This window comes from Enhydra lutris, unplaced genomic scaffold (genome assembly GCF_002288905.1).
Source record: "Enhydra lutris kenyoni isolate GAN:26980312 unplaced genomic scaffold, ASM228890v2 scaffoldscaffold93, whole genome shotgun sequence".
NCBI lineage: Eukaryota > Metazoa > Chordata > Mammalia > Carnivora > Mustelidae > Enhydra > Enhydra lutris.
The window spans coordinates 121504-257655 of NW_019154177.1; the positions used below are offsets into that span (position 1 = coordinate 121504).

The 136152-nt window shown below is 56.0% G+C and overlaps 8 protein-coding genes and 2 long non-coding RNA genes across 18 annotated transcripts in view; 4 read left to right on the forward strand and 6 right to left on the reverse strand.

Annotated features, from left to right (window-relative positions):
• Positions 1-4470: 4470 nt before the first annotated feature.
• LOC111138645 lies at positions 4471-10217 on the reverse strand. Of its 2 annotated transcripts, XR_002640055.1 has the most exons (4): positions 9617-10217; positions 8335-8446; positions 8030-8199; positions 4471-5833 (listed from the first exon to the last, which is right to left on the reverse strand). It is a non-coding gene; the product is annotated as an uncharacterized LOC111138645 (long non-coding RNA). The 2 variants fall into 2 exon arrangements; XR_002640054.1 differs by lacking the exon at positions 9617-10217 and having other exon boundaries at positions 8335-8904.
• A 6141-nt stretch (positions 10218-16358) lies between these two features.
• On the forward strand, positions 16359-25757 carry LOC111138627 (myelin oligodendrocyte glycoprotein). The gene is made up of 8 exons (XM_022490659.1): positions 16359-16609; positions 17660-18007; positions 21705-21818; positions 22839-22859; positions 23188-23208; positions 24498-24614; positions 24824-24844; positions 25083-25757. The coding sequence occupies exons 1-8, from the start codon at positions 16528-16530 to the stop codon at positions 25094-25096; spliced, it is 738 nt and encodes a 245-aa protein (XP_022346367.1). The 5' UTR covers positions 16359-16527; the 3' UTR covers positions 25097-25757.
• Positions 25758-25815: 58 nt separating this feature from the next.
• On the reverse strand, positions 25816-29828 carry LOC111138626 (ZFP57 zinc finger protein). The gene is made up of 5 exons (XM_022490658.1): positions 29801-29828; positions 28846-29251; positions 28347-28473; positions 27832-27918; positions 25816-27122 (listed from the first exon to the last, which is right to left on the reverse strand). Exons 2-5 carry the CDS (start codon positions 29062-29064, stop codon positions 25891-25893), a joined length of 1665 nt encoding a protein of 554 aa, XP_022346366.1. The 5' UTR covers positions 29065-29251; positions 29801-29828; the 3' UTR covers positions 25816-25890.
• Positions 29829-40136: 10308 nt separating this feature from the next.
• On the reverse strand, positions 40137-44319 carry LOC111138619. 2 transcript variants are annotated; one of them, XR_002640050.1, is made up of 3 exons: positions 44254-44319; positions 41309-41384; positions 40137-40924 (listed from the first exon to the last, which is right to left on the reverse strand). It is a non-coding gene; the product is annotated as an uncharacterized LOC111138619 (long non-coding RNA). The 2 variants fall into 2 exon arrangements; XR_002640049.1 differs by lacking the exon at positions 44254-44319 and adding an exon at positions 43818-44026.
• An 81-nt stretch (positions 44320-44400) lies between these two features.
• On the forward strand, positions 44401-48003 carry LOC111138617 (zinc ribbon domain containing 1). 3 transcript variants are annotated; one of them, XM_022490643.1, is made up of 4 exons: positions 44401-44685; positions 44802-44902; positions 45072-45181; positions 47173-48003. In XM_022490643.1, exons 1-4 carry the CDS (start codon positions 44550-44552, stop codon positions 47195-47197), a joined length of 372 nt encoding a protein of 123 aa, XP_022346351.1. In that variant the 5' UTR covers positions 44401-44549; the 3' UTR covers positions 47198-48003. The 3 variants fall into 3 exon arrangements, with proteins under 3 accessions (XP_022346351.1, XP_022346350.1, XP_022346349.1); XM_022490642.1 differs by having other exon boundaries at positions 45072-45270; positions 47173-47415; XM_022490641.1 differs by lacking the exon at positions 47173-48003 and having other exon boundaries at positions 45072-45685.
• An 886-nt stretch (positions 48004-48889) lies between these two features.
• Positions 48890-52123, forward strand: LOC111138624 (protein phosphatase 1 regulatory inhibitor subunit 11). Of its 3 annotated transcripts, XM_022490654.1 has the most exons (4): positions 48947-49195; positions 50417-50525; positions 50876-50967; positions 51940-52123. In XM_022490654.1, exons 1-4 carry the CDS (start codon positions 49127-49129, stop codon positions 52069-52071), a joined length of 402 nt encoding a protein of 133 aa, XP_022346362.1. In that variant the 5' UTR covers positions 48947-49126; the 3' UTR covers positions 52072-52123. The 3 variants fall into 3 exon arrangements, 2 of the variants coding, with proteins under 2 accessions (XP_022346363.1, XP_022346362.1); XR_002640051.1 differs by having other exon boundaries at positions 48890-48952; positions 50876-52109; XM_022490655.1 differs by having other exon boundaries at positions 48945-49195; positions 50876-52109.
• Positions 52124-52167: 44 nt separating this feature from the next.
• On the reverse strand, positions 52168-56945 carry LOC111138623 (ring finger protein 39). Its single transcript, XM_022490653.1, has 4 exons — positions 56549-56945; positions 54998-55020; positions 54720-54811; positions 52168-53271 (listed from the first exon to the last, which is right to left on the reverse strand). Exons 1-4 carry the CDS (start codon positions 56909-56911, stop codon positions 52691-52693), a joined length of 1059 nt encoding a protein of 352 aa, XP_022346361.1. The 5' UTR covers positions 56912-56945; the 3' UTR covers positions 52168-52690.
• Positions 56946-105411: 48466 nt separating this feature from the next.
• Positions 105412-111442, reverse strand: LOC111138633 (tripartite motif-containing protein 10-like). The gene is made up of 7 exons (XM_022490664.1): positions 110999-111442; positions 109789-109884; positions 108974-109204; positions 108348-108370; positions 107975-108090; positions 106904-106936; positions 105412-105929 (listed from the first exon to the last, which is right to left on the reverse strand). The coding sequence occupies exons 1-7, from the start codon at positions 111440-111442 to the stop codon at positions 105412-105414; spliced, it is 1461 nt and encodes a 486-aa protein (XP_022346372.1).
• Positions 111443-111988: 546 nt separating this feature from the next.
• On the forward strand, positions 111989-121316 carry LOC111138587 (tripartite motif containing 15). Its single transcript, XM_022490603.1, is given in 10 exon segments — positions 111989-112246; positions 113455-113568; positions 113570-113842; positions 114827-114922; positions 116052-116282; positions 117003-117025; positions 118386-118501; positions 118867-118899; positions 119520-119692; positions 121305-121316. Coding segments are annotated over 10 exon segments (1329 nt in total).
• Positions 121317-130552: 9236 nt separating this feature from the next.
• LOC111138569 (tripartite motif-containing protein 26) overlaps positions 130553-136152 on the reverse strand; it is a 16239-nt gene continuing 10639 nt past the window's right edge. For all 3 annotated transcript variants that reach the window (XM_022490589.1, XM_022490590.1, XM_022490588.1), the window contains 7 exons: positions 136104-136152; positions 135895-135990; positions 135031-135261; positions 133679-133701; positions 133185-133300; positions 132757-132789; positions 130553-132365 (listed from right to left, as the gene is read on the reverse strand). The exon at positions 136104-136152 is cut by the window's right edge. In XM_022490589.1, the coding sequence (XP_022346297.1) occupies positions 131683-132365; positions 132757-132789; positions 133185-133300; positions 133679-133701; positions 135031-135261; positions 135895-135990; positions 136104-136152 (1231 nt within the window). In that variant the 3' untranslated portion in view covers positions 130553-131682. The remainder of the gene's footprint in view (positions 132366-132756; positions 132790-133184; positions 133301-133678; positions 133702-135030; positions 135262-135894; positions 135991-136103) is intronic.

The window sequence follows — 136152 nt, forward strand, 5'->3', positions numbered from 1 at the left end:
GGAGGAGGCCGCTCCGGACCGGCGTGAGAGCAGGGAGGCGGGGGCCGGGGCCACGAGAGGAGCGAGGCAGGTGGGAGGGAGAGAAGCTGAGGTCAGACCGCGAAGGGCGGAGGAGGCGGGTGAAGGCCGGTCGCCTCGAGCGCCTCCCGCGGCCCAGCCGCTCTGCCTTGCTGCCCTGGGCGGGCAGCTGGGGGGAGGACCGGAGGCGAAAGCCGGGGAGGGGAGCGTCCGCAGAGAAATGGAAGTAGTAGAAGGGGAAAAGGGAGACAAAGGAGCCTGCAGCGGGCTGGAGCCAACCGTGTCTTCCTTCACTCCAGCCGGGCCTGTCAGGATTTCTGGGTAGTGGGGAGCCGGAGCCGGGAGCCTGCGGGGACTTGCAGGGCTCTGGACAGTTCCCTCGGGCTCCTGGCCTTTGTGCGGTGGTAAGGCTGTGCGCGAGTGTGTGTGTTCATGGGAGGGAAGGGCGTATGTGTTTGTGTGTGTGTGTTCATGGGAGTGAGTCTGGGCTGCTAGAGGAGACAAGGGGACTCCTTGGGGGCGGCGGGGGGGGTGGGTGGGAGGGGAGCTCACTTCGGGCTGGTCGCAAAAGAGGTGGGGAAAGGCGGATAGCGTGAGGCTGATGGGAACTGAGGGTCTTGGCCTTCAGCCTTCCCAGTGAATCCTTTGTACACTGAATTGAAATTCATAAATGATACAACCTACCTACACACGTAACTATTAAAGGTCAACATGATTCCCTACCTGTGCCATAAGGGGGCAATGGAAAGCAATAATTTGTACTACGAGAACGTGAGCGCCGTTCTATGGTGTGGGTGTTGAGCCCTGACTACGCTGGAGATCGTAATCAGGAAGGAGGCAGACTCACAGGTGTGCAACTCTGCAGGTGCTGGGCACAGGTGCCCAGCACCTGCAGCGTGCTGCCGTCCATTATGTGATGTCACAAAATGTTGAACAACTCTTGGTAGCCAAGTCATTCTTCCCTAAATTTACACAGAACTGTAATTGCATTCCTAGAAAGTTCATTGTATATTAATACCATCTTTCAAACAGTATTAATTTCTAGGCTTAGATAATTAAACACAGGTTTTCACCTACATGAAGGCCCTAGGGGACACTTGAGATTCTGGATGGGGGACGATTCACTGTGCAGGCTATGCTCGGAAGAATTTCTTCTCCTCAATGGCAACAGTGGCTCCCCTCATCTCTGTAATTACACAAGAAGAGCTCACAGCTTTTTAAAAACATTCCCGAGGGAGTGGTTGAGACCCACTGAGCTAGAAAATGGGCAGAAGAGACTAGGGCAGGATTTCTAACCACTCAAAGCAACAGCCACCCTCCTCTTGAGTGGCCGGCTGTCCTCTCTGCAGGGCAGGACCAAAAAATATGTGTGCCAAGGAAAATAAAGTTCTCAGCACCAGGGTGAGAGATTTCCCAGACTGCTCTGAAAAGAAGCCGTTTCCTGCCTGCGCCCAGTCTGGGGCTAGTTCGGCTGTCTGGCCTGGAGAACACCATCTCTCTGGGCTACTGTGTGGTCCTGGCTGCTGGCCCAGAGGACGCCCTTCCCAGACCCAGCATGGCCTTTCTGTTCGGAGGCTCTGCACAGACGCCCTCTCAGGAGCCTGCAAATGAGTTCTCAAGGTCCTGTCTCATCTTCATTCTGGCCACTCGTCTCTGGCCTCCCCCAAGTCCTGGCTGCTTTGCCATGCTGAAGTGAGGGGGTGGGAGGATGGAATGCCCCCTGGCAGAGGACTCTGTGGTTCTGTGAAATGGAATATTATTCTGGTGGTATTTCTGGCCACGCTGCAGTGCTAAAGCAGAAAAGGAAACCACCGTCCCGTCCAAATCACAGAGTATTGGTTTCATACATTGGAACGTATCCATCCAAAGGAAGAGATATGAAAACACGCGTAAGAGAGGAGCTAATGACATGACCAGGGGAAAATACGGCAGTTTGAGGAGGGAAAAGCAGAATACAAAATGCATACAACTGTGGTATATGTGTTTAAAAGCTGGAAGAAAACGCATCAGAATAATAGTAATCGCCCCGCGGGCCGTGCATTATCGGCCTCCTTCCTGGTGGTTGTGTTAGTCAGCTTTTGCTCAGATGTTTTACTAGTGTTACCTTTCTAATCATTTACGTTGTCTTTGTAACTGTCCTAAGCAGTTTGAAACTGCTCACTTTCTCCCACAATATCTGCCACTTCCTCCTTTGACACTGTTTCCTCCTTAGTGTCCGTTCCCAGACCCAGGCCCACGTCCCTCGGGACACTCGCTGAAGTCTTCCCTCATCAGTATCCCAACCCCACACTCCCAGGGCCAATCCACTCCTTCGCCTTCCACACCAAGCAGCAAACACTCTCCTCTGGGAAGGACCCGCTCAATCCCATCCCCTAGTCCTTGTGCCTTTGGTGACACGACCTTTTACAGTTTTGGATATGTTTCAGAGATGGTAGCATTCCTGCTCAGATTACCTGAGAATAGGACCTGTCTTCCTGTTCCTTTTATCTCCCAACCTTCTTCTTCCTTTCCTGTCTTCTGCCGAACATGTAGAGATTAGAGCCCAGAACTTTAACACCCCACATGCCATGGTAACATTAACCAAGGTAGCTGAATTAAGGATGCTCTGCTGGGTGCTGGGTCCTTTCAGAGGACAGCTCACATCATTCTTACCCAGCCAAGCAAAGTAGATATGAGGTCCTTAGTTTGGAGACCGGCGAGCTGTGATCTGGGGAAACAGTACAAATCAGAGGTCACCCAGCTATGAAACTGACAGAGCCATTATTTGAACTCAAGCTCCTTAGTCTGTTTCCAAATTCTTCCCCTGTGTTCTGAGATTGAGTCTCAAGGCCCTTCCCTGACCCAACCCCGAGGCATTCTTGTCAGAGCTCAAGGAGCATCCCGGTGCTTCCCATCCAAATTAGTGAGGAGTGGTCTGTGGTGGGGGGCGTATTCAGGTGAGAGTCACATCTTCAAGGACTGTCTTCTGTCCTACACAGCTCGTGCAGTGGAGAAAACTCGAAGGGACAAAAGCTTAAACTTCAGACATGGAGTTAATTACAAGCCACGCCTCAACTTGGCCTTCTCCTGAAGGCTGGAACCCTTGCTGCCGCACTGCCAGGAGGGGGTCCGGGGCTAAGGGAAACCGTTCTTCGGCAAATGCTCGCAACTGCTCCCCATGCCCAGCTCTAGTCCTGTTGTGCGCTCTCAACTGGGCCCGCCTTGGGGCTTTGCGCTGGGAAGAGGAGCCGGCAGAGTGACTGTCACCCCTAGCGTACCTTCCTGGCACACACAGGGAAACCCAGGGTGTGATCAGAAACCTCAGGGAGATGCAGGAGCCACAGGGCAGTTCCGGCCCTCGTGCCACCTTCCCTCCCACCAGATGCTCGGGTCAGGGGCAGCACCGTCTCCATCGCCGGATTTCAGAGTCGAAGCTTCTGTGACTAACTCCTCTGTAAGGGAGGCCTTCGTGGTAAGGAAGCAAACACAGTGTCCCAAAATGCTAGGCTGGCCTACACAACAGAAAGGAAAAAAGCTTGTCTATCCCTCCTGAAGGGCAGGGGAGGCCAGGGCAACAGATTGAGAAAGGAGTCGGTTCTCACAGACAAATGTCATGAATATTTCTATTCCTGGAACTACAAGAGGATCGGGTTTTTAAGATTTCAAAACCAACCCATCTTATGTTTAGTTAAATACACATAACGAAGTCTCGAGCAGGTATGAATAGTGGCGCCAGCCCACAAACCCTACGGGCCATCAGGCATGTGTGCACTTGGACATCGCGTTTGTAAGGTCTGTGCTTGTGCATTTGGCTGCAACAGATTTCTCTCTCCCTGTGTCCAGTTCAAGGAGTGACAGTGAAGGCACCTGGGGGCCTCAGTAAGGCACTGACCTTCGGCTCAGGTCGTGATCCCAGGGTCCTGGGATCGAGTCCTGCATTGGGCTCCCTGCTCAGCGGGAAGCCTGCTTCTCCCTGTCCCTCTGTCCCACTCCTGGCTTTTGTGCACACGCGCTCTGTCAAATAAATACAATTTTTCTTTTAAAAAAGAGAAAGAACTGATCATGATTTTTCACTTATTCAGACCACACCAGCATGCTAGCCAAATACTCAGAGAAAAAAGACACATCACCACATTTTTCTAGTAGAAACCATGGAATGCTGAGAACTCCACTCTGACGTGTGTGTATAGGTATGACATCTGTAAGGACACAATCACATTTCTGCAATTTTTTTTAAGCTTATTCATTCATTTGAGAGAGCATGAGTGGAAGGGGCAGACGGAGGGGGAGACAACTCAAGCAGATTCTTCCCTGAGTCTGGAGCCCCATGCGGGGCTCAACCTCAGGACCCTGAGCTCGAGACGGGAGCCAAAACCAAGAGTCAGTCACTCGACTGTCACTCAGGCACCCTGAAATACATGATTGTTGACATTAGGTGCAGTTAGCAAAGACTGAAGAACTTCACATCTGGTCTTGCCACCAAATGAGTCAGAAACGACATTTTTTATTTTCAGAGCACTGTGGGTTTTGGAATTACAGAATAGGGTGTGTGGAACTGAGTGTACAAACACAAGCAAAGATTTACAAAGGAGGTTTTAGGAGTCAAGTGAACAAATCTGAGGCAACAGACTAGAGATTCTACTCATGGAAAAGCCATAAAAACACCAGCCCGGATCCCTCACGATGGCCCTGTATGGAAAACTGTGACCCTACTGCCGCGTGTGGGGTGGGTCCTGCCCTGTCCAGGGACCCAAATGGACAATCCTAATCTGAGCAGAGAGGAAAGCCTGGGATAGGCGCGAGCAGGTCTAGGTCTAGCGATCTAGAGCAAACCAACACCTGCAGGTTTTAACTCCTCCTTCCCTGTCCCTCTGAAACTCGGAAAGTCAGCATGACTCATACACACCTCCGGATGCTTTCGGCATCTGTGACCCCTCCGTCGGCCCCAAGACACCTTCCCAGTGCGTGACTTACGAGCCACTCACATCATCCGTCTTAACCCTCCCGGCCTCTCCGGGGCGCTCTGCTATGACTATGATGTGTTTTCGGAAGAGGAAGCTGCAGCTCAGAAAGGTGGAAGGACACCCCCAAGGTCACACCATCCGTGCCTACAGCCTGGGGCTGCAGCCTAGACCTCTGCTCCTCCCTCCTGCTCCTGGTGCTCTAGCCATCCCGGCCGACTGCGTCCTTGCGCCTTGCCCACACCTTGCCCACACACTGTGGGAGCAGGCAGCCCGGACCACCCCTGCCGTCTTCTCCCCTCCCGACAGACCCCACCCCACCCAGCCAGGGTCTCTCCCAGCACAGCCTTCACCATCCAAAGCACTCACCTCAGCGGTCATTGCTTTTCAATTCTAGAACCATGTATGTAATACCTGCCTCCTGACCGGGCCTTAAGCTCCGTGGGAGCAGGGACCCTGAGCAGGGTTCTCGTGTCCTCCCCACAGCCACGGCACAGCGCCTGCCACCTGGTCGGAAGCGTCGTGAGAGACCACGCAACAAAAACATCTTCTGACTCAATAATCAGTTTTCACTGCACAGTGCGGGTCATCTCAGCAGTTTCCAAGCCTGAGGACCTCTTGCTGGTCTGCTGTGTGTGCCATTCGCGAGGCCTTCCTGAGATGCCCTGTCGCTCACTCGCTCCAGGATGTGGGTATGAGGCTCAGACAAGCTAGAGTGCTTGGTAAGCCTGAGACACTGACAACTGCTAGTGCTTAAAATTATATTCTGGGAGAGAAGTAGACGGAAGACGAACGATGATCCAGTCCTCCAAGAGAGGAAGGGTCTGTGTGTCAGCGGACGAAGGTAGCAGGCACTCACTGAATGAGTGGTCGACCTACAAAGAGAATCCTGGGGTTTTCCCAATTTCCCAGCCCAGGATGCGCACTTCGCCACATCCTCTGCCAGGTGCAACTCGGAACGCCCCAGTGTGGGAAGCAGAAGCTCAGGGAGGCCGTGAACCTCCTGTCCGAGTGCTACACCCGGACTCTCAGATCTTTTCTATCCGGGCACGGCTTCTGCACCCAAGTCCAAACTGGCCAGCAAGTTCCCCAGAAGCTACCTCTCCGAGATTCACACAACACTGCTTGGCCCCTCTGTACCCCTCGCCTTCCGCATTCTTAGAGTGGGGACGATAGTGTGTCCCTCCTGCTGGGGTCATAGGGACTGACTGACCAGTCAGCATGTGAGAGTCGCTGGCCCACAGAGGCTCTCGGAAACAGGGAGCTGCCGGCAGGCCCCTAACTTCACCCTGGGCGCATCTCAGCTCGGACGCTTCACAGTGGACCCAGAAGAGACGGCCTGGGGGCCCCTCACAGGCTCGGTTGGAGGAACCAGTGATCCTTGATCTCAGGGTCATGAATTTGAGCCCCACGTGGGGGGCAGGGATGACTTAAATATAGTCTCCACTGCGTGGGGGTCTCATAGTTTACCTAATCAGTCCACGTTCAATAGACCGTAAGACGTTTGTAATCTGCAGTTACAAACACACTGCATTGAATCACTTCAGGGGCACCTGGGTGGCTCAGTTGGTTGAGTGTGCCTTCAGCTCAGATCATGATCTCAGGGTCTGGGATCGAGTCCCACCTCAGGCTCCCGGCTCAGCGGGGAGTCTGCTTCTCCCTCTCCTGCTCTCCCTGCTTGTGCTTTCTCTCTCTGACAAATGAATAAATAATTTTTTTTAAAGATTTTATTTATTTATTTGACAGAGAGAGATCACAAGCAGGCAGAGAGGCAGGCAGAGAGAGAGGAGGAAGCAGGCTCCCTGCTGAGCAGAGAGCCCAATGCGGGGCTCGATCCCAGGACCCTGAGATCATGACCCGAGCCGAAGGCAGCGGCTTAACCCACTGAGCCACCCAGGCGCCCCTGAATAAATAATTTTTTTAAAAAAAATCTGTTTGAGGTGCTCCTGGGTGGCTCAGTGGGTTAAGCCTCTGCCTTCGGCTCTGGTCATGATCTCAGGGTCCTGGGATCGAGCCCCGCATTGGGCTCTCTGCTCAGCAGGGAGTCTGCTTCCCCCCTCCTCTCTGCCTGCCTCTCTGCCTACTTGTGATCTATCTCTCTCTGTCAAATAAATAAAAAATAAAATAAAATAAAAAAGTTTAAAAAAAATCTGTTTGAATAACCTTATACATACCTCATTTCCCACGTGTGGAGTCTGCTTCTCCCTCTGCCCCTCCCCACTGCTTGTGCTCACTCATGTGCTCGCGCTGTCTCTCTCTCTCTCTCAAATAAATAAAATCTTTAAAATATGTTCAATTGGGGCGCCTGGGTGGCTCAGTGGGTTAAAACCTCTGCCTTCGGTTCAGGTCATGATCCCAGGGTCCTGAGATCAAGCCCCGCATCGGGCTCTCTGCTCAGCGGGGAGCCTGCTTCCTCCTCTCTCTCTGCCTGTCCCTCTGCCTGCTTGTGATCTCTGTCAAATAAATAAAAAAAATCTTTTAAAAAATTTTTTAAAAAATAAAATATGTTCAATTAATAACAGAAATGAATTGTGCATAAATTTAGCTTTGTTGCTAAAAATCACATCTCCAAACAGAGTTCAAGCTGGGGCAAGAAATAAGAAGGTATAGAAACCACAACAAAAGATAAAGAAATGGTAGAGGAAGGCTAGGGAACCACTAGGTCGTGGTTCCCGACGAAACACCAGGAATAAAGCAAGCCTGTGCCCCTCCGCCCCGCCCAGCTCGCATGCCTGGCAGAGGGCCCGTCTGCACCTGCAGCCCGGGCTGCTGGGTCTGGCCCACCTCGGGCTCCTCTCAGCTCCGCGGGCCTCAGTATCCTCCTCCCAGTACAACTATTGGATCCACTTATTGATTGCACGTTACTGTAAGGGACAGGGACAACCATGGAAAGCCGTTTTGAGGACGTTAAAAACCACATGAGGGCAAAACAGTATTTCCTCCCCCGACTGGCACTTGATTCAGGATGTTACACAGCAGAGGGTCCTCGAACAAGACTTCATCGGTGGGTCAACAGGCCAGTAAGTGTAAGTCGTGGGCAAACTTCAGGGACGGCCCCTGCGCGGTCTCACCTGCCACTGATCTTCAGGCAGGTCGGGGGACCCTGCGCCGGCCATGGTCCCTCGTCGGAGCAGTAAGTCAGTGTAACCAGTAGATGGCGCCAGTGACCAGGCAAGCCTTCGGTCCCGTCCAAAATCGAGCATTTCCCCTAAGAAGCAGGTCCTGCTGGTATGTTTCGTAACTCAAAAAAAAAAAAAAAAAAATTACAAAGACCATTTTTAAAAAGTAGAACCATAGCAACCCAAAGCTATTGCGTCCACATCCCCCTCACCCCACCCCCAGACACACACACGTCCACATTCAATTCCACACTCACCAGTCCCCATCAGCTCTTACTGGCTTCTTAAGAAGCCGGATCCCGGTGGAGGAAATGACAGTAGCTGGCTAACTGAGCTGCTTAGGCTTGTGGGGTGCCAGCAAGTCAGTAACTGAATCAACAGATTCAAGAAGCATATTAAAAATCTTACAAACATATTAACATAATTGCCCGCCCCCAACACACAGACACACTGAGTAGTTTTTCTGGGGTAAAACCATAAGTACGTTTGCCTTCTTTATGGGGTAACTTAGTAAGACCATTTCCCCTGCTGCTGAGAATCAGCCGCAAATGGGAACCAAGTCCCTGGTCGGTCAAAATAGCTGTCAAACGGTTCGTTCAAACCAATAATACATTATATGTTAATTAACTGAATTTACATTTTTAAATAGGGAAAAAGGAAAACAAATACACAAAAATAAACATTTTTCAGGTTTAGAAACTAAACATTCCACATTTCTTTGAAAATAAAGTTATTACTATGTTCAAAAGAAGGTTCAACGAAAGGACTCAGTTTAGTTCAATTTGATTTGGCTCAAGTTTTTATTTTTATTTTTTTAAAGATGTACTCATTTATTTGAGAGAGAAGGGGTGGAGAGGAGCAGAGGGAGAAAGAGAGAGAGAGAGAATCTCGGAACAAATCCCCACTCAGGGCAGAGCCCAACACGGGACTGATTTCAGGACCCCGAGACCAGGACCTGAACCGAAATGAAGAGTCAGAGGTGCCCCTGGCTTGGTTCAGGTTTTAAAATGTGGACTTCAGCTTCCTAATTTGCACTCAAAGGATCCCCAAGTGGTCGCCAGGCTTGTTCACTGTCCCCATGTACACCCTGGCCTAGAGGCAGACCTGTGTCCTTTGGGGAGCAGGAGTGTGGATGGTGCACAGGACTGACACTTTTCCTGGATCTATGAGTCCAGCTAGTAACAGGGAGAGAAGGGAGCCGGGAGTGGAGGGAGGGGACACTGGCCCCAGTGATCTACCTTTGTGTCTGGCCCTGAAAAGCAGCAAAGCCACTCCCTGTCCATTCAAGACAGCCACCCCCCACCCCAGGCCAGCCTGGACCCTGAAGGGCCTCATCATCACACAAGCCCTTGATCCAGAGTTCAAAACCACTGATGTCTGAGTCAGCAGATTGGCGTGATCTAGATCAAGTTCAAGTGTAAGTACTGACCTCTGAGGCTAGAGTGCAGGAAGCTGCCCACACCCTGACTGGGAGGAGCGCACAGAGGCTGGGGTGCACTCCGCCCCTGGCTCCTCCAGCACACTTCCTCTATTACGTACCCGCCTAGGAGACAAAGTCCTGCTCCCCGGCCCCACTTTTTGTGCACAGCGGCCGCTGGGATGGTCCCAAAGGGTGCAGAGGCAGGACGGGCACGGCCGAGCACCACGTGCCCCGGGTCTCCGTTACTGCGCACGTCAAGCCCACGGGGTGGGGGTGGGGAGACAGACCCCAGGCCACAGTTAGCGAAACCGAGGCTGGAATTTGCATCCGACGCTCAGGTGCAAGCTTCTATGCACCGTCCAGGTGTGGACGCAGGGTCGTCCAGGTGCCGGACCGGGACTCCCGGGCCAGAGCTGCAAGAGGACGACGGTCCCCCACGCAGTGTTCTCTGCTGGGAAAGACTGTAACTGCCAGGCAGCGACAGGACAGGCAGAAGGACCGCTGCCCGGTTCCAAAATGTTCCACAGCGTCGCGCAGTCCCGTGGAGACCGGCGGGCCCCGGGTTAGGGGGTGCTGCCCGGTGGGTGCGCGGCGTCCTGGCCGAGAGGCGGCGGGGAGACCGGGAGGGGGTGCCGACCTGGACCGGACCCCGCGCGGCTCTCACCTGCGGATGCGCCGCTTCTCCTCCGCCCCCAGAGGCTCGGCAGCCGGTTCTTAGCCGGGGGACTTAACGTCACCGTTGCCTGGCAAACCCCGGGCGCGCTGCGGCCTCCGCCTGCGGATGCTGCCGCCTCTTCTCCGCCCGGGAGGCTCCGGCAGCCAGTTCTCGGCGGCGCAGTCATGACGTCACTGTTGCCGGGTAAACAGTGGGTGCGGATGCTGCCGCCTCTTCTCCGCCCCCGGAGGCTCAGGCAGCCAATTCTCGGCGGCGCAGTCATGACGTCACTGTTGCCGGGTAAACAGTGGGTGCTGATGCTGCCGCCTCTTCTCCGCCCCCGGAGGCTCCGGCAGCCAATTCTCGGGGGCGGAGTCATGACGTCACTGTTGCCGGGCGAACCCGGGCGCGCTGGGGCCTCCACCTGTGGATCCTGCCGGCTTGTGCGCGAGCAGCGAAGACGAAAAGGAGGCGAACTGGACCGGGGGAGAAAGATGGGGAGACGAATTCTATTCCTGCAGGCTCGTACAGCTGGGAATAGGGGTTACCTGGCCTAACGTCCTGATGGGCGTCGGCCTGACGGTCCAGCAACCGGAAGGATGGGAGGCCCGGCGGGTGTGTGGGTCTGCACGGGCCTCCCGGGGCCTGCACCTGACCGCTCTGCCCCACCGGGACCTACAGAACCGCTCGCTGCCGCTTCCGCGGAGCAACCCATTTCGCCGAAGTGCCTGGCTCACCTTAGAACAAGGTGGATGCTTTTTTTTGTAAAAGAGGAAAATACAGTTGAATTTCAGAATAGTAACAGGGAAGACCCGAAACTGGGGGAAATGTTGACAGGTACGATGTAAGCCTTCGGCGGAACACTGTTGCTCCTCTTCCTTTGCCCTGTGGGTGTCTCTTAGGTAAACCCAGCAGTGTGCACAAAGGCCCCTGACCACTGCAACACGCAAGCTCCCAGCTCGTCACCTGCGACGGGTTGATTCGGGCCCGCCCACCTATGGAACACCTGGTCAAACGGATGGAGATCAGACCCCGTACAGCCCCTCAGTCACTGGGCCTCCAGGACTGTCCAGACCAACTTAAACACACATGCTACAGAAATAGAGCCACGAAAATGGAAAGTGGAAAAGTCAAATTCCTCTTGATAGTTAAACCGCAAGAGGCAGTCCCAGAAGAAAAATCAGGGTGGGGGGGGGGGCGTGAACACAGCCCCGAGTGTTCGCTGTGCAGGATCACAGCTCACGGGGAGCCACGCCTCTGACTCTCGGCACTGGAACAAAGGGTACACCTTGGTGCACGGCAATTCATCGGGACTTACTAATATGACAGATGCACATGCTCCTGGGACTAGCTACTCCCCTCATGTGGAAAGCAGTGAACCTCCTGGGCACTGGGCCAGGACAGACACCGCCCTCTGCTTAGGACGGGGAGGAGCCAGGCACTGTGGTGCTGTGGTGTCGGGCTTCTCATGCTGTGTTGTCACCTTGAAATTCTCAGCCATCTCACCTTCCAGTGTGTGCTTTGTAAGTGAGTCTGGAGAGACTGCCCCAGCGCCTCGGAGCCCAGGCTCAAGCTTGGTCTCGCTGGTCAAGCTTCCCCCATCTGCGGGACTGATTTTCAGCTGCCTCCCACTGCCCCCAGGAGAGGCCGCCCCCCTCTGCACTGTGTTTTCCCAGGAGGGGACAGGGCAGAGGGAAAGGAAGGGTCAGGCATGCACCCCTGTCTAGACAAGCCGGGGTCAAGTATCGGTGTCCCTGAAGGAATGTGACATTAAATAGCAAAAACGAGAACGTGCCACCAAGACAGGGCACGAGTGAACCCACACAAGAAAGGAAAGGCTTCTTTCATGCTGTTTGGACGAGGGGCCTCAGAGTTTCACCTAGTACCAGGCGCCTCACATTGTATAACCGACCCGAGCAGACCAATACTCATTAGCAAATTATATGGAAGAGCAAAAGGTTGAAAATGGTGGCCTGACACTCTGTGACTTGTGCCCTTAGGCGACACATAACTAGAATATCTCTCTTCCGGCTCGGGTCATGATCTCAGGGTGCTGCTATCAAGCCCCCCCATCAGGCAGGAGGGCCCCCCCACCCACTCCCTGCTGGGGGGTGTCTGCTTCTCTCTCTCTCCCTCCACTCCTGCCCCCCACCCCACTTCTGCTCTTTCTCCCTCTCAAATAAATAGATAAAATCTTTTTTTAAGAAAGTATATAACTGGGGCGCCTGGGTGGCTCAGTGGGTTAAAGCCTCTGCCTTCGGCTCAGGTCATGATCTCGGGGTCCTGGGATCGAGCCCCGCATCGGGCTCTCTGCTCAGCGGGGAGCCTGCTTCCTCCTCTCTCTCTGCCTGTCTCTCTACCTACTTGTGATCTCTGTCAAATGAATAAATAAAAAAAAAAAAAGAAAGTATATAACTGCAATGTAATTGGAATATAATTTACATGAAGGCAAGAACCTATACGTGTTCCTGAAACTTTAATTATCAAAGTCTAATACAAAGCTTAACACATAAGATTTCTTTGAAATATGTATTCATTTAAATTAATTAAATACATTTTCATTTAAGCCGGTAAAACAGACACTTAAAAAATGGAAACAACCTAAATGTTCTTGGAAACCAGTTAAGTAAGTTTGATACATTCATGTAATAAAATACTGTGTCGCTGTATAAAATAATGAGGATGTCCATTAGGTACTAATACGGAACGGTCTCTAAGATGAATTATTACCATTTATGGGGCACCTGGCTGCCGCAGTGGGTCAAGCAGGTGCTGTTGATCTCGGGGTTGTGAGTTCAAGCCCCATGTGGGGTGTAGGGCTTACTTTAAAAGGAAAAATTATTACCATTTGTGTTTTTAAAACTGCAAGGTGAGGGGAATGATTTCTCCTGGAGCCTCCTCTAGTGGCCAATACGTGGAAAGATTCAGAGAAAGAAGGAGCTGGATGGCTGGGAGGGAGGTTTTCAAGGGACATTATTTTATGCCTTTTAGATTTTGAAACAAAGCATATGAATAACCACAAAAATTAATTTTTTGGAAGTGCAAGGGAGCTACATTATGTGTTACTGTGGAAAGACGCCTTGTTAAGTGGACACAAGAAGCGGAACAGGGTGTGTGTCTCCTTGGTGTGAGATGAGAGCCGTAGGCAGTGTCCGGAGGGCTCACACGGTACTCTGACCGCGTAACCCCCCGAGTGGCTGTCTCTTCCTGCGTGCTTCCTACCAGCACAAGGACAGCAGGTCAGGAGCCCACGGTCGCTGTGTACAGCATCCCGTTCCACCTGCATGACTGGGGGCCTGGGCTGCCATCAACCGTGGTGGGTGAGAGGTGCAGATAAAACAGAGATGACCGAGGAGAGAAGTGCACACAAGAACAACCCAAGAAGGCCTGTGCGATCACGTCGCCTGCTGCACAAAGTCAGGTAAAGCCACACTCAAGCCCTGAGGGAAATGCCCAGCTCTGAACAACGCAGGGCAGCTTCACCCCATCTGCTCATCTCCCTCCTCTCCACACCTGCAAAAACCAACGCTCCAGCACCCAGAATTCTGTAAATGGTGATGTCACTGGCTTCTTTTACCTGGTGGCCCCCTCCTCTTGTTCACATCGCCTTTGTGCGGAGACCACGTCATCCCTGGGACAGCTCCTCCAGCTCCAGGGGCCACCCGCTTTCCAGAGACCTGAGGCAGGGGAGGACCCGAAGGTGAGTGTGGTGCGAGACTGGTGTGGTCCCCACAGGTGGCCACAGGTGCCAGACTGGGGAGGGAAAACCTGCTCAAATTCCATCCCTGTCGCTCTGTGGTGGTGTGACCTGCGGCACGTGACTTCATTCGTGTCCTGCTGTTTCCTCATCTGTAACATAAGAATGGAAATATTTTAACATTGGTTTCACTGTTGTAGGATTAAATGAATAAATACAAGCAAATCGCTTAGGACGGCACCACAGGGAAGCAACCAGTAAGGTGTTTCTTTGGTGTTTGTTTTCAGAGACACTGTGAGTTCTCCAAAGTGGCTTTGATTGGCTAACTTCTTTTTTTTTAATATTTTATTTATTTACTCAACAGAGGGAGAGAGAACAAGCAGGGGGAGCAGCAGGCAGAAGCAGAGGGAGAAGCAGGCTCCTCACTGAGCAGAGAGCCCAATGCGGAGCTCAATCCCAGGACCCTGAGATCATGACCTGAAACAAAGGCAGAGGTTTAACTGACTGAGTGCCCCAGGTGCCCCCAATCGGCCAGCTCTTGGCCCTCTGTTCTCCCAGCCCTGCACCCCACCTGTCTCCCATCCAGCTTTGACAACTGGATGACAACTGGACGACTTCCAGCCCTGCCCAGGGAAGTATCTTGCCTCTGGGGAGACACTCAGGCAAACATAGAGCCTGCCCTCCCACCTGATTGACCCCTCCAGACCTTGGCGGTCACCCTCACGGCTCCAGAGTGGCCAGCCTGCATGTGCCCAACTCCAGCCGCCTTGCTGGAAGGAGGGACAAGCCATTCCAGGCTCAGCTGACCAGTCTGTTCTCCCAGCTCCTTGGGCTCATCTCAGACAAAAACAGAAAATGTACACCCCAGGGGAGTTCCTGGCCCTTGAACAGTGCCGCCCAGTGTAGGTTCTTGCGATGACGACAATGGCCCCTGTGTGTGCCGTCCCGTATGTTAACCGCTAGCTGCGTGTGCTGCTGAGCATTTGAAACACGGCTGGTGATCAAGGAACTGAACTTCAAATTTTATTTAATTTTAATCTGAACAACCACTAGTGATGGTTGTGTTGGATGACACGGTTTTAAACTGTCCATCCTGACCCTTTTTTCTTACTTGTGAGTCAGCCTTACTTTAACATTGGCAAATGCGGGGGCACCTGGCTGGCTCAGTGGGTTGAGCCTCTGCCTTCAGGTCAGGTCATGATCCCACAGTCCTGGGATCGAGCCCCGCATCAGGTTGTCTGCTCAGTGGGGAGCCTGCTTCCTCCTCTCTCTCTGCCTGCCTCTCTGACTACTTGTGATCTCTGTCAAATAAATAAATAAAATCTTAAAAAAAAAAAAAAGATTGGCAAATGCACTTTTCAAATTTGGTGACTGATGTGAAAATGTTAGGGTTCAAGAGCAAACAGCCAAGAAAGAATTCTTGAGACATTTTTGGTGCAAGAGGGTGGTTTATTGAAGCAGGGGGACAGGATCTGTGGGCAGAGAGAGCTGCACCGGGGTCAGGAGGAGTGCCCCTTATATACTTCCAAGTTGCGAGGGGTCCAAGAGAGCATAAGTCACTAAGGAATTTGGAAGCAAGGTTTCCAGGACCTTGAGGGGGCTCGCTATTGTTGGGAAGGGTCATTCATTACCGTCCAATAGAACTGAGTCGTGACACCCTTCAGATGTGTATCGGTGGGCCATATGCTGGGGGCCGATTGCCAGCTCGAATCCTGGGAGTTTTGGAGATAAAGGAAATTTCTGAAGGAATTTTTATATGTTAAAGTAGACTAACAGGATCCTGGGGGTCAGGATGATGTTAAGCTAAGGTCACCCTCTGCTCTTAGCAGGGTATTAGCATCGGGGCAGCTGAGCTCCCAGAGGAACATCACCGCCCGTTCCAAGGACTTGTCAGTGGACTGTAGGCTGTAAGGAAGTTTAATTTTTTTTTCCTTTGCCCTTGTTCTCCCCGTCAGCAACGCCGCTGGTCTTACTCTTCATGGAGCTACTGAGTCTACGGGCAGGAAAAAGGTCCTATTTCCATTCCAGGTCTCACTTTTCCCTGTGACAGTGAGGAAGTCAGAGCATGATGCCAAGGCCGGGAGATGGGCCCTGCCGGAGCCTCCCTCCTCCACGCTGGCCTCTCCGAGTACAGGCAACACTCAGCTCACGCCCTTCCCAAATGTGTTCTCTGGGAACAGGCCCAAGCGATCCAGCACACATCAGAACGGAAAGAAGGCAGTTCGGCCGTGTGTCGGAGAGAGGGCAGTTAGAGGTCAGGGAGAATGCCGGCCTTCCCCTTCCTAAAACCCACAATAATTCTTCCTCCTTGGCAGACAGCAGGAAGAGAGGGCTTGAAGGAACCTCACAGACCATAGGACAGCCCTTCCTGAGGCCCAGCGAGGGGTCACCCCCAGAAGCCCCAGGAATGCTGGGCTGCAGGAGGGGCTAGGGGGAGCCAGTACCAGGCGTTCTCTGCTCCAGGCCCTGGTCATCCCCTGGGTCAGTAGCCCTTTTGTTTAAGTGCCTGGTGGGGCTGACTCGGCCGTTCCTGGGAGCACAGCTGTGGCACAGCCTGGAGGAGGCCGGCCTCCCAGATCCTCACTCAGGCTTCGTCAGAGGCAGGGGACATGCACCCCAAGGGCGTCTGCTTGGCCTGACCCTGCTGCAGGGACGCTCTGTCCCCAGTGCTCGCGGAGATGGCTAGTTTGTGGAGGTCCTGCTTGCCCGGCTGCCTCCCCTCCCTCGCCCTCCTCCTCCAGCTGTCCTGCAGCTCCGCAGGTAAGACTGATCTTTATTTCTGCCTTGAGGCGACCCTGGGTTCACCTTCAACTTATCCTCAAGGTGCGTCGCACATTATCTGTCCAAAACCTGGGTGTGCTGACGGGCTTTCTGAGCGCTTCAGAATCGGGCCCAGGTTCCATAACGCATCCATAACGCAGCCCCAACCCAAGTCTCCTTGAGCTTATCCTGACCGACCTTTTCCACGTTGCCTTCTCAGACTAATGACTGCTGATTGGAGCTGTTGTCAGGGTGGAACGGGATGAGGTTGTGCCTGTTCCCTGAAAAGTCGTGATCAATGCTGAAAGGCAGCATCCCGTCACGTCTGAGAGCTCTCTCCCACAGGATCAGGCGCTCAGAGTTTTCAGAGGAGCCCTGCTGTCATGTGCTGTCAGGTGCTGGGGGGAAATAAAGGAAAAACAACCAGAAGACAGATTCTCTGCCTCAGGGAGATTCTCCCCTCCCAATGGGGGAGGCCCAGCCCCACTTACCCCTTGAGAAATCCTAGCAGGTGTCATGGGAAACCAGTCTTCCCTTCTAGGAGCTCTGAGTCTGGCTGACAGACACACTCCACGTGGCGAAAAGTTTGGGAGCCTGGGCTGAAGGCACAGAGCAGAGGAGGGAAGTAGAGCCAGCCCCAGTGGGGGACATTTAGGGAACAGGGTATGAACAAGGACAAAAGCAAACCCACCAGGGGAAAGTAGGGAGTGGCTTGGTTAGGTTCGGACAGGGCCCACCCCACCTCCCGTCCCAAAAATTAAACTGCAAGACGCCAGGACCACGTCCCGTGATGGGACCTAACAGCTGGGCTAGAGAGTCAGCGTTGGAGACAGCCGGCAGGAGCAGCTCTGCTGGGTGACCACATACTAGAACGTTCCTCCCATCCAGGGCACTTGCACCTCTGTAACCAGGGATCTCCCCTCCTCGGTTCAAGAACTCCGTATACAAATCAGTGTCTTCTTCCTTGGCTCTAGGACGCAGCCCTTCCCAGGATGTGCTTCTGTGTCGAGGTCCCGTGACTCAGTTTCTTTTCTTTGGTGTCTTGGACAGGTCAGTTCAGGGTCATAGGACCAGGCCACCCCATCCGGGCGCTAGTGGGGGATGAGGCTGAGCTGCCGTGTCGCATCTACCCTGGGAAGAACGCCACAGGCATGGAGGTGGGTTGGTACCGGCCACCCTTCTCCAGGGTGGTCCATCTCTACCGAAACGGCAAGGACCAGGATGCAGAGCAGGCGCCCGAATATCGGGGACGGACCGAACTGCTGAAAGAAGCCATGGGCGAGGGGAAGGTGACCCTCAGGATCCGCAACGTGCGGTTTTCTGACGAAGGAGGGTTCACCTGCTTCTTCCGAGATCATTCCTACCAGGAGGAGGCGGCCATGGAACTGAGAGTGGAAGGTGAGTGTCTGCGGGGGCGCGACCTCCCTCGGAGACTGGACCCCTCTCTCAACGGAGACGCCACCCTACAACTCACACCCCCAGCTGTGGGACAGTGGGGTGCATAAGCTCACGGCCGGCCGGGTGGGGAAGAAGCCGGGCCTGAGTCAGGGCGAGGAGAAGGGAAATGGCCTGGACCCTGGAATTGCGTGAGGGCCGTGCCTCCGGCTGGGGGCTCTGTGTGACCGGCTGCTGGAGGTAGGGACCAAGCACAGACTTCACGGTCCTGGCCGCAGGTTTAGCAGATACGGAGAGGAGACTATGAGAGGGTCCCATAGGACAGTTAAGTGAGTGCAAGTACACACAGAGACAAACATTTTTAAAAAATAAAGAAACCGAGAAACAGAGGCAGCACAACCCAGAATCGTCCATTCCTGGTTGTTTTTTTTGCCGCTAGAGGGGATGCAAATAACCTGAGAGTGAATTCCAGGGTCAAGCGGACTTTCTTCATTCCAAGTCTAGCTCTGGAATGTCTTCCTGTTTGTTGGTTCTAAACAGAGGCATGATTCCAAAGGAGCCAGACGACCCAAGCCCACCACAGAGGCTCCCCCGGTGGGTGTGGTTGTTTTACTGGACGAGGAATATCCCCGGAAAACGTGCTGCAAGTAACTACACAAACAAGCAAACGTGTGAAAGAGAGACGCTACCTTCCTTGGGAGCCTTTTTATGACGGGGGTTTGGGCATTTGTTGTTCGGTCCCCTCACAGGCGAGGCGGAGAGAGGGAGCCCTTACTGCCCACTGCTGTTGACTGAAGAGCAGTGTCTCAGGGTCCTTCCGCGGCTCCGCACACGCTCATCAGACAATCCGTCGCTTCTGTGTGGCGCGGCCAGAAGATGGCATTGTGTGCGCGATAACAAAGCCCTGTGTCTGGAGGAGGGCGTCCGGGATGTGAAAATGGCTTTGTGCACCCTGGAATGTTGTGCGCACAGCTGGCTCTGCTGGGGGCTTGGACGTGCGCGGACCTGTGCTCGCGAGGCCGGTCAGCGGGCGGCGTTCCCGCCTTCCCATTCCGAGTCTGCCTCCCCCAGCACAACCCCCATCCCCAAAGACAGAAGGAAGAGGGAGCAAGGGAGGGAAAGAGAAAGGAAGAAAGGAAGGAAGGAAAAGAGAGAGAAAGAGAGAAGGAAAGGAAAGAAAAGGCAAGGCAAGGAGGAAGGAAGGGGGAGGAAGGGAGGAAGGAAAAGAAAAGAAAAAAAGATAAAAGGGAAGGAAGGAAGAAAGGAAAAGGAAAGAAAAGGAAAAGGAACAGAAAGGAAAGAAAGGGAAAAGGAAAAGGAAAAGGAAAGGAAAGGAAAGGAAGGAAGGAAGAAGAAAAGAAAGAGAGGGAGAAACAAAATAAAACCGCCTCAGGGGACAACGTTTTTCTTTGCGTTGATTTTCAACGTTCCAACCCCGTTCCTCCCAGCTCAGAGTCTGCGTGCCTAAGAGTCTAAGGACAGTGTTTTACAAGTAAACAAGGGACTGCCCCCCTCGCCTGGGGAGCAGGAATCCAAGCCAGATCGAGGACTGAAATGCAGTGACTGTTAGAGCAGATAATTACCTCCCTGCCTTCTCTCCAGAGTCTTTTCTCTATCTTTCCAACTTTTTTTCTTGCATTTTTGTGATTTTACTACCTGTTTTCTCTAATCCTTTCTTCCTACGCTTCATTATGAAACTTAAAAGCAGAAGTCTCACAGTCTCACAGAAGCAGAGAGACTATCACATGGAGCCGCGAGGGTCCCACCCCCTTTCTGCGGCAGTCACCCAGGCCGACAGACAGACCGCCAGTTCCCCTGACCCGCTTGTCTCCACCCTCCCCCACTGAATTACCAGGGCAAATCCTACACATTATTGTCATTAAATCACTAAATGTGCAAGAATGGGTCACTCAAGGGCACCTGGCTGACTCAATCCGTGGAGCACATGACTCATGGTCTCAAGGTCATCTGGGGTGATCTCAGTGACTCTTGATCTCAAGGTCACAATGAGGGGTGAGTTTACTTGGAAAACAAACAAAAAGAATGTACCACTTCTTTTAAAAGGGAAGAACTCTTTTAAAAAACCATAAATACAATACTGTCAATGGGTCTTTTAAAATTAACAAAAATTTCCTAATATCCTCAATGCCCAGTCTCTGTTCAAATTCCCCTGCTCGCTCCCCAAATATATTTCTAGAGCTGTTCAGTTTGAGTCAGGTCTAACCGAGATCCACACGCTGCTGTTTGCCCTGTGGAGTTTCCCACCGTCTAGCTTTGCTGGTTCCATTCCCATTCTGTTCTACACAGTGCCCCATCCTTGTATTTCTTGTAAACTGAGAGAGAAGTACAACCAGGTTTAACTTATTTTTCCAAGCATTCGTAGGTGATGCTGTCTTCTGTTACTTTCCATCAGCAGGCCCCTAATGGCTCTTTCTCTCCTGTTTTGTGATTCTAGCACTTTGTGAAGGTATACAAGTGTGCAAGTCTGTACCTGCCTAGTCACACTGCTGCAGGGAACTTGGGATAAGAACTTGGAGAGCAGAATTGGCTACATATTCTTCTGGGGAACATAACAGATAAGAGCCTTAACCTGCAGCTCAAAGGATTTGGTTCCTACCTAAGAAACCCTCTCAGTCCAGTTGCGTGCTGTCCCTTGCTGTCTCTTGGTCCGTGCCCTTGATGGCCCTGTCTTTATCTGTCCCCAGGATAGGAGAGAACAAGATGAGGTGAGCTGAGCCAGCTGGACACACTGAGCTTAGACAGGCAGAGCTCTTGGGCGCAGATGAACAAGATTCTGGAATGGCAAGTTCCAGGTGGGGGCAGAGCCAGAGCCGGAGACCATCCCCCATCAGTGGTCCCATGCCACATCCCCTCAGTCATCAAACCACCACAGGAGGGGTTCATAACTGCATTGGGGAAGTCAACGGACCCCTGTGCTCTCTCTTTTTTTAGGTAAACTCTCTTCCCAATGTGGGGCTTGAACTCACAACCCTGAGATGGAGACTCCTGTTCTCTACTGAGGAGCCAGCCAGGAGCCTCCACCCGCACCGCCCCCCCGCCCTTCTTTTTTTACCCTTCCCAGATGGATCTTTCAAATGCATTAAATAAAACACATTTGTACTGAAACACAGCTATCAAAATGTTACAAGATACGAAGTGGCCCTGAGACTACTGTAATTTCAAAGTAGTGATGAACCAAAGTGATATATTTTGAGGTTTCTGCAAACCACTCTAACATGATATGAAAATATTTGTGGTTTTTCTTGATGACAAAGTCAGATTCTCTTCATACTATTGTGGCACATTGCCTAGAGACCTGCTAATGAGAAGAAATGCTAAATTTCAGTTCAAAGATGACTAAAAATAACTCCACTTGGTTTTCCCCTCTAACTGCACAGATCCTGACTCCCTAACCCCCATCCCGTCCCAGCTCAGGCTCAGGCCGTGCTCTAGTCTCGTGGGACTGTGGCCCCCTCCTCCAGAGGGGTGGTCATGGGTCAGTGCGGTCATCACCTGCCCCCCCACCCCAGCCCGGTGCCCTGTGAGGACCTGACCTAAGTCTCTTAACTGTTTCCTTAACGCTGTAAGACGGGCTTCGCGGGGAGCCCTTCCCGGAAGCAGACCCACTTCTCCCTCAGGCTGTGTCACGGTCTCAGGATCAGTGCGGGGCCGGGGCTGCAGTGCTCCTTCTGCCTTTCAGACCCCTTCTACTGGATCAACCCCGGCGTGCTGGTCCTTCTCGCCGTGCTCCCGGTGCTGCTGCTGCAGATCGCCACGGGCCTCGTCTACCTCTGCCTGCAGCACAGACTGAGAGGTAAGGGCTGGAGGGCGGACCGCCGCCCCCCACCCCCGGGAACACGCTCGGAGCTGGGCTGCCTGGTGCTGAGTTCCGAGGGGCATCGGGTCAAAGCTGCGGAAGCCGAACTTACACCTTGCCGCGCGCTTTCACTTCTGCAACGGGTCCCCGCGTTCTCTGCGCGGCGGGGCCGACCTGCAACAGCCCCGTTTCACCGCGGGCCTCCCCTCGGGGCGGGCGAGGGTCAGCATTTCCGCGAGCGGACACACCTGCCAGGGGCGGGGCGCGGGGCTGTCCCCGCGGCCTCGGGACCGCACCTGGCCGCTTCACGCCGCGCGAGAGTGAGCGCAGGGCGTCGTCCTACCCCTTCTCTCCCAGCTGTTCCGAGCCACGGCTCCCGGGCCCTGAGGGTCTTCTCTCCCCCGCCCCCCGCCCGGTCCTGAGAGCAGAAACCACAGGGAGCGCTGGGGTGTGCGAGCTGGCGTCGGGGTCCTCCCCGCCTTGAACCGGCCCCGGGTCCCGGCGCAGTACTCCGCCCGCGGGAGAAAGGCTGTCAGTCCCCCTGGCTGAGGGGAGGGGACGCGGGACGGTTGGAACCCCCGTCTCGCGGGGGCAGCTCGCTCCCCGCCGTCGGGGAGGGGGTGTTGTTACGTCCCGAGTCTCTGCAGCCCCGTCTCCTCCCGCATCCCCACGTTCGCGGCTTTACAGGTACTAAGTGCAGCCCAGTGGGGGGGGGGGGGACAAGGGAACGGAGACTCTGAGGCGGAGGCACAGAGCGGCCGCAGTTCAGGTGAGGGCACCTGAAGCAGGTCGGGGCACTGCTGCCCGCCCCCCACCCCGGCTCCCTGCGTTCTGCATTCCTGTGCTTCCGGCCACCCGCAGCTCGGAGCCTGTGCTCCTCCGTCCACCCGCTGCCTGCTCAAGGCGCGGGCTCTGCAGTCCACCCCGCTGCCTGCGCAAGGCCCGGGGCGCCGGCTGTGGGAGGGACCCCATCACCGGCCAGGGCTGGACTAACAGTGTTGCCTTTCTCTACTATAGGAAAGCTTCGAGCGGAGATCGGTGAGTTTCCGTCGCCCTCCCTCCGCGTTCCCTGCCTCCCCTTCGGCATCTCCGACACGGTTCTCGGTCATGACCGTCTCCGCCTGTGTCCCCACGCCCCGCGCTTCCTTCCGACGGAACTCCGCTAGTATTTCGGACCCCGCGGCCAGCCAGGAGCTGTGGCCAGACTCCTTCCTCTGCCGCAGCCGCATCCGGGGCAGAGTCCAGCAGCTCCCCTTCCTCCACGGTCCCTCACTCCTGAGTTTTCAATGACCCAATCGCAGAGGCTCCAAGGGGAAGGGGTCTCCTCCGAGTGCCCCACTGAGTCCCTCCCTGTGTTCCCTTTCAGAGAACCTGCACAGGACCTTTGGTAAGTGCTAGGACCCGGTCAGTCCGGTGTCCGTGGGACCCAGTCAGCAGGGAAATAAGAACCCTCGCTCCCAGTTGGCCTCCTGCCTCTTCCCTTCCTTTTTCCTTTTTGAATAAGTCACAGTGAGATGTTGCCAGCAAGCACTCCTGTGACGCCTCTCTGTGCCAGGCACTGTACCGGTAGCCAGGCCAGTCGACCCCAGCAGCAAGGAGACCAAGGTGTCTGTGTGCAGAGATTATGGAGGGGAGGTACCCAGGCCCTCCCAGGCATGCTGGCCATCCAGTTGGGGACATGACACCAATGTCTTGGAGGACCGACTACTTATGCATCACTGATGAAACCCACATGGTAGAAGTGTCCTCAGGAGCACAGAACAAGTGACTCTACGGGACTGATCAGGGAAGGCTTCCTGGAGGAAGACACACCAAGCCCCTTTACAACGTTGGCCCTTCAAGACTACAATCCCTGTCCTTTTTGTTCACTGCAGAGTCCCCAATGCTGAAGGACAATGCCTGCAACAGAGGGGCACCCACATCCCCGCTGGATGGATGTTGCAGAAATTCTAAGATGCCTTAACGCAGAGCACAGAGGGTCGGTCGCTGCCCTGAGCAGCCTTCCTGAACAGGGGGCACCCCCCCCCCTAGCGCTTAGGACTCCCATCAGCGTGCAGAGCACACACCCCGCAAAGGGAGGAAAGTGATCTCTATTTGGTGGATTCAAAGCGAAGGCACCATCTTTCGGTACCATGAATCTCCTGGGCATTCTGGTGAAACCTAATGGACCCTTCTCCAGAATAATGTTTTTAAAAGGGTCACAGATAACACGTACAGTTGCTGAAAAAACCACTGAAGTACAGGCATCAAAATATAAACCCATTTGTCATATAGTGACAAATGCTTCTTTAAACAACAAAAACGCACTAAATAACAACGTAGCAGCAGGTCCAATAATTTTGTCCAAATATTAATAGATATTTGCAGATTTCAGCAACAACTCCAGTGGGAATGAAAGTTTATCTGTGGTGTCTGTTGGTAATAGGGTCATAGGTACTGCTGACGACTGGTTTGTGGCCTCCATTTTTAATGGAAGAAATGCTAAATTCAATTAAAGGTTGGTGAGAACCGGGATCCGGCACCGTTGTCACCGGAGTTCCCCAGATGCCTGAACTCTGCACAGAGCTGTGTGTTCTTGGGCCCGTTAAGCCGGTTAAGAAGCCCAACAATACGCAGACTGGGGGGAGGGGGCAGGGGACACCCTCTAACCCAGTTTGTTCTGTGGCCACGGCTCAGACCCCCACTTCCTGAGGGTGCCCTGCTGGAAGATAACCCTGTTTGTGCTGGTGCCAGTGCTCGGACCCCTGCTGGCCTTGGTCATCTGCTACAACTGGCTGCACCGGCGACTTGCAGGTGTGGGGGCGGGGGGGCGGTGTGGGGACGGACTCTGGGTGGTGAGAGATGAGGTTCCTTCCTCCTCCGTCCCCAAGGCCAACTCCAGGGTCCTTGGAGAACCCCTCGCTGAGCTTCGTGGGGCCGCTACAGATCAGGAGCAGGGTGGGGGGCTGCATGGGGAGGGGGCTGGTCATCTTCCACCAGTCATGGATTTTTTTTTTTTCCAGGGCAGTTTCTTGAGGAGCTAAGTAAGTTTTCTTCTCCCTTTATAAGCTGAGAAGGGAACACCAGGAAGGCAGGAAGGAGGGGGGGTTGTGGTCAGGGTGGCTGTCCCTCCTCATCCCTGCCACCTGCAGGGCCTTACCTCCTGCCGGCCAGAGGACTTGCGGAGGGCCTAGAGGCGAGGGGATTCCTGGGGGCCTTTCCTCTCCGTGGATCAAGGCTTGGTATACACAGATATGTCAGGGTGTTTCCTCTTCCTTCCAGGAAACCCCTTCTGAGAGATGCCGCATCCTGGCCAGCATGGAGGGCAGCCTGGTCGGCCCTCGCGTGGGCTCTCAGGGTGTGGCATCCGCTCGCCGCACACTCACTGACCTCCTCGCCACAGGGACATCCAATCTGCATTTCCAGGAAGGCTGAGTCCTCTTCTCCCATCCACCTTTCCTCCCCCACCCCATCTGGCTGCCCACCCCGGCCACTCTCCTCGCCCTCCATCTGGAAGCCGCCTCTGGCTGTGGCCAAGCAGGCACTCCTCCCTCCGACAGAGGACACCTGTGCTGCTCAGTAACACAGGCAGGACTGAGACCAGCCGCCTCCCGGCCGCTGATTCCTGTCTGCCAACATCGCCGATGGTGGTTGTTTCTTCCCCAGCGTCAATCCTGAGGGGCAGAGCTGAGGGGTGTGGAGGCTGCGGTGGGGGGGGGGACCCTGGAGCCCCCTCATCTGCCCCCACCCCCGCCCCGCGTGCAGCAGCAAGGGCAGCATCCGAACACCAGCCTGGATTTCCCATCTTGCATGGATGGGACCCCTGACCCCCCCACACCTCCTTTCACTCCCATCTTATCCCTATCACAGCCACCACTGTCTTCTCAACAATTACCACTTGACGGTCTATCAGACACAAAGAAAATGGCAGGTGCTAATTAACAGTAACAGGAGTTTCCGTGTGCCACTTCTCATCCCGTCTTTTCAGCATTTCCCTTGTCACTCCTCCCCTCTCCTCGTGCGGGGCCCCCTGACCCTGCAGGCGCATCAGTAGGAGAAACAAGCAGACCTCGGTCAGCGAGGCCCGGGCTCATCTGCTCTCCCCACTCTGGTGTCCCCTCCCCACCCTTCGCGCCCTCTCCTGGGAGCCCGAGTCCCGGGGCAAGTCCATCTCCTTCCCTGACAAAGGGGGGGCATCATGAAAGAAGCTAAGCCACTGGCCCAGGATGGCCCAGCACACCTGAAGGTTGCCCAGACACAGGTCCCAGCTTTTGGAGTTCCCCCAGTGACCCAGGAGGCTGTCCCTGTCCCCAAAGCAGACATCACACACTGGGCAACGGTAGGTCTTCTGCCTCCAGTGTGTCTGCTGGTGTCTGACCAGCGCCAATGACGAGCTAAAGGACTTGCCACAGCGGAAGCAGCTGCGGGGCTGCCCTGACACATGGGCCTGCTGGTGGCTGGAGAGACATGCTTTCTTGCCGAAAGTCAAAGGACAATGGGGGCAAGAGAACACCTTGAGTCTTGAGGGCTTTGCTGGGGGGCCGTGGGGCCTGGGGTCCAGGCAGGGGGCTCTCGGGCTGGGCGTGTGCACCCTGGTCCCAGGCCCCGGGGCTGCACTGGCTGCTGCCCACAGTCTCACAGCAGTCACGGGCTTCCTGTCAACCCCTGGCTGCATCTTGGCCACAGGACCCTGGGTTCCAGTCGTGGCTTCTCGGGCCCTGGCCACCAGGGCGTGAGTCACAGCCACAAGCTCCTGGCCGGACCCCTGGTTCTCGTCGGTGCACTCCTGAGCTCCGGTGCCTGGGATGGTCCCGATGGGCTTCTGATCTCCGGCCACCCGATCCTGGTTCTGGTGTGTCTTCTGGTGGCGTCTGAGCTCTGACCGGTCCCGGAAGCACTTCCCACAGCAGGGGCAGGAATGGGGCCGGTAACCCAGATGGACGCGGCGGTGGCGACTCAGCCCCGATGCGTCGCAGTAGGTCTTGTCACAGAGTGGGCAGCAGAAGGGCCTGTCCCCGAGGTGGGTGCGCCTGTGGTAGCCGAGCTCCCTCGGGTTTCGGAAGCACTTCCCACACTGGCCGCAGCTGCTGGTTGTGTGGGGACTGTGCACGAACTGGTGGCTGAGCAGGCTGGCGCGCTTGCTGAAACTCCGGCCACACAGCTGGCACTGGAAGGGCGGCCCGGCCTGGGGTGCAGGCAGTTCGGGAGTCCTAGGTGCGGACGCCGGGGCCACGGAGGCTGGGCCTGTCCCTCCACAGGCCAGGGCCTCCTTGTCGTCTGGTGGCCTCTGCGTCTCTTCCTCAAGTGCCTTCTTCCCACTGCCTGCGGTGGAGGAGGGACAGGGACTTGCCACATCAGCGCCGTCCCCCCAGCGCCCATTTGCGCCTCCCCCAACACGCTGGCTCTCCCTAGAGCACCTCACCAGTGGCAGGCAGGACAGACCTCCGTGGTTCCCAGTTAAAAGTTAATCAACATTTAATGTGGAAAGTCTCAGCGAGAGCGGAGACAACTTTGCCCTATAACCCCATTTCTTGAAATCCATTTCCTCTCATTTTCAGTATCTCCCGCTCCCGTGACACCCACAGGGGACCTCCTAGGTCATACAAATGGGGACACCTAAGGGAAGGGCAGTGCCTTAAATCACGCGGCTAGAACGGGAAGTGGTGCCCGTGGTCAGCCCCACCGGAAACCTCTCTCCTTCCTGTTCCAGCTCAGGAACAGGTCTCTACTGGGGCTCAGCATAAGCTCATGTCCCTTCCTCTTCCATTCTCCTGAAGGGGACATAGGCAACCTAGAGGCACCCCAATCCCTGCGGTTGCAGACATCGGCTTGTCCTCAACAATTACACATTCCCACAGGGCCAAGGGACGCGAGCACGGGGCTTCAAGCCCTCCTGTGGCTCCAAGTGGGCCCAGTGTGAAGGATGCGGGCTGGGTGAGGACGTGCTCGGCCCCGGGGCTCCGAGGCAGCCTTCTACCCGCCCAGGGCCTGACCTGGGCCCTCGCCTGCCCCCCTCCTTGGCCATGCTTACCTGAAGGGAGGCCTTCTCCACTTGGGGGACGGAGCGGGAGCTCGGCTCTCCACTGCTTTTCTTCTTGCTCAAGCTTGATGATCAGATCTGGGGTAGACAGAAAGATTCTGATGGGAGCGGAAAGGAGACAGAGTGAGATCCCAGGCTTGGCTACCTTCTCCCACAGCCTTGTTTTAAGGACTTAACGTGGGACACTCGGGAGCAGGGAGGAACCCTCCTAACGGACTCCCTGGCTCCCGGTCGGGGCAGTGCAGTGAGCACTGCTGCGTGAAGAGGTACAATTTCAATGTATCCTCACGTGCCAAGTATTATCTTTGCCTTTGTGCGGGCTTACATTTCTTCTCCTTTTACCCTGAGCTTAGTGACCTAGATCCTTCACAGCTGGAAGGCAGAGGAGGTACAGGGTCAGGAAAGCGAGCTGTGAGCCAATCTACCTGCTCAGGGAAGCCGGCCGTCCCAGGGTCCTGGGGAGTGTCCTGGGCAGGGGGCATGCTGAGGGAACCCCGGCCTCTTACCCACGGACAGCAGGTTTCTGAAGGTCTCGGCCATGACGTTCTGGTACAGGAGCCTCTGACTGGTGTCTAGACACACCCACTCTTCCTGCGTGAAATTCACAGCCACATCGTCAAAGGTGACTGGCTCCTGGGAGAGCAGGGGGGACTCGGAGTTATCCAAGCACAAGGTTTAGAAAACCGACTTAAAAATAACACCACGGAAGGAGGGAAGGAACAGAAAAGGACAGGCACAAAGCCAGGGACATTATCTACAAAAAGGAGAGGAAGGAAGACAAGAGGTGAGGGGTGTGTGCATGAGTAGGGGGACCACTCCACAGAGGGCCGCAGGGTGGGGTGGAGGTGGGGCTGAGAAAAGCCTAGGCCACCCCTGCTCTCGGTGGGGGCTGTTCAGCCTGGAAACGGCTGAAACCCCGTGTGACCACGGGCCAGACTGAGGACAGAGGACGGAGCTCCGGAGCCTGGGAGCTGGTCCGCCCTCGCTCTGGCCGGCTCTGCTCACCTGCAGCCACGTCTCCCACCAGCACGCTCTCTCCGTGGCCGCCCGCTCGGCCTGCTCAGCCACCCGCAGGAGCAGCTTCTCCTCCGCGCTGTCTGCTTCCGGCTTTGTCCACGGCCCACCTGGCCCCCAGGGCTGACAGGACCCCTTCCTGGGGCTCTCTGGGTCCCGGTCACTGTGCAGATGGAGAGGCCATGCAGAGGCCTCGGGGAGGTTTGGCATGGCTTCCCGGGACGGATGTACCTGCTCTTCCTGGTTTGGTTCTATGGTCACCCTCTGGTCCCTCAAAGGGCAGGCTATAGGGTTCAGGGACTCGTCACCGGGGCTCCGCAGCCGGTGTGGGGCTACGAAGACATGTGCCTTCTGCCCGCCCTGCCTCAGCCCCTGGACGGTGCCCACCGCTCCCAACCTGAGGTCAGAGAGAAACAAAATGCGTCACCAGGCAGGAAGAGAGCGGCACGGCTCCCTTAGCGGGTCAGGGACACCAAGAACGACAGAGGCCCTGCTGTGTGTCGGCACGGTCCGGAAGGTCAGAGTAACTGACCCCACTTCATGGAACTTCAAGTGCGGAGACGCCAAGAAGCTTGTCCACAGCAGAGTCAGTGTCAAAGCCCAGGCTCTACCCCTGAGGACAGGACAGATGTGTCCCCGGCACTCCCTCGGGCAGCCATGCAGAATTCTGCACAGACAGTGCAAAGCCCCTTGTTCAAGCTGCATCATTCCAACTGCGTCTTACAAGAAAACAGGAAAGGACACAATCCCTTGACCCCATCTAGTGCCGAAAACCATGGGATTCTACGGACTTTCACACGCGCTCCTGTGAAGGAATCAGAAAGGTCCTCGGGAAGACTGACAGGATAAGCAGCCCACAGCGAACACCGAGGCTCCAGTGAGCCCCGCACTGGGGCCACTCAGGGAGCTCCAGCCGAACCCCATCTCCTTGGGGGACAGCTCTCACCTCACATCTCCTTCTCAAGGTGCAGTCCCCTGAACAGCACAGAAAACCCACTGGCCTTTTTTCTTTCACTTTCCCAGGACTGGTGGTGAAACAGAGAAGGGGCATTAGACGCTGGCATTAGCTGGATTGCTGAAAAGGAGGCACAGCCGCTGCGCGAGATGTCAGGTGGGGACCATCCCCTTCCCTCAGCCTGCCGGTCCCCCACACAGCATTGCTGGGGTGCTAGGGAGAGGCCCTGGTCCAGATTGTTAAGCCACCGTCTGGTCTGGGGACGGAAGTGCCGCCGCCGCAGGCCCCTGGAAACTCCCAGCACACTTGGCACACCCACACCCCTCAGCGGGGAAGGTGGTGGCCCTGTCGACCCGCCCTTCCCAAATGCGAATGCCCCGAGGGAGCCTGTCGCCATCTTCCCGTCCTCGTGGAGCACCCAGTGTCTGGGACCCAAATCCAGCGTCCGCAGCTCCCCACAGCAGTCCTGGGACCAAGAGCCCCAACGCCCCTGCCAGGCTCTGTGGAGCAGCCAGCAGCCCGGGCTCCCACTGCTGGCGTCTGGGGCCCTCCGGCCAGGCCAGTGAGGCATCCCACAGGCAGGCAGGAGCAGAACTGTGCACCGTCGCGGGGACGGTTCACTCCCGCAGGCTGGGGCCGAGGGGTTCCCATCCACCGGGCAGGGGCTGCGGAGGCCTGAAGCCCCTTGGCCCCGAAACGTCTCCTCTGGGATCCCCGCTTTCTCAACACCGGCCAGAGGCCCCCCACGGTGGCCAAAGAGGTGGGTACCCCGGTCCACACCCCGGACACCCAGGTTTTCTCCCAATTCAATGCCCGCCGGCCTGCTTCAGGCTGGGGAATGCGGGACAAATACCCTGCATTTGCCTCCGTCCCTGCAAGCTCGACACCCAGCTGTCCCACTCACCCGCGGTGCACTGAGAACAGGGACTGTGGGGTGGGGGGGCAGTGCCCACGTGCCCAGCGCCGGCGGCCCCGCTCTCCCAGCCAGGTTTCACCGTCGCGCTCCCTGCCCGGGGGCCCAGCCACGGCTGTGGACCCACCAAGGTCAAAAGAGCTCAGTCCGAGCAGTCAGAAAGGAAGAGAGCCCCACCCCCTCACCAGCCCACCCTCCGACCCATAGCAACCGCAGGTCCCACCTAGCACCGGGATCTGGATTTACTCCCAATCGTAATTTGCTCTTGAAAAAAGAGGATTATCTCCGATTAAAACTCACAACCTCCAATCACAGCGTCTAGAGCCAAAACAAGACCCGCGGGGCCCCAGAGGGGAGGTGGAGGCACTCAGCATCTTAGAAAGCGAAGGCAAGGGGGAGATTCCACCCCTTGACCGAAATGCTGCAGGTAAGGGAGCGCAGGGAGGGCCCGGCCCCTAACCCTCACTCAGTTCAACCTGGCTCAGTGATTTTTTTTTTTAAATTTTATTTATTTGACACGGGGTGGGGAGCAGAGCGGGCACACGCCGGTGGAGCAGCAGGCAGAGGCCGACGCAGACACCTCACTGAGCAGGAGCCCGACATGGGGCTCCGTCCCAGAACCCCGGATCATGACTGAGCCGAAGGCAGCAGCTTCCCCAATGAGCCCAGGCTCGGTGATGTACATCGATCTTTAATCAGTCCAATGGGTATCACGTTTATTGTTTTCCATGTAATTTGCAGTTGATGTGAGAAACAAAAGAAAAAAAACTAAATTTCCTTACTGCGTACAGCCCAGTGACCTGACCTTGAAACAGGCAAGGGAGCTTCCTCTGGGACACTTTGCTAAGGGTAAAAGGCAGCCTTAGCCCGACCCCAGAATCCTGTGAGTCTACTTTAAACATACGGAAATTCCTTTGGTAAGTTCCTTTATCTCTCCTCCCAAAATGTATGGTAGCCATCATCCCCCAAGCCTGTGGGCCCTGATAGACATCTGAAGGGTCTCATGATGGAGTTTTTACTAAACAGTAATAAACGCCCTTTCCTGACAATAGCTAGCTCCCTCAGAGTCCTGGAAAACTTGCTTCAGAATCACCTTGGAGGCTTGTGGCTGTCTCTGACCCCCTCCCAACTTGAAAATATGTGATGGGCCACTGTCCCAGTGCAGCTCTTTCTGCCCACGGGTCCTGTCCCCGGGCTTTAATAAAATCACTTTTTTTGCATGACGACGTCTCAAGAATTCTCTCCTGGCCATTGGCTCCAAACCCCAGCATTCCCAGCTCAGGACTTACCCACATTCCACTTTGTGTTATGATCACCCTTTATGTTTCACAATGGCATGGGGTTTTACAATTTACAAAATAGGTTTGCAAACATGCCCTATGTTGAGACTTGTTATTCTGTCTGTGCAAGTAGGAAACAGTCCCTGGGATACTGAGCCTTCCCAATCCAGGTCTGGAACTTAGCAACAACCAGGGCACCATTTTGGCAGTCGTCTTTGAGGATTTAATGGAAGCCATGTTTACAAAGTATTTCCTCCCTCCCTCCCTCTTTCCTTCCTTCTTTTCTCTTTCATTAAGACTTTATTTATCCATTTGGCAGAGAGAGAGAGAGACCACGAGCAGGGGGAGTGGCAGGCCGAGGGAGAAGCAGGCTCCATGAGTGGGAAGCCCAATGCAGGGCTCCATCCCAGCACCCTGAGATCATGACCTGATCTCAGGCAAAGGCAGACACCCAACCAACGGAGCCACCCAGGTGCTCCAACGAAAGTATTTTGTGAATTGTAAAACCCCTGCCAGTTTCCTGGTCCTTGATCTAGAACCATTACCCCAAGTCTTTCTCGTTCAGAGGCTACAAAATAGAAGACCCCTGCTCCACTGTAACAGTGTGCCAGGCTGTGGCAAGCACTTGGTCACTGGGGCTACCGTTGGAAGAGCTCATCTAGAGGACATGACCACCCGCTGACCCAAGAGCAGGCCCCTGGCGGTCCTCCTCTCTCCCTCCCTGTCCTTGGAGTATACCCTGCACCCACCATTTTCACAGTGGGAGGTGTTTCAAGGACACGGTCTTGAGAGAGTAAGCTGTTGTGGAGACCCTCTGGATTGAACACCTAACTCAACCCAGTCAAGGCCTCTCCATAAACTTTTAGGATTGTGGTGGGCAGGTGCAGACACCTGTCTCATGACCACCCACAGCAAGGGTAATACGTGAGCTTCCTTGCTTACTAAAACTGCCACGTACCGATCAGGAGTGGTCTGCCTTTCTCTTGAGTCTCTCCTTGCCCTCCACATACGGGCCAGTTTGGGGTTTCCCATGGGGCATCTCCTGCAGTTCCAAAGCAGCAGCTGCAAGTGGCTGCGGTGGCTAGTTTTGCTGGTGAAAACCGCTGACGGAGGGAGGCAGCCTGAGCTCGCTGGCACCCTCGGTTCTAGACCCACCGCCTTCCTGAAACGGATGCTGGGTGTCTTTGGAAAGCAGCTTTAGCTTGTTCCTGGGCTCCCGACCCAACGAAGCCTTCGGACATTCTGCCCGCACAGCCACAGTGGAGGGTGGGCCAGCTTGGACTCAACATCTCACAAAGTGGGGAGGAGCCAACAGGCCTTGCTTGTGACGTGGAAAGGGCACCCTTAAGGATGCAGCTGGCCCCGGCATCTCGGTTCACATGGAGAAGTGGCAGCTGTCCCTTTGGGGACGGTGTTAACCCCCACTTTGCTGTCTGGAGCAAAGCTGCTTGTTCAGCCGGGCTCCCCGGGCCCTGGTCCTGGATCACTGTGGGCCAGCAGGCTGAGTGTTGTCTCAGGTCCAAGCCAACGCGCAGTCCCAGAGGCCGCTGTTCAGAACCAGAAATGGAGGCTTCCATGATCTTCACTGGGCAGAACCCAGGGCGGTTTTCACGGCTATCCCCAACCCTCCCCTTGATCAACCTTCCTGTCATTTTATGGACTCCTGGGCTGTCCCAGCTGTGTGGTCTCCACTTGGAAAACTAGACTGCACAGACACCTCTCTCTGGAGCTGCAAACCAGAAATAAACCCAGCTGCTGACCTGCCCTCTGTCCCTTGGGTGGATGCCTCTCGGAGCAGCCCACTCTCCGCTGAGCCAGATGGGAGCCAGTCTGCTGAGGGAGCCTGCTTTGGGCAGGTTCCCTCTCCACCGCCTGGCTCCATCATCATCCCAGACCCGGCAGGACGTTCACCATCACAGACTGGCACCCAAGGAAGGGTTTGGTCTCTGATCTGGACTCCCGACCTGCTTGTAGTACAGGGAGGGAAGCCCCATAGCAAGGGGCCCCGGGCACGCCTGCTCCGGTGGGCTGGTGCATGGGACCTCCCACCCTCTCTAGGACCTGTGAGTGCTGACACTTTTAGGGCACAGTGCGGCTATGCTGGTCCAATCAGCCGACCCCACAGTAGCATGGTGGCCCTGGAAACTAATCTGTGCGGTGCTTCTGGCTTTCCAGACCGTTCTGGTCTGACAATGGCCTGCCTTCCGTTGCAAAGCCTGTCAACAATGGGCTGACAGTCAAGGTAATTACTGGATCTTTCATGCTTCCTACCACCATTCAGAGACTGAACAGCCCACACACCTTTGTGAGGCAGCCTGGCCGCCCTTGGATGCTACCACTGCCTGCCCCCCACAAGGATCATCTCTTGGCTACCTCCTAATGATCGGGATAGCAGGTCATATGGACCTATTTTGGAAATTCCTGGACATAGTGTTTCTTTCTTTTCCCTAATAGCCTAACAATACCCCCAGGCTGGCCTGGCTGGTACCTCCTGTTGGGAGCCATCCAGCCAAAATGGGAGGGGGGCAGTGGTAAGAAAGTCGAACTTAATTCGGGCCCAGCTACCTGGATTCCCAGATTTACTCAGTCCTAGATTATAAGAGGAATGACCACCTGATTAAGGACGCTGCCCACTAAGTCCCAAGTCCCACGCAGCCCAAAGCGGGGTATGTAATGGCTTTCTGTGTATTTTGTAAAAAGGTTCTTGTCCCTGCTGTTGAAACAGGGAAGGATTCTGATCGGTGTCATGGGACACACGTGCCAACCACCAGCTACACTGATGTCCATCACTGTGCCAAGAAGATAGGGTGCTATGGTTGTCTGTGACTTGGGGGGCTAGCAATTCTCTAAGGGGAGGAGGGTGGGCATTCGCTTGCCAGAAAGAGACCTTGGGCAAGCAAAAAGAGCTAGACCCCCAATTTATAGAACACAACTTTACATCTACAAAAGATAGATATAAACAGAAAAGAGTATCTGGGTATGTGACATGCACATCACAGAAAGTTTGAGAAAATTATTGGCTAAATTGCTTATTCCTCTCAACAAAATGTTATGTCTATATGGGAAGCTTTAGACAGTTCATTCTCTACTGAGTCAGGATATACTGATTGCCCTGGAATCAAGACGTACCGATGACACAAAGAAGAAGTTAATTGTATCTGATGCATGGCAGACACTTAATATGTTTTATTTTCTCCCTCTACACAACCATCCTTCTACTCTGCTAGGAGCTTACGAACAAAAATATGATTTATGACAAATGAGGTACAGTTGATTCACTATCTGAACGGACAGTAGGTAGCAGGTGAATTTTAGAAAGCCTACGCTGTCACGGCATTGCTGACCCTGGTCACTCTTATTCTAATTTGTGAGGCTAATCCAGGGGAAGGCTGTATAATTAGATCTACATAAAACCACGCACCAGTCTTGTAAACTGTACATCCCGAGGCTCCATTTCCAAGCATTTCAACTTTCATGGTTAAAGATACTATCAGACATGCTTTAATGAGTTCAAAGTCCTGTTTCACATACCTGACTCAGCATGAGGGATAGAGTGTCTGCTCTGTCTCCTGCTTCTGTTTTGGGCTTTTCTTCACTCTCGGCTGGCAGCTGCCCGTCCCTAGTGAAGCCCAGGTCAGCGGGTCAGTCTTGTGCATCCTTCTACTCCTGCTCCAGTCTTTTATCCTGAGTGTTCTGTTTGCTGCTTTTGACCCTCGGTGCCCTGCTGCTGTTCCCTGAATGGGCTCCATCGGTTCCCTATCCATCAGGGCTACTGATGTCCTTGCCCTCCTGTTTTCCAGGGACCGGATTCCTACCCTCCAGCTGTCCAAGTCTCTTTTATGCTGCCCATGTGCCACGTGCCTGTCAGGTTCTGCCTTGCTCCATTCTACCCGTAAAGTCCATTGGATTTAGCTGCATGGAGCTCTCTGACAACCCGGTGAAAGGGGGCTTGGGGGACTGATGGGCACTGGGGCCAGAAGGCAGGCAGCTTCTACAGACCTCCTAGGAGATCTGGCTTGGAAGGAGTGCAAAGGAATAGCACGGTAGCGTGTTTAGCTGGGAGAGACTGGAGGACACTTACAGTTCAACAGGAGTGAACTCTTCCAGTTGAAGCCGTTGGGTGGAGAGGAGAGAGAACAGCCATTGGCACAGGGTTCTGAGAAGGTGGAGAGGTGCCCTTCCCCACTATGAGAGCACAGAGGGAATGGGAGTGAGCAGACACAAGGAAAGATGCGGAAACAAGAGTGAGGAGGGTGTACTTACTGCCTTGGTTCCGATCTCCTGTGAGGCCCACTACATAAAATATTTTCAGATACTTTCTACTGATTTTCTTTTTTTCTTTATACTCACCCAAGCAAGTTTCTAAGGCTTGCAAACAAGAAATTTGACCATGACGCTGCTACATTTCAACTCATCTCATATCCCAGCATTATTTTTTTTTAAATGTGAGCGTAGCTGCCCCGCGACGTTCCGGTAGTCTCAGGGCACAGCGGTCATCTGACAAATAACCCGATGGCCCGGCAGGCAGCGCGGTGCTCACCGCAGAGGTAGCTACGCTGTCCCTGCACCATGCTATCCCGATACCCTCGACTGGACTTCCTGTGCTTTCATCCCCGTGACCAACATTATCCCTGTGGGGCAGGCTCTCGCCTGGAGTCTGTTATAAGAAATTCCAGATCCCTAGTCCATTTGGAACCCACTACTCAAGACTTGTCTTCCCTCTACCTCTAAACAGATGACCTGGCCTCCTGCTACCCACAGAAAGTAAGCCACAGGAAGGAAACTCCTTCCCTCAGTATCTATGTATTTTCCCTTGTACCTTAGTGCCTGGAAGTTTCTGCTACATTCACGTGGGAATGCTCTGAGGAAACAGTATCAGCCGGTGTGCTCCTGCCACAAGTTTCCCGGTTTTCTTATCTTCTCGAGCTACACCTTACCAATACGTGTGATGGTTTGTGAGGCATGTCTCGTTTGGGACAGAACTTACCACTGTAAAAACATGATCAAAGAGAAAACCAGCCGCGCTGCACACAGCCCCCGAGCTCACTGCCTGCGTTAAACCTACCCAAATACTGAAGGAGGCCGACGCGCACAACTGTCCTCTCTCAGCAATGCTTACAAACTCGGAATTCGGTCGAGTGCGGCTACCCACGGCTGCCGCCTCACGATTTCACTGCACCCGGTGGCCTCGCGCCCCAGAAAAAAGGCAGGTGTCCCTGCTTTTGGAGAGTTTGCGTCAGCCCACTGCACGCGTACAGAAGACCTGTTAGCATGGCTGGAGCTTCTCTCGTAAGAGCGAAAACCCTCTGCAGATGTCCTTCTGTTAGGAAAAGCAGGTAGTCATGTGAGCTGGCGCAGAAATGAAGTGGGGCAGCAGGTGCGTTTGGGAAATGGGTTGGGCTTTGGTGGATGTCCTGTGGGCTCACGCTAGGTTTCACAGGAACGCTCTTCCTTCAGAGAGCGGGTAGGGAGGCCTGTGCTCTGCATAAGAGCAGGGTCGAGTGAACATCAATCTGTGGGGGTCACGCACAAGGCCAGCGGCATGGGGTGCTGAGGACAGGGCTGCACGGGCTGGCGGTCAGCCACACATTCCATTAGGCGGGGCTGGTCACCACGGACACCTTTCCGAATACAGCCCTACAGATTTCTTTAGGCTCCAGCCCATTTTCTGGCGACTTGAACAGTTCTGGCTGGATGAGAGCTACAGTCTCACACCTTCGGAACTGGGGGCTTTATACTTTGTGGTGTTTCTTGATCCATTTTCACCTTCTACAAACTCCACTTCTCAGCTCAGCAGGGGAAGAAAACCAGTAGAAGGCCATTTCGTGATATTACAGCCTTCTATGCTACAAAGCCTCTCATTTATCCACTGGAACAACTGGTGAGGAAACTTTTGTTGTCTCCGTTCTAGACCCAAACTTACCTTCCTCACGCCAGCGGATATGTGGCCATGCTCGGGCCCGAACAAACCCCACAACTCTACACTCTGTGGGGCTAAGTCATAGCGCGCTCAGGGCTGACAACCTACTCTCCATCAGCAGGTAACAGAAATATCACAGCTGCCTCACCTAGCGTCCCTGCAGACCTTCGCTCCCCGACCTCCTCCTCTGGGAACCCTTTTATTCAGACTTGAATGACACTTTAATTTATGATGCTGCCAGGTGCCTTGAGAGGAAGGCACAGGGTGACGTGTCCGGAAGGCACCAGAGAAAGTTCTAGAAAGGGGATGCATCAAGTCATGAATTTTACTGAGGGGTATCAGAAAACAAGTAAGTAAACAAAGATATATCAGTGCCTCCACTTAAATACAAGAACAAAGAAAGGCTGACTGTGCACACGGGAGGTAAGAAGTGAGTTTGCACTGAGTTTGCAGTGAGTTTGCACTCTGGGGGCAGGCTCTCCTGGACACTGCTCTGCTTCCAGCAGTCAGCAAACGTCCTTCCTCCTTTCAACAGACCTCACAGGAGGGGCTCGCGGCACACAACCACAGCGCCCTGAGAACTGCACAAGCTCCGGGCTCACCTGACCTTCAGCTCAGTTCGTGGTCCCAGGGGCCTGGGGTTGAGTCCCACGTCGGGCTCCCTGCAGGGGGCCTGTTTCTCCCTCTCCCTCTGCCGCTCCCCCTGCTTGTGCTCGCTCTCTCTCAAGTAAGTAAATAAAATCTTAAAAGAATACAAGACAAAAGAAAAGCGTCAAATGCGACTCATGCTTTAAGGGTGCTTGGCTTGGGGTAATTACGGTGTTGCTCATACACAGTCCGGGAGATAAAGGGTGAACTGTGCGTCAGGCAGAGATGATGGAATCAGGTTTAGCTGAACTGAGCCAAAAGCCCCAGACTTTTACTCCTAGCCGTATGAGCTGGGAAACTGCCTTGTAATCACCAGTTGCTTTTCTACTAGATTTGGAGGAGAAAGAGGGAGTAGCTGACCTCACTAATGTGTCCAGCACTGAAAATCCTCGTGGTAAACAATCACTTAAGTTGTATCCACACCCAGTGCAGGACTCGAACTCAGGACCCTGAGAGGAAGTGTCTCGGGCATCCCCAGTTATGTGGGACTTATCCTTGCCCTGCTGATTTGGGTTTCCACATCCCCTGCCCCTTGCACTCAGGCGATACAACCGTGCAGGGCAGAGGATCTCCCACGGGACATGGAAACGGAAGGCCAGAGACACAGTCTGCAGCAGGCACAGCGAGTGGAGGGCGAACACAGAAGAGCCCCATCACCGAGGAACGTTCCACGGCACACTGCCGAGGTCGCAAGTGAACTGCTGGTCTGGGGGTGGGCGTGGGGACCACGACTGATGGAGAATGCTCTTTAGGCAGCCCCCACTCCTTATTCTCTACGCACCAACGCTCACCCCTACCTTCCCAAAGTTTTGCTATCTGGTAAGAAAATGAACCGGAAATGAAATGAAATCCATAAATTTCATTCTGCTTGGGATGAAAACTCTCGCTCAGTGCACACGTTTGTCTTCTGAGTCGTCAGTGAGGGTTGGGGCACATCTGCTTGAGAGGGTGAGTCCAGTTTGCATCTGAGCGGACCCAAACCTCGGGAAGACACTGCTTACATGGGCTGTGGGTCCTGTGGCTGCCCTCCTCACTCTGCCGGGCTGGGCTCGGGGTCCCTCCTTGGCACAGCTCCGCACAGGCCTCCATCCTAACCCTGAGCACACTCTGTGTTTGGGGCGATCTATGCCATTACTTGTGGCCCAGTCAAGGACCGGGACCTCTCATTCACTCACAAAACCTGGCCCACAGGAGGCTCTCAAAGTCCCTCACACAGACAGAACTGTAGGGCGCAAGCCAGACATGGAAGACCTGGTCAGCAGTCCCGAGAAACGTACAAACAGGAACTGAAAGACCACAGACTGACCTACGACAACCTCAAGACAGCCGTAGTGGGCTGGGAGCGGGGCCTGAGCAGCGGCGGATCCCAGTTCCTTCCTCACCATCATTGCCCAACCACATTCCAGCTGATGACACCGGACGTCAAGGATTCGCCAGGTGCACGAACACGAGGGAACTAAGACAGCTCCGCCAAGTTTCTAGCCCAGGGCTATCCGATATTCCGTATCTGATGCAGACACTCTGGGGACAGTTGGGAACTAGTACTAAAAACAAGAGTTCACTTAAGACACGGGTTTTATTCTCAAAGCACTGAAACTTTACTAGTCTTTTATTTTTCCTATTTGGCTTCTCAGAAAGGGTGGCATGGTTAAGAATTTTCTTTGATGTGGTTTTATGATGGCAGGCGCTTCTTCTCTATTCTTTTCCATAAGGACAGTCACTTTAATCCGGCTTCTACCGCGTGGCTGGAAAAGGGGATACGCAGTCACACTTTCAAGCTCTTTGATCTCTCTCCTTGCTCTCCCACGCCTCTCTCGTGTCAGCAGCTGGCTCTGGGTTTTCCTCAAGACTCTCTCCTTGCGCCTTTGCTCCGCGAGCTCTCTCCCCCGAAGCATGCGTTGCTGGTGACCTTGGATCTGCATCTGTTCCCTCTCGCTCACCTGCTTTCTTCTCTGTGCGCTCAGGACACCATGCTCTTCTGGCACGATTTTGGGGAACGTTGTCTCACTAGGGGGCCGTGGTAATTGTTTACCTGGTTTGTTCTTAGACTCTCTGACCCGACCCGCTCTCTGAATGTGCCTTTCTATGTGTTTCACCTCTCTCTCCGGAACCAAGTAATACTGCTTTGGTCTCTCTAGCCTGTGGGTCGTCTTCCCCTCCCATCTCTTCTTGACTTCATGGCCTGTCTCTTGCTCCTTCATCATGTCCATTATTCTCTTATTATAATAAGACTCCGCTTTGGCCAGCCAGTGATCAAGAGAAAGAGCTTGCTCCCTGCACAATGTTTCATATTCCTCATGGTATTTCCGAGTTATCAGCTGTCTTGCCGCTGCTGTATGCACGCCACCCAGATTCTGTCAAAGTGAGGCACAGAATTTTATAAGGTGACCGTCTTTTTAAACACATTTAAACAGGAGCTTCATCTCATCAGTGACACTGAGAAGATTTGCAGTCTCTTGTTTACTTTGGTGTTTAACAATTGTGATTTTTATTCCCATCACCCCAGGTGAAACTCTGAGCTCTCAGAGTTGAACTACCCACCACCAACATCAGTAACTACTTTTAAAAAAAGAGAGTATTGGGCATTTTGAACATAATACTCTGTTTTGCAACTATGGATATAGCTAAACACATGTACCAGGGTAGACCCCTCTGTGGAGGGGTCACCTGGGCAGGATTTTAAGCCTAAGGCCCCTTCTCCTAGTAGCTCCAAACTGTACAACGTGAAGATTATTTACCAAGATTTTTTTCTCCAGTGGGGACTGCTGACCTACGGCAATCCTAGGGTCTGTAGAGGTTTTCGCCCAGGCCAGACTGGAAGACAGAGAAAACAGAGGTAGATTAGAGTGTGGGAGGTGTCAGAAACTATCTACTCACATACCGACTGAACCAGGGTAACCAACTGTTTTGGTCAACGCCAAGGGTATGTCCCCTCGGAAAGAGAGATCCTGCTGCGAGGATCTCTTCCTCCAGGGAATTTAACAATAGCATCTAATCCTTTCACAGAAAGTAGGCACGCACATCTCCCGTGGACTCAAGAGGAACCATTCTGAATCTGGAATCTGGGCCTGGGAGAGGGAAGATGCAGGCTCCTGGGTGTGGCGCTGGGCAAGCTCAGCTGGGCTGGACTGCTCTGTCTCCCGGCCTCCTCTGTCTTCCGAGAGACTTCCAAAGTGCAGTGCTCTCGGTCCCTCCTCTCTCTGCAGCTTCTTGACCCGGGCCCTCTCCGCCTCTATCAGCACATACAGCATCTCTGCCTTCCAATGTTTGGTTCTGAAATTGTTACGTGATCACCCGCCCCTCTGCTTTCCTGCCTTATACTGCCACTTATCCTTCATCCTAAATCCATTGTGAAACTGTTCCCTGCTCAGCACCTGAGGGTGGGAATTTGTGGTTATCCTTTTTTTTTTTAAATGGGCCAGGCTGATGGCAACACAAGTGAAGACTGCCAACTTTTTATGTGTCATCCCTGGTCTAATCTGAGTTTACTGTGAGGTCGTGTTAAGCCACTGGGGATGCCTGGCATTTCATCTCTGTGCCTTTTGTACTGTTTATGGCAAAGAGCATGGGCTTTGAAGCCTGACAGGGCTACGTCTGAATCCTAATCGAACGGCCTCTGAGGTGTGTGACTCCGGGCAAGTAACAATCTCAGTCAGCTTCCTCATCTATAAAATGGACACAGAAAACAAACATCTGCTTCCCAGGGTAATAAAGAACAAACGTACATTAGATGAAAGCGCCTGGCACAATGCTTGACATGTGGTAAGTTCTCAGTAAATGGCAGATAATTCCCCCCACAAGTCAAGCTCCTGACTCTCTATCAAGTCTTTCTGAAACAGTATGTGTAACAATGATTTCTGTCTTCTTCTGAACACTTTTAACCATTACCTCTAAAACTCACTGGAAAATAATCAGGGTTTACACTGGTATACCTGTATTCCTCTATCATCTTTAACATTTTCACACTGAAATTTAGACTCTAAAAGGGTATAACTTAAAATTTACATCTACAAATTTATTAGAATGAATCTGATACCAAATATTGGACCTCACAGACTTCTTAGACACATTCTTATTTGTCTATGTAAATCTATTTTGATATTTAAAAAATACAACCATCTTACTTTTCTCAGTATGTAAAACCTAGCACAGTACTGAACATTAGAGTACGTGACCCAAGTTCTCAAAGTTCACGATTTGCTGATTACCCTTATCACAAATCTGAGCATCTCTCTGCTACATTCCCCATAACGCTGTATCCATCTATTTTTTTTTAAAGATTTTATTTATTTATTTATTTGAGAGAGAGACAGTGAGAGAGAGCATGAGCGAGGAGGTCAGAGGGAGAAGCAGACTCCCCGTGGAGCTGGGAGCCTGATGTGAGACTCGATCCCGGGACTCCGGGACCATGACCTGAGCCGAAGGCTGTCGTCCAACCGACTGAGCCACCCAGGCGTCCCTGTATCCATCTTTTTGCTGAAACATTTGCCATTCACTCCCAAGGCACAGGTTTCTTTCCCGGGCCTGTCCTGGGCTCCCACACTTGGTCCGACCGGTGTACTCTCACTGCATTCTTATCGTTTGGTCTCCTTAAGGTCCCCTAACATTTTTCAACTTTGCAGCCCCAGCCTCAGCTTAATAAATACAGCTGGACTGAGTCTGTGCTAAGTGGCCACGCCTTACAGCAGGCGGCACAGGAGGGCCGCAGTCAACCCAGGGTGGACAGTCTCTGGATGCCTGTCCAACTGAAGTTAGAGAGGGGAACAAGCTCATTTCAACTACCATTTTCAAAGGAGACACACAGGATAAAAACCGCCTGCCTCGTGGGCGGAACAGCAGACCTCCCTTTCTCACAGACACAATGACACCCGCGAAGGGAAATCGTGGGACTTCTCAGGAGCTTGCTGGCAGCTCCAACCCCATCACTATGGTCTGTCCATCACTGCAGAAAAGGCAGAGCGGGGCCTACGCCCAGCAGAGGCCACAGCTTGTCTTTGAGGAGGGGCAGGGACGGCTCCAGAACCTTCCCCTGCAGGGAGCGGCTTCGCACAGCTCCCCGGTCGGCCGGCGCTGGCGGGGCCAGCACAGAACTGGGAAACTCGGGGACAAGGGTCTACTCCATCTGTAAGTCACAGACGAACGACAACAGCATGATTTTCTGAAGATACTGGCCCTCGTGTTTTCTAACTCTTGGATTAGGGAAACGTCAAGTCACCACGTGACGCAAGACGACCAGAATTCACTGACCGCTGCGCCAGAGCCGGGGGACGAGGCGGAGGTGGATCCGCGAGCCAAAAGCCGAGCCGGGTCCCGGGGAAATGCACCAGGGCTGCCCGCCGACGGACGCCGGCCTGCCCGCCCTGTCCTCGACCCAGTCCCGAGCCTCCTCCCGGGAGTGGAGCTCCAGGCGCGGCCCGTCCTCCACCTCCGCCCGCCCCGCCTCCTCCCCCGAGGAGGCCCCGATGGGCCCGGCCCCCAGAGCACGCGAGGCCCCGAGAGGAGGCGGAGAGCCCCTGCTCGGCCTCGGAGGCCCCGGGGCGCCGCCCCCGACAGAACCCCGCTCCGGGACTCGGGAAGGGCCGCAGGATTTATAGGGTCAACGCCCCCGCGGCTGAGGGAACATTAACGCTCCAGGAGGGAGCTCCTCCCGGAGGGGCAGCACCCGAGGCCACGCGCCCATTACCGTCCTCCCCGGCCGGCCTCCGCCGCCACCACAGGCAGCGCTCTCCCACCCACGAGGCTCCGCGGCGCGCGGCGCGCGGCGACGGACTATGACGTCACGGCCAATGGCGAGCCGGCGCGGCGGACGCTCTGGCTCGCCCCGCGCGGAGCCGGCGCGCTCGTCTGCTCTGGAGGACCGCACGCGGCCTGCGGGTCTGGACACCGAGCACCGCGCGTGCAGGGAGGGGGGCTCGCGCTGCGGCCGCTCCCTCGGTCCCGCGGAGGGGCCGCTCTCCGTCCCTCCGCACCCGGTACGGCATGGACGGCGCGCGCTCCGGCTCCAGGTTCCAGTCGGACCTGGACTTCTGTCCGGATTGTGGCTCCGTCCTGCCGCTGCCCGGGGCGCAGGACACGGTCACCTGTGTTCGCTGCGGCTTCCGCGTCCCGGTGCGAGGTGAGCGGCCCCGGGGGGTGGCGGGGGCGGCGGGGGACCTGACGCCGGGGGCCCCGGGTGGGAGCCTGCGGGGAGGACTGCGCGGGTGCCCACAGCCGTGCTTCCCGCCCGCGCAGACTTCGAGGGGAAGGTCGTGAACACCTGCGTCGTGTTCAACAAGCCGGGGACGGCCGCGCCTGTGCCGGCGGAGGAAGGGCCCGAGTTCCAGGGACCCGTGGTGAGCTAATGACCCCATTGGGAGGGCGGCGAGGACGTGCAGGGGTGATTGCCGAGGTCTGGCGGGAAGCAGCCGGGTGGAGTGTGACGTGTGATTCCCGCAGGCAGCCCGGGGTAGGGATGGGACGGGGCCTCCCTGACACGGCCTCCCCGCGCCTGTTCCTGGCCAGGTTGACAGGCGCTGCTCTCGATGTGGCCACGAAGGAATGGCCTACCACACCCGACAGATGCGCTCGGCCGACGAGGGGCAGACGGTCTTCTACACCTGTACCCACTGCAGGTGCACACCCTTCCCCGTGTCCCCGCCCTTTGTGAGCTGCTGGTTCACTGAGCGTCTCCACTGATTTCCTCCGCGTACCGAAGAAACGGGTATTTCCTTTGGCCCCATCCCTCTCCACAGTTCAGCGAACAGGGAGGTTTGGGGCCTGTAAAATGAACAGTTTTCTTAATCTGTTTATAGCCAGTGAACTAAGCCTTTTAAAGTGTTTGAAAGGAAATGAAAACATACAGAAGGCAAGTACTGCTCAGTGGTCAGCCTGTCATGGTAGGAATCTCTCACTGGTTCAAGGTAGTCTTTCTTTCCTGAGAATTAATCACATGTCACTTCAAGAACCGGGCAGCTCCAAATGGGTTTAAGAACGCTTTGTCTTGGGGCACCTGGGGGGCTCAGTCGGTTAAGCCTCTGCCTTCAGCTCAGGTCCTGATGGGGGTTCCTGGGACCCAGACCCTCCTCAGGCTTCCTGATCAGCGGGAAGCCTTCTTCCTTTTTCTCTATCCCTCTCCCCACTCGTTCTCTCTCAAATAGATAAAATCTTAAAAGTAAATAAATAAATTCGTCCTTTTATTTTTTTTTTAAAGTAGGCTCCACATGGCGCCTACTCAGAACCCTGAGATCAAGACCTGAGCTGAGGTCAAGAGTCAGATGCTTAACCTACCGAGCCGCCCAGGCACCCTCTTCCTTTTATTCTTAAAATATGTATTACATTTAAGTATATTAAATAAGAGTATTTATATTCTATGTCTGATAATTCTGATACCCATAGTTGTGGGTCTGATGCCGCTATTTGTTGTTCCTGGTAACTGACTCATGGTGCTTTTTTTCTTTTTACTTATTTACTTCTTTAGTCATTATTTGTTGAGTTACGTATGTCTGTATGTAATCTCTACACTGAATAGTTCTGTTTGTTTTTTTTTTTTTTTTTTAAAAAAAAAAATTTTATTTGAGAGAGTGGGGGTGGGCAGGGTACAGACAGGAGAGAGAGATCTCTCCCTGCTGAGCATGGAGCTTGATTATCTCACGACCCCGAGAACATGACCTGAGCTGAAATCAAGATTAGGCAGCTTAACCCGCTGGGCTACCCAGGTGTCCCAACTTTTTTTTTTTTTTTAATGAACAGAAGTTTTTAATTTTTATGAGGTCCAGTTTATCCCTTTTCTTTTTTCATTCTTTGTCTAATGGCACGTGGCTCTTTGTGTCCTAAGATATCATTTGCATATACTTTATATTTCATTAGATATATTTTGGAATGCTTATATATATTTTTACTTTTTATTTAAATTCAGTTAATGAACGTATAGTGTATTTTTAGTTTCACAGGTAGAGCTCAGTGATTCATTAGTCATTGACCAGTCCTGATTACCTCACATGCCCTCCTTAATGTCCATCACCCAGTTCCCCTATCCCCCCCACCCCCCTCCCCTCCAGCAGCCCTCAGTTTGTTTCCTGTAGTTAAGAGTCTCTTATGGTTTGTGTACCTCTCTGTTTTCATCTCATTTTGTTTTTCCTTCCCTTCCCATATGTTCATGTCTTGTTTCTTATATTTCACATATGAGTGAAATTGTATGGTATTTGTGTTTCTCTGCTTGACTTATTTCACTCAGCATAATCCCCTCCAGTTCCATCTGTGTCGATGCAAATGGTGGGTATTCATCCTTTCTGATGGCTGAGTAGTAGTTCTATGTATATATGAACTACATCTTCTTTATCCATTCATCTGTTGAAGGACATCTCAGCCAGCATCTGTCGTTTCCTGACTTGTTAATTCTAGCCATTCTGACTGGTATAAGGTGGTATTTCATTATGGTTCATTAGATATATTTTTAATACAGCATTTTTAGTTGTCTTGAATATGAAGGATTGTTTAGGGGAGCTAGTCTTCCACAATGTCATAAATAAAACTCCCTCCTTGATTCTTCAAATGAATGTCTTGTCTTACACGGCTAGAACCTCTATGCTTATTTAAATATAATGAGTCCTTTCTTTCTCTGTAGGTTCCAGGAGAAGGAAGACTCTTGATTTTTTTTCCAGGCAACGCAACAATTCTCCCTCGGATGGTGAGGGATATTGGGTTCTTAAGATCCTTTGTCCATCCTAGTTGCAATGTTTTGCTCCCATAGAAGGAAGTTATCATGTGGGGATTACCATTGTCCCTAGACTACACCTACTCTAGTTGAGTTTCTTATCAAAGTTCTATTTTTCTATATATGCCAGACATATGTATATTATTTATAATCTGTCTTGTTCCAAAAGGAATTTAAATGAATTTACAGAGATATATTTGTTCTTTCAATAAGTATATCAGCTACAAAAAATATATATAAATTAGTATATGAGAAGGAAAAAGAAAAAGAAGTATAAAAAATGGAGGCAGGAATGAGACTAATAGAAAAAGTAATTTTAAGTATTCCACCACTAAATCTATTTGGTTCCTGAGTTTAGAGAAACAAAATGTAGGAATCTGGATAGTGGGAGATTGAACAAATAATTTAACCAGATCTCTTTGATGTGAGCTTAGACAACAAAAAATCTGATACTAAGGGATACCAGTATGTGCTTACTACAGTTGGACATTTTGGGAAAAAAAATTTTTATTGCTGTTGAGATAAATGTAATATATATTCATTGTAATAGATTCATATGTAAAAAGATGGGGGGGAAAAAGAGTAAAAAATACAAGGAATCCCACTTCAGAGAGATACTTGTTTTTTTTTTAATGGCTTTTACTATACATGCTGAGGTGTATCTTGCTTTTTATCAGTTTGCCCAAAAACTTGAAAGGGAAACACTTTGTAGTCCGGGCACAATAAACATACTCAGATGTACTCTGGGAGTTTGTGTTTTTGCATTCCTTGCTTCATTGTGATGCCCTTGACATGTTCAGAGCTCTCAGACTCACCGTGTGGGCTTTGGCCCCCGGCCACGGGGACGGGTGGGCAGGCGGGACTCTGCCGCCGCTGGATTTGGGGTCCGAAATCCGGAACAAAGCTGCGCGTGTGTCCAGCGCACTTCCAGCCTTCCCCGGCCCCTAGCGCCGCCTGCGTGCGGTCCGGGGCTCCCCGCCCAGCCGCCTCGGCAGCCAGTGGCTCTGCCGGCCCCCAGCACCCACCCCCACCTTGCTTCTGGGACACTGGCAGGTGCTCCTGTGAGAGCACAGTGCCCTGTGGTCACGGACCCATGTCCCATCGCCACCCGACGAAGTGGACAATACAGTGTCCTGTCCGCCAAGCCCCGGCAGACCGGGTGGCGGCTCCTAAGCGAGGTCTGGGGACAGCCCGAGCAGAAGGCTTAAAAAGCACCCGCCCCGGCGCCGCAGACCCGCGCGGGACCAGAGCCCTCCCCGGATCAGGTGCGTGCACCTGCTGCTGGGGTCGGAACCCCATTCCCACGAGAAGCCGGGAAACCAAAGCAGGAGCTGCGTATGTCTCACAGCAGCCGCGGGGCGCGGTGCGTGGAACACGCGCCCAGCCCAAGCCCTGCAGCCCCGCCCACGTGCCGCGCCCCGCCTGCAGCCCCTCCGGACCGCCCCCTCCCGCAGCGCCTCCGCTGCGCGTGCGCGTGCGCGTGCGCCTGTTGCCGACGCTCCACAGCCGCAGTGCCGCCGCTTCCGCCAAGTCTGGGGCTGCCTCTTGCGGCGCCTGCGCACTGTCACGTGACGGCGGAACTACTCTGACGACGCGTGCGCTTAGACGCTTTTAGTACCCGGGAAGGGAAAAGGGGACCTACAGAGTGCGTCACACCCGGAAGCAGAGAGCCGGAAGTGGGGTTGGACAGGTTATTCCCTGGGGTGGGGAAGCGAAGGCCCAGGAGGAGGGGGTAAAAAGAAGGTGGAGGATCCTGGCTGCTACTCTGAACCCGATCCCGATTGTCTTAGACCCCAGAGACCCAGAGAAAGGGAAGGGCGTCTCCTCCCCCTTCCTCCCCTCCTCCCTCTCCTCAGCCTTAGCCATGGCCGAGGCAGGGGCCGGGCTGAGTGAGACCGTCACTGAGACAACGGTTACCGTGACAACCGAGCCCGTGAGAAAGGCGGGGGGGCGGTGCTCCTCGGGGTCTTCGGGAGAGGCCGGGAGGGAGCGGCTGGGGCTCTGGGAGGAGCGGGCTGACCCCTGGGGTCGGGAGACGTGCACGGTGTGCGGGACTTGCGCAGTGGCCGGGATGGTGCAGGAGACCAGCCAGGCGGCGTGGAATAGGGTCGGAGTGGGGATGCGGGGGATGCTGCCCGGGGTGGGGACACGGAGCAGGATCAGACTGGGGGTGCGGGGGATGCTGCCCAGTGTGGGGACAGGGAATAGGGAGTCAGAGAGGGGACGTGGAGCAGGGTCAGAGTGGGGATGCGGGGGATGCTGTCCGGGCAGACGACATAGAGTAGGGTCCGAGTGGGATGTGAGTGATGCTGCCCAGGGTGGGGACATGGAGCAGGGTCCGAGTGGGGATGCGGGGGATGCTGCCCAGGGTGGTGGTGAGACCCAAGCATGGGACGTGGGGGACTGAGGAGCAAGGGAGGTGCTGGGGGACGATGAAGGGTTCTGTGAGAAAGCATGGCTGGAGGCCCGCTGGAGGGCAGTTTGCCCAGAAGCACACTTGTCAATAAGTATTTGTTGAATGGTGACTCTAAAAGGAAATAGAAGAAAGGAGCGAACAAGACGGAGGAGGTGGAGATAGTATTTTGAGAAATCAGAAGAGATGAAAATAGAGAAAGGAGTAGCATTTTTGCAAAAAACAGGTTAAGTTGCTTTCAAAGGGCGGAGGTGTCTTGGGCTTCAGAGCCCCTGGGTTAAGGGTGTTTCGAATGATAGAGATGCCAGGGTGCTAGGGAGTAGGTGGGCAGGAAGGGGGGGGGCGCAGGCTTGAGAGAGGTCTGGAAAAAGGGAGATCAAGAGTGGGTATGGGGGACTGAGTGAATAATGTTCAAGTATTAAGACCACCAAGGATGATTTGGGGAGGAAGAGAAACAGGGAGGATTATGTTTTCGTTTGAAGAGTTGCTGGGACCTTCCTTAGGTTAGGAATTGTGTCTTCTCTGTGTCTGAGCAGTCATGGAGAACACTCGATTCCCCAGGGATTCCTGGAGGGCAAAGACCTGTCGTGTTCTGTCCCCTCCCAGCATGCAGCTCCTCTGCTGCCATGTCTGTGCCTCTGCTTGAACTGAGGCCTGGAAGAGAGGAGGCCCCTGGGAGGGAGTGGGAAAGATCAGCCCCCGGGAACTAGATAGGTATGCCCATCCTTCTTCACCTTCCAGGAGAACCGGAGCCTGACCATCAAGCTTCGGAAACGGAAGCCAGAGAAAAAGGTAGAATGGACAAGTGACACTGTGGACAACGAACACATGGGCCGCCGCTCATCAAAATGTGAGTGATCGTTGGCCACCAGCAGCCACAATGCTCTGGCGCGGCCTGCGGTCCTGTCCCTGGCTTCAGGGAGACGTTCAAGTAGAGGGAGTGAGGTGGGAATATGCCGAGGCCTGAAGGCAAGAGGTATCAGAGCCAGGGAGAAGTGGAGCGTTGGGTTCCTGGCAGAAAGGACAGGGGTTTGGGTGCCTCAGCCCCAGGGGGTGGGCCTGGGGAAGCTGGATCCTGGAAGGGAGAAGGAGCCAATGGTGGAAGTAGGAGTTTTTACTGAGATCCATGGGAGTGGAAGCAACTGTACATCCATCCTAACTTTTGCTCCTTTTTTACCGGGCTCCTCCTTCCAAATCCAGGCTGCTGTATTTACGAGAAACCTCGGGCCTTTGGCGAGAGCTCCACGGAGAGTGATGAGGAGGAAGAGGAGGGCTGTGGTCATACACACTGTGTACGGGGCCACCGCAAAGGACGGCGTCGTGCAACCCCAGGACCGAGCCCCAGCACCCCTCCCCAGCCTCCTGACCCCTCCCAGCCCCCTCCAGGGCCAATGCAGCACTAAATTCCTCTGTCCCCCACCATTCCTGTGTCTGTCTGGCCCTGAATGTATTCATGTGGCTACCTGGGGATTAAACCCATGGTTTGATCCCTCCTCCAGCCCCCTCCTCCCCTCTTCTCTGCCTGGTGGAGGGAAGGGGGAGAGGAGGGTAGACAGAGATCCTGGAATTCTGACTTGCTGCTACTCCAGAACCCAGACTTCTGGGTTCCCCCAGCACTCATTTCTCCTTCCAGTACTCATCCTCTGTTCTCCAGGGATCCAGGCACCTTGGTCCCAGTCTGTCCCCGTTGTTCTCACTGCCAAACTGTCTGTCCTGGGATGCAGTTATCTTGGCCCCTTGCATTCTCCCCTTGAGTCCCAAACACTTAACTTGGGTTTTCAGCAGCCCTAGCCTTCACTGCCAGGGGTCCCAGTCAGATTGGGGGCAGTCTTGTCCCAGCTATGCTTGTTAATCCTGGCTCTGAGCTCTTCCAGGAATGGACTTGTATAATCGGAACTTCTAGTCCTTGCTTGTGGGATGGGAGGCCTCATGGGAGACCTCAGCGCTCTCAGGGAGCTCCCAGCCCTTCCCTTCTCCTGCCCTCCGGAGGAGTTGGGAAAGGGGTCTTTGCTTTCTCCCTGTTAATGGGACATGGAAAAGGAAACAGTCATGGCCTCTTCTCATCCTTCTCATAGGATACAGGATTTCCGACAAAGCCATCTTGAAGACTGGTCACTTAGAGCCCACTGTCTCCTCCGTCTTCTGGCTTCAGAGACCGATCCAGCAGTGTCAGGGCCCTGGGTCCCTAGGAGAGGAAGGAAAAGAGAGGGAGCAAAGAGATGGGGATATGTCCCCTATACTACACTCTTACCCTTCCTTCCTAGGCTTTGATGTTTCTGCCAGCCCAGATGTCCAGCTCTCAGCCCTCCCCACTCCTTACTGGGATCTTGCCATCATTTTCTCGGCTTCTTGCCATGCACAGTTGCAAAGATGAGTCAAAAACGTACCACCACTGAGATCTCATTTATTGCCACAGATGCACAAAATAAATAACCCAGCATCACAAAACGTGTTAAATATGGGCCCATTTATACATATGGATAAAGATATGAAGCCGTAGATGAGGAGCAGCTTGGGTGTCTGGGCCATTCCCAGGTAGAGGAGAGAGCGATAGCACCACTGGTTCCTTGGGGTGGGGGGGAGTCTTGAGAAGGTTCCAAAGGGGGAAAGGCTATGAGCGTGGAAAGCAGGCCTCTTGGAGTAGAGCTGCCTGCCCCCTGCTCAGAAAGCTTAGTAAGCCTCCTAGGAGACCCAGGCCAGAGTCTTGAAGAGGGAGCTCAGATTGGACAGGACAGGGAAGCCTGAGGCTTCGAGCTGTGGAGAAGGACTGTGCGTTTCCTCCAGACGGGGAGAGGCCTGAGCAGGCAGTAAGGCCCTTTGTATCCATCTTGCCAGAGGGTCCCGGTGTGGACGAACATAAGGCGGGAGGGGAGAGGTGAGGCAGGAAGTAGCCCGAGGTGGCGTGGCACTGCGTCTGAACTCGGCTTTGGGTGTAGATGTGGACACACAGGCCATGTGGATGAGCGCGGATGGCCTGGCGCCTAGGAGGCCGCTGGCGGCGGGTGTGGGTGGGACTCAGCCTTCGGCCGGCACAATGCGGAGCGGGGCGCGGGCGTCGCGAGTGCAGAGCAGCGGAAAGACACGCTCCCCCAGGGGCCCGGGCTCCTGGAAGGCGAAGAGCAGGTCCAGCGAGCGGCCGTCGTAGAAGGCCACGCGGCCGCGTTCCCAGTCCAAGTCCACGCGGATGCGGCGCGGCAGGGGCCCGGTGCCGCCCAGTGGAGTGGGCTCGGGAGCCGTGAGGGCCCACAGGCGGCCGCCGCGGCCCTCCACGGCCCACACGGCCCCCGCGGGGCACAGCCCCACGCGGCCCTTGCGACACACCGACTCTCCGGCCGCACCCACGGCGTAGCGGCTCTCGCTGTCGTCCTCGTCCTCCCCGGAGGAGTCTGGGCCAGAGGCCGTCTCGACAGTCTCCACCTCCCAGCAGTGCCGGCCGGCCCCAAAGCCCTGTGCGCCCAGCACTGCTGGGAGCTGATCGAAGCGCGCGGGGCCGTCGGGGGGTGCGGGTGTCCCTGGGGGGGCCAGTCGGACGCTGCGGCGGTCCACCGAGATGAGCAGGCGGCGGTGGGCGGTGCCAGGGTCCAGGGTCAGGTCGGCTGCGTGGGGAAAGGCAGGAAAGGAGGGCTCGAGGGGCTTTCCCACTCAAAGGTGGGAGGAGACAGACGGTGTGCAGCAGAGGGCATCAAGGAGGCCTCGCGGCAGCGCCCAAGGCCACGGAAGCCTAAGTGGGGCAAGGTCTAGAAAAGGGAGGGCGTGGGCAGCTCTCAGCCTGCACCCACGCTCCGCTTGTGTCGATCTGGGTTTGGACAAGGACTGTGGTGACTGTGGGGGTGGGTACAGTGCAAAGGTGGAAGGAGAGCTTGCCTCTCCTTTGTGTGTGGGGTGGGGGGAAGCCGGGCCAGTCCAACTTGCAGGGAGGCCTAAGGACTGGTATCTCCCTCTGCTCTATCTGGGGTGGGCCTGGAGCTGCGTCTGCGGGGTGGGGAAGGTGGCTGGGAAGGGAAGGACGGACAGACACTGGGACCCCAAGGGCAGGTGGGAATGGACCAGCTTGTTGCTTTGGGAAGATGGGACAGAAGAGGAAAGGGACAGTGATGATAGCCAGAGGGACTGGAGTATTCGTGGCCGTGTGTGGGGTTTGCTTTTGAGGAAAGGTTTCTGGATTGGGGGTGCTAGAAGCAATCTGTGTTGGGGGAGATGGTGGGTGATCAAGATGGTGGAGTGTCTTTGGCAGGTTTTTTTGTTGATTTTTAAGATTTTATGTTTAAATCATCCTGACATCCAGCATGGGGCTTGAACTCACAGCCCTGCGATCAAGAGACACAGGCTCCACAGATGGAGCCAGACAGGCGACCCTCTGGCAGCTGAAAAAAGGCAGAGGGCAGCTTTGGTAGTGGGCAGAGAGGGAACTCCCCAGGAGCTTCAGAGAGATGGGAAGTCTTCTGGGGAGGAGTAATGCGACGGGGCAGAAGCGGCTGATGCTTTGTTTGTTGGGAGAGTAGGATGCTGGGCTGTAGGTACTGAGGACATCGTTATGTGCCCAGTTGTGTTCCCCCCGGAAGGTGTGTTGCAGTCTCCCAGTACTTCACAATGTGAATTTCGTTGGAAATAGGGTCTTTACAGAGGTAATTAAGTTAAAATGAGGTCATTAGGGGAGTCCCTAGTCCAATATGACTTCAGTCTTTATAAGATGAGGAAATTTGGACCCAGAGACAAATGAGTACCGGGAGAAACCATGTAAAGACGACACAAGAAGAAGGCCATCTTTGGGCCATGGAACCCCTGAGGCTCCCAGATGCTAGGAGGGAGGCAGAGAACAGATTCACCCTCGCAGCCTTCGAAGGAAGCAGTCCCGCCAACTTCTCCTCCCAAAACCACAACAGCAAGTTTCTCGATGTTTAAGCCACTCGGTATGTGGTGCTCTGCTAAGCAGCCCTAGGACACTAATACAGACATCAGAAAACACCTGAGCAGGTTTGAGAGAGAAAAGGGAGCAAGCCTGAGACAGACCGTCCCTGGGTGGGGTCCCTTCTGCCCTCCTCACCCGTCAGTCTGTGGAGCATGTTTTTCACCACTGGGTAATCTTCTGGGAGATCGTCCTCTGGGTTAGATGACTTGGGTCTTGGAGCATCGAGTCTGGACAGATGAGGGAGAAAGGTCACAAAATCAGGTGACACCCTCTGCTGTCTGTTGCCCTCCCCTCACCCCACTCACATCTCTGGAGCAAGAAACCTGTCCGTGAGTGGGGCTGTGAGCCCATGGAAAAGGTGATGGATGTGGTGGCCAGTAATGGAAAGGAAGGGACAGTAAGATGGAACTCACCTTCTCCATGTCTTCCTTATATCCTGGGATGGGCAGAAGAAAACACGATGTGAGCCCTGGGCTTTGTCCTCAGGACCCCTCCCCCTCTTCCCCTTCCCCAGGCAGCTGGATCTCCCTTGGTGAGCTCCCTGTCACCTCTCAAAGTGATCTCGCTGCCTCTTTGTCCCCTTTCATGGCCCATCCTTCCCGTCCATCATCATCTACTGCCCTCCTTCCCCCTCCTCCCCCCCCCCCCTTTCCCTTCCCCAGCCTGGTCCAGGCCTTGTTTCTGCCCCCACTTAGCTTCCAGAGTCCTTACCTTTCCTGATGCCTCCCTCAGCCTCATTCTGTCTCTTTCAGTGGTCCCCTGTCCTTGTCTACCTTCCAGAGGGTGTCCTCCTCCCGTCCATCAATCCATCACACAGACCAAACACTCAGAGCCTGGGGCTAAGAGTTGGTACATAAAAGCCTTCTAAAAAAGCTGCTTCCCCTGTTGCCATAAAAGCCCGGTGGCGTTTATTGGGCCCTTTGCTTTGTGTCCATCACGCTGGCCAAAGAGGCAGCTGGACTTGGATGTGTCCCAGAGGGCCTGCGGATCTGCAGGATACCATGGGAACCAGGAGGAGCAGTGCATGGCCCCCCTCCAAATACCGGGGTCCACCTGCCCCTGTCACTGTCCCTTGGGGACGACTGGAGCAGACCGGGGTGGTGGTGAAGGGAAGAGAGGAAAGGCAATTTGCCCAATTATGCCAATTACACCTGGACTAATTAGGTCTGTGTAGACTTCAAAGTGTGGAAGCAACACCCGAGACCGGCTGGGCTGCTGGGGAGAAGCCGCTCAGGAATCCGGGACGCCTGGGGGGCCGGGCAAGGGAATGGGGTTGGTTGATGGCCAAGGAGTCGGGGCCAAGAGGGGCGCGGGGGTGGGGGTGCGGGATGGGATGAGGGGCGGGAGCCAGAGGTCCCCGCGGCGCGTGGACCAGGCCTCCACCGGTCGCCGCCCCCGCCGGGGGCCCTGGGAGGAGCGGAGGACGGCAATAACAACTAGCGCCCGGCGCGGCTCGGGCGGGAGCCCGCGGCTGACCCCTCTGCGCTCCCGCGGTGTTTGGATCTGCTTTCCCTCCCTCGCGCCCTCCTCTGACAGACCCTTCTTCCCTGCCCCTGCACTCCGGCTGGTTCTCGCCCTGCCCTCGCTGGTTCTGACCCAGCTGTCCTCGCAGGCCCTCCGCCCCCTGCGCCCACCCGGACTCCCTCCGGGTCCCCACCTCCCCCGCGCGCAGCGGCGTCCCTCCGCGTGCCCCGCAGCTCTCGCGCTCTGCCAAGGAGCTCCGGAGGCCCTGTGTGCCGTCCAGCCCTCCGACCTCTGGGTAGAGTGTCAAACTCCTTCTCCTTGTCCTTCCTGGAAACTCTCGCGGCACTACAGGGGTTTGGGGTCAGGCCCGCGCCCCCTCGTTCTTTGCTTTTCTCAGATCCATTCTTTGCCTAAACTTCCATAAGGGCCCCGCCCCCGGAAGCCCCCGTCTCCCCCTTCCATCAGCGGCAGCGGATCCGAGATGCGCGACCTTGCCTCACCTCTCCGTGCGGATCCAGGCAGCCCATGGTGGGGATGCGGCCCCCTCTGCGCCTCCCCGCGCGGGCCCCGGGCTCAGCCAGCTTCTCCCGCAGCCCCCGGCTGATGCGCACCTCCACCGCCAGCCGCACGTTGGACCTCAGGCTGCGGCGGGGACACTGCCGGCCGCAGCAGGGGCAGGCGGTGGGGGGCTCCGGGGCGCCGGCGGCCGGCGGGGCGCCCCAGCAGCGGGCCAGGCACGCGCGGCAGAAGCTGTGCTCGCACGCCAGCAGCACCGGGTCTTCGAAGGGGCCCCCGCACAGCGGGCACGTCGCCAGCTGCTCCAGACGCTCCACCAGCCCCGGGCCCAGCTCGGGCGCCTCCATGGGGAGCGCGCGTCCGGACGCCCACCCTTCCGCGACCGCCGCGGCCGCCCCCCAGCGCGCGCTCGGCGAACCACGCCTGCTGCTGGCAGATTGGGGGACCCTCTCTCCGGCCCGCGCATGAACTTTCGGACGCTGCCCTGACGCCCTCCAGGGACAGCCTCGCTTCCCTCCACCAGGCTCGAGCTCCGCCGCGCTCCCCGCCGCGTCGGGCTTTATAGGGAGGAGGAGGCCCCCGCGGCGGGTAAACAGGCCTTGCGTAACAGCTCATCTGGTTCTCCGGCTTCCCGGGTAAGGTTTGGGGGAGGAGGGCGGGAGGAAAGGACTCGTGGGCCCTCGAGGCCGGGGGGGGGGGGGGGGGGGGGGGGGGGGGGGGGGGGGCTCCTGGGGCAAGGCGGCGCCCCGTGGGGAGGCAGCCCCTCGTCATCCTTCCGGGGCCTGAATCTCCCCTTACCCCCCCCCCCCCGGGCCTGTGCTGTGCCGGTGGGCAAGGGGCCCAGGCTCGCTGTTGGCATGGGTACCCGCATCGCCAGGGTGTGAGTCATAACAGGTGGCCGGCACACCTTCATCTGGGGACTGGGGGCAGACGCAGGGATCCTGGCTCCTGTGGCTTCGCAGGCCTCTGAGTGCTGGTGTGTGCTGTCATCGCAGGCGGCTCTCTCCGTCTTCCTGCCTTCCCTATTAAGGGCTTAGGAACAGTCTGAAGCTTTGGGGTAAGGGGTGGGGAGCAGGCGCCCACACTCCTGCCTCTGGCTGGCTCCCAGCGGGGCTCTTAGAACTCTCTTCCTATGTCTTTCTAGTTCTTTCTTCCCATTTTTCCTGGTGTATGTTTTCATTTCCACAGGTCTCTCTCTCTCTCTGTCTTTGGGACGTACCCAGGGGTTATCTATTTCAAATCTCTTGGTAAACAGCCGTGGGGAGAGATGGCCTGGCCAAGCTCCCACAGCACGGGAGTAAGCAGGAGTGCAGCCAGACCAGATCTGATCTGTGCCCTTGCTGTGACTCCGCCCTCTGCCTCTTCCATTCCAGATGCTTTCTCAGTGTTTTCCCGGCCCCTCACCTCCATCTCTCCCCTCTCCCTAGTTCCTCGCTCAGGCCCGCCTCACGCTAGGCCTCTCTGTGAGGATCCCCTGGAGGCCTTGTGAAGAAGTAAACATGGAGATGCCCACAACTGCGATCGCGGGCACTGCTGAGCAAACGCGCCCGTGCACATTCCCCACGGCACCCACGCTTACGGACAGAGGTACTCCCACGATGCCGGCACCACAGATGTGCCCAGATACTCCTGTGCATGCTGAATGTCACCGGGACGGACAGCCAGTATTACTCAGGGACAGAGAGACGTACTTAAAGAAAACACGCAAAGAGACAGCCTGTCATTAGCTTTCTTGTCAATGAGAACAACAGTCCAGCCACAGTAAGCCTTTATGGGGCAGCCGCATGGAGATAAACATCATAAAGATAAAACACAATAAAGATCAGGCAGCCCTCAGGCATCCTTGTCCTGCCCTCCGCTCCATACTTACTGGGGAGACACTCAAATTGGACACCCTGATAACCCAACACAAATAAACCCATGTATCCTTATCCCAGAACGAACCTCCCAGCCCAGCGCTCATAAAACCACAGCTACACAAGCAAAACACAGCAAACAGGACCCAAATCTATGGGCTAAATGGCTTTCATGTTGTGCTAGCCAGAGTTCCGGTCCCCCAAAGACGTCCACGTCTTAATTCCTGGAACCTGTGAATGCGTTCTTTCTCAGAGCAGAGAGGAATAAAGCTTGCCCATGGCATTTGGGCTGCTGATCTGCTGAGTCTGGAATCGTGAGATTATCCAAGTAGGTCCGGTGTGATCACAAGCACCCCTGAAGGGGAGGACAGCAGGGCAGAGAAGTGTGGTAGGTCCTCAGTCCGCCGGTGGGCTTGGAGGGCTGAGGGGGAGCCGTGAACACAGAGAGTGGGTGGTCTCCAGAAGCTGGAGGAGGAAGGCAGTGTTTTCTGGGAGGAGCCCAGGCCTGCCCACATCTTGACTTCAGCACAGTGGGACCCATCTTAGACTTCGAAGTTCAGACACAAGTCTGTGATCATGCTGTAGCCACAAGCAGCAAAGGAATACGAGTGCTTTCCCTTTTCCCTCCATCTCTCATCCTTTGGGACCGTCTGCTTCATCACGTTTTCTGGATTTCCCTGGTCCCTTCTCTTTGTTTCTCTTCCTTTGGATTGCTTTATTTTCTTGGTTCCGTCCCCAACTCAAGTCCTGTTATACGTTGGGTCCTTTCTAGATCGGGCCTGGAGCATTGGGGGAAGGCTCCAGGTGTCCGCGGATACCCACACTGTCGGGGGTCCCCGGGCTTTTTTGTGGTACCTGTTCTGGGCCGTGTAATAGCATGGTCTGGGGAACTTTTCAACTCCCCGTGTCCAGGACACACCTCAGATCAATTAAACAGAATCTCAGGATGTGTGAGGCATCGGGAGTTGTTTTTGTTTTAAAGATTTTATTTATTTATTTGACAGACAGATCACAAGCAGGCAGAGAGGCAGGCGGGGTCGGGTGGGGGGAGGTTGGGGAAGCAGGCTCCCCGCTGAGCAGAGACCCTATGTGGGGCTCGATGTGGGGCTCGATCCCAGGACCCTGGGATCATGACCTGAGCCGAAGGCAGAGGCTTCAACCCATTGAGCCACCAGGTGCCCCAGCATTGGAAGTTTTAAAAGCTTTCCAGGTGGTTCCAGTGTTCACCTGTGGGGCAGGTGGACCGGTGCCCTCCCCATCTCACTGGGCTTGCTGGGACGTCTTCTGTTTTTGGTGCTTGAGCATAGAAGGCTGATGTCACAGCCGGGCCTTTGCTCTTGTGGCTGCTTCTGGGGGGCCCCTCTGGCTCCAGAGCTGGGCGTGACTGGATCCATCTCATCCTTCAGGGCTCAGCCCAGACGGGACATAGCCACCAGAGGACGTCTTTCAGTACTGTATCTCCAGTAGTTTTTCCTCAAAGGCACTCACTATCTCTTTACCCGGATTTACTCTCTTTGTGGATTTTCTCACCATCTGAAATGATCTGTTTCTACGTTTTGAGCTGTTTCTATCCACCAGTAGGTAGTTTTGTGGGAACAGGAACCTGGCTTCCCGTTGCTGGCCTGAACCTAGAACAGTGCCTTGCACATGGCAGGTCCCCATGAACACGTGCCTGGTCGCTGAACTGCCGCCACCCCTTGGGCAGGAGAGAGGCTCTTCTGACAGACTCTGCTTAGACTTTCAAATGTGCCCGAGCTTCTTACCCTCCTCAATCACAGTCCTTCCTCACTGGCAGAGGCCAGAGTGGGGCGGGGGACACTCCTGTGTGATGGGACACAGCCTTCAGCCTGGCTTGGGCCCGTGGTGTGGTTGTCCCCCCACCCCCGCTACAAACACGTGTCGCAGCCTGCGGCAGCCTTTCTGCGGTGTTTACTGCAGGACACGGAGTACAGCGGGGAACAGGAGGGGTGGACACGGCCAGGAAATGTTCCCTTCTCAAGGCCATCACTCCCCCTCACCAGAAGCCCTAACAACTCTGCCCCTGACCTTCTCATCCCCGTTTGGGGCTCCTCCTGTCCCAGAGAGCAGGGTCGGGGGAGGTGACTGCTGGTGTGTGGGCTTGGCTTGCCGCTGCCGTGCCTGGATCCTGCCTCCGTTGACGCCACGCCGATGCAGGTTTCTCCTGTACACCTGTCCCCAGCCCTTCAGGATGTCTCCTCAGGGTGCTGGGTGCTGGGGGAGTGCCTACCCAGGCACAGACTGGGGCGTGCTGGGCGTGCGGCCTCGGCCTAGTGCTGGGCTCTTTCCTTCTCTTCCTGCTTCTTTCTATTTTTGTTTATCCTTCAGTCTGTCTCTCCTCCATTTCAGTGACACCCCCATCCTTTCAGAGTCTACAAGTCTTCAGGAGGCTTTGAGGGGGAGAGATAGGTACAAAGAGGTGTTTGAGAGACTGGGGGACAGGGCAGTCATGGTCTTTGCCCTTAGGGAGTGTGACAAGGCAGGTACAGAATCCACCACAACTGAATTAGGGAGTGTGGTCATGCACACAGGTGCGCCCATCATCGCCCGAGGTCTGTCATTACCGCCTCTTAAAGGCTCGTTGAGTGGGGAAGAGTGGGTTGAGGATTATGTTGACAGATTGGAGAAAGAGTGCAAATGATTTCAGGAAGGCTTCCTGGAGGAGGTGACTTGTAAATGCAGTAGGAAAGAAAGGGAAGAGCCTGCACAAAAAATGTGAAGCACCTTTGGGGAGAGAACTGGACGTGGGAAAAGAAAGCTCAGGGGATAAGAAGCGTGAATGAAGGAGACCATGCCCCTTTCTCAGTTCCCACTCCCCATGCCCCCTTCCCAAAGATGGTCTTCAACCTTGGCTGCTTCTCTGAAGACTCATTTTTCTTAAAAAAAAAAAAAAAAAAAAAAAAAGACTGCTGCCTGTGCTGTGTCCTTCTAGTCCCGTCCCGCCAGCTCCTCCGGGAGCCCCGTTCACCCCGCGCCCACTCCCTGAACGTCTCCTGTGCTGAGCCCTGCGGTAGGAGCTGGCGGTGACCAAGCTGGCAAATTAGATTCTGCTGGGAAAGATTAACCATAAGCAAGTAAACAGGTACATGGACAAGGTAATTACAGATGCGTAAGCGCTCCGCAGCGGTGAAGTGGCTAATATGAGGGGAATGAAGAGGAGGAGGAGCGCACCACCTTTACAGGGTTAGCAAACACTTCTCGGAGGAGGGGAGGTTTGAGCAGAGCTCCCCCCCAGCGTGGGGAGCGGATCTTGCTGAAGAGGGACGAGGACTGTGGTCCCCTGTGAGGTGGCCGGGCACCAAGCAGGCCAGGCGCTGGCTTCTGTGGCCCAGTCGGGGCGGCCAGACCCCTGCTCGGCCCCAGCAGCCCTCGCCCCCTTCCCTGCGGCGAGTCTGGTCCTTCTCTGCCTGCACGCGTGCCAGGAGAACACCCGTGTCCATGGGCACCGGCCTGTCAGGGAGAGCGAGCCTTCCAGAGCGAGCCTCTGTTACCCTGGGCAGCACGCCGGACGCAGCTCTCTGGGTGCCGGTCCCACTCGCACCACCACGTTCGAGTACCGTGGGTTTGCAGAACGTGAGAGGCGAGAGGGACATTCCCAACATGTGGTGGAACAGGAACCTTCACGTGGCAGATGGAAAACTGAGGTCCGCGGGGGACCAAGCTGGTCCCAGGAGCGCGCGTGGGCGTGGGGCCACCCTCCTGGTCCTCGTCCCCACGCAGCCGCGGGCTGCTTCTAGTCCCTTGCACGGCCGCACTTACGGCCGGCACGCTGCGCCCTCGTGCGTGAGCAGACGGAGGCCCTGTCTGATCGGGAGCAGCAGCTGCGAACGGTGACGCCCAGGCACACCAGCGCTGAGCCCAGCCGCAGGCAGCGAGGACACAGACCGGTCCCCGGCCTATCCACGTGGTGGATGGTGGGGGGGTTGCTGGGAACCGAAGCCCCAGGCCCCAGGGGGGAGGCAGACTCCGCGTTCAGGGCACAGGCAGTGAGGATTTCCTGCAGGGAACGGTGACACAAGCATCACTGCGAGGCCTGGACCATGAGAACGCACGAGCTTCTAACCCGACCCTCAGCCTCAAGGGCCGTCATCGGAGCCATTGCTCCCACATACCCCTCCCGGGGCGGGAAGAGAGCCTCTCCTCTCGGATCTCGTATGAATTCTACCCTGCAGAACCCTAGCTGAGAAGGAGAGGTTCCTCTCGTCTCCAGCCTCTCCAGCAAGCAGAGAATGAAGCCAACCACAGTGTAGGCTCCTCAGAGAAAACACAGGACACTCAGTCAAACCTGAGGTTCGGATAAACAGTAAGTATAATATCCCCCAAGTGTCGTATGGGGAATATCCATGCAAAAGAGGGTTCATTCTCTGTCCAGGATTCAGATTTAAGGAGTTGTCTTGTGTTTTTATTTGCTGAGGCTGGCCACCTAACAAGAGTCCAGCGCTGGGCCCTAGTGTGGACGGGGGCCTTGAGGGAGGCCAGCGCGGGGCCCCAGTACAGACAGGGGCCTTGAGGAAGGGCTCTCTGGGGAGGCCACGTTTAATGAATATTTATCAGGCACAGCAGGGAGGGAAGGGCATTCCAGTCCGAGGGAACAGCATTGACTCACAAGAAAGGAAGAGTTTGGGCCGATGTACAGACAGCTGGGGCATGGTGAGTGGGAAGTCGAGGGTGTCAGCAGAGACCGGGTCACATAGGGTCTCCAGTGAGAAGCAGCATGGCCCAGGGGTGTCCCCCAGACTCAGGCAGGCTCTGCTGCCATGGGTCAGGGGACAGGCGATGACAGCCGGTCAAGTTGGAGAGGAGCAGGCTGGCTCCAGGTCCACTTTGTAGATGGGAGGCCACCCACAGGGTCCCTGGGCAGAGGCAGACATCCAGGGTGAGTCCGAGCTCCCAGAATGGACTGGACTCCTGCAAAGCCCTTGAGGAACACTGGGTGTTAGTCTGGGACCACAGGGGAGGAGGTAAGGACAATGTGACACCCCCCTCAGCAGGACAGCAGTCTCTGCCTCTCGGTGGGCCACCCCCTGCCCTGCACTCACCTGCTGGCTCCTTCTCTCCCTGCCTCCTCAGCTGCATCTCCGCCAGGCTTACCCTCCCGTGGCTCTGTCCTTGTCCCATTTCCTGTGGTCAGAACCTCAGCCATGTGTTGGTGCGGTGTGTGGACTGGACTCCCGTGGTGGTGTGGTCTGCAGTCTCCCAGAGAACCCAGGAACCGTCAGTCCCCTCCTCGTCCCAGGGAGGGCTGAGGCTGGAGGAGGGAGCAGCAAGGGGGAACCTCATTGTACATCCTTGCCCCAGGTGACTAAACCAGGTAAGAACCTGCCCAGAATGAAGGAACGCACACCCTACTCAGGATTTCCAAGATTTGACTCAACTCTTGTTGGCTTTGTGACTACAGAGTGGGAACATGTATACTTGTGTCAAAGACTTGTTGAGTGGCCAGAGGAGATGTTTACATGCATTTACTCAGCAGACACGACGAGGCCCCTGCTATGTGCCAGATACTCTGCTGGGAGCTGGCGGCCCTGAGGGGGGAGGAAGCAGACAGGAATCCGCCCCCATGGGAATCACATTCTCCTGAGGGGACAGAGACTTAAATGGGAGCAGATGGCAGGTTCCATGGACATGCCGCAGCTGGAGCATGGGGTAGGTCGGTCAGTGTGACAGTGTCAGCCCGTGACACCTGAGCCAGGACGTGAAGAAGGGGAAGGCAGCTGTGGTCCGACTGAGGGAGAGGGCTGAGGTTAAGAGCCCTGGGAGGGGGCAGCAGAGTGGGCGGGGTCTGCAGGGATCGGAGGGCTCTGGTTCCACCGAGGAGTCTGGTCCAGGGGTGGGGGGCCTGCTGTGGGATGCAGGCGGCAAGGAGAGGTGGGCTGTGGGACGCAGGACCATGGGGAACTGAAGGCCTGCTGCCCTCCGGGCTGGCCCTGGGTGGGATGTGAGCAAAGCAGGGGCTCCAGGGAGGGAGGGTAAGATGAGGGGTGGGTTTGGTGGGGAGGGAGGGCCTGTCCGACACTCTGACAGTCCGACGGTCCATTACCCTGCAGCTCCGAGAACTGTACAGCCCCAGGAGAGCCTGGGCCCCCAGCGAGCACTGTCCTTGTGTTCCTGTGTGTGTAGCGACCGACCATCGTCAGAGCCCCTTCGTGGATCTTCTGCCTTTCACGCACCAGTCCAGAACAGTGCACAGCCTGGTGAACAGTGCACAGCCTGGTGACAGGGAGAGGCTGGGCCTGGCCTGCTTGTCGGGGTCAGAGGCTGCAGGGGCAGAGTTGGGTGGGGACGCCAATGCTTTGTGCCGCCCCCACCCCCCCGCCCCACTCCCCTCAGGGCCACCGAGGCACAAAGACAGTCGGGGGCAAGGACTGTGAGTCAGAGAAACCCAGGCAGGAACATGAAAGGAAGCTGGGGCAGAACAGGGAGCCTGTGAAGCCACAGCAGAGACTGACCTAGAAAAGCCTCCTGAGCTGGAGGTGAGCTGAGAGGAGCCCGCGAGCTTCTCAGCCTGTCCTTCCTCCCTCCCTTCCTCTTCCCTGGTGACCTGTCGCCCAAACATCACTGGCATGCTGCTGGCATCCGGCCTGACAATTAACCGGGGAGCCTCTCCCTCCGACTTCCTCCCGAGCCCGGGCGGCACCCCTACGGCACTGCACGCGGTCCTGCAGCCGCAGCCCCTCCCCGTGAGCCGCGGGCCCCGCGCCTCCTACCTGCGGTCTCTGAGCACCTGCGCGCGCGCTTGAAACCGGGGCTGGGAAGAGGCACCCCGGACCACACCTGGGCTGCTGTGCCGCCCTGAGAGATGCGGGTGCAGAGAAGTGGACACTGCCGAGGACACGGGGAGAACAGGGCCCACCGCACTGGATGGAGGGGCTCTGGGACACCTGGGGGGGGGGGGGAGGCGCAGCTAGGAGCGCGGCTGCGAGTACAGTGAGGCCTCCCGCAGGTGCAAGGACTTGGGAAAAGATGGTGTTGGGGCAGGTTTGCAGACGGTCTAGGAATACTTGCCACAGTCTTCAAAAAGATTTTATTTATTGATTTGAGAGAGAGTGGGTCAGGGGCAGAGGAAGAAGCAGACTCCCCGCTGAGCAGGGCACCTGGCTCTAGAGATCCCAGGGTCCTGAGATGATGACCTGAGCCCCCCAGGTGCCCCGATACTCGTTACATTTTTTGTGCACCTTCGTACATTTTAACATTACTGTGAAGTAGGAATTTTAGAGTAAGAAACTGAGGCCCAGAGAGGTGGCGGGACGTGACCCAGAGCGTGAATGTTCTGCTCTGTCATACCACACCTGCAGCTGCCTCTGTTGGTAACATGTGAGGTGGAAGAGAGGGTCCATCTGTGGGCAGTTAAAGTTTTGTCCGACAGATGTACATGGGGCAGTTTTGCTGTTCCTCATGGTGTGCTGAGCACTGACAGTGTTAGGACCAGCCGAGCCTCTGACAGGGGTGACGTGAGCACAGGGACAGCACAGGGAGGGGAACCAGAGGGCAGAGGGCTCAGTTCTGGGGGAGGGCAGCTTTCACTCGGGAAGTGACTGGTCTGGTCTTGGAGGAAGGAGCTACTTCTCCCGTGCATGGCAGGGCTTTGGGGAGCATGGGAGAGTTCTGCTGGATGGCAGACAGGGACACTGGGCATGTCATCTATGGCGGGACAGAGGACAAGGACACCGAGCATGTCATCTATGTGGGATGGGGACAGGGACACCAGTGTGTCCTCTACCACTGGACGGGGGACAGGGACACCAGGCATGTCACATACAGTGGGATAGAGGACAGGGACACCATGAGTGTCCTCTACCTCTGGACAGGGGACAAGGACACCAGACATGTCATGTGGGATGGGGGACAGGGGCACCAAGCATGTCCTCTACCACTGCCTGGGGGACAGGGACACTGAGTGTGTCATCTATGCCGGGATGGGGGACACCGAACTTGCCATCTACTGAGAAGTGTTCTGCGTGTCCCCCATTATGTTGGAGTGGTAGGGACTGAAGTGAAGCAGACAAACGTGGAGCGTTCCCACGTGCCAGGTGCCAGGCAAGTGCTCTTACAGACAGTATGGAATTTAGTTCCTGTAGCAGTTACAAAGAACGAAGGAAAAAAAAAAAAAGAGCGAAGAAGACCTATTTGGGTTGACATGAAACATCTCTGAGACCCAATTTTTTTTAAGATTATTTATTTATTTGACAGAGAGAGATCACAAGTAGGCAGAGAGGCAGGCAGAGAGAGAGGAGGAAGCACGCTCTCCATGGAGCAGAGAGCCCGATGTGGGACTCGATCCCAGGACCCCGAGATCATGACCCGAGCCTAAGGCAGAGGCTCAACGCACTGAGCCACCCAGGTGCCCCATCTGAGACCCATGTTTAAAAGAAGAAGCAATTGCAGAATTATTTTGTGCTGTGAGTTCTGATCCACATTAAAGAAACCCACACACAGTGAGGGTTTCGTCAGAGGAAAAAGGAGCAAGGTGTGTCTGGAGAGTGACAGGCCGCTGGGCAGCCTGGGGACTCAGAAGTCGGGGGTCCCAGGTGCGGTGGGGATGGTGGTGGAGCCCTGCCTGGGGACCCTGGGTGTGCTGGGGGTGGCAGGGTCCTGCCTGGAGCTGGAGCTGAGGGGATCCCAGGTGTGGTGGGGACCCGGGGGTCCTCCCTGGGGCTGGCTGTCCTTAGGACTTCATGCTAACCCTGCTCTGGGAGGCAGCGAGGCTCAGAGAGCTTATAAGTGGGAAGAGACACTCTCTGACTAAACTTGTTCCACAGGTGGTCCTGGCTGCAGGGGTGGGAGGGACGGGAGGCAGAGGGAGCCCATGGCAGTGTCCTGGGAAAGAAGAGGAGGAGGGGGACATGTGGGGAACTGGTCTGCAGAGGGAGTGGGCAGCTGATGGGGAAGAAGGGAACTCAGAGCCCCGGTTATTTTTCAGGGTTGCAGTCAGTTCTACACACGTGCTCGTAGAAAGGCAGTGAGACAGGTGGAGGAGAAGCACTCGCAGCTCCAGCCTGGCCTCCGCCTCTTCTTTGACAACTTGCTGACGGTGTTGGCCTCCATCGCAAACGCCACTACTGCGCGCTCTCACACCCTTAGGCCCGCCTGCTGGCCGGCTTTGCTTGGTAGCCGCAGACCCCTTCACCACCCCCCTCACGGCACAACAGTTTCGCAAACACGTACACACACCCGTTTGCACACATGTAGTTGCGCGTGTGCATAAACAGCCGTGTAAACACGCACAGATGTCCTGGGGGGCCCCCGTCAGATTAGGGCTCAGGGGGAGGTTCATTCTACCTGTCCGCTTTACATTCTTCACCAGGGAATGCACGTGCTAATTACTCAGCAGCGAACAAACCAAAACAGAGAGCTCATCTGTGGGACCACAGCAGGAGGTAATGACCATCACCCACGGTTGACAGATGCCCAGCCTGAAGCCCAGAGATGTAAGTAACTTGTCTGAGGTCTGCAGGTGAGCCCAGAAGGCAGAACCCAGACAAACGGACAGGGAGACGGGCAGGAAGGCCGGCGTTGGGGGTGGGGCTAGAGCGAGAAACTGGGATGGGAGGGAAGCCGCCTCTGGCAGAGGGACTGTGCAGACCGAGGGTGGGAGGATGGATTTGGAGGCAGGGGTAGGGGCTGTGGGTGCAGAAGGGGACTCATGGACAGACAGAAGCACTGGGCTGAGGAGGAAAGGTCATGGCCCCATGTCCTTAGAAAGCATCCCCAGGGAATTCAGGTGCCAGGCATCTGCCGTGAGTCACTGGATCCCAGAAACTGATGGCAGGGGTGAGGTCATCACCCCAAAAGGCAGGGAGCAGAGACAACAAGGCCCTTGGGGTCCAGGGAGCTGAACCTGTCCAGTCAGAGGTCACTGTCACAAAGCCAACAAAGAATTAGTATCTAATAGGTTTTCCTCAGGGCTCAAATGAGTAGCTCTGGAGTCCCTGGGAGGCTCTGATACCGGGGAGGGTGACAAACAGAAACAGCCCGGCCAGGACCGCAGGCTGCAGAGCTTCTGCCCCGGGAGGAGGGGAGCTGTCTGCGGAAGCCCAGAGGGAGGGGCTTGCGGCCGAGGCCACCCAAGGCATCTTCCCCACTGCCCAGGGTCACTGCCCCTGCCATGACTGAGGGGGTGGTGACCACGAGGGCTGAAAGCGCCAGGGAGACCCCAGACTATGGCCGCTGGGGGTTGGGCACTGGGAGGTTAACCTGAGAGCTGCTCTATTGGAGAAGGCGTTTACACTGAACTGGTTTCTACGCAGACAACACGCCCCAACCCCTTATTCATCCTTTTCCCAGTTACCCCCCACCCTCCAAGAACGGAAGAGCAGCCTCTGACGACCAGAAGCTGCCCTGACAAATCCTAGCCTGTAACCCTGTAACCCCTCCCGGGACCTTCCTCTGCCCGTCAAGGTCCCACCGGCTGGACTAAGAATTGAATCGACAGGAGACAGATTAACAGGAGAAAACCAAATGTAACAGCTAAGGCACGGGGGCTCCGTGCAGACCTGGAAATCCCAAAGGCAATGAGACCACAGGGGGCTTATAGGAGCCACAGAGAAGGGAGGGTCTGAGGCTGCAAAGGGGAGGAGGGCCATAGGCAGGAAAGTGAGAGGAGGTGTTTTGAAAACAAAGGTGGCCCATTAAGCAGGTAAGTTTCTTAGGTCAAGGGGAGTCTCTGTTAACAGCTTTCTTCCGGGCACAGCCTTTCCTTTCCAATGTAAATTAGGCAGGGAGGACCAGGAAGACAATTTTTCCTGCATCTGCTGCATTTTGATTACTTTTAACTCAAAATAAAGCTCCCTGTCTTGGGGTTAGCCCTGAACTGATTTTTTGCGGCTCTCTTGCCGTGCCCAATCGCTCTTGCTGCCGGACCTGCACTGTTCTTGTCTTCCTTCCGACCCTCTGGACCCACGTTGAGGCCCTGGACCCAGGCTGTGTGGGCACAGATGGCACCAAGGCCCGGGAGCCAGCAGGAGGCCCGGAACCAGTTGCGGATTCATCCAACAAATATTTATTGGCCACCCACACACGCCAGCCTGTCTCAGGGGCCAAGGACAATCGGCAAATGAAGTGGGATCCCTGATTTTGGGGGAAGCTGTCCGTTGGGGGCCAGAGTGGGAAAACACATAAAACAGGTGGTCATGAGTCACGGAAGTACATGGTGGTTGAGGCCTGGCCTGGGGGCAGCTCACGGAGGATGCTCAGGAACACAGGTGGGATGTCTGGAATGGGGACAGTCCCATGAGAAGGGACCAGAGCTGGCTGGAGAGAGCGCACAGCATGGGGAGAGGGGCCACTCAAAGCCTTGGATCTTCCTGGAGAAAAAAACAGGAAGCTAGCTGGGGGAGGGGTCAGGCTGGGGCACCTGCAGGTCCACTTGGAGTCCGGCTTCACACTTCAGCAAGAAGAAGCCTGGAGCATCTATCTGTTCAAAGACTCTGGCTGATTACCTTCTTTTTATTCTTCTTGTTGTTGACAAGATTTGCTGTTTATTGGAAAAAGCTTGAACATTTTTTTAAAGATTTTATTTGTTTATTTGATAGAGATCACAGGTAGGCAGAGAAAAGGGAAGAAGCAGGCTCCCCGCTGAGCAGAGAGCTCGACGTGGGGCTCAATCCACGACCTGAGCTGGAGGCAGAGGCTTAACCCACTGAGCCACCCAGGCGCCCCTCGAACATTTTTTTTTTAAATTTTTTAGAATGTTTAGTTACCCGACATATAGTACATTAGTTTTTGATGTGGTGCAGATTATCTTTTAAAAGATCATTGGAGGGGCGCCTGGGTGGCTCAGTGGGTTAAGCCTCTGCCTTTGGCTCAGGTCATGATCTCAGGGTTCTGGGATCGAGCCCCACATCGGGCTCCCTGCTCAGCGGGAAGTCTGCTTCCCCTCTCTCTCTCTGCCTGCCTCTCTGCCTACTTGTGATCTCTCTCTCTGTGTGTCAAATAAATAAATAAAATATTTTTAAAAAAAGATCATTTGAGGGGTGCCTGGGTGGTTCCGTCATTAAGCATCTGACTCTTGATTTTGGCTCAGGGTCATGATGATGAAGTTCTTGAACCTAGGTGAGGTTCGGTGGGGAGAGGTTCGGAGCCGACGGCTAAGAAAGAATTCTTAAGACGTCTTTGGTGCAAAAAGGTGGTTTATTAGAGCACAGGCACAGGACTCTTGGGCACACGGAGATGCTGCCCCGGGGATGTGAGGAGTGGCTGATTATATACACAGAAGTTGGGTGGGTGAGGACAAAGGGGTGTTCAGAAGGGCTATGGGGTAAAGAAGACTGTCAGGATATTGAAGGCCTGGTTACTATCAAGCCAAGGCCGCTTTCCCTCTAATGAGGCACTAACATGAAGACAATTGGGAGTCTCCTGGTGGAATGTCACAATCCTGCTATCAAGCGTCCTTGTTAGTGAGATTTAGGTTTAGAAGAAATTTAACTTTATTTACTTTTCCTTCTACCTCAGCCTCCTTCAGTTTTGTTTATGGAGGGGAGGGTGATGTTAGGGCTTGAGGAACTGAGTTATGTGCCTCTGGAAATTGGGCTATTGATAAGGTAACTTCTTTGTTGTAAATCTCAAGGACATTTGTAAACCAAGGGAGACTCCTGCCTTGCAGGATTGTGATCTCTGCAAGTTAACGATTTGTTTCTCATTTATGGCAGCCAGGGGTGCCTGAGGAATGTCACACATGAGGGGAGCGGGTGGAGAGGGGGTGCAAGGTACAGCTCTTGCTTTGTCCTCAGCCAGCCTCCTGCTCCCTCATCAATGAGATGGAGCCAGGCCTTGGCCTCAGCCTCTGTGCTCACCATGGATCCTGTTAAGACTCTCTCTGCTCTCCCTCTCCCTGTGCCCCTCCCCACCTGTTCTCTCTCTCTAAAAAAAGGGGGGGGCACCTGGGTGGCTCAGTGGGTTAAGCCTCTGCCTTAGGCTCAGGTCATGATCCCAGGGTCCTGGGATCAAGCCCCACACTGGGCTCTCTGCTCAGCGGGGAGCCTGCTTCCCCCCCCCCGCCGCCTGCTTCTGCCTACTTGTGATCTCTGTCAAATAAATAAATAAAATCTTAAAAAAAAAAAAAAAGAGGTTTAAAACATCGTTTGTGGGCGCCTGGGTGGCTCAGTTGATTGAGCGACTGCCTTCAGCTCAGGTCATGATCCTGGAGTCCCGGGATTGAGTCCCGCATCGGGCTCCCAGCTCCACAGGGAGTCTGCTTCTCCCTCTGACCTTCTCCTCGCTCATGCTCTCTCTCACTGTCTCTCTCTTCTCTCAAATAAATAAATAAAATGTTAAAAAAAAATAAAACATCGTTTGTCTGCAGCTCACTTTAGAATGCGTAAAATCACAAGATGGACTGATGGATGGAGACATGGAAAAACAAGGACAGCTGACAGGGCAGTTCTAATCCAATGGTGATGGGTCTGTGTGTGGTCTCCAGAAAGCCCTTTGATCTCTCTGTCAGAAGATGTGGGGGACACTGTGACCTTGGCTTCAGTCACAGAGGAGGGATTGGGCCTGGGGTGAGGCTGGTACAGATGAGGGCAGAGGGCCTGCTTCGGGCAATGGCAGGATGGTGGCCTGGGCCAGGTGTCTAGAGGGTGGGGGGGCTGTGTGGATCCCTGCGGCAGGCACTCCCCTCCCAGCTTGGACAAGACCCAGACAGGGCAGTGCAATGGCACAGATCTGGGGGTGTGGTGGGGCACAAGAGGACCAGATGAACTTGAACCATCACCAGGAACAAGCCTTGTCACACCCCCTCCTCACCCCTAGATGATGGGGAAAGGGGCTCAGCACTTGGTCCCTCCCTCATACTTACCCAGCTTTCTCGGGGCTTCCCCAAGCCTGGGGAGCTCTTGCTCACTCTCCCTCCCTCTCCGGAGAGGGGCCCTTCAGCCCCGGGGTGCTGCGTGGACCCCCAGGATGCTGCTTCCTCTTCCAGTGTTTGAAGACCATGCCTGTCCTCCCTCCAGTCCCCTCATCTGGGCCTCCAACCCTGGCTCTTCCTGGGGAAGGCATCCTCTGTCCCCATGCTTTGTCATCCCTCATCTCAGCATCCTACAAATCTTGGCTTTGGCCCTCTTTCCAAGGCCAGCATCTCCCTCCTGTTCATAGGACACTTTCCAGAGGATGGCAGGTGGAGTCACGGGCTGGATTGTGTGTGCTGGAAAGCTGTGCTGAGGTCCTGACCTCCGGCGCCTCCGACTGTGTCCCCGTTTGGCAGTAGGGCCTTCTGGAGCAAGGGTTCCGGGAGACTAGACACAAATGCAGTGCAGCTGGGCTCTGGAGAAGAAGAGACAACCCTGGACACACGGACACAGGAGCAGGCCCTCTGAAGCTGCAGGTGTAGACCGCTGGGGTACACTGCGTGGGGAGAAGCCCCCAAACTACCAGCAAGCACCAGCAAGCAGAGGACGCAAGGGAGGGTCTGCTGCCAGGCCCTCCGGAGGGAGCGTGGAGCTCCAGGGCTCGCGACATGCGTTTCTCTGAGAAAGTGGCTGCCGGGGGTGGAGGTGGACGCAGCGCTGTGGAAGCAGGGACTGTCCCTTACAGCTGTTCAGTCGTGCATTGTAGGGCGATCTCCTGTCTTCAAGACGGCATCGGTGTCCTATCTGGGATGTCGGAATTGAGGAAACTGTGTAGGAGAGGGCCGAGGTCTGTCGACAGGTTGTTAGCAGGAACTACCCTGGACCGAGGAGGGACATCCAGGCCTTGGTCCCGCTGGCCAGCTAACCTCCCCGCCATCCTCTGCGGATTGGCCGGGACCCTCTACAGCTCCGTCAGCTTCCGAAAAGCAACCTAGCGGCGGGGGCTCAGGGATGTCGGAGGGAATGGTCAGAGCTCCGGGCCCACCCAGTGGAAGACCCTCCCCTCCCTCAGACTGAAACCCTCAACCCTCAGCCTAGAGCTCTGGAGGGCGGTGGGAAGTGAACCGCGGCAGTAAATCCTGCTTCTGTCTCGGGTTGCACACAGTGCGGTCAGTGCGGACGCCCCGCAACGTCTTTGGGAGTGGGCACCCTCCCGACAGGAACACCCAGGAAGCCTGCCTGGAGGAGGCGTCCTGGAGGAGGTGGGCTGAAGGTGGTCCACAAAATTTGAGTGAGATTTCCAAGACATCAGTCCTTTGCGGGAAAGAGACACTGGGGGTTGGCTTCAATTTAGTAAATCAGTCAACCACCCCGTTCTAGAGTCTGCGCCAAGTGTCAGGGGTTAGGACAGGGGGAGACCGTCCAGGATAGCCTGGGTCAGTGAAACAGCAAGGTCAACAAGAGGGGCATTTAGACTGGGGAACGATTCTGAATGAGAGTGCACAGGGATGCGTGTCCCCAGTCCTCACCTATGTCCCTATGGGCCGGGGAGGGCGCTGACGTAATGGGCGCGGCCTGGCGCGCTGCGAGGGGAGCCTGCCCAGGCGACCGCGCTTTGGGGTCTGCGCATGCTCGGGCGGGCTCTGCACGCAGGACCTACCGCCGCCCGGACCCCCCACCTCCGCGGGAACCCCCACCAACCCCCGGAACTCCCACCTCGGTGGGCCTCCCCAACCCCGCGGGACACCCACCTTCGCGGGAACCCCGACCGTCGCGGGACCCCCCACCTCCGCGGAGCACCACCTACCTCTGCAGGACCCCCCACGGCCGCCGCCTAACAACCGCGGGCCACCACACCCCCGCCCCGGCGGCGGGGACCTGCTGCCCAGGAGGGCTCCACCTAGGCGCGCAGCAGGTCGGCGCCTCCCCGGGGCGGCGCGGGGCGGCTCGATAAATGGAGATTTTTGCTGTGGGTGGCGGTGAGGGTTCCTGGGGAAGATGCGTCCGGACCTGAGATTCATTTCGGTTTCTGAGTATGAGGAAGTAGAACGAGCAGACGGGTTTGTTTTTGAATGGGGAACGACGTGCACCCCCACTCCAGGTTAAACCAGTCTTTGGTGAGACTCGGAATCCTTCCAGCACCTTCTTTCATCACCTGCGGAAGAATGTCCGGGTTTTGAGTCAGGTTCACTTCCAAATATTGACCACACTTGGGAGACCACACTTAGAGAATGTTTTCACTTTTTTAAAAGTGTCAACTGTTTTCTTAAGCAAAATGACAAGCAGAATTTTATGGTGAACTCTCCTACATCCAATACCCCCTTCAGCGGTGATCATGGACTCAAGACCATTTTTTTTGTAAGATTTTATTTATTTATTTGAGAGAGAGAATGAGAGAGAAGGAGCATGAAAGGGGGGAGGATGAGAGGGAGAGGCAAGCTCCCCCATGAGCAGGAAGCCCCGTGTGGGACTCTGTCCCAGGGCTCCAAGATCATGACCTTAGCTGAAGGCAGTCGTTAAACCAACTGAGCCACCCAGGGACCCACCAATTTTGTTTTTTATTACCAAGATGATAAATGAAAAAAATGTTTTATTTGCAATTCTCTTTGAATATATCTCACTAATTTTAATTATTTGTTTTTGAAGATTTTATTCATTTGAGAGATTGAGAGAGCATGAGCAGGGGGAGGGGCGGTGGGATTGGGGAAGGGCAGAGGGGAGGGACTAGCAGACTTCCTGCTGAGGAGGGCTCAGTCCCCGGACCCTGATATAAAGACTTGAACTGAAGCCAGACCCTTAACCCTCCTAGCCACCCAGGCACCCCTACTGCATTTTATTTATTTTATTTTATTATTATTTTTTTTTTCCCCTACTGCATTTTAAAGTCACTTTTAAATAATGCCTCTCTGGGTGTTTAAGTTACCAATTACATACGCAGGTTCGATTTGTCTTGTTTTATTTTATTTTGTAATGATGTAAAACATTACATGTTTCCAAACTCAAAGCTACAAGACAGGCACACATAAAAGACCAATTTCCGTCTCTTCCACCTGGTTTTCCTCTCCCCATAGGTAACTGTTTTTGTTAGCCTTTTGTTTATACTTCCACTTATAAAACTGTAAGTAAGCAAACAAATATGTATTTTACATTTCTCTGATGTGTCTGTTCCCCACCTTGTTGTTTTCCTTTTTCCCCCTTTTTTTAAGTTAATAGATCCTGGAGGACATCCTATACTCCTCATCTGCAAAATGGAGGCGAGGGGCGGGCCTGGCTGAGTCTCTTGGAGAACCAATGTCCAAGGTGACGTTTTTCAGATCCTCAGGAAGGATGAGATCCAGATGGGCCAAGGCTGCATCCAGTGTCCGCTGGGGTCCTGGGGAAAGGAGGTGAGGGAGGAGAAAGGGGTGGCCCGGTGCTGCTGTCCCTCCTCTGTGTCTGCGCGCCAAGAGGACGCAGCTAGGTACTTCCCATTGCAGTGTTTCCATCACAACCTGCTTGCTCTGTGTCCAGTCTGGTCTGTCCTATTGCACGTTGTGCGGAAATGAACAGCCGTGTGCGGAGTCTGTTCCGTATTTCGGGCATCCTGGTGGACACAGGCGTGGTGGGGAGAAGGAGACCGGAAGAAAGAAGGGACATTTAGGGCGGGGTCAGAGACTTCGCGCCTGGCCTAGGAAGCACTTAGAGGTGACCCTTTTTCTTTTTTTCTTTTTTTTTTTTTAAGATTTTATTTATTTATTTGACAGATAGAGATCACAAGTAGGCAGAGAAGCAGGCAGAGAGAGAGAGAGGAGGAGGCAGGTTCCCTGCTGAGCAGAGAGCCCGATGTGGGGCTCGATCCCAGGACACTGGGACCATGACCTGAGCCGAAGGCAGAGGCTTTAACCCACTGAGCCACCCAGGCGCCCCAGAGGTGACCTTTTTCAAGGGGTCCTGGACGCCTCGCTTCAACGATGCCAGCGTCAGCACAACCCAAAGTGAGGGGACAACGGGGAGGAGGCAGAGAGGAAGGCAAAGGAACAATTCCAGGGCTCAGGACCGTCTGAGCGACGTGAAACAGGCACCTGCAAAAGGGAAGGAGGCATGGACGGTGTAGCGGCGGTTGCTGGTGGTGGTCGTGGAAGACTGCATCCCGCACTTGCGATCCTCGCGGACGCACCGGGGCATACCCCGGAGCGCGGTCCCGGCCGGCACCCGGCCCTGCAGCCCGCCGGACTCCTCGCCACGACTCTGCTCGAGGCCACGCCTACCAGCCAGGTCCTGCCCCAGGCCCCGCGGAGCTCCGCCTCCCAGGCGTGGAGCCTGCGGAGAGGCTTAGGGAACCCCCGCGCACCATACTGCCCCACGCGCGCGCTGGATGCGTGGGTGCGTCCGAGCCGCGCAGAGGAGGGACATCCAGAGCTAGTGTCTTCAGACCCGGGGAAATGACGAGGTCCGGGTGGGCCGAGGCCTCTTCCAGAGTCCTGGGGGCTGCGGGAAGATGAGGAGGAAGGGGAAGCCCCGGGTCAGGCAGTCCAGCCCCCTACCTCTGATCTCCACGCGGGATAATGCCGGACGGAGGCTTTCTCTTTCCAGTCACGCCCTCCTTGTCCCCAGAGATGTCCTAGCCTCCTCGTAATTGATCCCTAAATCTCACCACATGCTGCTGTGTGGGTGCAGAGCGGGAGCGCCTCACGGGTGGAGGGGTCTCCTCTTCCTTCCCCCTTTCCTGGGGTCCCTGATTCTCATATCTAAAGCAAGATTTGGGGCGGACGTAAGAGGTGTCGAGGCTCAGACTTTCTGAACGCGGGTAATTTTCCAGCGGAGCCCCGCAAAGACAGGGATGCGTGGACCGTTATTTGGGTTTGAGTCCTAATCTACCCAGACTAGAGGGGCCCTCCCCCGACCCGACGGCAGCAGTGGTTCCAGGCTCTGTTGAACACTTAGGACTGGGACCTCGCTGTCTCCTGGTTATGGCACACCCCCTCACTCTGAGGTTTGTGAGGGGCTGGGGGAGATGGAGGAGGAGGGTGTGAGGAAGCCGCCTGGTCGGGTTAGGGATGGGCTAGGCCAGGGTTTCCTCATCTCGGGCCCCCTCGCCGGGCGAAAGTGCTGCCTCGGCAAATAGCGAAAAAGGAAAGAACGGGACACGGAGGCCTAGGCTCTCAGGGCGCACTTTACCCACGAGCGCGCACCCGCCGTCCAGTCAGGAGCCGAGTATGGGGCGGAGCGCTGGGCGCCCCGGCTCCTCCTTCCCGGCAGTGCCGGGCACACCCGCGTACCTTCTGCGTGTCTTCACGGCCCCCGCCCGGCCCCCGCCCAGCGACGCCGCGCTCATTGGTTCATACGCCGCCCCCGCTCCCCCCGACGCGCTGCACCCCTCCGCCCGTCCCCACCCCCGACGCGCTGCACCCCTCCGCTCGTTCCCCCCCCCACTACGGGCCGCACCCATCCGCCATCCATCCCCCCCCACCCGCCCCTCTACGCGCTGTTCTCCTCGGCGAGTTCCCCTTCCGCCAGGCCAACGCTCTCAGAGCTGCTGGGTTTAGGGAAACCTTCCCTAGGAGCAACGCTGGAGGGTGGTTTTCCCAGCCTGGGAGGCCCGCAGTAGGGGGGCACCGGGAAGCTGAGAGGCGGGGCTTGGTGACACAGGTGTAGTCGTTCACTCCCTGTCATCTTTGAGGGAGGGCAGGAGACAAGAGCAAAGCCGCGGAAATCCCGCCAGAAAGCGCTGCTGAGCGTGGGACAGAGCAGGATGGGTGGAGGCGAGACTGAACAGGGTGGGAGCGCTGCCGGGGGGCGGGCGTGGAACTGCCCGCGGGAGGAAGAGTGGCGGGGGCGGGCGAGAGGCCGCATCCCCTCGGCATCTGTGCGGATCTGAGTACCGCATGTGGACGGTGCCGCCCGCCCTTCCCTTCCCCCCCCCCCCCCAGGCCCTCTACGGCCTCTCGGTTCACCCCTGGGCCCTTCCACCGAGAAGCAGAAGCAGAGCTCATTTCCCGGAAGACAGGCCACGGGACCCAGCGGAGCTGCCTGCCCTGCACGCTGTCGGTCTGCAACCTGCGGCCTGCCTAGCGCCCTGTCCGAGGCCGCACGCCCCAGGCTGCCCACGAGCTCCCCCCGCTGCAGAGATGCCCCTCCCGCACGCCCTCACGGACAGACGCAGACAGCTGTTCCTGCCGCCTGGCGCGTGGTGTGTGCCTTAACCTGTGGCTTCTGCTTATCAAGGCGACAAGGGGTGTTCTCTCCCCAGGTGTTGCCTGTCCGGGAAGAACAAACGCTAAAAGGAACAGAACTGATGGAGAGTTGGGCCCCTAACCCACTGAGCCCCCTAGGCATCCCCAGAATTCACCTTTTAGACAGGTTTTGCTTGACTGGCTTGGTGATTTTAAAAATAATGGCAATGTAAATGCCTTTGGAGACAGTGGCTACCGTCTCCACTGCTCCCTATTACCTCTAGTCTGCCCAGCCCCTGGAGGCGCTGGACCTTTTCCTCCCCCAGCTTCATTGAGAGATAACGTAGGTGGGACATCGCGAAGGTTTATGGCACACAAGGTGATGATTTGATGCGCCTCCGTGCTGTGAAATGTCTACTACGGTGAGATCAGTAAACACATCCTTCACCCCACGTAATTACCATTTTGTTGTTGTTTTGGTAAGGACACCAGCCATCTACTCATGCAGTCACTTCCAAGTATAGGGTCGGTGTGTTAACTGTAGTCGCCACGCGGCACAGATCCACGGTCTAACGGGAAGCATGTGCCTTCTGACCAGCAGGTCCCCACTCCTCCCAGCCGGGCAACCACTGTCTCCGTCTCTGTGACTGCCATGTCGTTAGCTCCCACAGAGACAGGGAGCACACGATGTCTGTCCTCCCCTGGAACTGACTCAGCGCCATGCCCTCAAGACCAGCTGTGCTGCTGCAGATGGCAGGGTTTCCTTCCCTCAGATGGCTGAAGGGCATTCATGGACTCACACACATGTAAATACCGTTTTCTTTGTCTGGATTCTACGCATCGCGCTGTGCTCACCATGGCAAGTACGGTCACCATCTGTCACTGCACCGTTGTGACATCAGTCCTCACGGTGCTCCCTGTGCTGGACTTTCCATCTCGGTGACGTCCGTACTGTAACCCCAGAGGTCTGTGCCTCCCCAGCCCATTCACTGGTTGTGCCCACCCTGAACCTCCCTCCTCATGCCAAATGCCAGTTTGTTCTCCGCATTTATGAGTATGTTTCTGTTTCTTTGTGTGTTTGGTTTTTTTCTACCACGTGTAAGTGAAATCCTTTCTCCGTCCGACTTACTTCAGTTAGCGTGATACCTCAGGTTCATCCCTGTTGTGGCAAGTGGCAAGGTCTCCTTTTTCATGGCTGAGGAATGTTCCATTGTGTGTGTGTGTACCGCCTTGATGGGTACGTGCATTTGTGAACAGATGGACGTGTGGGCTGGTCCCCTCTCTCGGCCATCATCCGTAGTGCTGCCATAAATACAGGACCGCATCTGTCCCTTCAAATTAACGTTTTCATTTTCTTTGGGGAAATACTCAGCAATAGAATTATTGGATTGTACGGTAGTTCTACTTTTGACTTTGTGAGGAACCCCCATACTTCTTTCCACACTGGCTGCACCCACTGACATTCCCACAGACGCGGGAGTCTCCCACAGGCGGCACGGATCCCTGGGTCTTGTCTACCCAGTAAGCCACACTGTGCCTCTTGGTTGAATAATTTGATCCGTTTCCATGTAAAGTAATTGTTGATAGGTAAGGACTCAGTGTTCCCATCTTGTTCATTGTTTTCTGGATGTTTGGTAGCTCCCTTTTCCCTGTGTTGCTCCCTTCCTTTGTGAACTGGTGATTTTCCGGGGCGATAAGCTCTGATTCCTTTCCCTCTGTGGCGTGTGCATCTACTAGAGGTGGTTGCCTTGTGTCACTTGAGGCTTTCTTGAAGCATCTGATAGGTGTAACAGTCTGCTTCAAACTGATAACAACTTACTTTTGATCACATACAGAAGACTGCCCTTTACTCCCCCTTTTATGCTTTTTGATGTCACAATTTACAGTTTTTATATTGAGCATCCATGAACAAGTTATTGTAGTTATGGTTATTGTTAATACTTTTGTCCTTTAACCTTTACGCGAGTGCTAAGTAGTTGTATTACAGTGTTCTGAGTCGGACTCTATACCTAGCTTCACAGGGTGCTATTTTCATAGGTTTTCATTTTACGAATTAGTGGTCTTTCATCTCAGCTCGTTTCTTATAAGGCGGGTCCAGGGCAGGAAGTCTTCCTGTGCCCTTCATGTCTGCCCTGGGGGATAGAGCCTGAGCTGGAAAACCATGGATTTGCATTTGTTCATATGGCTTGGTCTCAACACAGTACTGAGCATGAGATCATTTACACACATTTTTTTTAAAAGACTTTATCTATTTGACAGAGAGAGAGAGATCATAAGCAGGCAGAGAGAGGGGGGGAAGCAGGCTCCCCGCTGAGCAGAGAGCCCAATGCGGGGCTCGATCCCAGGACTCTGGGATCAGGACCTGAGCTGAAGGCAGAGGCTTTAACCCACTGAGCCACCCAGGCACCCCTCATTTACACACATTTAGAAACACAGCAAATACTCCATAGGGTTCATGGCCCCATATATATGTGATGGAAACACAAACACATGGCCTGGGGCACACACTAGACATGTGACTGCGTTTGCTCTGGGAGGGGCAGGGAAAGGTGTAGAGCCTCCAGTGCATCTCTAACATCTAATTTTATTTGACAAAAACCTGAGGCAAATATGGCAAAATATTCACATCTGTTAATTCTGGGCTGCAGTTACAAGGATGCTTATTATATGATTTTCTATTCTTTTCCATATTAACTTTTTAAAAATAAAACAGTTCAGTTGAAAAGGGAAAAATATTAAAAAATGAATAAAGGATAAAAGTAAATTCAAAGTAATTCTTAAATTCTGAAATTAAAAAGTTCAAAATCCCTAGTACTCAAGAAAATACAAATAAGGAGATACTAACACAATAATGAGGTAAAACTTTGTACTTGCCAGATTGGTGGCTTTTTTTTTTAAGTTAAAGCTGATAAGGATGGGGACAAATCAGACCCTTAACACGTTGCTGGTAGGAATGTGAATGGTCACAGCCCTCGGTCAGAAGGCGTCAAGGGAATGATGTAAAGTGTGAGCAAGTGGTGGCCAGGAAGCATACTGAAGAAAAGCAGAATGTTTCCAGACAGGATAAGACTGTGGAGTAGCAGTTAGGCAAAGGGATGCCTGCACAGAGGAATCCTGTCCCTGGTTCCCCGAGGAGAGACAGATTTTGCTTCATTAGAAACGGGAATTAGAGAGACGCCTGGGTGGCTCAGTTGGTTGAACTGCTACCTTCGGATTGGGTCATGATCCCAGAGTCCTTGCTCTGCAGGGAGCCTGCTTCTCTGCCCGTTCCGCCCGCTTGTACGCATGCGCTCTCTCTCTCTCTCTCTGACAAATAAGTAAGATCTTTTAAAGAACAAGAATTAGAAACTGCAATAAATAAAAACAGCTCTGTTTGAACTACCTTGGTGGCTGAAATGTGTGCGGAGTTGGTGGACTGGGTAAGGTTCTTATCTGACCCCACGCACAGGGACTGCAGGGTTGAAAGTCCTCTGCAGAATCCGACACATACAAACAAAGACCGATGAAAACCAACCATAAAAGTCAACGCATGGGCTCATAAAGTCGGTTCGTAAGTATCAGTTAGTGCAATATAACAGGGACTGAACTGCTCAAAAACAGAACGGTCATGGGATTAAAAAACCCAACACCTGTGCGGTTGCTTTTCTTCCCTGGAGAGACGCATCAGGAGAGGCTGTGGCTGTGTCGCGTAAGCACCTGACTCTGGATCTCAGCTCAGGTCTTGATCTCAGGTCTTGGCCTCAGGGTTGTGAGTTCAAGCCTTGTGTTAGGCTCCACCTTGGGTGTGGGACCTACTTAATAAATAAAGACATGAGCTTAGTGTAGAGGCTGCAGATGGGGGGGGCGGGTTCCATGGCAGCCTCGCCTGTCGCCCTTTGCCAGGGGAAATCGCAGGCTGCCTAACACCCCAGCTCTAATCTAGCTGCTAGCAGGGTCGGGGGAGAAGCCCAAAAAGACCTGGTCCTCACTCGACTCAGTTATCTAAAGGGATGGTTCATTTTTAAAATTTTTTTAGTTTTTTAAAAAAGATTTATTTGACAGAGAGAGATCACAAGTAGGCAGAGAGTCAGGCAGAGAGAGAGGGGGAAGCAGGCTCCCCGCTGAGCAGAGAACCCGATGTGGGGCTCGATCCCAGGACCCTGAGATCATCACCTGAGCCAAAGGCAGAAGCTTAACCTACTAAGCCACGCAGGTGCCCCCAAATTTACTTTTTATTAGTGAACTTGTTCGTGAACATACAGTGTAGTATTGATTTCAGGTGTAAATACAGCAGTTCGGTACTTCCGTATATGCCCCCTCTGCTCATCAGGACAGGTGCCCTCCTTCATCCCCATCACCTGTTCCCCCCCACCCCGTCCCCTGCCTCTGGTGACCATCAGTGTGTTCTCTGTAGTTCAGAGTCTGTTTCTGGGTCTGCCTCTCTCTTTTTTTTCCCTTTTGCTCATTTGTTTTGTTTCTTAAATTCCACATATGAATGAAATCCAAAGGGTTACTATCCAACCTCCATAAAGAACTTCTACAACTCAACACCCCAAAAACAAATAATCCAATTAAAAGTGGGCAGAAGACTTGAACAGATTTTTCTCCAAAGAAAACATCAAGAGCTTGTTTAAATCACTGGACTGGTTAATTTCACTGCGAATTTAGCCCCGCTTCAGGACCCAGGTGTTAGATTCATGCTGGTCCAGGTGTTGCTGTGAGGATGAGTTTAGGTGAGATTAACATTTAAACCAGTGGACTCTGAGTACGGCAGGTGACCCTCCCTGAGGTGGGGGGCGGTTGAGAATTCTCCTCCAGCTGCAGCATCAAGTCGTCCTGGGCTCTCTACCTGCTGGCCTGCACCCCCCCACCCCCACCAATTCACACTGGCTGGTCCTGACGACGGCCTGAGCCCATTTCCTAAACCCTCTCTGGAGACATCATACTGGTTGTTTCTCTGGAGAACCCTAACACCGTGTGCCCCCTGCCCCCAGGCATCACACTACTTGCGCAGTACATGACGTCAGAGCAGACTGGCAGGAAATGGCATTGCCGCTAAGGATCTCAGCAGAGCCCTGTCGGAGCCTGTCAGGGCAGCTCACGGAGCCCAGCTCGGAGCCCTTTTGATAAATGCCCCCACAGATGAACAGACCGCCTTCGGGAGGAATCCCGAAGCTGGAGGGGCAGATGACGAGCTCGTGTTTGCAGGGGGGAACCGAGTGCAGGGGCGTGGCCCACATGTCAAAGTCCTAAACCGCAGGACTTGGGAATGAACAGGCCGCTGAGGCTGGCTCTAATCTAATCTGGCTGGCGTCCTTGTGAGCACAGAGATACCAGCAGTATTCTGCACGCAGCAACGGCCGTGTGCGGACAGAGCAAGAAGCTGGCCGCTGGCCCCAAACCACGTTGATCTTGGACTCCTAACCTCTAGAACACTGAGCAAATAAGTACGTTGCTTACACCACGCAGTGAGGCAGCTCTAACGGACGTCCAGACTGACTCCCTTACCCATAGGTCTAGGGCCGGCCTGCGTCTCCCCACCAGTTCTCAGTGCCCAGCTCCTCGAGGGGCTGTGGGAGGGGCTTCCTGCTCCGTGCACCACCCCCCACAGTCACGCTTCCCGCCTCCGTGCCCCCGCCACAGTCTTGTTCCCGGCCGGCTGCTTCCTCCAGCGCCAACCCCACCATGCACCCCTCTGGGCGGCACTTCTACCCGCTGGACACAGCTCTGGGCGCCGGTGACCTCGGCCATTGGGGACAGCCGGACGAGTCAGCCAATCAGACGAGACTATGTTGGAGGCAAGATAAAGCAGGAAAGGGCAGGGGAGGAGGAGGGAAGGGTTCCATCTTCAGTAGGACGCCGAAACAGGGCCCGGTGGGTAGGCCAGCAGTGCTGGAGGGCGCTTTACAGCCACGCGTCCACCGGTCACGGCGGGCCGGTGGAATTAGGCTAATTATCATCTTCTCTTCGTGCTCTGGATGTACTGCAGTTAACGTCCTTGCTTTTACAATTAGAAAATAACACAATTCTTACACACCAAGGCTTCCGTCCCCTGGCGGTGTCTGCAGGACAGCGTCTGGCACTAACGGCCTCCAGCGGCCTCCCTACCTCCACCCAAACTCATATTTCGCTCCTCTCAGGACAAACTGTTTTGTCCCCTCGGATGGATTCTCTGTCACCCACATGTGTCAAGTCAGATGCCAGACTTGGCAGAGAAAAAGTACAGGACACGCAGTTAAGTCTGAATTTCAGAGAATGAATAATGCAGCTATTTGAGACATACTAACAAAATTATCTGAAATTCAAGTTTTGCTGAGCTTCCTCTCCATGTTTTATCTGGCGACACCACAAGTGAGTTTCCTTGGCCGTCGGCTGGAATAATCTTTTGCATGTTTCCCAATCTTTCTACTTAGACGGGGGGGGGGGGTGGCTTGGGGGGTACAGAAGGCCAAGCCCATCAGCTCCTCGGGAAGGTATGCCTGGGGTGGTGGAGGCTTTCCTGGAGACCGCGCAACCCTGGCTGGCTCAGCAGGTGGAGCATGGACCTTGATCACGGGGTTGTGAGTTCGAGCCCCATGTTTGGTGTAGAGATTCTTTAAAAAAAAAAAAAAAAAAGAATGGCCTTTGATCAGAGGCTTCTGACCCTGGCCTCGGGTAAAAAGGTGAATGTCCAAGGGCTCTGAACTTTTCCTGCAGAAAAGAAACTCTATTCTCGTCTACGGGATAGTTACTTCAATCTTCCAATCTTCCAAGATTTCCTTCTTTTAGTTGCGGTAAAATGTTCTTAGTCATGTTTTTAACTTGTCAAAAAAAATGACATTTTATTGGTTTTAGACAAAGATGGAAAAGAAGCTGTTAAAACGGACAGTTTTTCTGTCTGCTTTCCTGGTGGCTTCACAGGGGCCCCCAACCCCCCCTTCTTTAGCTGCACAGGCCCCTTCTGCAGAGGCAAGGCCAACAGTCTCCTGCCAGGCAGCCCTGCGCTCACCCAGCATCCCAACGAGCAGACTGTGTGCGGCGCCATGGGACCCCAGCTGGCTGTCGCCGTGAGTCCGCAGTGCGCACGGGGATGCTGTGTCGTCCTGCCCAAAGCTGAATCCCAGGCGGGCTTCCCCTCTAAGACTGGGAGAGTCAAGGCTCTCCACATGACCATGTCTCTCCATCTAGCTGTCCTCGGCACCCACCCCTGCTCCTGGGGCCAAATAGTGATTCTTGTTGCTGTGTTAACTGACCATTTTATAGAGGCCTTTGTGCTGAGGTGACAAAGATCTTCAGGCTGCCTCGTTAACTGAAAATACAACAATGATCAGGGTGCAAAATTTTGCTAGTAAAAGGGAGAAACACAAATAATATACTTGATTTACTTCTAAAGAAACACTGGAAGGACACACAGAAAACAAGAGAGTTTCCCCATGCGGCAGGGATGGGGTCGTGGCCGAGGGGTGAATAGAGGCGGGGTGCTTGTAAATCTTCTCGACGGACATCTTTTTATGTCTTAATTATTGAACTAAGTGAATTTAAGTGTGAGGCATCTGGGAGGCTCAGTTGGTCAAGCGTCTGCCTTTGGCTCAGGTAGTGATCCCAGCGTCCTGGGATCAAGTTCCAGTCAGGATCTCGGTCCTTGGATCGAATTCAGGTCATGATCTTGGGGTCCTGGGATCAAGTTCATTATCATGATCCCAGAGTCTTGGGATCAAGTCCTGTATCGGGCTCCCTGCTCAGCAAGGAGTCTGCTTCTCTCTCTCCCTTTGCCCCTCCCCACGTCGTGCTCTCTCTCAAATAATAAAATCTTTTAAAAAGTGAGTAAGTGGGGCGCCTGGGTAGCTCAGTGGGTTAAGGCCTCTGCCTTCGGCTCAGGTCATGGTCCCGGGGTCCTGGGATCGAGCCCCGCGTCGGGCTCTCTGCTCCGCAGGGAGCCTGCTTCCTCCCCTCTCTCTCTCTGCCTGCCTCTCTGCCTACTTGTGATATCTCTCTCTCTGTCAAATAAATGAAATCTTAAAAAAAAAAAAAAGTGAGTAAGTGTATAACTCTTTAAAAATTAAATTACATTGGGGCACCTGGGTGGCTCAGGTGGTTGAGCGACTTCCTTCAGCTCAGGGCATGACCCTGGAGTCCGGGGTGGAGTCCCTCATCAGGATCCCCGCTCAGCAGGGGTCTGCATCTCCCTCTGCCCTTCCCCCTCTTATGCTCTCTCTTTCACTCTCTCTCAAATAAATGAAATCTTTAAAAAAAATTGAATTACATCATAAGAATGATGTTACCTATTTTATTTTCTGGCTCTGTCATTTTGTCGTGAAGGAAGCCAGTCGGGAAGCAGGGAACTGCTCGCTCCAGATGCCGAGATCTTCCCACTTCCTGGGCTCACCATGAGCCAGCGAGCCCACCAGAATCCATTCCCATGACTTCAGGACTTTGGGGCTCAACACTGTGTCAGTCTTTTTAAAAAAATTTTCTCCAATTCTGCTCTGCCACTTGTTATAATTCCTGGCTGTCTGCCATGTCTTCCCAGCTTGGCTTTGATTTCCCTGAGTGTAGCATCAGCACGTTTGCTGCACTGTCTGTGTCCAGCAGCCCTGATTTCTGAAGCCCCCGTGGTCCCGTCCTGTTGTCTGTCTGTTTTAGTCCTGCTCTCTTCTCCCTCTGGAGCCCACTTATCTTTGCTTGTGAGCGAGATATTTGGAAAAGTATATGAAAAAGTCATTCAAAGCCTACAATGATGTTAGTTTCTTCCCAGGAAGATTTTCGTTTTTGACACAAGCCAAGAGTCACCTTAAACAAGGTCAACACGACATTTAGGGGCCTGGGACTTCATTTCTAGCTCCTTTGAAGGCTGCCCAAAATACAACTTGGGATCTCAGCAGCCTGCGGAAATCAGCCAATGTCCCCAGAAAGAAGCAACCCCAGGGGCCAGGCTCCCCTCTACAGCACCCTTTCCTCTCCCGAATTTTAATTTTTCAGACACTTTAAAAATATTTTATCCAGACTTTTTAGTTGTCTTCACTTGCAGCAAGTTGCAATTCCGCAGCGCACCCGTGGAGATGGAAACCCTTCTGACCCAGGCTCTGGTTTCCCCGGGCGGCTTCAGAAAACCTGCTCGTCTTTGCTTCCCCCAGCAGGCCAGTCTTGAGCTCGCACACAGCCCCCCGCACCCCGAATCTTGCGTCCAGAAGAGCTGGGATCGGATCAGCCCTCCTGACCAGGCCCAGGACCAGGAAGCCCGTGGGCGCGCAGGTTGGGGCCCCCGGATTCTAGCTCCGTGCAGCACCAGCATCAGGAGCAGCGCTGTGGCATTAGGGCCCCTGATAGGTCTCAGTTTGCAGACCAGGATGTGACAGGAGGTTGGAGCTGAGTCCGCTCTAGAGGCAGAAAGAGGAGCCAAACAGAAAACGCTCCGTGGTGCTAATGATGCATTAAAAACCTGTAAGTGAGCAAAGATTTCGGCGGCCTCCGCTTCCAGACAATGATTCTTCCGCCCACTGGTTTGGGCTGAACCGCTCCGAGAGCTTTTGCTAAGTGGACTGGGGCAGGGTGTTGGAGGGCTGAGGGTCCCGCAGCGAACCAGCTCCGCGGCTGCCTCTGGGGAAAGCCGGTGTTGATCTTTGCCAGAGTCACTTACGGGACTGGCCTCGGTGACCAGCCTTTCAGGACCCCGGGGGCGCGCCGCTCCATCTGTCGGACGGAGACGGCAGCTCCGGGCAGGGCCGGGTGCGCAGGGCCGCAGTGCGCGGGTCGGACGGGCCAGGCGGGGTGGGCGCGGACACTCGGGGCACTGTCCCCCCCGGCAGCGGCTCCGCGGTGGAGAGTGGCTGCGTGGGGGGGGGGGGGCGAGTGGTCCTGGTCGGGGCACTGTCTGTCGTTGGGTGACGGCGGTCGGTGGCCGTTGGGAACGTTGGGGTGGTTGGTGGTTGGGTGACGGCGGTGGTGGGCGTGCTCGGGAAGGAGCCAGGCGCGGGCCCCCGGCGCCTGGGGGACTCAGGGCGTTATAAAAAATCTACGGATTTGGGGGCAATCCCGATTCTATTGCCCCACTTTCGGTACAGGTGGAGCCCTGCCTGGAAGTCGGTGGCCACGCGGGTGGACGGAAAACGCCCGAACGCGGGCTCCTGAGAGCCGGGCCGCTGGGCTCACTGGGGGGCGCGCACCCTGCTTTGCACCCGGCGCGGCCCCTAACTGGCGCTGCGCCCCACCTGCCGCGTCACCCTACCTGCAGCTGCCCGCACCTGCTGTGGCCCACTCGGGGTCCCCAGACTGCCCAGGGGCCGGAGGACTGGGGGGCGGCCCCAGGTTGGTGGTGCTTGAAGCAGACAGACGCATTGCTAGACCCCTGTCAAGAAAGAGGACAGGGCTCCCTGGCTGGCCCAGGGGATAGAGCATGTGACCCTTGATTTCAGGGGTGAGTTCAAGCCCCGCAAAATAATATGGAAAAAAATAAAAAGATAAAAGGATCTCAAAATGAGAAAATGTAAATGAGCCAAAGGGAACATTTACTTGTAATGATGACAAATTAAAAATGTTAGAAAGCTGACCACAAACACCAAGACTACTACACAGTTTTAACTGTCTGACCACTTGTATATTTTCCCTATATTTTTAGCTTAGTACCTTTTGATCCCATCTTTATTTGACAGCAATTTTGTAATACATTTTCTCCAACAAGAGTGAATAAATTGGTATTTCCTCTAACGTGGTTAACAGGTTTTCAAATGGAAAGTTTAGAAAAGTTAATTTCAGTTTTATAGTGATTATTGGTAATGTCGATTTTCAGTATTGCTAACTTGGGGAAAACTTCTGTCAAGAGATTCTTACATGAGCTCTATGATTTCAGGGCATTTCAAGTTTTCTTGGGTGGTGACAAACCTTAAATTGCTGAAGGTCATTGATGTGTTTATTTTTAATTCCTTGTTGTGAAAGTGTTTTATGAGTTCTAGATTCTTTGTGGATGCCATTATTTCATGCTAAATCAACATGAAATTTAAAACATTTCAGTGTGCTCATAGGTTTATTCTTTTTCCTCAATTGATTTTCAAGGGCTCTAGGAGTGTCTTCTAGTTAAAAATTTATCTCCTCCTCAGCTGTTGATTTGGGTTTGATCTGAATTTTTTTCCCTTTTGTTCACTTTCTGATATCAGAACAATTTCTGTTGCTTTCATACAAAAATATGTGAAATATAATTTTATTTTATGCTGTAGATAATTGTATAGAGTAGTACAAATAGGGATAAATATATTCCTGAAGAAGGGAACGTCCACTTTGACTGGACACTGATGGACTGAATCGTGCACTTTCAGTCGCCTGTATCTGGGGGTTGGGAGGATTTGCCAGCTCGCGGAGGCACATGACATAGTCTTACCATGACACATCCATTGGACCCGGCACTTCCGCCCCTGAAGTCGGCTAAGTTGTGTCAGTGGATGGCAGATGTGTTCCTTGAAGCCCTTTCTACACAAAGACACCCAGCAAGAACTGGCGAACTCCCATATCTCAGCACCGCCAAACCACGTAAGCCTCCATTTCTCTCCAGCTGGATCTCCCCGCAAAATGCCACCTGACACAAAGGAAAATGAATAGAAGACATGGCAATCTTCACTGTGGTTCTAATATGTTCTGCACATTGCATAAACGAGCGGGACCATATGGACACGTGGCTGGGGTACATTGCGGGGCGGAGCTTGGGAAGGGCCAGTGGGAACGAGGAGCTTGGTGTAGGACCTCCCGTGCGCCGCCCCCGCCCCCCGCTGTGCACACTGGCCGCCACACGGCCCACCCTCACCCGCCTCACCTCCCAACACTGCACGCCTCCCTCCGTGAAGTCTGGAACTAGAGGTTCACAAGGTCCCCAGTTCCAGGGAAGGGGCTAATTGCGTAGTGCCGTCCTTTGTTTGATACAGGTGTTTCCAACCCAGGGCTGACAGTCAGCCCCGCACACGTGCCCCTGGGGCGTTCAGCCCTTCCTACAACTGACTGTCAAAGTATCCATGAAGGTCGGTCTGTCTGGGATTTTCGGGAGCAGCTACTCCGCGGGTTCTTTTTTCCCCCAGCTTCAGCTAATTTTATTTATTTATTTTTAATTGAAATTCAGTTAAATTAACACGTAGTGTATTATGGGTCTCTGAGGTAGAGGTCAGTCTTTCATCAGTTGCGTGTAACTCCAAGCGCCCATCACCACTCATGCTCTGCTTCATGCCCATCCCCCGGTCACCCCACCCCCACCCCTCTGTGACCCCCGGTTTGGTTCCCAGAGTCCAGAGTCTCTCATGGTTCGTCTCCCTCCCTGATTCCCCCCTTCAGTTTTCCCTCCTTCCCCTGTGGTCCTCCCGCTGTGCCCTGTGCTCCACACGAGTGGGATCATACGGAGTTCAGGACTCCAGGACCCTTTAACCACCTGGAGAAGGACTCTCACCTTCCCTTCAGGCCGTGGCCTCCATGCCGTCGGGTAGAATCCTGGGGCCTCCAGGAGACCGGCTTTCGCCACAGTCCTGAGGTATCTCCTGAGTCTCGCAGCTCCAGTTCCTGCGCCCCTGACCTTCCGTTTCCTAATTCCAGAGCAGAAAACTTGAGGCTCCGTTCTTACTTCTTTGACATTTTACTGGCGAGCCTCCTGCCTTGGCCCCTGGCTCTGGCCGCCCTGCCGGCTGTCTCTCCGCGCCAGACCCTTCTTCCGCTTGGCTCGCACGGCTGTGTACCCCCTCCTCCTCCCCAAACCTACACACCGAGTTAACTTGCCTCAGCCGGGAATCTCTTGCTGTGAGGAATTACGATGCCAGCTTTAAAGCTATCCTTTTTATTTTCTTTATTTTTTAGTTAAGTTTTTAATTTTATTTATTTTTAAAGTAGGCTGCACACCCAGCATGGAGCCCACGTGGGGCTCGAACTCAGGACCCCTGAGATCATGACCTGAGCCGAGATCAAGAGTCGGATGCTCCAAGGACTGACCCACCCAGGCGCCCCATCACCTATTTTCAACCATCCCCCGCCCTCTGGAAACCTTCCTTCTTAAAAGAAACGTCACAGCGCCTCTGGGTCTGAGCAGCATGGAGCGTGGTCCCCTCCAGAGCGGAGCGCGGATCTGCGTCCTGTGTTGGGACAGCACCAATTGCCTGTCACGGAGAGACGGGGCCCCACACCGCTGAAGGACCCCTCCTTCACCTGTGCCAGGCTGGGGGGCAGGGAATTCAGGTAAGAATAATTCAGAAGGTGCCTTGAATTTGAGGTGGTGATGATGCCTCCAAGGGGCAGAGGGAAGGATCTGGCTGGCTCTGGGGCTCAGGTAGGCCACGGCCCCATATCAGCGCCACTGCCATGGGACAGAGGGGACGGCTGGCTGTGGCCTTTACCCCAACGTCCCTGCACGGGGAGCTGTCCTTCCAGGGGCGGCCACAGTGGGGGAAAGGGAACCTAGGGGCCGGCAGAGAAGGCAGTTTCCAGTGTGGGACTCCCAATGAGGGAACGTTTCCGAGTGGTCAGTTCGGAGGCAGGCTGAGGACACGTCCCAAGGATTCCCGGTTAGGATTTAATTGGAGATTTTCAAAAGGAGCATTTGAGATGCCCACCCCTGTGTTAGTAGAGGAGAGCGTGCAAAGAAGGGGAGACTTAGTCCCATCGCTCAGGGAGTGAGGCAGGAGCTGAAGTCGTGGGTTGGGGGTGGCAAAGGTCTCAGGGTGGTAAGTGAGGTGGTGGGGCAGGAAGGGAGAGCGCACCCCCCACCCCCGCACGCCCGAGTGCAGATCAGAGGGGATCTGGGCTCGGAGCTGCTCATGGACGGGCCTGGAGCGGGGTCTCCTCCGGCCGTCCTCTTGGGGAGGCAGCAGTCATGCGGTGGACAGCCTGCCCTGCTGTTGATGGGGCCCCGAGGGTGAGCAGGAAACCGGCCAGCAGGGCTCACACTAATGTGAGTAGTTCAGAGCGGCCGCAAGGAGGATGCGGGCCTTCCCTCCCAGCGAGGCTTCAACCAGGGATCCAAGCAGGCGGAGACAAGGCAAATCACCTGACTCGACTCCCGACTGCAATATGTCACCGCAGCGAAACTCGCTCAAGACCTCCCGGAGCACGCGCTCTGTGCGGGGCTACGCTGCGTGGCCCGCGTAGGGGGAAAATCGCACCCTCCACTTCCAGCTGCGACACGTGGCCGCCTGTCAGGGGACATGGGCCCGGAACTGGAGCTCTCCAGCTCTGGAGTGAGGACCTGAGTCACACTCTTCCTTTTTTTTTTTTCTTTAAGATTTTGTTTATTTGAAAAAAAAGATTTTATTTGAGAGAGAGGGGGAGAGAGAGAGAGAGTGAGAGGGCGCACAAGCAGGGCGAGGGACAGAAGGAGAAGCAGACTCCAGACGGAGCAGGGAGCAGGGAGCCGGACTCAGGACTTGGTCCCAGGACCCTGGGATCATGACCTGAGCCGAGTGCTTCACCCACTGGGCCACCGGGAGTCCTGACACCCAGACGTTCTGTTGAGTCTAGAATCCTATCATTCTAGCCCCTGATGGTCCCTCTTCTAAAATATGCGAAAACTTAAGTAATGGTTTAAACTTTGTCCCAGGTTAAAATGTGCAGGTGGGGGTCCCCGGGAAAAGTCCCCACCCTGTCTTCTAGTCGTCCGGACGTTTCATTTCAGTGTCACTTTAATGAGGTTTTCTTCATGTGAGCGAGATTGAGCATCCTTTATGAGGTAGAGCTATTTTGTGCTTTTTCTATGAAGTGTCCACTTACGCTGCCCAGTTTTCCCGCTGACAGCTAAGACGGCTTTTGTACTTGGAGGCTGCCTCCCTGCGTCGGCAAATCAGCCCTTTGAATTTGATGATCGTTGTAAACATGTTTGTTTTTACGGTTTCATTTGGTCATTTGTCTCTTGATGTTGCGATTATGGCTTTTTTCCACAGAGAGATTGAAGAAGATGTTTCTTACTGACACATAGTGGACAAGAATGTTATTTAGTTTCCAGTGTGTGACATACACCGTCTGGAGGACAGTCACCGTCTGCCACCATGCAGTATCATCAAAGTGTCACCGGCCGAGTTCCCTCCGTGCGTGTCTTTCTGAATGGGGTCGACTCTGTCTTTTCTTGCACGATGTCCATGCCGACATGTTCTTGAGCTAGTGTGAAGGTGGATAGGGCAGACGCCTGCCTTGTAGTCATTCAGATAGCCAGTAGGAAACCCAAGAATAGGACCGAGTGACTCTACACACTGCCGGACGGTGTCAGGTGCTGTTCTGCCCCTGTCTGTCCAGAATCCAGCTACTGATGCCCTGTCCACTTACCAAGCCTCTGCTGAGCTCTAAGACGGAACATCCTGGATGAGGAGGCGTGTGGTCAGCGTGACACATGTCGGGATCTGGGTCCCGGCTCTCCGTTTTCCCTGTGTGACCCTGGGCAGGCTCCCCACCTGGCATCATGAAACAGGACAGGAATGTGGCAGGGTCAAGGGCTAGAGACAGGAACAGATGCGGGCAGAGGAGCTTGGGTCCAGGCCAGGGTTGCTGATTTCAGGAGGCAAAATCCCAGCTCTGCCACGGTTCAGAGGGAGGTGCTGGACCGAGCAAGTCATGGAGCTGAAGGGGCTCTGTACTGGGTGTTCGGGGGGATGGGGAGAAGCGGGGTGCACACAGCCCCCAAGCCGATGGGTTTGGGGAGGCAGCTCTGCGGGGACTGGAGGTGGAGAGTGGGCTCGAGCTCCCCGGCTCGGGGGAAGCTGCACGATGAGGTGGTGTGGGCTCTGAGAAGGACGCCAACCCACTCATGGGACAAGGGGAAGTCAGGGACCTGGGCTTGGGGACAGTGACTGTCTGTGGCCAGGGGGGACAAGGAGGGGCCGTGGAGTGGGGCCCTCCCAAGTACCTCGGACGTTTCCAGCCTCTTCCTGTTTTTGAAAGATTTTATTATTTAATCACTTCTCCATTCCATGTGGGGTTTGGACTCAGGGTCCAGAGTCACGGCCAGCAACGGAGCCATCCCGGCTGGTGTCAGGGACGCCTGGGGTAATGGCGGAGGTCCGCCCCAGGACAGTGGGCTGGGCCGTCCCGGTGTCGCACGTAGAGGCAGGTTCCGTGACACGCGACAGGGACTGCGCAGGTGGGGCTTTGGGGAGTTGGCTCTCGCTTGTGTCCTGTTTACACCGAACGCACCAAGACCTTCTCCCTCCCCAGGTGCAAACCAGCCACACCTTCCCCAGCCGACGTTCCCCTCACCGGCGTGCCCTAGACCCCACCCCAGTGCGGTTCAGGCTTCACCTTCCCGGCAGTCCCGTGTTTCCGGGAAGGAGGGGCCCCTCACCTCTCCCCCAGGGCTCCCGGCACGCGCCAGGGAGAGAGCCTTCACTGCAGGCCTTCCGCCTGGACAGCCCAGGGGATGACTGGAGGGGCGGCCGGGACCCGGAGGGGCAGCACGAGGGGAGGCAAGTGGTCTGGAGATGTGGCAATGAGAATGTTTAAGACAAGGGCGGCTGTCTTGGGCTCCTCGTGGAGGCTCTGAAAGGAAGGGAAGAGGCCTTCAGACTTTGCCCGGCCCAGGGTTGGCTCTACACGCCCTGTCCTCTTTCTCTTTCATTCTTTCATCGTGGAATCCATGTTGCCCAGGAAAGGATATTGATTGAGAGGGAGAGAGACATGGATGCCGATGGCCGCAGCCACACTCTGCCACCATGGCCACCAGGCTCCTGCAGTCCCGTGTGGGAGAGGATGCACAGAACTGTCCCCTTCTCTCCGCTGCCCACCCGTCGGAGATGGTCAGCTTTGAGGCTGAGGACGCCTTGCCTTCCAGGCACACTGAGCTCTGCAAATACAGAAGGCTCTGGAGAGGACAACAGAAGTGGCTGCGAATCGTCTGCTGGCGCCCCACGTGGGACAGATAAAGAGAGGTTTTCAGAGGCTGGAGGGTGTGTGTCAGGGCCCAGCAGAGACCTCCGCCAGGTGCAGACCCATGGGGTGCATGGCTGGGCGGCAGCCCTAGTCGCAGACAGCGGGCAGTTGCCGGACCCGGGGGGCCAAGCCATGCCTCTTCTGCTGCCCAGGGGTTGTCCCCCTCCAGCAGGGCCCCCTTGTCCCAGTGGTCTCTGCACAGGCCCCTCCAGAACCACACAGGAGGAGGGGGGCCTGTGGACGGGAGGACTGCCGGGGCCATGGTGCCTCCGTGGAAGGACCTCGAGGGAGAGCGCGTCTGCCCCACCAGCCAGCAGCCCCTGCGGGGGGCCCAGAGCGTGGAGCATGCACCCCTCTTCTGTCCGGACTGCCTGCTTCTGCCCACTGCCGAGGCCTCGGCCTCCGGGGTCCTCCGCCGCCCCCTGCACCAGAAGCCCTGTTCCGAGGGGATTCTAGGCACCAGCTACCTCCGTCCCGGCCAGCCAGAGAAGGTGCTTGGTGTCCGCGAGGAGCGCAGGCCTCTTCTGCGTGGGGCGACCCCGCGGTCCCCTGAACACTGGGGGGGCTGGGAGCCGGCCACAGACGGCACGGTGGGCCTCTGAGAGGTGAGGCCCCTCCTGCCCTGCGCCCGCACATGCTCGGAAACTCAGCGCTACTCCAACCTTCCGCTTCCCCTGCTTCGGACCCTCGTCAGACTCTCCCCCGCAGCGGGTGTCCCAGCGTCCGTGCACTGACTGGGGTCTAGGCGCGGCTGTGCCCGGGGTGCTGCGTCCCGGGCCGGTGAGAGGCCCTCAGTTTGCTCATCTGTGGGATGGACGTGGGCCTGAGGACGCACAGCTCTTCCAGGACCAGACCCTAGGTTCCCCTGCTTGATAGAACTAGACATTTGGTGAGAAATGGGATCAGCTTTTACATATGCTGGTGAGTATCCGGCTGTCTACATGTATTCCGTGAGACTTTTGGAACTATGGTCTTTAAATTGAATTCCGGTGTAGTGAGCACACAGTGCAACATAGCTCAGGTACACATCACCTCCCTGCGGGCCCCTGCTCCCCGGCACCTGCTTACCCACCCCCTCCCCGCCCCTCTGGTGGCCGTCAGTGTGTGCGCTAGAGTTAGAGGCTGTTCTGTGGTTCTCTCTCCTTTGCTTGTTCGTTTTGTTTCTTAAATATCACACATGAATGAAATCGGATGGTATTTGTCGATCCTGCAAATGTACTGAAGCCTGGAAATGAGTAAATGATTCTCTCTTTTCCCTCTTCCTTTGCCTGCCTTCCTTCCCTCCTTCCTTCTTACAGTGGTTATTTTTATCTTAATTAATTTTTATCATAAAAGTTACATGCTCTTGGTAATACATTCAGTCAACACTGTAAGGAACGAGCTCAAAGTGAGAATCTTGCTGCTTCCCAGAGGTAACCATTGGTAGGTTTCTGCGCATCCTTCTTCCAGGAAACTGTGTGTGAACGCACTCTGTAAACGCCCCACACCCACCCAGCCCAAGGATTCTCCATATTTTGGGTAACTCCTTTTTGTCATCTAAAAGTACACCTTGGACATTTACTCATTTTCCCATCAGTGTGTCCAGATGGATTCTTACAAATTCTTCTTCAGCCACCGCACGGCCCTCTGTGAGGGCACCGTGAGCAGCAGACGTGCGGTTATTTCAAGGCTATTGTTTTGTTTTGGAATCGTATAGACTGTCTGGGTGAAGAACCTTCAACACGTGTTCTAGAGGACTTAGGGTCTCCAAGAGAATACTTTGGGGACAGTGTGAGGTACTTTCCAAGTTCGGATTGGTTTTTCCCGACCCTTTTTATTGAATAATCTGGAGTGACCCCACGGATTTGGATCCCAGCCTTGTAATCCACTGTGTCCGCACATACACTTGTGTGTTTTCTTGACTCCTGTTCTTTTCTTTCTTTCTTTCTTTCTTTCTTTCTTTTTTTTTTAAAGATTTTATTTATTTATTTCACAGACAGAGATCACAAGTTGGCCCAGAGAGAGGGGGGAGCAGGCTCCTCGCTGAGCAGAGAGCCCGATGTGGGGCTCAATCCCAGGACCCTGAGATCATGACCTGAGCCGAAGGCAGAGGCTTTAACCCACTGAGCCAGCCAGGTGTGTCCCATCCTTCTGTTTATTTCTGCCTGTGTGCCTGGCCAGTCGGAATGCACACCTTTGCACTATGTGTTAATGTTGGCTGGGTCTCAGGACCCTCCCAGTCCTCTTACGTGTTAGAGTTTTTGTGGATATCCGCTATGTTTATTTTGCCCCTTGGCTTTAAGATTGTCATTACCGGGGGCGCCTGGGTGGCTCAGTGGGTTAGGCCTCTGCGTTCGGCTCGGGTGATGATCTCAGGGTTCTGGGATCGAGCCCCACATCAGGCTCTCTGCTCAGCGGGGAGCCTGCTTCCTCCTCTCTCTCTGCCTGCCTCTCTGCCTGCTATGTGATCTGTCAAATACATAAATAAAATTAAAAAAAAAAAAAGATTGTCATTACGGACCTGCCCACCCTTCAACCCCAATCCTAGTATTCGATTGGGTGGAAAATGGACATATTTTCACCAGGGTTTCTTTCTGTCCAGTATGAAAGATGAGTATTCAAAATCTTCACTTAGATACTGACTCTTGAGGATGTGTTATGGTATAGGATGAGGAGGGGGAGTCCAGATCCGAGGGGACGATGGGCAGGTGGAGATATGATCTAGAAAGCCAGGGAGGCCGGGCTCTCTCCGTGCAGAGCCCGGGGAGAGGTGCCCCGCAGCCGAAGAGGCCGGCGCAATCATGGCGAGGCTTCTCCAGCTCTGCTCTGTGTGGGACGCTGCACGGTCTCGAAGGAAGCCCAGAGATAATTCAGAATCCTCGTCCTCAGGTCCGCTTTAAAATGAGGACAGGAAGCCTAAAATAAGTAACAATGTCCGTTCCCTTACGAAAGACTCCAGTAAGCTCCTGGACTGTGTTAGGAATGACCGTGTATGCTGGCGAACGACAGGCAGGCAGGCGCCATCCCTGCTGCCGGCTTCTGCAGCGGAGGGAGGGAGACCGGCAAGGCTCTGAGATGGGAGCCACAGTGGCCCGCATGCATGGGGCCGGGGTGGGCCTCGTGGAGCCAGTGGTGCCCGGCGGCGACCTAGCAGAGAAGCTGGCCGGTGTGGGGACCGAGGCAGAGCGAGGGCGCACACAGACCCAGTCCTGAGAAGCCTGGTCCCGTCCGAGGGGTTTATGATGATGGCCGTTGACAGGATATACCGCCCGCGAATGGGGGGTCCGAGGGACTTCCTGAGTTTCCGGGTTGAGAACCTGGGGGGGAAATGGAAGGGAGGGCAGGTTTGAAGGAAGCATCACTTCATTTAGGACAAGTTGAGTTCACGTTGGGGCACATTTAGGGTCCTGGACATGTGGCAGGATGAGACGTGTGGATCTCCACGGAGAGCCTGGGGTAGGATCCCTGGGATCCAGCCGTGGGATCCCCAGATAAAGGTGTTTCCATCCAAGGAGATAGATGTAATGTCCTCAGGACCGAGTCTAGAGAGGACCAGGACAAGGAAGGGTGGGTGGGGGTGGGGGGCGGGGAGGGACATGGGGACAGTCACCTCAGAGAAGAGGAGGACTGAGAAGAGGCCGTCCAGATGGATTTCATTCCCAGAGATCTCCGGACCCTGAGGGAGCGGCTTCTGAAGAGAAGCAAGCCTGTGGCTCCGCTGTGCAGGGGCCCCAAGGACGTGGGGCCCGGCAGGTGGGCGGGGAGGGTGGACAAAGAGCTGGCCGGGGACCGAGGCGAGGCCCTCTGGCTGCTGGGCGTCTCTGCCGACCTCCAGCCTCTGACCTCCAGTCTTCCGCAGACCCCCGGGGTGAGGAAGAGCTTCCCAAGTCCCACGTCGGGTCCTCAGAGCGCCGCCTCTCCCTGTGCACTTCTCCTTTAGCAAAGCAGTAAGTTTTGAGAGTCTGCAAGAGGAAATGAGGCCAAAAGACGATAAAAATTAGAAAACGCTCCTAATAAACAGCCAACAGCTGCGACAAAGTCTCCTGAAAATATTTTCCTGACCCTGAAGGAGGGACCTAATGGATGAAACCCCCACTCTCCAGCGAGCAGCACGTCCTTATCTTCAGCCCACACTCGCCCTTCTGGGCTTGCTTGGTTTTCCACTTAATCACCGTCCCTCCCCCTCCAGGGCAACCTCTGCAAGTCTGTGTTGGGTTTTTATGTGTAGATGGTTTGGTAGAACATATGCTGCCTCGCGTGCTTACGTGCTGAGTGAACGCGACACGACTGTAGGCCTCTCCTGTTTCCTGCTTTTCCTGACTGCCGCGTGCCCTTGCACGTTCCCAGGAGCGGACTGGACGGGACCCCTGCTCTCTGTGGCACGGCGGTGCTGCCGCGAGCCTCTTAGCCCTGACGTGAGGAAGGGACCCCCGGGGCACCGACCCAGAGACAGGATCCGTGGCTCCCTGAGGCGAGCACACTCTGGGGGCCCAGCCCGGGCGCCTGTGGCCAACCTATGGGTCAGACAGACCCCTCCCCTCATCCAGTGTTATCCGGGTGTGTGATTTGTGTTAGTCTGACAGGCGTCGAACAAGGTTTCGATGCCGTGTTACCGTCCGTTTCCGTGGTCCGTGGTGAGCTTGGGCATCAGTTCATGCGCACGAGAGCCCTTCGCACGCCCTCTTCTGTGAATTAACTACTGATGTTCTTCGCAAACCTTCTCTTGGGTTCCTGTCCTCATCCTGATGCGTCAGCTTCCCTTTCTACATCCCACAGCTGAGTCTCCTATTGGTTTCGGACCCTGGGCTGTCCTCTCTCAACCTGGCATTTCGCTATTAATTTTGTGCGCGGTGTCGTCACCAAACCGCAATAGTGAATGTTGATGAGGGTTTGTTTTCAGACCCCACAGGTCACGACTGATTCTCTAACGATATTTTCTGCTGATGTTGCCGTTTTACCTTCACGCTGGGGTCTTCCTTCCGTCTAGAGCCTCCTTCCTGTTTGGATCGAGGAAGGTTTTCTCTGTGTTGGGAGCCAGTTTTCACAATGTGGTCTTCTCCAGACCCTGTCCCTTCTCTCACCAATTATGTCCTACCTTTCTTTCTAATCTCCTTGTGACCTGGGTCTGTCCCCAAGCTCTCACTTCTCCCACTTTCTGTGGGCTCTTGTCCCCAGGATTGTGCCATGCCCCCAGTGTGGCTTTGTGGGGCCTGTCATCCCGCAGGGCACACACACCTTGTAGCTGATCCCACCTGGGGCTGCCCTCGGGGACACCCCCTTCCCGTCCACGTTAACCATGAAATCCCGTGTCTGTGGCAGCACCAGCTTCGTTTAGCTTTGCTTCCCTGAAAGCAGACTGTTTGGGGCACTAAAACCCTTTACTGTATCTGCAGCTTCAGGGACCCAGGGACCCAGCGAGACACTGATCTGAGATTGAGAGAGAGGCTGTGCCTCCTGGGGCTGTGGGGCTGCGAGCCAGGAGGCTCGTGTCCAGGAAGGGGAAGGGGTGCCCGGGGCTGTGCGGCTCCGTGGGGTCAGTCCTGCTGGGCTGGCGTCCTGTGCCAGTGGTCACAGCAGTCCCCACGCAGCGTTTGGGTGTTGGGAGAAAACGCCCCGGAGTCCAGGGAGAAAGTCCTGCTACTCTCATTTTCCGTAGTTATGCCTTTGCTTTCCCGTCGTCCTCCATCCAGTGAGCTCCGTGCCCCTGACCCCAAGCACCACGCATCCAGTTTTCAGCAGAACTGTCCCGTACCAGGTCCCGGGATCAGGCCCTCCCGCTACCCAGGCCCCAGGTGGACAGACCACGGTGTGTCCCTCTAGGAATCGCTCACCCACAGACTGGGGAGGTTCCTGAGACACACGAGAGAGCTCTGCTGGCTCAGGACGCGGGAGGAGCAGAAACCCCCAGCCACGTGGGGGGAGGTGCGGGGTCCAGGGAGGGGCCGCCTGCGAGGGTCCTGGCGGCCGGATGTTGCACTGTGACCCCTGTGTGTCTGGAGCAGCCCGATGGGTATGTCGGGAGGGGGTCCTGGGGGCCAGGAGCCGGGTGCTGGGTTTGGCCCCAGGGTCCACCGGCCCAGGGACTCGGCTCCAGTCCAGCCCTGTGCTCCTCGTGGGGTTTAGACATGTGGCGGAGGCCAGTCCCACTCACCAGCTCCCAGGCACGGTCGGGGTCCGCGAGCCGCTCGTCCCTGGACAACACAAACCGCAGGTCTTCATCCCTGTGGGGGGGCCGTCTGTCCCTCTTGGCCATGTGTACATGGGTCTGTCCTCACCCTGGACAGGTGGGGAGCGCCAGGCCGGTGATGGACGACACGCCTGTGCGGTGGACTCTGCACACGGCATGAGCGGGGGCGGGGGAGGGTGCTGGTGTTCCCTCAGGAGTGTCCCAAGGCCCAGGGGTGGAGGGGCCCCCGCGAAGCTGCGTCTCCGGGGATCCATCCCACAGGTTCAGGCAGAGGCCGAGCGGGAGAGCCTGCAGCAGGGAGCCCCCCTTGGGCAGCGGCCAGACCAGCCCAAGAACAGGCTGCTCCTGCCGGGCGACATGCTGATCCTGGTGGCCCTGTGCCTGCAGAACTTGAAGCTCAGAGAGGAGTTAGAGGGTGAGCAGAGCTCTGGAGAAGGCCCCCCAGGACTGGGCGCCCACCTGCTGCAGGTGTGGACAGCGAGGATGGAGACAGTGCTCCTCCTCCGTGGCGGGGGCTCCTGCTGGTCATGGTGACAGAGCCCTGCTTCCTGGTGACACGCGGGGCCGAGCAGGGTGCCAGGAGGGGCCCCTGGGTTCTGCGAGGTCTGGGACGGGCCAGAGGGGGGTTGGAGGTGGCGGGAAGCTGGGTGCCCAGCCCACGCTGACTGATGCTCTCTCCCCCTGTGTGCTAGGAGGCCGGCGACTCCCCGGACAGGTAGGGGCCGTCCTGTCCCCCTCGCGTGCCCGCACATCCACACCCACAGACTCGTGCCTGCACTCGGCCTCCCTGGGGTCCAGGGGGGTCCCTGCCCCACCGCCTCAGGCCCCCATGCAGCACACCAGGGCCGAGGCAGCAGGACGGCTGAGGTTTCTTGGTTTCTAGGAGCGCTCTGCAGAACGGAGAGTGCCTGCGGCTGGAGAAGAGGACGCTGAGCCCCCTGCTGCCGTCCTCTGGGCAGCCGCCACCAGCTGTTTCCTGGACCGCCCAGGTTCACCCCAACCCCCATCCCCGCCTCCCAACTCCCCCTCCTTCTGCTGGGCCAGTCCCCCAGGAGGCTGGCCCAGGAGTTTCTGGGCACCCGCATCTCCCGAGCAGGACCCCCTGGGCTCGTCCCTGCCACTCGGACCAGATGCCTGAGCCTTGCTCATGCTCGCGGCTGACCCCGCACACGTCAGGCCTGAGGCCACCATGCTGCCAGCGAGCAGACAGCAGTGCCTGCCTCTCCCCATGTCGTGCTAGGACAGGAGCGCCCAGTCCCCCACACGCACTCCAGAGTTCTGTGACCCCTTCCCATGAGCAGGACTGTGGCTGGACTGCGCAACAGAAAGGGCACGGAGTGTCCCTCCGGTCACTGTGCTACCCTGTGTGGTCACGGCAGGCAGGACTCCTCAGACACGGTCCACACTGGGCCGATGAAGCACGCGGGCCAGGCCAGGGACCCGCAGGCGGCCACTCGACTGGCAGCAGCCTCCGGCCCTCGGCCCACAGGGAGCAGGGCCCTCAGGCCAAGGCTGCAAAAGCACGAGTTCTGCCTACAGTGTGAGCCCGTCCCAGACGCTCCGACCCCGACACCGTGACAGCGGTCCCCGCTCCTGCCCGCGGCGTCGTCCTGCCGTCCCGGACACTCGGAAGCCGACAGTGGTCCCCAGCCAGGCTTGGACCCGAACCCCTACGTCCGCGTGTGTGATGAGTCTGGTGCGCCCTTGCCCTTGGCTCTGCAGGAACCTGGCCGGGGGCTCAGCTGCACGGGCCTTGTTCTCTCGCGTGCACGGTGGGGCTGCTCCTGCGGGCACCACCGCACGGGATGCCGGGAGGATTAAATGAGTGAACACCTAGTTCGTGTGTGTGTGAGCTCTCCCTCTGAGCCTGGCCCCTCCCCCCGGGCCATCACTTCCCCGTGAGGCCTGGTTGTGGCAGAAAACCCCTTTTCCTTCTTTACCCGTCAGTTCTAACAAAGCTCTTCTTTTCTTTGGAACGATCTCTGTCTTGGTGAACGAAGGTGCTGCTACTGTGTGTGTGTGGTGGGGACAAGAAATCAGGGGAACCCACGGCCGACAAGACAGGCTGCAGCCCTCCTGCGGGGCCTGGAGAGGGTGATGGCCGGGAGGGCGGCTCAGACCTGAGCACTTGTGGGGCAGGCGGGGACCCCGAGGGCCGATCCAGGATAAGCAGGCCCCCGCAGCTGTCCCGAGTCACCGGGTCACCAGCAGTTGGCGTTTTTCAGAGAGGGGAACAGATGCAGGCCCTTCGTGGGGAGTGTGGCCGTGTGAGCTAGCTCCCCGGGACCCTGCATACCCCACAGCGGTTCAGGCCTGTGGGCCAGATGGGCGCTTCAGCCCTCACTGCGTGACCTCGGCTACAGACCCCCCGCACGTGAGACGGGACTCCGCAGGGACAGCTTAAGGGACGTACTGCACGCCCGTCCTCTCGCAGCTGCGGACCGGGCCGCTCATGTCTTACCAGGCCCGCCAACACCAACAGAAACACAGGCCAGTTCTCAGTGGACCCCAGGTGTGGGGCTTCGGGTGTGTATTACCATCACTCAGAGACTTACACGCATCTACAGTTTTGAATATAACGTTTTCTGGGAATATATATATATTTTAATATTTATCTATTTGACAGAGAGACAGCGAGAGAGGGAACACAGCAGGGGGTGTGGGAGAGGGAGAAGCAGGCTTCTCACTGAGCGGGGAGCCCGACACAGGGCTGGATCCCAGGACCCCGGGATCATGACCTGGGTCGAAGGCAGATGCTTTAACTCACCAAGCCACCCAAGTGCCCCTTCCCCGAATATATTTTATAGACATTGTGAACGTGCCCAGAGGATGCGCTCAGCCCCGTGCAGCTGCTGCTCCTGGGCCCACGTGTCCTCTGCCTGTGCCCCAAGGCGGACAGGCAGATCCCCAGGAACTGGCCTTGGCCTGCATGGGCTCCCGGGCCCATGGGGAGGTGACCCCACTTCAGTTTGTGTTTAAGGAGAGTGAACAGTGCTGACGATGTTGTCAGGGAGTGGCACGTTCGCTCGGAGTGGAAGACGAGCCCCAGGCCACAGAGGGCGTGAGAACCATACTCTGCACACAGCCTCTCATGTTCCCCCTGACCCCGACCCCAGGGCGGCTGACGTCCCTCCCTCTCCATGCCCCGCAGCCCTGGCTCTCTCCCTTCCCCACAACAATCCCCGGACACCAGTGAGTCCAGGCCTGGAGCCTCGTCCCCGCTGCTGCTGGTCACCCCTGCGGGGAATCCACAGCTTTGTGCGTGGGCGCATCTCTGCCCCACAGCGCAGCTCTCTGGGCCTCACCCTTCCCACCACCCCGTTCTCGAGCCCAGACTGTGGCTGCCGCCACAAGGGACCGTGTGGGCCGCCGGTGACTGTGTCCGGCCTTGCATCTCAGCTGACGTGTGTCGGGGGCGGGAGGCCGCAGGCGGGGTCAGGGTCTGGTCGCCCAGTGTCCAAGGGCTGCAGGGCCAGCCAGTCCGGCCTCTGCCGACCTTCTCCCCTCACTGGGCACACGCGTCCTACAGCAGTCCTTCCCAGGAAGCCTTCCCCGCCGGGCTGGGCCCCATGCCCTGAGCTCTCCCACCGCCCCCTCTGTGACGTCCCCTTGCTGCCTCTGTCCAGTCCGGGAGCTCCTCCAGATGCCAGATTTTTTTCATTTTCACAGCAGCAGTGGCCCCCATCCTGCCTGGTTCACAGGTAGCACACAAAAAATGTTTCCCGAAGGCACACGTATACGAACCCTCATTTCTCTGGAAAAAGACAGAATGAAGAGAGGTGCCTTGCCCCAGATCACACAGTGGTGGCCACAGGCTGGTCTCCAGCCCAGTCTTCTGGCCCCAGCCCAGGACTCCTGTGTCCCTGGAGCCCCAGGCTGTCCACAGGTGTCAGGGAAGAGGCCTGATCAGCACATGGGGTCACCCACCTTGCCCTTCAAGTCCTCACCCTGCCAGGCTTCCACCCCGTCCCCCAGGGAGCTGGTAGGGGTGGCGTTCGCACCATCCTCCAGGGAGCTGGTCCCAGCAGAGGGTGACCGCCTCTCTCAGGAACTCACGGAGAAGCTGGACCCTCGGCCCCAGAGCCCAAAGAAGGGAAAGACCTTCTGGGTGAAGGAGGCCGTGAAGGTGTAGATGGGCTCCTGGCTGACCGCATTGACGAAGGTCACCCAGCCCACCTCGTAGTCCAGGGACACGCGCACCTGTCTGGGCTGCTCCTGCAGCGCTAGCCTCGTGGGGAAGGAGCCCAGCGCTGACACGAAGCCCCAGGCCAGCCTCACGGCCCACACACCCTCCTCCGGCCGCAGCCGTAGCTCCCCCTTCCGCCTCACGGCCTCGCTCACCACGCCCACCGTGCAGCTGCCCCCGTGGGCCAGGTCCACCTTCACCAGCCACGTGTGTCTCCCCGCCGTGAAGCCACTGAGGGCCAGGACACAGGTGGCCCGGTCAAAGCGCTGGGGGCTGTCTGGCGAGCTCTGCCACTTGTAGGAGAACTGCGCGCGCCGCCGGTCCTCAGATAAGAGGAGCTTGGGGTGGGAGGTCTGGGGGTCCAGGCAGATGTCCGCTGCAGAGGACAGAGACGGCAGCACCGCTTACGACCTGCGGGAGCAGCTAATGCCCCGCCTCCGCCTGCTAGTGTCATTCTCCACATCACCGTGCCTGTGGCACGCGTGTCTCCCAGAACCATGCCAGGAGTCCCGATGCTCTGACTTCCCCGCAGACCACCCAGGACAGAGTCCGGGCTTTGAGCAGCCCGACCAGTGACGGTGTGTGCTCCCGCCTGCCCACAGACGCCCGGGCTCCACACCCGCCGTCCTCGGCTCAGTGCCGGCCTTGGAGGGCAGCCCTGTCCCTGCAAACGCGTGGCCTCCCGAGGCTGTGCCTGCCCTGCTGCCACTGGCCCCCACTCCTCCTGCCTCTGGCCCCCACCCCTCCTGCCTCTGAGACCTCCAGGGCCGAGAGGACCTCGGCTCCGTCCCAGCGGCCGGCGCACGCCTGGTCTGACCCCGCGAGCGCTCGGGCTCGCCTGAGGCTTATTCCTGCTGCCTCCATGATTTTAAATCCGTCCGAGTCAGAGGGCCGCTTCCCAGCACGAAACATAGCACGGACCCTGCACAGTGTGGCCTTCAGGTGGGACGGTTCTAGATGCAGGTGTGGCCGTGGCCCAGCAGCGCAAGGCGCCCGGGTCTCTGGCCGACAGGTGCCGTGGGTGGCTCCTGCGCCAGCTGCCTTCCCGCTAACTGTGCCGTTAAACTCCGCAGAGACCAAGCGCGCTTTCCAGTGATTCCAACGGTGGGATTCCAAACCCAGATCAGAGTCCCCTCGCCCAGGAAACCCTTCTTGATGACCCTCGTCCCGGCTGGTGTGACCTTTGTCCCTGCCCGTCAGGTGCAGATGAGAACACGCGCTTCGTGACAGGGTGTGTGTGTGTGTGTGTGCATGTGTGTGCGCGCGGGCAGGGGACTCCGGGGCGCCTGGCAGGGGACCCGACGACACACGGCTTCCCCGCCCCCGCCCATCCTGGCACAGGCTGCCTACCTGGCTCAGAATCCAGTTCGCAGCACAGCTTCTCTGTGAAGAGGAACAAACCAGGATGAGCTCTCGTTTGTCTTGTGAAACCACACCCCACTCAGTGGTGAGGAGACTGGCCCCAGCAGGGAGGGACGGGACAGGGACAGCAGACAGACCCCCAGACCCGTGCTTCTGGCCCCAGTCAGCATCCGGAGCAGCAGCGACAGCGTGCGTCTGACTCTGGGGCCTGGGGGCAGCCGCCTGGCCCTGGGGGGCCTGTGTCTGCCTTGTGCAGCCTCTCACATGGGGCAGAGCATGTGCCCCAGAAACATCGACCAGAAGAACAGAAAAGGGGGTGAATTGAGTTCTTACTCTCCTGGGAAATTTTTGGAACAAAGGTCAGATTTGATTAGAGGACAACATCCCTCACGGCCAGGTCGCTGGGTGTGCTTGCTGGCAGGCTCCAGTGTGGGCCCATCCAGGTGACGTTGCTGTGGGCGGGCCATGTGGAAAAGGGCAGCATCATCCCTGACGTCAGGGACAGGGCGCTGGCAGAGCCACATGCCTGACTCACGCCCGGCATCACACCCATTCCCACCAGCATGGCCTGTTCCAGGAACACGGGCCCAGTCGCCACAGGGGCCTGGAGTGCCGGCCAGATGGGGGAGGGGGAGATGCGAGAGAGTCAGCAGCCCCACGGCACGAAGAAACACTCTGCCTAATTAGCCAAGTTCATCATCAGAAACTTACCATGTATGACAAGTGCCTCTGCAGACTTTTTAAATTATCAAAAACGACGGATTTTGTTAATCATTATTTTTTATATTGTTCAAGGTCAGCAGATCAGATTTACTTGTGTAATTATTTTTCAGATCAGTTAATTTTTTTCCAGAGACCTTCATCTCTATTACTACCGTGTTACGTTAATCTGACCGGCAGATTTTACCAACACGTGCAAAGAAGGACAGCCCAGGAAGGCACCAGAAGGGTACGAGCCAAAGGTCACTCAAGCCTTGGGCAGTGGTGGAGTGTGGGGGGCGTTCCCAGTCCCAGGCTTCATGGACCCCCATGCCCGGGGAAACCCTGGGGTCCTCTTACCCAGAAACATCTCCATCTCCATCCTCAGCGGGACAGCCTGCTGGGGGAAGTCCCGAATCCTCTGGCCCAGCTCAGGGGACACAGCCTCTGGTTTCCGGCACTTTCTGGTTTCACATCTAGGGGCACGGAAAGAGTGGGGTTTCTCCAGACTCAGCTGGCCCCCTGTGAACCGGGCACAGGGGAAGCAGGTCCCACAGGCAGACACACTTCCTCGGGGACGCACCCCACTGCCCACCGTTGGGCAGCTGCACGTGCAAATGCACACATGTGTATGAAGTTGTGCCGCTGATGGGACAAGGCTGTGGGCATGCAAGGGTCGGGCTTGTGACGCCGTGTGAGCATGCCCGCGGGAGACGAGGGAATGGCAGCTTACCTTATCAGAGTACTTCTGATGTCCTAGGAGAAAGAGGGGAGAGCAGGAGTTCAGACAAACACCATGTTGCCACAGAGGAAAAGCACCCAAGATCCTGCAGCCGCTGAGTTCTGGGGCTAGTGAGGCATCTGGGGTCACAGAGGCCGCCCCTGATCCCACGCGACCACACAGCAGAAGGACCTGGCAGCCAGCTGGAGGCCAAGGCCCCTGCTCTCAGTCCCGTAAACCGGGAGTGTGGCCCCCAGTCACGCTGCCATCTGATGCCTCGCTGGGCGCCCGCTATCTCCGGAACAGCTTCCTGAGTGCTGGGTGGCCCCACAGCATACCCGGCCTCGGAAACAGCACAGGACATCTCTTTGCAGAGCATGAGATGCTTTTCAAACTGCTCGTTTCCACTGTATTTTCCTGTTGGAGTCTCACAGCATCCCTGAGAGGCAGGTAAGAAAAGGGCCCCCCAAGTCGATGGACGTGGGACAGTGAGAAGCCAGGATGCAGAGTGACTGAGGCCTGTCTGGGGAGCAGGCGCTGGAATTCAGGACCTCTCTTGCCCTCGGGGTGAAGGGGAGGTGGCTCAGACATGGGAGGGCGCTGGAAGTCAGAGGCGGCCGCAGGTGGGGCGGTCTCACCGTCAGGAGCTCTCGGGCCGGCCTCCCGTTCTTCTCCTCCAGCTCGGAGATCAGGCTGCTGAACCGGCAGATCTCCTCGCTGACCAGGACATCGAACGCGTCCCGTTGCTTCAGGATGTCCCCATCCAGCTCCTCCAGCTGGGCCAGGAGGATGCTCTGCTGCTCCTCCAGGAACTGGCTGAGGTGTGCAAACTCGAAGACCACTTTCTGTCTCTTGGTGGCAACCTGACACTGAAGGGGCAGGAGGGGAGGCCGGGAGGGGTGATGCCTCCTCCTCCTCCTCCTCTCCCTCCCTTTCTTCTGCTTCCCTTTCCTTCATTTTCCCCAGTTAGTTCACCCCCGTCTCCCTCCGGCCCAGATCCACGTCCTCCTCCTTGGGTGGAGAATTGGAGCCCCCGCCCCAGGTCCCTAGATGGAGCGGGAACTGCTGTGGCCTCCTTCCCTCCTGCCAGGCGGTTTCTGGGAGCTGACGGCCCGGCATGGCGTTGGCCCCTTCCGTTTGGGCTTCTAGAAGCCTAGCCGAGGAGGCGGTGGGACAGCCCGCCTCTTGCCTCTCACAGGGCGCCCTCTCCCCTCAGCACAAGGCTGTGTCCTGGGCCGAATCGCTTTCAGTCCTTATAGCCTTACAGCGGGTCTGGGAGGTCCTGCCGACTCCCACCTCACGCCGAGCAGAGATGAGCTCGTTTGGGTGGGAGTCAGCTAGAGTGGTCACTAGAGTGACCCCCCAGTCCCCATGCTACGTGGCCTTGGCTTCAGGGGGCCGCTGGATCCCGGGGGGCGGAGGGACAAGGTCCGGGGAGCAGATGGAGACCTACCAGGAGGACTTGTATCCTTTCGTTTTCTCTCGACCGGATTCTTTGAATCTCCTCTCTCTCTTTCCTTAGACACTCAAGACACTTCTGTATTTGTTCCTGGAGAGAAAGCGTATGTAGTATGTTACACAGAAGCAATGACTCGTGAAGAGGACATGACCTGACGGAGGGAGCACCCCTGGCTGACAACACCTGTGTCCCAACTGTCCGCAGCATCTGGCTCTCTCCAGGCCCTTTCCTTCTCGCTGTGCTCTCCAGGAAACTCTCCCTGTGCCAACACAGCCCATGACTCAGTTTCCCCATCCGAGGCTGGCTGTCTTCAGCTTAAAAACCCTAATTTGTTGGGGTGCCTGGGTGGCTCAGTGGGTTAAGCCTCTGCCTTCGGCTCAGGTCATGATCTCAGGGTCCTGGGATTGAGCCCCACATCGGGCTCTCTGCTCAGTGAGGAGCCTGCTCCCCCACTCTCTCTCTCTGCCTGCCTCTCTGCCTACTTGTGATCTCTGTCTGTCAAATAAATAAATAAAATCTTTAAAAAACAACAACCCTAATTTGTTTTGTCTCTGGTAAGCTAGGCCTGGGATCTGTCCCGAGCCTGATATGCCCTTCCTTGAAAGTGTTCCGACTTGCTCACATCTCTCTCAGAGGGAACGCATACACACAGTCCCTTGTTGTGAATAGAACCCATTTTCTGTGTCTGATTCCAGATGGGAGAAGACACTTGGATAACATAAAAATAGCCGACACACTGCTGTAAAAACGGCTTGGTGTGGAGTAGAGTAGGAACAGGAACTCACACACGAACATCCACATAGGGACACTGAGAAAGACAGAGAGTGCTCTCTCGTCAGATGCTGGCGAGCTCGTGGACACGCAGTGGATGACGGGGAGGACCACACACCCGGGTTTGCCCCCCTGCACGCAAACACTGGTTTATTCACCAACACGAGCACACAGGCCTCCCTGCACACACCACATGCACGTCGTGCACATCACACTGTCTGCACTATTGTCCCCCAAATGCAGACACCCTCAGACGTGCGGGGCTGGCCCAAGTGGCCACCCAAACAGTCCACGCATCCTTGTTGAGCCCCGGAATCTGTGGCCATATGTGAGCAACACGGAACATGCTACAGCACGCCTGGGGCTCTTGCCCGAGGGAGGACAGGGAGAGGGAGACGGGCTATGCCCCGGACCCCCGCGTGCCCTCTCCTACCCTGTAGGGCCCTGCTGCCTCGTCCAGGAAGCGCACGGTGTGGGCTCGGTGCTCCCAGGCCTCCCGGCACACCACACACAGCTGCATCTCATCGTCCTCACAGAAGAAGTAGACCTTCTCCCCGTGCTCCCTGCAGATGTCCTCTGCCTCGGAGTCCGGCGAAGACACCAGCTTGAGGTGCTCGATGCTCTCCACCACGCTGGCCAACTGCCAGTTGGGCCGGAAGCTCCCCGGGCGGAAGGGCTCCTTGCAGAGGGGGCAGGGGAGGGCCTCCCCGTGGAGGGCCTCCCCGGGGTCCGTGCCTGGGATCTCGCAGTAGCGTGTGAGGCAGCCCCGGCAGAAGTTGTGGCCACAGTCGATGGTGACCGGCTCCCTCAGGGTGCCCTGGCAGATGGGACAGTTGACCTCATCTGCCAGGCTGGTCACGGAGGCAGCTGTGGCCATGGCCCCGCTGTGCCCGTTGGCACCTCAAGGTCACTCTCTGTGTGGGGCTGAGCTGGAAGGATCTGGGAAAACAGCAAGAACACACACTCGTCCTCACACGGCCAGACACGGCCATGTCGTAGATACGCACAGACACCCTGGTGGTCGTGAACGGGCAGGCACACACACAGACATGTGCGCACACACAGACGCGCACTCACATGTGCACACAGACGCGCGCACAGACACGCGCACACGCACCCCCGAGGACAGGGCACTCACCTGATGCCACGGTCCTCTTGTCCTCCTCCCAAAGGAGCGGACGCCCCCGCTCCAGGAGAGGGAGGAAGGAGGCCCGGCATTCCAGAGCCGTCCTCAGGCACCGTCTGGGCTCAGCCCACAGCCCAGGGCGCGGCGTCTGACCCGTCCCTGTGCCTGCGCTCGCGGTATCTTCGCCGTCCACAACTGGCAGAGATAGTCCTTGTTTGGGGTGGGAGGTGGACCCGGTCGGGGACCGGAGAGGCCACACCAGCCCCCTGCGGTAGGACCAGCTGCCCCCAGGGAGATATGGTATCGGCCGGCGCAGCGAGCGGGAGGGCGCAGATAAGCTGGCTGCGCTCAGGGACACGTCCCCGGCCTGCCGCCGGCTTCCACGGAGGCGAGAGTCAGCCCTGCGTGGGGAGCAGGGAGGAAACCGGGAACGGCCGGCACTTGTTCAGGACCCACCGCTCACGCCGGTGTCTGTCCGCGGTGCGCCTGGAGCCCCCCGCCGCTCCGGAGCGAGCCTGGCACTGCCAGCGCGGGACCCCGCGTGTGCATGGGGAGGTGCGGGCCCCCATCTGTGCTCAGATCTGAGCGCCCCAGAGCCGCGCCCCCATGCAAACACCACGGGAGCCACCTGTGCAATTCAAGTTTCCACCTGGCCGTATTTTAAAAAGGGAAGTTAATTTTAGTATTTTATTTAGCCCCAAATACAATCATTTCCACGTGTAACCAGTCTAAGAATTAGGAACGAGGTATTTTGCGTTCCTTCTAACAGGTGTATCGTTTGGAGAGCTGCGCGTCTTTGCTGGGACCCGCCACATTCCCGTGCTCGGTGGCGGCGTGGAGCTGCGGGCTCTGGGAGGGCGGTGGTGGGTGGCCGCCCCCGCCCGGGAGGGCCAGGGCGGTTGGGAAGGAAATGGGGTACACACAGCAGCTCAGGTGCAGAGTGAAGGAAACAGCGCAGGGCGGATGGCTAGCGTCAGAATGGGGTTCCCCTGGGTTTTATGCACAGATGCAAGGAGCGGATGAACCGCAGCCTGGACCATCACGTGGGGGAAGCACAGGGGCTGGGGGCACAGGCCCTGAGCTAAGGAGACTCGGACTGACCCCTGCATCGCAGCTCTCCAACTCCATGACCTCAGGGAAGTCGGTTCACATGTCATGCTGTCAAGTGAAGGTAATCACACCTGTCCCGAAGGGCTGTTAAAAACGGAAGTGGACTGTATGGGGACACTGGCTCCCCGGCTGGCGGCGGCAGAGGTGAGGAGGTCTGCCTGGGTGGGTAAGGTGAGCCGAGAGGGAGGCAGAGGAGTGGCTGGAGAACCCCTCCCTCCGCAGTCTGGACTTTGACACCGAGCGCACACCTGAGAGTGGAAGCTGGTGGCTCCCACAGGCTCAGTGGACAGGAAGCAATGTCACCTCCCTGTGTTTCCTCCTAGAACTCTCCACCCCACAGCGGTCAAGGGTGGGGTTCCAGGAAACCCATCTCCCTGTGAGCTCATGCATGCTGGGCTCCCCACCCCAGGGACAGAAGGACGCGACAGGAGCGGAGGACAGACTGACCAGGCTCCTGCTGGGAAATGCTGGGTCACTTCAAGTGCCCTGGAGTTTGAACCTACTCAGCTGATGGGTGGTGGCGGTGGCTTCCCAGGCCGAACCCTCCCGCTTTCTTGCAGCCTCCTATTGTGTTCCCTCCATGACTCACGCAGGAGTGACGGATATCAGGGACAGGGGATTTGGTGGCCTGAGGCAGAGGCCTCTGTGGACAGGCCGCAGACAGCAGCGGGGTGCCCTCTGTGCCTTCCCGTGAGGAGCCCACCCATGCAGCCTGCAAGGGAACACTGGAGGATGCAGTAATCTGCACCCGTGGACACATCTTCTGCCAGGCTGTGCCTCCCCCCACCCTCCCGGATGGGGGCCCGGCCCTCCTGCCAGGTGCTGCCTTGTGTACTCTGCAAGCAGAAGGAGCCCACCCAGCCTCTCATGGTCCCTGTGCCCCTGGGCCCTCTGGGGGAGACGTGCTGTGAGGAGCACGGTGAGAAGATTTACTTCTTCTGTGAGATCGATGCTGAGTTGCTCTGTGTGGTCTGTCGGGAGAGTCCCTCCCACTGCACCCACCCTGCAGCCGTCCTCAATGGGGCCGTTCAGCCCTACCGGGTAAGAGGGACGGCTTTTGGGGGGCCTGTGTGGGCTGGGACAGCGTCCTGTTGCCCACCGTGGAGGGAACGGGTAGGGATCTGGACGAAGGACCATGGCTCCCCGTGGACGTGTGGCTGTTCACAGGCTCAGGGGGACCTCAGCCTCATGGGGCCCCATGGCGACAGGCACAGAGAGTTGCATCCGTGAACGAGTGCATGGGACGGTCTTCTGCCCACTGTGGGCAGGTGACCTTGGCCTCCCAGGACCCACACAGGGTATGGGATTTGCCAAGGCCGAGACTGCTGGGCTGAGAGGGATGCAAGGGAAGAGCAAGGCCGGCCTGCAGGAGCCCCTCTTCCTTGTGGGGGGGGGCATGACACGGCCCGCCTGGGCCCCCCTGCTCGCTCTGTCCATCCAGCCTCTGGGTCTACAAGTGATCTTCTCTGAAGCAGCTCTTGAGTCTTGGACTTATCCCCGCGACCGCTTCCAAATGCAGGCTCTCACCATCCTTGCCCAGACTTGCTCTGCCTCAAACGCTCTCCCTGTGTCCATTCTCGCTCTCCCTGTGTCCATTCTCGCCCTCTCGAAGCATCCTCCAATCTGCCAAAACACGCAGTAGACCATGTTGTTCCCCTGCGCCAAACCCTCCTGTGGGTCCCCGGCGCCAGGAAAGCTCGGCATGGTCACTGGGCCCCAGTGCCACCTGAGGGACAGTCCAGGCGTGTGTGGCACGCGCAGACCCTCTCTAGACCCACTGTAAGCACTTTCTGTCTCTGCAGCTTCCCCTTGCCCCTTGCCTCGCTGTGTTCCCACCAGCTGCTGGCACCCCGGACTCCGCCTTCCCTGTCCTTCAGGCGGGGCGGTGATCTCCAGGTGATCTCTGCAGGGATGAGGACCGCCCTGTTCACCTTTGAGTCTCTCCCCATCGCCGGTGCACCTGGGACTCAGCAGACGCTCTCTGTGAACTAAGCCGCCGCTCCCTGCCCGTTCTTCTCCCCACAGGACCATCTCTGGAGCCAGTTGAAAGCTCTGCGCCTGGAGAAGAGCAAGATGGAGGCCACATGGCAGCGGGAAGACAGGAAGCTCCAAGAGCTTCTGGTAAGTGCTTCTGATATCTGGTCTTCAGGGGCTTGAGGGAAGCTCCCTGTCAGGTACTCTTGTGCTGTCCTCATTCACGTCCTTGCCTCTCTGCGCGGGCATTCAGGGTCAAGGCTGTGGAATCCCAGAACTTCACGGCTAGAGATGGTTCTGAGTCCTGGCCCAGGACCCATCTTCTCAGCAGCTTTACAGAGAGAACAGGTCCGGGAGCGGAACGTCCCGCAGGGCAAAGCCCATGGTCACGATGACGTGGCTACAGCCCGGATCTCTCTCTCTCTTAACACTTACTTATTTGAGAGAGAGAGAATGGGAAGGGGAGAGGGAGAGAAACTGAAGCAGACTCCCAGCTGAGCTCAGAGCCCGCCCACGGAGCTGGCTCTCAGGACCCTGAGATCATGACCTGAGCTGAAATCGAGTCAGACGCTTCCGCGACTAAGCCAGCAGGTGTCCCTAGAAGCCGGGAGTCTTGGCCCAGAGCCACTCTTCCCATCCCATTCCGTGTGTCCTAAAGCACTGCCTTCAGATAGGAAGGGGTGGGTAGGTGTGTGAGGTGTCAGTGTCGCTGACCGCGGGGCTGGCCTGAGCACGTCGGGTGAGCTGTAGGGCCACCTCTCTGAGCTACACAGTCATCCAGGAGGAAAGCCGCAGTCTGAGAATTTCGGGTGCCTTGACCAAGGGAACAGAGTTGTGGGGCAGGAAGAGACCCGCAGCTCTCCTTGGCTCCCTTCCAAGCGTGCCGTGCGGAGGGCGATGTCAGGGGACAAGAGCGATGCCACACACTCGAACCACGGCCTGGTTCCTTCAGTGGCTCTTGGACGGACAACTCCCACCAGCTCCTCCTGACTCTAGGGAAGGCATGGTGAGGTGAGAGCCATGTTGCAGATGGGGAAGGGTGCTTGAGAAGCTCAACATGGCTCTGAGGGCATTCTGGGGCGTTGTTCTTAGACTCTCCGGTAAGACAGGGGCACAGCCCTCACCGCTGGCAAGTCTGTTCTGAGACCCATTCCGCCATAGTACTGAGAGAGCTAGGGACTCCCTGTGTCTTTGAGTCGTGACAATACAGGTGACCCTCCTGGAGACCAGCCTCCCCATCTTCCTCCTGGCCTGTTTCTCCATTTACCCCGCGCAGACTCACATTGAAAGCAAGAAGCAGCAGGTGGACGCGGCGTTTGGGAAGCTTCAGCAGGAGCTGGCGGACCAGCATGGTCTCCTGCAGGCCAGGCTACGCGAGCTGGAGCTGCAGACCTGCATGGAGAGGGACCAGTACAATTCCAAGTTCTCCGAGGAGATCACCAGGCTCGGAGCCCAGGCCCAGGAGCTGGAGGAGCAGAGCCAGCAGCCAGCCAGCGTCCTACTGCAAGTGAGGCCTTGCCCGCCCCGTGGGCTAGGGGAGGGGCCAACCAGGAGGGGACACGGGCAGAGGGCCCGGGATGCTGGGACAGGCGGGAAGGGCAAGTGGCCGTTGGTTCCACTGGAAGGGACTGCCAGGTCTCGGGTTGCACCAGCCCAGAGAGCTTACAGACTGCAGACCCAGGAAGGCCGGATGACTTGTCTACCCACTGTGGTCGTGTCAGGGACCTTGCAGTTGGGGGGCCTTGGGTTTGAGGACAGGGTCTTCCAGCCATGCGACCGGGGCGAGCCTCATGAGCCCTCTTAAATGTGGGGATAATAACAGCACCTCCCTCACAGAGCTCGTGCAAAGATGGTAGGAAACAGTCCATACGAAATGCTTAGCATGGTCCCTGGCTCACACAGATTATCATTCTTTTATCCCATTTCCCATCGGGTCCGGCGGGTAACTCGAGCCTGGACCCTGTTCCCCAGCAGCCCTCAAGCCCTGGAGGCAGAACACGGTCCCCAGAGAAGGCTAAGTCAAAGAAGCCAGCTCTAATGACCTGAGCAGAGTCCCAAATGAGCTGGGAGGCGGGATGTGACAGAGGTGTGATGAGTAGGGAACGGAGCAGACACAGGGCTCGGGAAGAGACAGCTCTGAGGCCGGATGATAAGGAGGACAGGCTGTGTGGAGTCTCCGGTGGGAAGGACGTGTGGACACTGAGTGCATGTTCTTTCTCTTTTGTAGGATGTCAGAGCCGACCAGAGCAGGTAGGGCCTTCTCCCAGTCCTGCCTCCTTGACACCTGGGATGTTCACTTTGTTCCTCTCACCTCTGTTCCCCTGGACACAGACCGAGGGGGGCCCTCTGTACCCTGCCCCCCACAGGAATGCAAATTCACTTTGACAGACAGACACACAGTCTCCACCTAAAGGGCTGTGCTCCAAGAGTCCGTTGTTTGGTATCAGGGATACGGTTTTCCCATGGAGGTGAAATTATAAGCCATAATCGTGTTTTTAGGCTGATGTAGGAACGCCTGTTTAGTTCTCAAAATTACTGGTACTCGAGTCAGCATTGAACAGCATGTAAACTGTAACTCCGAGGGGAGAGATTGTTTATAAACTGCGGTGGCACAGAGCGTGGGAGACTGGCATGTGTTTCCAGTCCTTTCCCAGCTCAGTGGCCCCATGTCCTTCAGGGGCTGCAGAAGCCACCACAAAGGGCAGCCCCTGGCCCCATGCTGTCCTCTGCTGTTTGCACTTGTGCCTTCTCTGTGCTCTGCAAAGAGCACTTGTTATTCAGCCACAGGGTCTGGACCTGGGGTCCAAGGCTTGGGAAGGGTCTCCCAAACTTTCTTTCTTTCTTTTTTTTTCTTTTTAAACATTTTATTTATTTATTTGTTAGAGAGAGAGAGCGAGCGTTAGCACGGCAGACAGAGTGGCAGGCAGAGGCAGAGAGAGAAGCAGGCTCCCTGCCGAGCAAGGAGCCCAGTGTGGGACTCGATCCCAGGACCCTGGGATCATGACCCGAGCCAAAGGCAGCCGTTTAACCAACTGGGCCACCCAGGCGTCCCATGTCTCCCAAACTTTCAAAGAGTGTTTGGGGTATAGAGCTAAAGGGCTGTGCAGTCCTTTAGCTGGTCTGATGAGGGCACCGAGCCTGCTCGAGGTCCTGCTGTGGGGGACAGGCAAGGACGGAGCTATTACCGGTTTTCTCTTATCTCCCCTCCCACCCCCTTTCCCCTAGTAATGAACAGCACTCAGATTAGAAAGAAGAGTTTTAAGGTCATTTTTCCACCGACACTGTACTGTCCTCTAGAGGCAAACAGGGTAATGATCTCTGCCCCTTCCAGCCTCCATAGACCCCAGACATTCTCTTAGAGGACCTACCTCTAATTCTTTTTTTTTTTTTTAATTTTTAAAAAGATTTTATTTATTTGACAGATATCACAAGTAGGCAGAGAGGCAGGCAGAGAGAGAGGAGGAAGCAGGCTCCCTGCTGAGCAGAGAGCCCGATGAGAGGCTCCATCCCAGGACCCTGAGATCATGACCAGAGCCGGAGGCAGAAGCTTCAACCCCCTGAACCCCCCAGGCACCCCTACCTATAATTCTTAAGGGCTGGTTGTCTGTAGGTATGAGACAAGGACTTTTGTGAATCCAGAGACAATTTCTCCAGACCTTGTCAAGAAGATCCGAGATTTCCACAGGAAAACACTCTCCCTCCCAGAGATGCTGAGGACCTTCTCAGGTAAAGGGGAGGGGCAGCAGCTTTCCCATCCCCCGCTGGTGGGACAGCTGTGTCCTCCTCCCGTCACCACCTTCCCCCTGCCTGCCAAGCCTGGCTCTTGGTGTCTTCCCTCTCTTAAGCCTTCCCTTGGTGGCCTCGCTCTGCTCAGTGGGACTGGTCCCGAGAGTATCTTCTCTCCCCAGGGACCTGCACTGGGCTGAGCGTCCAGGCAGGTGACGGCGGCTTGTGTCTCAGTAGACCACAGCAGAGGGCACAGAGCAGACGGCCATCTGCCGCCCCTGGGCTCACACGGTTCCCAGCTCTGCTCTTGGGAATGCTTGTGGGAAATCACAAGTCACACACCTTTCTGTTTCTGTTTCTCTCAGAAAACCTGGCGCATCATCTGGAAACAGACTCAGGTAAACAGCTGGGGGTTTGGGGATTCCTTCTCTCCTCTGTCCAGTCAGTCCAGAGCAGTTACCTCTGCGAAGTCTGGAGCCTGACCACTGGGTGGTCTGCTCTCGCTTTTGCTGGTTATGAGTCATGGCAAGCCAGTGTGCCTCCTGGTTCTGGTTCGTTCTCCTTAAAATGGAGCACACACTGGTTCGGACCCCATGGGAGGCCAGGACATAGAGGAATGCACACATGTAAAGGGCTTAGTGCTGTTCACGCTTGTTCCTTGTCTGATGTTATCTCCTCAAAAATAGTCATGAAACTCTTGGTTGGGCGTGTGTGTTCTGCCCAGCATTGCGCCAGACTCTGTGGACTTGAACAAATGCATAGTTTTTAAAAAACAGCGTCTATTTTACTTGATTTAACGTGCCAGAGGAACACCGGGGGATCTTGTTCCAAGGCAGACTCTGAATCACTGCACCCTGGCATGCCGGCCCCGGCTGCGCTCTGAGACGCACACCCTCAGGGCGCCGCACTGGCCCGCACGGCGCTAGACCGCGGTCCTCCGTCCGGGAACAGACCGCTGCCTCCCCCGCGCCGCGTGCGCCCGGGGCGCGTCCCTCCCAGCCCTGCTCTCTTCCCGCAGGGCCCGTCCCGCCGGACCCGCGCGCCCTCAGCCGGAGCCTGGCCCTCCCCGAGGACAGGAAGCCGGCGACGTTCACCCGGGACAAGCAGGACCTGATGCACAGCACCCTGCGCTCCGAGGGTGTCCCGGCGGCGCTGGGCACCCCCCGGCTGTCTCTCAAAGCTCCACCGCAGGTAGGTGCGGCGGGGAGCTCCTGGGGAGGCGGGTCGCGAGGGGGCGGGGCCTGAGCTCAGACCCCAGGCTCTCGCACCTGCTGCTCCCGGCGCGCCCCTGCCGGGCTGCGCCCCGCCGCAGAGGGCACCCGGTCTTCGTCGCCCGCTCGCCTGCTCATTGCCCTGCTTCGGCGGTCTGGGAAACAGGTTCTTGTCTGCCTCAGCGGCGGCGGGCGTCGTCCAAGGGACGCCGCCACGGAGACCAGGGGGCTGCTGGGGCACACGGGCAAAGCTGGGGAGCCCGCGCGCTTTAGAAAAAGAGAACAAAACACCACTACGCTAAAAACTGCCGGAGCTTCAGAAATAATCACCACGGGGAAAGCAAAGCTGAGCCGGGCTTGTTCTAATTGATGGAGCTGACTGTTGGGTTCCTGTTCCGTCGCGCGCTTGGAGACGCTGCAGGCGCAGGGCCTCTTCCTCCAGCCCCGGGACTCCCACGTCCCCTCCTTTCTGACATTAGGTCACGTTTCTTTCTTGTAGAGGGTGTCTAATAAAGTATAGGTACCGTCACACTTCTGCATGGCATGGGTCTCATCTGCGCAGGTCAGTGGGATCTCTGGGACCAGGACGCAGTCCTGTCCCTGATGGCACTGTTCCCTAAGATGACATGCTGTTCAGGTCTAAGGAACCTCTCGGATAGTCACTGTTATTACCATTATTATTACTGGATGATGGGGCTTTGGTTCACTTCTTGTGCACTGACCTAGTGTTTTGGACAAGCAAGCCTTTTTTTTTTTTGGCTTGAGTATGGAATTGAAAAAGCGAATGAGCCACCTACACTGTATTTCCAACTGTGACTAAATTTAGGGTGAGTGGCTCAGGTAATTTAGGGGTGTGGATAGGCACAGATGGAGGCTCTGGGCCAAAATTAAACTGCTCTGCATAAGAAAGAAAATGGAATTTGAAAGCTTAAGGAGTAGGAGAATGGGGAGCTGCCTGGGGGGAAATCACCCATTGGTGATCCCACAGGACAGTGTGAAACGCAGGGTTTGTGATGTAAACCACCCTTTATCTCTGGCGGGGTAGCCTCAGCCGCTGAACCCTGGGCTCAGTGCTTCTTTGTAAGCATTGCTGCTCTTGGGACTGTGAGAGCACTGAGCTCTGTCCGCTTCCGGCCAGAGCAGCCGGGCTGCTGGCTTATGTGAGGGGCTGCCATGCACTTGGAGTGCCTCAGAGAACCAGAGCGGTGGTTGTGAGGACGCACATGGGGTATGTAGGAGGACTCGGTCCACAGCCCAAGAACCGTGATTACAGCAGCCTGCGAGCCCCAGCCCAGGCCTCCCTCTTCTTGCTTTGCTCTGCACGCGGGGTGGTCTTCCTATCTGTGGGCAGTCTTGCTGGCTTCACTTGTGCCCTTTATTTCCCACTCCTGCCAATTCCCCCCTTTTCCTTGGACTTCAGGGCAGAGAGCTGTCTCAGTCATATTCCATGGGTCCTGGTGAGCAATCCGCAGCAGCCCAGGCGAGGTCCTCTCGTGTTCTCTACACTTTCCCCGATCTCCCTCGATTCTCTTTCCCATTCTCCTCACCCCCACAGGCACGACTCTCATGTTTTCACATGTCCTCGGCTACAGGGGGAGCTCTGAACATACCTAGTACAGGACTGTTTCTACCTTTTTTTGAGCTGCGATCTCGGCTTTAAGATCCAGGCATGTTGCTGTACATACATCTAGTTTATGGCTTCTAGAGTGTTCTACAGAACACGTCAGCTATGTCTCATTATACTTCCTTTCAGCAAAGAACATGTAGGTTACTGTCTCCTGCCCCGCTGAGTGGGGAGCCTGATGTGGGGCTCGATCCCAGGACCCCGAGATCATGACCTGAGCCGAAGGCAGATTCTTCACTGCCTGAGTCCCCCAGGCGTCCCAACTTTTCTGATGACTTTACCTGATAACGATGCAGTTCACTGCTGATGTGTTTCACAACCACATACAGATTCTTTAACCTGCCCAGGACCCTCTTGGCTGAGCCACCATCTACCTCGGTGCTTTGCAAACCTTAGCATTTAAACACCATCTGAGAGTTTTATTCAAATCAAGTTCTGACTACAAAGGTGTAGGGAGGGACTTGAGATTTTCTGAAAGTTCTCAGGGGATGCTAGGGCTGCAACCAGACCCCTCCAAGCAGGGATCTACATCACTGCCCCCACCCCGCACACCTTACTGTGGACCTTCAATCCCAGACTCCTGAGAAAGGCTTTTGATTGGTTTGGTACTGACTTTTGTGCCAGACTGTAAGTCTCTAGCCCGTGTGTGTCTGGGGACCCTTGATAACCTCCGCGGGGCCGATCACTGTGGCCGACGGATCCTGCTACAGCTCGTAGCCCTTTGGCTTGGTTGTTGTGGGGTCAAACCCTATGCTCTGCCAGAGGGAAGTTACTTAATTTCTCGGAGTCTTAGTCTTCTGTGAAAAAGCAATCAAAATGCCTGCTCTATAGGATTATATGTGGCTTAAATGGATTAATAGGCGTAATGCAGTTCTGGAACCCAACCCCAGTGTGGGGTAGATGGGTTTTCCTGACCCCGACGCCAATGATGTGGACCAGCTAGGTGTCCGGCAGATTCCACTCAATTCTGGCACCATCTACACGGGACGGCGTTGGATTTCCCAGGTTATGGGCTCAGGCCCGCCAGACTGCCCTCCACGTCAGATGCCTCACCCGCTGGCTGTAAATCAGAAGTTCCCATGTCCCTTTCCTTGGGTTCCACTAATTTTATGGAGTGACTCACAGAACTCAGGAAACCTGTTTACTCACTATATTATTGACCTATTGCAGATATTAAGGATCTGAATCAACAGCCAGATGAAGAGATACATAAGGGACGTGGTGAGCGAAGGGACTTCTGTCTTCGTGAAGCTTGAAGACCAGTGTGGCAGCGTGGGGGAAGCATTCTGGTCCCTGGCTGGGAGTTCTCTGTACGCCGTCCTCTGGAGTTTTCATGGAGGCTTCATTACGTAGGATAACTGATTAAATCAGTGGTCATCGGTGATGCATTCAACTTCAAGCCCCTCTCCCCTCCCCAGAAATCAGGGTGTGGGACTGAAAGTTTCAACCTTCTAATCATGAATGGCAGTTGCCTTGTTAACATAAACCACTTGGGGAAAAAGGGAGCCTGTTTTCAATAACAAAACACCCATCACCCTCACAGCTCTGAAGAGATTTCAGAAACCGAGGACAAGAGACTGAAAATTATAACAAAAGATGGTTCGGGAAATTCCAAGGTTTTAGGAGCCATGAGCCAGGAACTGTGGACAAAGACCAAAAATACACGAGAAATATATTTTGGTCAAACGCATAGTTCCTATAAATCACAGTGTCACAGCGTGCAACGGGCTTGGTGCAGAGTGTGGCATTTGCTCCGCAGGTGATGCTGTTTGGTTGTGCCCAAGACTTGGGACAAACGCTCAGAAGGAGACCCTCGCAGGAGGCCCAGTGAGTGGTCTGCAGAGCGGGAATCAAACTGCTCTGGACCCTTTAAATGTGCACCAAAGAGGACCTATTTATTATTATTTTTAAATTTTTATTTTTTAACTTAGATTCAATTAACTAACATAATATAATTAATATAATGTATTAGAGGTTTCAGAGGGAGAGGTCAGTGACTCATCAGTTGCTTACAACACCGAGGGCTCGTCACATGAGGTGCCCTCCTTAATGCCCATCCCCCAGCTACCACATCCCCCGCCCTCACCCCCTCCCCTCCAGCAGCCCTCAGCTGGTTTCCGGTGATTAAGAGTCTCCTATGGTTTGTCTCCCTCTCTAGTTTTGTCTTATTTTATTTTTCCTTCCCTTCTTCTGTGTTCATCTGTTTTGTTTGTGAAATTCCACATCTGAGTGAGATCATAAGATAATTGTTTTTCTCTGACTTAGTTCACTTGCATAATACCCTCTAGTTCCATCCACATCGTTGCAAATGGCAAGATCTCATTCTTTTGATGGTTGAGTAATATTGCATTGTGTGTGTGTGTGTATGTGTGTGTTTATACACCACTTCTTCATTATCCATTCATCTGCCAGAAAAGGAAAAAAAAAACCCTATTTAGGAGCCGGGTCACCTCCACTTACCCATTCTTTCTCTCACATACAACTGAAAAGCCTGTGGTCTAGTGAGAAATCTGGGCTAAGTCCAGTACCACACTCGGGGACAGAGATGACCGAGGCCCAGAGTTCACACGCAGCACCCGGGTGAAGGAAGGAGAGGGGGCGGGACGGGTTCTGGTCATGGCTGGCTTTCCGGCATGTCCAGGGCTGGGGGCGTCCTGAATTCTAAGAACACTGCAGCTTCCTTGCCAGAAGGTCACAATAGGGAGTTAAAAAAAGTATTCAAATCCACAGAAGAGTTTAAAAAAACACTAAACAGAGAAGCGCTGTGTAGACTACGGTGTTTGGGACTAGGTGGCTATCAGCAGTGCATGTTATCTTTGTACAGTCTCCCTGCCCCACCCCCTTCTGAAAGAGGACACAGAGCTAATTATCTTCATGGTGACAATGAGGCCATTGCCGCCAGGATCATTGGCTCACAGGCTTCTCTTTGTAGAGGGCTCCAGAGACTGGCTGGGTGGGGCCCGAGAGCCCTGCAGAAGGGTGTGGGAGAAGGGTGTGCTGGGTGTTCGAGAAGTCGGGTGAGTGCCCTAGAGAACGAGGGCTCCCGCTGGGCACCTGACTCAGCCTTGGGAAACCCTCCCCTCTGCCCAGGGCCCAAGGACACAGAGGATCCCTCCCACCTTCCAGAACTTGCGACTTTACACCTGTCCTCACAGAGCCGTCCATTCCCGGCCCCAAGTAGGGGCTTCTACGCCCTGGTGCGTCACCTTGTTTCCCACAGAGCTGGAGCCAAGGTCGTGCGTGGTCTCCCCAGCCCCTTGTGCTCAGCGGAAAGCACGGGCTCAGGTTCTGTGAGCTTCTGGAGGCTTACTGAACCTCCCTAACCGTCTAGTCCGGTCTGAAAACCGAGAACCGGTGTCTACCTTGGGATTGTTGTACGGAGTGAAGGAGACACCACCTGTGTAAGGAGAAGCAGGGATTTCCACCTCTGCGGGGAGCCACGCAGCTCTTCCTGCTGTGTGCTGCTGCCAGGCCTCCTGTCCTGTGTGCGGGTGGCACCTCCCTCTGGTCACCGGGTGCACAGTTATCCCTGCATTAAGCCGTTCTCACGACACCAGGAGGACGTTCTGTTCTTCATGTCCCTTCTGACCCTGTCCCCCTGGAGACAGCATCTGATCACACAGGTGAAGGGCTCGATCCCACGAGAGTGCCCGCTGCCTCGCAGATGCCGGTCACCAGCCCACAGCGTCCTCTGTGCTTCTGGTGATCAACGGTGGACCAGAGGTTCCCACGGGGGCTCCCCGGGCTCCACTGACCTGTCAGGAGCGCTCACGGTGGGCAGAGACGCGCTGACTAGTCTCTGGTTGACTGAAGGACTGATAAAGGGTGCAGATGACAGCCGGATGAAGAGACACCCAGGGATCCTACAGGAGGGTCCCAGGTGCAGCGGCTTGTGTCCCCTGGAGTTGGGGTGCTGCCCCTGGGCGTGGGGGTGCTCAGCCGCCTGGAAGCCCCCCAACTCCGTGTGATTGGGATCTCATGGGGGCGCCCTCACGAGGGCATGTGCGTCATTAGCTCCATTCCCTGCCCCTCACCCAAACGGCTCGGCTTGCGGTGGCTGGGTCTCTGGGGACCAGACCCCTGTCCAGGAGCCTGCCCAGAGGCACCGCACTGAACGGGGGATGCTCCTAGAGCCATTATCACGGAGGACAGTATGAGGGTTTGGGAGCTCTGTGCTAGGAACCAGGGCCAAGACCCATGGATGCACGTTGTGCTATCTCACGACAGGGGGACACGCAGACATCGCCTGGCACGGTGGGAGGCTCCCGGCCGCTGCTGATAACAGCGGGCAGTGCCTCCCACCCAGCAAACAGGGCACAGACATCAAATCCTACAGACCAACAGTAGCAGGGCCCACGGGCAGGCGCCCGAAAACAAAGCGGGCGCATGGCGGATTCGGATAAGGTGAACACCAAAACACGAGGGAAACACTGGACATGGAAGGTGCTCTGGGGGGTCACCACATGACCTTGCAGTAAGGGAGGACTGCTTCAGTAAGACCGGTGGGTAAGTTAAGGAATAAACACAGCACCCACCACAAGTTCCCCAGCATTAAAGTTAAGGACTTCTGATTACTAAGACGCCAGAACAGAGTGAAGAGGTAAGTTACAAACTGGGGAAAGACACTGACAATACATAGAACGGACAAAAGACTAGAATCCAGACACTACAAAAACCGCAGATCCAGACGCAAGAGAACCTCGAAGAAAAATTCAGAGGACCAGAGCAGGCCCTACCCAGGGAGGAATCCCAGAGCCACCGTCCTCAGCAACCCCGTGAGGCGAATGACAACGGCCGTGAGACCGATCGCCCGTCAGCCGGACCGGGAAGACTTCATCAGCTGCACTGTCGGGAGGACAGAGGGACACTGAGACACTCTACGTTTTGTTAATTCAAGCATGCATGTAAGACTTTATGGGTAGAGAGAAGGAAAATATGTAACTTCCCAACCAGGAGCAGAGAAACACGGGGATTAAGAAAATTTAACCCAACAAAGAAAAAAAAAAGCACAGAAAAGAATGACAAATAGAAATCATAAAATACGATCATAAAAATTTATTGGTTTCTCAATAATCACAATAAATGTAAACAGAATAACTCCTATTTGCTGAAAGACCAGTTTCTAGACTGGAAAAAAAAATCCAGCTATGTTGTTTACAAAATAAGTGATAAAACAATGACCCTGAAAGATTAAAAATAAAATACTGGGCAGTGATAGTGAAGGGAAAGTCGATGTAACTGTATCAATGTCAGAGAAGACATATTTCAATGCAAGAAATATTATTAGGTGGAGAAACAGGGATAGTACATTTTGGTAAAAGGAACAATTTATCTGGAAACTATAACAATACTAAGCTCTCATACATCTAACAATTCATGATCAGTTACAAAAAGAACAGAACAGCAGATTTTAAAAGATATTTCTTTCAGTCACTGATACTCAAAGACACAGAAAATGATTAGGATCTAGAATATTGGAGCCACAAAATAAGATTCTTCTAATAAAGATAGAGCATATTTGAATAACAAAATATAATTCATCCAACGATTATACAAAGAACCCTGAACTTAAGGGTAAACATAGTCTTTTTAAAAAAGATTTTAATTATTTGAGACAGAGAGTGAGCACAAGTTGGGAGAAGGGTCAGAGGGAGAAGCAGGTGCCCCACTGAGCAGGGAGCCCGGTGTGGGGCTCCATCCCAGGACCCCGGGGATCACGACCTGAGCCCCTGGGGGCCCCTGATTTTTCTCTGTCACACCCCTTGGGAGACGAACTGAGTCATCACCAGCTTATCCCTCTGTACTACAGTCAAGGGCCCGGAACTTCACGCCAACAGCTCAAGCTGGGTGTGGAGGGCCTCCTGCGTCCATTCCTGGAAACGTGCAGCAGCAGCCTTACCCCTTCCTCTCCTTCTCTCCGTCTCCCCAGCCCAGAGCTGGTTTTCTACCAGCAGGGGTGACTGAGCCCAGCTTAGCGGAGGGAGTTTACAAAGATGCGTGCGGGGTTCAGCAAACCGCCCGTGGACGGTGAAGCACCCCTGGGCTGCAGGGGCGTGGTGGGGAGTCCCAAGTCAGCAGCAGCTCCATGACCGCTCGGGGCAACCCCCCACCCCCACCAGCTCTTGAGGGTCATCTTGGCCGTGCCGGGCCTCTACCTGACTGGCTGCTGCTCCTGCTGCTCGCATCTCTGCCGGCTCCTCCTCGGCCGTGGACAGACGCCGGAGCGCCCGGGTGTCAGCATGGCCCCTCTTAGTGTCGATCTCCACACCTGCCCCAGGGCCTTAGCTGGCCCCTGTGTACTTCTGACTCCCAAGTCTCTGGCTTGGCCCTGACTCTGACAGCCCTTCACCCAGGAGACCTCTCCATTCAGATGCCGACAGAACTCTCAGAAGCAACGCCAGTGAGACCCAAGCCTGACTCCCCAACCAGGCCCAGCTGTCGTGGGGCTGCCCTCGCCCGAACCCCAGACCCGGGGCCGTCGGCCTAATGGCAGATGGCGTTTGCGCGGCCTCGCACGCGCCCCTCCTACTGCCTCGGTCTGCCCGGCCCTCGCTCAGCAGATTCACCCCCGGCGTCCCCTCTCCCGGACTCTCGGCTTCCTTCTCTCTCGGCACAAAGATATTTCAAAAAGCAACCATAGTGTTTTAGGTCCATGATGCTTATTTCCCAACATATGCTATGTTTGTATTTGCTGTGCTTAGTTTATTTATTTATTTATTTTTAAAGATTTGTTAATTTATTTGAGAGAGAGCATGAGCGTGGGGAGGGGGAGAGGGAGAAGCGGACGCCCACTGAGCGCGGAGCCCCGGCAGGGATGGGTCCCACGACTCTGGGGTCACCACCTGAGCTGAGACCAAGAGTTCACTGCTCAGCCGCTGGGGCCCCCAGGCGCCCCGCACTGCTTAATACTTGTCTGTGCCTCTCATGGGACGAGCTCCCTGAAGGAAGGGGGCACCCCCACGAAGAACGGTGTCGGGGGTGTAGGAGGGGCAGCATGCGTGCCGTCTGAGCGGCTCCCTAACCCCAGACCCGGCGGTGTGGTCCCCGCAGCTGGCATGGTCCGCCTGTGCCAACCCCTCCCCTGCTCTTCCTGCCCTCCCTGCACCCTGCTGCAGACATGCGGGTGTCCCCTCCCAGCCTGTCCCTGCCTGTCCCCCTGCCCGTGTGATCCTAGACTCTCCCTATCACAGCAGCCCTGGCCGAGCGAGCGCGGGACAGCAGACACCGGCTCGGCACCCATCACCGTCCTCTTCCAGGTCTCTGCCCACCGCCCTCCAGGTCCCAGCCTGGAAACGTCCTCGCCTACCCCAGCCTCTCGGAAAACCAGTGCAGGAGCCACACGAAGGCCAGAGACGGCAGAGAAAACGAAGGAGGTGCCAACCGTCAAGAAATAACTCAGCAGGGCGCCTGGGTGGCTCAGTGGTTAAAGCCTCTGCCTTCGGCTCAGGTCATGATCTCAGGGTCCTGGGATCGAGTCCTGCATCGGGCTCTCTGCTCAGCAGGGAGCCTGCCTCCTCCTGTCTCTCTCTGCCTGCCTCTCTGCCTACTTGTGATCTGTCAAAAAAAAAAAAAAAAAGAAAAAGAAATAACTCAGCAAACAATGAATTTTGGAACACACACACACACAAAAATAAAATAAAATGAAATTAAAAAAAAAAGGAAAAAACTTAGCAACGTTTCCCTGAACTGAAAGGCCCTGAACTTGCAGATACTCAACATCTCAAAACAGCAACTTACCCGCCCCATCAGGAAGCCACCGGTTTACGAGAAGGAAGTCAGCAAAGAAGAGGAAAACACAGGATGAGGAAACAGGGAAGCCCAACCCACGGGGCTGTGCACAGACGGAGGGTGGTGGGAGACAGGACGGGACACCGACCACAGCAGCCGACGACCGGGCACTGATGGAGGCTGACAACCAGTGAACACGCCGGGCTTCGGTTAGTAATGCGGACGTAGGAAATGAAGCCAAAGGGGAGAGAAAGGCGGTTCCTCTGTCCAGGAAGAGCGGGTTGTCCCCACAGACCCATGTGCAGAGGACTCGGTAAACTGCGCTCAGGCTCGGCCACCGGGCAGGACAGGTGTGCACCCCACGAGGCGGCCAGGTCCAGAGCTAGAGCCCCGGTTGCCGGGGGACGGAGGACAGTCCCACACCAAAGCTGCATCGAGGAAATCGCCTGGCAAGGAGCACCCCGGGGAGAGGAGGGGGCTGCTCTTTTCTCTCCCATGATAAACGCTCCATAGATCTGACCACACGTGTAGGTGAAGTTCACATAAAAAATACTTAAAAATATGATTATAAAAAATAAAAATGTCCAAAAGAATCTAGATAAGTTCCACGTGGCACCTTTCTGTCCTCACGTGGTGGCATAACGTGTGTGTTTTCAGGGATTTGCTGTTTCGTGCGGACACCTCATCGTCTATGCTTTATTCTGGAAGTTTCACGCTCACGAAACGCGTTAAACCAGGACCTGCAAGGGTTCCTGTTTTGTTCAAATGCAAATGTCCCCTAGGAGCTTTTAATTATACAACGATCACCTTAATATTTTTCAAAAATTTCATTATGTAAAAATTCTTTCCAAGAAAGGATAAGCGGCATTTTGAGAATTCTGAAATCTTCCCAAAAATAAAAGATTAGGAGAGTATAATTTTAGGAAACAATTCACATCGATCAACAAAATAAATGTAAATTTTCAAGAATATGCTAGTGATTATTGTCTCTCAGGATTCGAATGTAGATTAACTGACCTCATTATATTAATAACGTGTCTTATTTCTAACAAGTGACACATTTTGCATATCTGTATTTAGAAAGAAAAGTAAAAAGAACAAATGAAAAATAAAAAAAGGGGAAGAGTCATAAATGAGATCTTCCATTTCTGTGTTTAAGATGACAATTAGAAAACAAGCAGAGAGAGCAGACAGGAGATGGTTGGGGGGCTGCGTGTGTCAGAGGGCGCTGGGGGCGCCTCCTTTGGGTAGGGGACCGTGCATTTTCCTTGGAAAGATTCTGGGTGTGCCACGGAATGTCGCCGTGTCATGGGCCGTCCTTGGCTGTGTGGATGCTGGGTGAGAGCATGGGGCTGGTGTGGCGGGACAGGGAGACGTGGGGGCTGCTGTCTGGGGCGGCGGCGTGTCCCAGGAGGGACCCCAGGCCACTGCCGTTCACGCAAGCACTCTGGAGCCACACAAAGGTTATAATAAAGTAAATGAACCCAGTCTGCTCATTGCACAAGTCTTTATTGAGCACCTGCTGTGTGCCCAGCCCTTTGGGAGGTGCATGGGGGTACAAAACTAGAGGCAGAAATAGCAGGGACTTTGCCAGGTGATGTGGGGGCCAAGGTGCTGGGGCATGGAACGCTGCTGCCAGGCCTGGGACGGGTGCACACAAAGGCTGTGGGTGTCCGGCTGGAGCAGGGAGCGTGCAGGTGCCACGAGGCTGTGGTCCAGCCCTCACTCTACATGAAGGTGAGCTCCAGGAGCCCTGCTGGCATCCTCTCCTCTCCCCACTGCCCCGTCCCAGGACGGAGGGGCCTGCAGAGTCATCCGGACCAAGTTTCCACTGTGCAGGGGACACGGGCCAAGGCTTCCAAGGGAAGGCTGGCCTGGACGGGCGTCTGCCCCGGTGACTTCAGACGACCCACCAAGAGCACAGTGTTCTGGACTCCTGTCACCATCTCCCAACACCCCACCCTCAGGTCATTTACTGATCACTGACCACACACAAGGCCTCAAAGCCACGTGCATCCAGAGCTCTCCCCCAAGCAGCTCCGGAGGTCCTAGGTCCTTCCGTGTGCAAACGTCAGACGCTCGACCCTGGTCTCAGAGCATCGAGGCGCCTGCTCTGGGCTTGGCGACTCCACAGCACCTTGGAAGCTTGTTCAAACCGCCTGGAAACCGTGGTGGGCTTCTGCTCTGCTCGTGTGGGGGACTCTGAGTTGGGGGGCAGGGAAGGCTAGCAGCGGAGAGGATGTGGGCAAGGGGGATGCCGGGCACGGCGAGTGGCCTCGGTGCAGTCACCTGTGCTCTCCCAGGAGCAGCCAGCACGGGACGCCAGATTGGCTGACGGAAGGCTGTCTCGTCTCTGGTTCAACAGAGTGTGTGCAGAGCTGGGCCGAGGCCGCAGAGGGCCCTCATGGACTCCGGGGTCAGACGTCTGCACGGGGACCCCCAGGTGCTGGGGGACGAGTCCGACGGCAGCCGTGTGGACGGAGTGGCGGCACTGAGCGAGCCTCGCGGGGCCATAGCCACGGGGCGGTGGGGGGAGTGCACCTGCTCCAGGTGCCACGGCCAGACATCCCCTCCCCGTCACGGTCCTGGAATCCCCGAGAAGGGAAGCAGCGGTGCGCTCAGGGTCGCAGCAGGAGGCGAGTCCCAGGCCACTTGAGCCACAGGAAGGGGACCAGGCGCCGTGTGAAGGTCGCGGTGAAGGTGTAGATGAGTTCTTGTGACTCTGCGTTGGTGAATGTCACGGTGCCGCCTTCATAATCCAGGGCAATGCCCACCCGCCGGGGCCGCAGTGCCGGGAAGAGCTCAGCCTCGGGGTCCGTATTGGCCCAGATGCCCGCAGAGGAGAGGCGCAGCGCCCACACCCCGTCCTCTGGCCGCAGGGACAGGTCCCCCTTCCTCTTCACAGAGTCTCTGGCCACCCCCACCATGCAGCTTTCGAGGACCTCTTCCTCCTCTTCCTCCTCCTCCTCTTCCTCCCCTAATGACTCCTCGTCCTCATCTGTCTCCCAGTCCTCGTACCCGTCCCCGTAGCCCGCCTCCTCTTCCTCTTCCTCCTCCTCCTCCCCCTCCTCCTCCTCCTCGCCCTCCTCTTCATCCTCGGACCAGCCCTCCCTGTCCACCTCCACTTCCCAATACACCTTGCCCCAGGTGAAGCCCTTCCTGCCCAGCACCCCCGGCTCACAGTCAAACTGCTGGGGGTGCAGGTAAGCGCTCTGGTAGAGGCTGCTGTAGGTCACACACTTCCAGTCCTCTGACAGCTGCAGGTACCCGCTCGCTGACTGCGGGTCCAACGTGACACTGACTGTGGGGACAATGGAACAGTAGTGCTATTACTGGGGGGCCCCCGCAGGGCTGCCACACCCTACAAGCAAGGGCTGTGCAGTGCCCAACCTGACAGCAGGGCCCGGAAGGAGCATAATGCGGGGGCCGGCAGCAGAGACGGCTCCCACATACAGGAGCCACGCGGTCAGGTGGATGAGAACATTGTGCAGACAAGGGTCAGGCAATCAAGCACGGACTTCTGTTGCAAACCAGAGGCCCAGTGCGGGGTATAGACTTGCTGCTGGGAAATCTCACCTGTGTAAGGGACTCCCTGGGGGCAGCAGGGGACAGTCATGAGTCTCTGTGGGGACGGAGTGTGGGGACGGAGTTCCTAATGGGAGAGGAACTGGGAATGGCCTTTGGACACTCACCTGTCTTATATTCCAAGTCTCTTAGCAGCTTCCCTGGGGAGGAGAAAAGGACAGGAATGACCCTCTAGCCCAGGAAAATTATGGGCCCGTTTTCTGCTAAGACAGGATTAATTTCCAGATAGGGCCTCCCTGCCTGACATCCCAAGAAGAAAACAGAAAACAACCAGGAGACGCAAGAGTGAGGCCAAAGATGACAGTAAGGAGGTGGCCCCCTCCTTCGATGCAGAGCTCCAGTTCCAACGCCCACCCCAGTTCACCCCCAGCCCTCAGCCAGGCTTGACTCCCACCCCAGTGCACCCCAGCCCCCAGCCAGGCCCGACTCCCACCCCAGTTCACCCCCAGCCCCCAGCCAGGCCCAACTCCCACCCCAGTTCACCCCCAGCCCCCAGCGAGGCCCGACTCCCACCCCAGTGCACCCCAGCCCTCACCTTGGAACTCTCTCAGGCCTCGCTGCAGGGACTGAAGTTTCTCCGAGCATTCTCCCGTCTTCTTCTTAACCGCCCGAGCAATGGGCTTCCCAATCCAGAACTTCTTCCGTGGGTACCTGGGAAGACGACAGACGGACCTGTCCCTCAGCTCTCCTTGCGCTTCTCCCGTTCTCACAACAACTATGAAGCAGGAAGGAAAGGTATGACCATCCCCAATCAACGGAGAAACACGGGCACAAAAACACCGACTGAACAGCCCCCCTCTGGGCCGGGACTTGAGCATCCGGAACACTTCTGTCCGCGAGCATGTCTCCGCCCTCATCTCCGTCCCGTCTCAGACCCCGGTGGAACCCTCGCTGCTTCAGAGAGCAAGTCTCCAGGTCCCAGCCGTGTTCCGGCTAACCCTAACCCTAGCCGAGGTGGGACCGTTCACTCCAAGGGTCCCATGGAGGGGGTGGGGTGGGGCGGGTGCGCCGTGGAAAGGAGGCTGTTACCTGTTCACGAAGTCCCTGGTGTCCTGGAGGGGAAGAAAGCACAAGCATCAGCCCAGTGGCATCAGACCCCACTCACAGGAGGTGCCGCAGCGCTGGGAGCCAGGGTGCAAGAGTGAACAGAAGGCTGTGGGCCCTTCCTCCTGCCCTGCACCCTCACCCCATCTCCCAGCACCTGTGCCCCAGGTACACCTTCCACCTGAGCGGCGCTGGAGGCATGCTGGCCCCTGCGGCTCCCTCGGGTGGAGTGGGAGGGGCTCCCGTCGGGATTTCAGCCCCCAGCAGCACCCCAGCTAGTCTCTCTCTGCCCCCCACACAACCGCACGTGATGGGGAAAGGAGGGCTGCCCCTCCCCGGGGGGCAGAGAACAGGGCAGTAAGAGACCTAATCCCCGTCTGATGGAGGAATTTGTGGGAAATGCCAGAGACACATTTTAGACCAAATGAAGGACAAGAACAAGAAGCCTAGGAGTGGAGTTGGGACCGGGTTCCTGACCTGCCTGGCAGCTGGGCCCTCAGCGAGTTCTTCTCATACAGGGCCCTCACCCCCCGCCAGTCCCAATCTGCGAGCCAGAATGCTCAGCGAGGGGCAGCAGGCGGCCCCCCCGTGCAGGTACCTGGAGAGCCTGCCCCGCTGTGTCTCCTGAGGCCAGGCTGCTGGCCGGGACAGCATCTTCCTGGAGGAGATGGGGGGCTCCACTGCTGACCCGCCCGGCCACCACAGCCTCCTCCCCGCCCGCAGGGGGAAGGTCCAGGGAGGCTCCAGGAGGAAGGCGGCACAGTGCTATTTCCACTCTAGTTCAAGGCACTCCCCCTTGGCATCAAAGCTGCCTCCTTCAGGAAGTGTGCCAGGGGCACCCGGCCTGCTCTCCCTCCCACAGAAAACCTTGCCCATCTCCTCCAGTCCCTCCCTGGGAGAAGCGGCCCTCCCTCGGCCACTCCAGCCGCACGGGCTGCCCGTAGCTTCCCCTGGAGGGTGTATGCCAGGGACCTGTGGTGGTTGCGACGAGGACGGACGGCATGATGAAAACACTCATAAACCTCCCTTCCTCTCCCACGGCACTCTCCAACCCCCTCCAACTGGTTTTTGGTAGACTTTGCCCTCTGAAGGGACACCATGCAGGGCACCAGGTGTCCTGGAGGGGAAGAAAGCACAAGCATCAGCCCTCTTGTGGGGTACGTCCTCTTGTGGGGTACGTCCTCTTGTGCTCGTGGGACCACGGGAGGAGGTGGGGCAGGTGGGGTTGACTCTCCTGACATTTCAGTAGAGAAAGTCACGGCCTGAGAGGCGGCGGCTCTCCCAGGGTCCCATGGGGGTACAGGGGACAGAGACCGGCTGCCCCGGAGGCTTCTCACCTGCAGGAGCTCTGCGGCCGGCTGCTGTGCCTTGGTCTCCAGCTCGGAGATGACCAGCGCCAGCCGGGTCAGCTCCGCGACGCCCCTGCTCTTGTACTTCTCGCGGCCCTCCGCCAGCTCCTGATGCAGCACCTCCAGCTTCTCCAGCAGATGCTGCTCCCGCTCCCGCAGGAACTCGTGCGCCTGTTTAAACTCGGCCATGACGTTCTGCCGCTGGTCCTGGATCTTCTTCTGCAGGGGTGTGGAGGGGAGATGAGTGACTGCCCTGCCCCGCGCTGGAGAGCCCCGGTGGCGTCTCCTGGTGGGGCCGCATGAGGCCAGCTCGCACCCCCATCCGTGCACTGTGGGACCTCAGAGCACGGCTGGGCAACCTCCCTCCGACACAGACCGCCTGCAGGAAACGCAGGGACAGCCCTCGCACCCCATCTCTAATCAAACAGGAAGTGCTGCCTCTGCTTCCCAACCGTGGTAGCCCTGGCTGCAGGACTCAGCACACAGGGTCCCCAGGATGCCCCCCAGCCTCCCAGGCCTCCCCACTGTGCTCATCCCGCAGCCAGCGCCCCCTCCCAAAGCCCCTGGCTCCCCACCACATCGGGAGTCCGGTCCCCCCATCCGTAACAGGAAGGGCTTTGCCGGGACCTCCTCGGTCCCCTGCACACTGGCAGTCCGGAGCAGCTGCTGCCAGATGTGGCCCACGGCTGCAGCGAGCCACACCTGTGCAGGAGCGCCCACGCGCACACACCAGATAAGGAAGCCAGCCCGAAGCCCCCCAGCTCAGACCGTCAGGGCTTAGCCTCCGCCGTTCAGCCCCCCCAGCTCCCTCCCCACATGGCCGCGGCCTCAGGCTCTCACAGCCCCACATACCAGTGCAGTCAGGATATCAGCTTCTCCCTTTGCCTGGGAGCCCTGAATTTTGTCCCGGTCTCTCCTCAGGGTACTCAGGTGGTTCAGGATTTTCTCCTGCGGAAAGACAAGCCATGGGGATGGATGCGCTGTGGCTGAGCACCCCCGTGGGCCACAAGCGTCTGGGAGCGCGCCCGGCCTCGCCCCTGGGCGGGGTGGAGTCCCCTTACCCTGTGGGGCTGGGCGGCCTTCTCCACCAGGACCGCCGTGTGCGGCCTG

Coding starts and splice junctions, on each gene's coding strand:
- LOC111138617 (XM_022490642.1), top strand. CDS start 44,550: ATGGACGGCGCGCGCTCCGGCTCCAGGTTCCAGTCGGACCTGGACTTC. Junction 44,686..44,801: donor CTTCCGCGTCCCGGTGCGAG/GTGAGCGGCCCC, acceptor CCGCCCGCGCAG/ACTTCGAGGGGAAGGTCGTG. Junction 44,903..45,071: donor CCGAGTTCCAGGGACCCGTG/GTGAGCTAATGA, acceptor GTTCCTGGCCAG/GTTGACAGGCGCTGCTCTCG.
- LOC111138623 (XM_022490653.1), bottom strand. CDS start 56,911: ATGGAGGCGCCCGAGCTGGGCCCGGGGCTGGTGGAGCGTCTGGAGCAG. Junction 55,021..56,548: donor GCCTGGATCCGCACGGAGAG/GTGAGGCAAGGT, acceptor TGCCCATCCCAG/GATATAAGGAAGACATGGAG. Junction 53,272..54,719: donor CATGCTCCACAGACTGACGG/GTGAGGAGGGCA, acceptor TTCCCCACGCAG/CCGACCTGACCCTGGACCCT.
- LOC111138627 (XM_022490659.1), top strand. CDS start 16,528: ATGGCTAGTTTGTGGAGGTCCTGCTTGCCCGGCTGCCTCCCCTCCCTC. Junction 18,008..21,704: donor CATGGAACTGAGAGTGGAAG/GTGAGTGTCTGC, acceptor TCTGCCTTTCAG/ACCCCTTCTACTGGATCAAC. Junction 23,209..24,497: donor GAACCTGCACAGGACCTTTG/GTAAGTGCTAGG, acceptor GCCACGGCTCAG/ACCCCCACTTCCTGAGGGTG.
- LOC111138626 (XM_022490658.1), bottom strand. CDS start 29,064: ATGCCAAACCTCCCCGAGGCCTCTGCATGGCCTCTCCATCTGCACAGT. Junction 28,474..28,845: donor GGTGGGAGACGTGGCTGCAG/GTGAGCAGAGCC, acceptor CTGCTCTCCCAG/GAGCCAGTCACCTTTGACGA. Junction 27,123..27,831: donor TGGAGAAGGCCTCCCTTCAG/GTAAGCATGGCC, acceptor CCTCCACCGCAG/GCAGTGGGAAGAAGGCACTT.
- LOC111138633 (XM_022490664.1), bottom strand. CDS start 111,442: ATGGCCACAGCTGCCTCCGTGACCAGCCTGGCAGATGAGGTCAACTGT. Junction 109,885..110,998: donor AGGCAGCAGGGCCCTACAGG/GTAGGAGAGGGC, acceptor CTTTCTCTCCAG/GAACAAATACAGAAGTGTCT. Junction 109,205..109,788: donor AAAGGATACAAGTCCTCCTG/GTAGGTCTCCAT, acceptor CTGCCCCTTCAG/TGTCAGGTTGCCACCAAGAG.
- LOC111138624 (XM_022490654.1), top strand. CDS start 49,127: ATGGCCGAGGCAGGGGCCGGGCTGAGTGAGACCGTCACTGAGACAACG. Junction 49,196..50,416: donor TTACCGTGACAACCGAGCCC/GTGAGAAAGGCG, acceptor TTCACCTTCCAG/GAGAACCGGAGCCTGACCAT. Junction 50,968..51,939: donor GCTGTGGTCATACACACTGT/GTACGGGGCCAC, acceptor CTTCCTTCCTAG/GCTTTGATGTTTCTGCCAGC.